Here is a 106,153-nt window from a genome sequence, read left to right as displayed (position 1 = left end):
ATTATTTCCTTTTCTATCTGAAATTTAGCCCAAGCCTAATTCCTCTGTATTGGGGTCTTGGCTGGGCTCATAAGTCTTAATTGGCCTTCCGATTGGCCACTAAGCTTAATTCCCAGCTTAATTGGGTTTAATTTCGGGTTTAGGGTCACTGTGACCCGTTTGGGCCTGAGTCAGGGTCAATCCGGGATCAATTTGGCCCCCAAATTAATTACATTGGCTTAAATTGGGCTTTAATTTTGGTTTAATTTATAGTCTGGCTTGTCCAGACTTAGCCCAATTTGATTGGGCTCGGGTTTAGTCAAATTTGGCTAAACCCTTTCCCTTTTTTTTTTTTTTTTTCTTTTTCTTTTTCTTTTTCTTTTTCTTTTTCTTTTTCTTTTTCTTTGGGCTTAACGGGTTGCGGGTTCGGATTCGGATCCGACCCGCGAACCCGTTATCGGGTTCTTTCTCCCCCCTTCCAGAGGCTTCCGCCTCTTCACCTTCCCGACCCCCTCTCCCTCATCCGGCCGCTCTCTCTCTCTCTCTCTCTCTCTCTCTCTCTTTTCTCTCCGTCGTCTCCACCGAAACCATACCTCCGGCCGGCCCTCCGGCTCCCCTTCTTCTCCTCCGGCCAGATCTGTGGCCTTCCCCCTCTCGGTCACTCCCTCTCTTTCCCTCTTCTCTTCTTTGTCTCTACCGAAGCCCATGCTTCCGGCCCTCTTCTCCGGCTCCCCTTCTTCTCCTCCGGCCAGATCTGTGGCCTTCTTCTTCTCCTCCGGCCGGATCTGCCGCCTCCTCCTCCTTCCGACCTTCACCGAACCCTCCCCGGCCAGATCTACCAGCCCGGAGTGGTGCTTCCCCTTCGGGGCGGCGACGGTGGGAGGCCGGCCCTTTCCCTCTCCTTCGAAGTGATGCCGGAGGAGAGGAGAAGAGCCGGGAGGTGGGATCGAGGCCGATCTCCTCCGGGAGAACTTCTCCGGCTCCGACCACGGCGAGGTAAGGCCGTGGTCCGCGGTAAGTGCCCCCTCTCTTTTTTTTTTTTTTTTCTTTACTTTGTTCTTCTTCCTCTTCCGTTTTCTTCTTCTTTTTTTTTTTTTTTTTTTTTTTTTTGTGGGAGTCTCGCCACCACCTCTCGGCCGGCGGAGAGGTGGGGCTCGGCTGGGGCTCGGCTGAGGCTGGCGGCCTTGAGGCCGCGTTGGTCGCCGGCACGGCAGACCCGGCGGCCCTTGGCTGCCCCTCAGCCCTAGGGCAGCCACGGCCGGGGCCTGTCACCCGCAGGCCGAGTCCGGCTGGGCTCGGCCCGGGTGGCGTGGGCTCGGCTTGGGCCGTTCTCAGGCCGGCCCGCGGCCTGTTGGTCCGGCCCGCAGCCTGTGGGTCCGGCCCACGGCCCTCCTCCTGTTCTTCTCTCCCGTGCCGGTCTCCTTCTCTCTCTCTGTGCCAGTCTCCTCCCCTCTGTTTCATCAGTGAAACAGAGGGGAGAATACCCTACAGAGGGGTATCTCCACTCCCTAAAACTTTATTATTTAACCTAAGGGCCACTTACCTGGATTTTTGCTGGTTACCGTTGGGCCGTTCCTCCCCCTCGTAGTCCCTCCTTCCTCTTGGAGCTTCAGGGCTCTTCCGCCTTAGGCTCCAGGGCTTCGGCTCTCTCTCTTTCAGTGTTCTTGGGGGCCTCCGACTTAGGGTTGCCGGCAGGGACTTAAATAGTGGTTTAGAAGATGAGACCCCCCTCTCTGAGAGGTCCCATCCGCTCCATGCCTCCCCTCTCCGGGAATGGCCGCCGCCCCCTCTGTCTCCGGTGCGCCGGCATGACTGCCAGCAGGGGTGGGGGTCACCCTTCCCTGTCGGTCTTATCCCTTCGTACTGGCTACAGTATGATTTTTTTTTTTTTTTTTATAATAATCATTATACTGGCTACAGTAAAATTTGGGCCCAACCCTTAACTGGGCCTATTTTTCTATTGGGCCTAGTAGGTTGTGGGCCCGGACATTACAGTTAAAATGGCAGTCTCTTAAAACTTCAACCACCATGCTCTAAGATGGCTTTTGGCTGTTCGAATTCTCTGTAGTTTTAGATGAGCCAAAGAGTTTCAGTTTGATCCTGTAAGTAATTGTTTATGTATCTATTCTGTAGTACAAGCATGGAAATTGGAAGGCTCCAATTCGGCTGAGAACTGAAGAGGATCCAGACCCAGCTTTTGATGGCAAACATTTGTAGCTTGTGAGCCACCAAAGTTGAAAACTTCTGAAAGAAATGCATCTCTATGACACGGGGAGGGAGAGAGAGAGAGAGTGACACCAGTGAAGCTTTAGTTAGGTCACCTGAACCATCTTTGTTGAAAATGTTTCAAATCTCATCTGACTCTTTTACACACATAAAAGAAGAGGGCAGCCACCATCCTTTTTGAGAGTTGTTCTACAAATGTTTGATTTTTTCCTCTTCTTCATATTTGTAAGCCACTTTTACAATTTTCTTTTTGGCCCACACGGGTCGTCACATACTTTTCACGTTCAAACCTTGACATCATCGTCAGACTAAGGGTTCAAATCCATTTAAATCTAATCACAAACACCACGATCGGTCCATAGTCGGCCCCAATGGATTCCTGCTGTAGTGTTTTCCAATCCACATAAGTTATAAGCCGGATCCACTCTGATATCATTTATAGCAACCCATGATCTTATCCAAAAAGCTAACTGGAAGGTATTATTTGGGTCCTTTGATCCTGTATAAATACTCAAAATTTATCTATCGAATAATCAATATGTAATTAAACATACATCCGCATGAATTCTCATACCTTATATGCAGTTGTTTTGATTTTTTCTATTCGCTATTTTAGAATTTAAAAGTATTATTGGTGGCAATCGCAGCGGATTGTAACCTTTTTGGAAAAGTTACACTTTGGTTGGCTATTTGTATAATGGGGCGGTGATGCACTTTGTACAAGGTTCTTTGGACGCCAAACCCGGATGGAGAATTAGGACGCCCTCCACTTCCAAATTGCCGTCGTGTGTTGGCACGAAACAACGATTAGGTCATTGAAATCGGTAGTGCTGCCCAACAATGGACGGATGAAAGTGATGGATCAGACGGTTGTGGACTACGGAGACGCAGCTTTCAGGCAGCCTTGGGTACGGCCATCTGAAAGTGGCGGGGTCGCATCCCGTGCAGCCTGCCTGTGGTTCGAACGCACGGTCCAAGTATTTTCCCGAGCCGGACATGGGTGGTGCGGCTCCGTGCCGGTGACCCATCACAAGCCATGCACAAGATGCTATCTCACCCTCATCATGCAGACTAGTGCTCCAACGGATGTATTTAGTTTCATATTAATTATTCATTAAAAAAATTAAATATTTATAGAAAATTAAGGAATCTAAAAATATCTTTCGACTATTTTTTTTGAATTTGGTCCTAAGTTACATTAAGTGGTATCAGAATGAACTCGAACCATATCCTATGTGGATTAGAAGACAAAGTAGCCTGGGTTCTTTGAGGCTGACCACGAGCTTGAACGGAGTTATGATAGCGTGTGTTTAGTCTTATATCGGTTATTCGCTAAAAATAGTTTGGGTTATGATACAGGCTTTTCCATGCAAGCGAAAGGTGAATGTGCACTGAGATTTTTATGCATCTTTTTTCTTATTTTTTGGAGGAAAAAAAGTAGGGACGGAAGACTCGCCTAGATTTCATTAAGTTAAGGGAATTGTGACGCATGCATAAATGTGTTTGCTAACAATACCATTTCCAAATATGTAAGAATGTATATTGTTAAATCTTCAGTACTAATTTTTAGTTACCAAGGTGAAATATAGTTATGAGCTATATAGTTTTCTCCAATCAATTCAACATTGGTTCTTGATGTCAGCTCAATGAATCTTAAGAGTTCTACATGTTAGTACAGGGTAACTCCCTATGTTGTGCCCTCTACCAGATGGGGACTATTTAATTGACAAGTTTTAGGAAAACATGTAATCAAAATCTAAAAATGAATATTACAAACATAGTTGTTTGGTTATTTTTAATACAATCTATTTTACTCGAATTGACAAGTTACTAGACTTAAAAGATGAGTTTTATAAAAAGAGAGAGATCTTCCTTTGTTTTTCATAAAACATGGAAACTTGTTTTAGAGAGAATCATGTTTCATAGATATTTGTTTAGTAAAACTCATTGGCAGCTAAATGCTGGGTGCAAAGTAAATTTGGAGTGAATAAGAAAAAGTTATCCGAAAGGATGGATATATGAGCCTTTTAATGCTTGGCTAGAGGGTTAAGTACAGAGGATAAAACCAAGAAATAAAATTTAATAATGTTGGATTTTATGATGATTTAAATTTTCTCGCAAGAACTAGATTGTCTCTAATTTTTTTGTGTATTTAGAGAGTGGATAGGGAAGGAAGAATAGAAGAGAGAGAGAGAGAGAGAGAGAGAGAGAGAGAGAGAGAGAGAGAGAGAAGGGGGGGGGGGGGGGGGGGGGGGGGGGGGGGGGGGGGGTGGGGGGTAATTGGATTGGATGGAATAAAATTGTTATGATGTAAGAATAACCCACACAATAAACTTATCTTAGCTCGAGAGAGATCGGAATTATTTTATGATGTAAATGGGAAGGGTATCTCCTTGGACATCATTAAGTGGGGAAGAATACCATTCCACTAGCCCCAAAAATAGGGGAAGTAAAGAGATATCTTTCACTTATTCTGCAAACAAACAGGATATTAGATTGAAAACAACTAGACCGATGAATTATATAAAAGCATTGCCACCTAATTGCATGCAATCTAGTGTTTCCAAATTTGCTGTGCTCAGCCCTTGCCAACTACCTACCTTAGCATCCGAAAACTTGACTTTCAAAATCCAAACCCAATTCATAAACCGGATTCGGGTGGACATTCGCTCCAAACCCGATAGTATCCGAACCCTAAGTACTAATTATAAAGAAAATAAAGGAACCATAGGAGGATGGTAGATTGTTCCTCAGGAGAACCAAGTCGCAGGGGTAACCTCACCGTAAGTAACGAAGTCTCATCCCAGCAAAGATCTCCACTTTCCGCAAGGAACTTGGCACAGAGAGAGTCCTAAAGGTAGCTCCTTTACTCCCCCATTTCCCCCACTTTCTTCTCTCTTCCTCCTTTCCATGGCGCCGCCGCCGCTGCTGGCGAACCTATCTCTGCTCCTCTCTGCCTCCTCCTCCTCGTCATCCTCTTCCAACCACTGCCGCCACGAGTTAGCATCACCATCGCCTCGGCCGCACCGGGAGACAGCGGCGACGGCCCCGTTCCTCTTCTTTCTACTCCTAATAATAACACTTATGGGGTTCCCTCTGGCGGCCGTCGGCGACCCGGACGACGAGCGGTGCCTGACGAACCTCCGGCAGTCGCTGTCGGACCCGACGCACAGCCTGCGGAACTGGACCAAGACCACCTACGCCGCCCCTTGTAACGGCTTCACCTCCTACCTGGGCGGCGCCACCTGCAACAACGGCCGCGTCTACAAGCTCTCTCTGGCGAACCTCTCCCTCTCCGGCACCCTCTCCCCCTTCCTCGCCAACTGCACCAACCTCCAATCCCTGGACCTCTCTTCCAACGCCCTCACCGGGCCCATTCCTCCGGAACTCTCCTCCCTCCTCAACCTCGCCGTCCTCAACCTCTCCGCCAACCGCCTCTCCGGCCCCATCCCGCCGCAGCTCGCCCTCTGCGCCTACCTCAACGTCATCGACCTCCACGGCAACGCCCTCTCCGGCCCCATCCCCGACCAGCTCGGCCTCCTCGTCCGCCTCTCCACCTTCGACGTCTCCTACAACCAGCTCTCCGGCCCCATCCCCGTTCTCCTCGCCAACCGCTCCGGGGGGCTCCCTCGCTTCAATGTCAGCTCCTTTATTGGGAACAAGGACCTGTACGGCTACCCGCTGCCGCCGGCGAGGGGGAAGGGGCTCTCTGTGCTGGCCATCGTCGGGATCGGGCTCGGGAGCGGGCTGCTCAGCCTCGTCCTCAGCTTCACCGCCGTCTGCATCTGGCTCCGCGTCACCGAGCAGCAAGCGACGACGCCCGGCGAGGAGGGCAAGATCTCCCACCTCATGCCCGACTACTGATTCCATTTTATTTACTAGTAATCTCTTCTTCTGCTTCCTTCGCTCCCCCATTTCTCGCTCCACCCGCCGTAAAAATCGGATCTTGGGACCTCCCCTGTTTCTTCGTGGACTGTTGTTCCTCTTCTTACTTTTTTTTTTCCTTTTCTTTTTTTGGGTTGAGTTAACCATTTGTAATTTTTTGGAAAAAAAATTAAGCTCTGATAGATCCATATGTATACCCCAGCTGACAAAACTTATTGAGTTTGTTGAATTTTAATTTAAGAGCTCTCTCTCTCTCTCTCTCTCTCTCTCTCTTTTATTTTTCTTCATCCTTTATGTCTGTCTTCTTATTAAGTTTAGTTGTAGCAGGATTTTGTTACTAAAGGAACGTTGTTGTTTAGCTCAAAGATGCTCTTTTTCTGGATTATTTTCCTTGGAGTGTGGGAGTTTGGGACTTTGGAGAGCAAAGGTTGGAGATTGGAGAGATTGAGAATGTTTGATGGGATTCAGTTGCTTAGATTCTAAATTAATTACACTCTCCTCTTTCACATTTCCTTCATTTCTGTCTTCGATTCTTTTACTAATGCGGCGGGATTAGTGTCTAGCCAATGACACGCTATTTTCCTTTTCTTTTCTGGGTTCCACTACTTGTTTTAAGTATGGAAGTTTGGGACCTCGGAGAGCCCAGGTTGCCTGGGTCTTGGATGCTGGGGAGTTAGAATGTAGCTCGATGGGATAGGGACTGGGGAAGGCACGAGACTCTGGTCCTTCTTCAGTGTTCTTGTTTTGTCTTTGGGAGCCGGGAAGCTGCAGCTACTGTGGATCTGAGCTGATCCGTGGGCACTTATTTGTTTAATAAACCAAAGTTAAGGTTCCATAATTATGCCCTCGGTCTAGCTAATTAACAAATCCATCTTTTTTTGCGCTTGGCTTTTATGGCATGTTTGAGGGTTGCCATCCTAACATCTGCTACGTTCTGACGTGTGTCTGGGGACTGAGGAAAAGGTGCTGTTTTTGTGGATCTATGGCTCATCTTCTGGCATTATTTTTTCTAACATATAGTCTCCACTAGAGCCTCTAATTCCAGCTTTTTTTTTTTTTTTTTTTTTTTTTTTTTTTTTTTTTTTTTTTTTTTTTTTTTTTGCTAAACCGGGCGATCTATACAACACGTGTACGGATACACCCAATAAAATCGGAAAACAGGACATCCCGGAACTCCCGAGGCAGCTCCCCGTCCCCAGTCCATAAGGTGCTCCCGGCATGGTTGGCCACATACGTGGCCACCCAATCCGCAGCCCCATTGGCTTCTCGAAACACATGCTTCGCCTGGACCACCCCTCCGTCCCTCATCATCAACCCGATATCGCGAACTAAGGGATGGTCGGTAGCACCGGCTCTCAGACCCTCCTGGATCCAACTAATGACCGTAGCCGAGTCACCCTCCAAGATGACAGATCTAGCTGAGAGCACATGCTGAGCGTGTCGAAGACCCGCCCAGGCAGCTCTCAGCTCCGCTCCAGGGACCGTACAGTCAAATACCTGACAGCCTCCTGCCGCCACAACCCTGGAGGTAGGGTCCCGAATAACAAAACCCGCTCCACCTATCGTGCCACCATACAGCACGGACCCATCAAAATTGACTTTGAGGAAGCTTGGGGGTGGGGGCTCCCAGGTGAAAAACACCGTGTGAGAAGCTGCCGAGGCAGAAGGGGAACCCCAGATATCCCGAGCTATCAAAAGTCCGTCTAAGGAGAAGGGACAACTAAACTCTGCCGCCTGCGCCCGGGCGCTCTCCGCCACAAGCCTTGGCGACTTGCTCTGCTCACCAAAGGTTCGAGCATTCCTAGCCAGCCATATCTGGTATGCTGTGCACGTCGCTCTAACCGCCTCTTGGCGAGTCAATGGGTTACCCGACCACCAGCGGATAGTTCGTAAGAACTGGTCCCCCTGGGTCCAACCATCCCCTGGCAGCCCCGCCGTGCACCATGCTGCCCGCGCCCATCTGCACTGAAACAGGACATGGTCCACCGACTCCTCAGCTCCGCATGCCACGCACTCTGGGGACAACCTCAAGCCCCGCTCACTCAATACTGCTCTTGTCGGAAGCCGAACCCAAGCGACCTTCCATAAGAACAGTGCGACCCTCGGATGGAGGCCTAGGCGCCAGACCCAAGCACAGTCCGGCCCTGGCTCATGCCCTGGCCGGAGCACACGGGAGAGGTCCCCCACCCTCACTCCAGACCTGCACGACATGCTCCACACCCGGGTATCCGGACCCGCATGCCCCGGGATCGGAAGGGACGTAACCCTCTCAGCCAAGTGTGCCCCAAACATGTAACCCACCCTCTCCTCATCCCAAGCAACCCCGCCCGGGACAAGGAGGTCACAAACCCGCAGTCCCTCCACTGCCTCGGTGTCAACCATAGTCGGCCAACGTCTCAAGGGTAGGGTACCCACCCATGAGTCACCGACCACATCAATACTCTGCCCATCTCCTATCAGCCATCTAGTGTTCTCCTCAACCATGGGAAGGTATCTGGCAATCTCTCGCCACATGAAAGAGCAGCGACGCCCACTGCGGATCGCCCCTGCAGTGCCAGTACGGCCATATCTGGTAGCCATAGTCTGACTTCAGAATCCCTGTGGCTCCAGCGTGAATCGAGCTGCATGTCGGGCAATCAGCGCCTCACGTCGCTCCACCAGAGACGAGACCCCGAGGCCACCCTCTCTCACTGGTAGGCAAACGTTCTCCCAAGCCACTAGATGCACCCCGTGACCCCCTCCATACGACCCCCACAGGAAGCTCCGAAGTAGCCGCTCAATCCTCATAAGCACTGTTCTCGGAACTACTGTGTTGGCCATAAGGTAGACAGGCATGGAAGCTAGCACTGACCTAATCAGCGTCAATCTACCCATCATGGAAAGTGAAGATGCCCTCCACCCCTCCAGTCTGCTCTGGATCCTCTGCACTAGCCCTGAACACTCCGCCACCCGTAACCTTCGACCCGTGATGGGTACTCCCAGGTAACTCCAGATCCCGTCCTGTGCCGGCATCCCAAGTAACCCCCGAATCTCCTGTCTGACCCTATGCTCAGTGCTAGGGCTGAAGGAGATTGTCGACTTCTGAAGGTTAACCTTCTGGCCCGACATAGCACAGTACTCCGCCAAAACTCTCCTGAGTACACGTGCATCCTCTACCTGCGCCCTGGCCAGGAGTAGGCAGTCGTCTGCGAATAGTAGATGCGATATAGGCCGAGACCCTGGGGCGGGAACAAACGCCTCCAACTCCCGGTTAGCACAAGCATCCCGCAGAGCCCGAGACAGGACATCTGAACAGATGATAAACAAGTATGGGGATAACGGACACCCCTGTCTAAGCCCCATCGTAGACCTAAAGAAAGGGGAGGGCGTACCGTTGATCAAGATGGAGAATCTCGACCCCTGGACACACCCCAACACCCACTCAATCCAGGTCTCATGGAAACCGAAGCACTCCAGAGCGCATCGTAAGAAGCTCCACCGAATCCTATCATAAGCTCGTTCCATATCCAGCTTGACAGCCATTAAGCTTCTTCGCTTAGAGGCCCGTCGCAAATCCCACATCATTTCTTGGGCCAACATGACGTTATCAGAGATATTCCTACCCCCCACAAAAGCACCTTGCTCCTGGCAAATGAGGCCGGGCAGCAGATGCTTCATCCTACCCACCATTATCCTTGCCACCACCTTATAAAGGGTTGTGCACAGGCTGATGGGCCTGAAGTGGCTGGGCTCCCTCGCATCCTGGCGTTTAGGTATCAGCGCGACATAGGTAGCTCTCCAATCATCAGGCATCACTGCCTGACTGAAGAAGCACTGTACTGCCTCCACCACTGCAACCCGGATGACACCCCAATATCTCCTAAAGAAGAAGGGTGGAAAGCCGTCCGGCCCTGGGGCCTTGTCCCCTGCCAGGGCCCAGACCGCCTCCTGCACTTCCTCCCCTGTCACATGTCGAACCAGAAGTGCATTTTCCGACATTCCAATTTGCGTATCCGCCCTCGGGAGCTGGCCGACATCCCCGGGATCTCTATCCTCCGTCCATCTGGACCGAAAGAAATCAAGTAGTACCTGACTAACCTCAGCCTCCCCCTCCACCTGACGACCCGTCCCATCTCGCAGGGAACGAATCATGTTCCTCTGCCTCCTGATGACCGTCGTCCGGTGGAAGAAACTGGTATTCCGATCTCCCTCTCTGATCCACTGGACCCTGGACTTCTGTCTCCAGAAGACCTCATGTTGCCGTAGCAACGAGTGATAATTCCAGCCTTTAGGCTGCCTAAAAATTTAACCATGTCATCATGTTCTGTCCTCTTGTGCAGGCCTAAGCCAACTTAGCTATACGCCCTGAGACAGTGGGGAGAACTAACATGGATGTAGAGAGAAAGAGAGGAAATGCGATTAACGTGAAGAGGCTGGCAAGATCCTGACACGGTTGCAGCTCAAAGGACAGCTGAGAGGAGCAGTAGCGGCCATTGGAGCCTTTTAGTCTTAGCAGGCAAGGGCATGATGGGGAGCATCATCATAAAAGGGGCTCTTGGCATTATGATGGTGGCTTGGAAAAGAAAGAGAGCTACGCAAGAGGGGAAAAAAAAGGTGACCATACGCGGTGGGGGGACACGGTCAGTTCACGTGAACTGGCTTGGGTTGGGTCCAGAGAGAGCCCATGAGTCCATGAGCCCATTTGGCTTGGTGTAGGGTAGGGTCTCTCGGGAGCACAAGAAATGGGGGGGTGGGGTCCATGGAGGATTGAGTGAAAGCATCAACTACATGCTACGCGTACTGGGCTCCATTGGATTGTGCACAAGTTTGTGGTGCAAAGTTGGTGGAGTGAGGGACCAAGATGGTATTCCACCACCATGTTGTATTGCTTTGTTATAGTTTATTAATTTGTGCCCTTAAAATTATCCTTTGCTGGATCTGAAAGGTGTAGATGGAAAGCACGAATCCATGCTTGTGGAAAGTGGAATTGTTCATCAGTTTCCTCTTTTGGGCCATGGTAGATCCCAAAAACACCAATTTATGGCTTGTCTGTGCTCCCTTTGAAGATCGCAGTATATAAATTTAGCAGGCTTAGCATTATGAAAGGTAGTCAAGATTGCAGAGAGGAGGCTATGGGTTTGAATTCCTATAACATTGAGGTGATCATGGCTTTAGAATCATTGTAGGTTTGGAGGTACCTGTGAATCTTGAGGCTTATGGAGTTATTTGAGTTGAGCTTGGTGCTCAAAAGTTTGTAGGACTTTCTCCTTGGATGGTTACTGTATTTGATCTTCATGATTGAATTGCCAGAGGGGAAAAAAAAAGAATTTATACAAAGATATCGAGTGTGTTAGACTGACTCAAGGTGGGTAGAAGTATCATAATGCCCATCATGTCTCTAGGTCATGGAGCTTTTACCATGGCTCCATGCCATTCGCACCTTTTTGTCCAGCAACATGCGTGGGCACTGGGCAGGGCAGGCGTGCTTAGAAGAGGGCCCAGAGTGAAAAGATTGGATTGAGTTGGAAGAGGAGTGAGCATCTAATATTGGATCTGCCTTGTGTCATGGCTTCTAAATTTGTTTGTCTCCATTTCAGAACAAAAGCTCTTCTCTCATCAATGTCATTATCCTCCTGATGCCTGGAATCTGCATGTCATGCTGAAAAGAGTGGGCTTCCTTTTCTTGAGTGGGGTGTGGTGGGTTGGTCAGCCATAAAACGTCAGCCCATGGTGGTGCATGTCTTCAATTAATTCTTTTACAAAAAGCGAAGCATGCACTAGAATGGTGGGGTTCAAGGTGGCTTTGGTCCCAGTTTGCAGAGCCTTGGAACATCGAACAGACCTCTCTACCTATTGGCTTTAGCACTTGCCGGATTGCGTTCGACGCAATGTTATCATCCAAATGCTCATGCCAAAGTTCTGAGAAATGTCATGCAAGACAAAATGGCTTCATATAAATTGCCTATCAAAGCTTTATCTTATCCCCCATATGCCCTATATTGCATCTTTTCCATGAGTTCTCATGTCATATAAGAGTGGACAAGATGGCACCAATAGAGGTGAACCAGGCACTGGTCTGTCACAGTCCTCGTCACCTTTGGGGAATTTTCCCTGGTTTAGGAGTCAGCTGCGTGCATAACTCGCGACCCACGGCTTCATTGGGTCCAAGCTAAATGGGGTATTACTGATGTAAACAAGCTAGATAGGGGCCGAGCATATCAAGAGTGTTATGATGCAACATAACTACAACACCACATTCAAAATTATACATGGTAAGCTCCGAGGGCTAGCTTTAATTGATAGGTTGAGTTTATATATGAGATCAAGGCCATAGTATAAAGCGTGATTGAATGGACTAGTCCCCTCTACCTCTACTCCATAATATATCAGGGCACTCTCACAATCTCGCCTGATTCATTTAGGGACCAAAAGCATTTTCTGGAGCCTAAAATACACTTATAAACGATATATAGGCATTCGGCAGAAAAACCTGAAACATCTTCCTGATACTGAAAAATCTCTATTTGACGCCAAAAGCACTTTCTGAAACCTATCACAAAACTGGTTGTGTGACCAAAATAAAATTTAATTATTTTATTATAATAAATAAAATATAGAATTTATATATTAACAATGCTCTATATTATGTCATATTAGTATAAAAATAACATTATAATATAGTGTTATTGCAATAGTATATTAAAATAATAATGTCATATCCATATATTATAATAATATTATACTATGTTATATATTAAAATGTAATACTTTATATCAAAATTTTATATTATGATAATTAACTAATAATAGATACATTACATTATATTATGTTATTTCATATTATAGTTTGGTATAGTATACTAATATTATGATAATACTACGTTACTATCACTATTATATCATAATAATCATATTTTAATAGTATAATATTATTATATTTCTATGACATTATATCATTATGTTATTATATTATACTATTCAAATATTATATATTCAAAATAAATAATTTAAAACAATTCTTGATAGTATAAAGAGTTTAAAAAATAAAAGTGCTACTCAATATTCTTTATTATCATTATCTTATATTAAAAACACTTTCTTAGTTTGGTTACCAAATAGATGCTAAAATTTTTAAAAATGTAGTTAACAAACACCAAATAGCTTTTTGTTAGAAATTCTACTTCCAAAAGCTCTATTATCAACAACAATCCTAAACAGGGCTTAAAAGTATTATGTTATGATCAAAACCCTATCGATTTGACTTAAAAGAGCTTTCACAAAACATAATTATCAAACTACTGAGCCTCTAGTTACTAAACTGTAAAAGCATACGGCCTTGAAATGTTAGGGCTTCCATCCAACACAAACTTGCCTCAAGATTTTCTTTTTCTTTTGGTACTTCTCTTGGTACTGGTCTTTGGATCATCATTTGATGAAGTTAGCGACGTGGAGCCCAAAGCTGAGCTCCATAAGGCCCTTTCAACATCTGATGGGGTGAAACAATCCCCATCTACACTCAATTCCTGCAAAACAAATGCACGGGATGTGGGAATTGAAGTCACTTTATAAACGTTTTCTAACAAAGGAATAAACAGCTGAAACCTATATGTGCAAATATGTAGAAAGAGGAAATAGCTGCCCAAGATAAGATTTTGTCAAAACTCGTACAATTTGTCTAGCCTCATATATTATCTATTCTTTCTCTGTTTAACCAGCGCCCTACAGCAAGCAATGATTTGAACACACAGAAAGCCAATCCGAACAAGAAGAAAAATCTTAGTTGTTGTACCAGAAACCTGGGATTGAATCCCACCTCTCTTGAGATTTGGTTTAACTCTCGAGATTTCCACCTTCCAGAGATTGGATATCCATGAAGAGTTGACCAGTTCAAACAAATGTTCTTTGACGGAAAATCCAGTAAGTCATACTCATCAAACATCTCAATAAATCTCTTCATACCCTAAATCTATCTTTCTTCTACCATTTCCAACCACACCAGAAGCGAAATAAATAGCATAAATATCGCTTCTTATGCACCGAGGATAACTTTAACATCTTTTCAACAGTACTCTCTCAAAAGGGCATCAGTTCCACATTTCAAATTTCAATATTCATTATTAAACATCTGTAAGTCTTTGCCCTCCTAAACTGCACAGGAAATGAAGGGATAAACAACCTGAAAACGTCAACCTCTTTCTTTTTAAATAGACTGCATAATACATTCTCTTTTTGTCCCTACATCCAAGTCTTCGTAATAATCCTTTTTGATGTCATTTCATGTTATCTAAGGATAATATGTTGGGGCATCAAATTCATAAACAAAATAACGAGCAATAGTTAGCATAATTCAGAAAAAGAAAGAAGGATAATAGAATCTGAAATGGTAGAGGATCATATTATCCCCAGCAGATCAGCATACTAAAAATTTTCCATTAGACTGACTGTGGTATCTCATATATGGATTAAGGTGGTTTCTACTACGACCAAATTACTTATTATGCCCAATGCAGAGAGCAAGTTTGAAGTGTATGACCAAATGACCTGGCAAACTAGCAACAGAAATGTACAAGCAAATTCATCACTTCCCAACACTGAGATTCAAACTCCTTGGTCCGGTGCTGATTAACTAGTCAAATGACAGCAAATGGTATGATTATTCAGGAAAAGGCAGGTTCAGCTCACTACGATTTCAGCCTTGGACAAAGCTTGCATCAGCTAATAAGTTGCTATAGTTATGAAAATTGATTTGTAAGAAATGAAGTGAAGATGGCTTCCTGAGGATGAGCTTAACTTCATCTGCATCTAGGCACAACATGCATAAAAAGGCAATAGAATTTTTGTGACATTTTGTCGAATGAGTTGCATTCATTAGCTGACCTCAAATAGTTGGAAAAAGGCTAGATGGTTATGGTAAGAAAGTCGCACTTGGTAAAATCATGAATTCAATCCACATGGTCCCAATCAAATATGCATACTGGAAGTAGCGAGTTCACTTAAATTAAAACATTGACCTTCGCTTTGCTCTGTAGCTTCTCAGCAAATGCGAGATACTGCTTCAACGTATACTCCTTGGAATTTCCCAGCGCAGCCATCATAGCCTAACAAATACATCAATCGGGATCAAAAAAATTAACTTTTTCCAAAAATATATCGCCCAAAACAGGAAGCAATGCTGCAGAAAAGAACCGACTTTCGCAAAAACCCAAGTCTAATTCACCTCATCGGACATGAATGGCGCGACTTCCGGCGCGTAGGCGGCCAGAACGGCTGACGCCGTCGCCGGTCCGACTCCCTTCAACACCGTCAGCTCCTTCACGGCTTTGGACAGGTCTGGAAGCGCCGCGAACGCCTTCGTAGAGGTGGATTCCACGAGGTTTTCAGGCAACGACGACACGAAATCCAGCAGCCGAGGTCTAAAACCCAACAACCGTGTTCGATTAAAACGAAGTAGAGGAAGGTTGGGACAGAATGGAGGGTTTACCTCCATTTCCCTCGGGAGAGCTTCCACTGGACGAGGCGGCGGAGCTCGGTCTTGGAGAGGAAGGGGTGGGGTTCCCGGCAGCGGAGGAGGAGGGGGAGCTCCGTGCGGTAGAAGGCGTCGAGAGGGAGGAGGTCGGGCTTGTGAAGGGATTGGAGGCGAGTGTCGTAGGCGGAGAGCGCCTCTCTCCACGCGCCCACGTCGCCGCACTCGAAATCCATTTGGGGGGGAATTCGGGCTTTTGGAAGCGCCTCTCACGCGCTGCCGTCGACTTAAATCTCGCCAGCGACGCCCGTTTGTGGTTGTTTGCCCGCACACGCCTCCGGAGCCCAAACAGATCTTGTGAACGGCCTCAAAATCACGATGAAAAATCTGTGCATGGAAAGATCAATCACAACCAGAAAATATAGATGTGTACTCTCCTATTTAAATCCAATATAGGACTAAAAAATATCTAAAACTTTATAATAATCATGTTCGATTGGATAAAACTCAACCTAAGAGAGTTTGTTTCACAATCCAAGATCTAATCAAAAAAAACTGCAGAAAAATATTATTTAGCTTTCTTGATTCTGTGTAAGTATCATATTGACTATTATTTGAGGATCGTGCAGATGTGTAGTTAGTCCTATATCGGCTATGTATTGGATAGTTCTTAGGTACTTATATCGATCAGCTAGATACTAAATAGATTTTAAGTATTTATATAGGATGAAAGAATTCAAAGAACATATCCTAGCTAGTCTTTTTAAGTGAGATTTTGAGTTGCAACAAATAGTATCAAAAAGAATTCGACCCATGGTCTATATAAACTAGTAGATACTGCAGTACGGCCCAATTTAGGCTAACCACGAGCTGATCATGTTGTCAGTGATTGAATTTATGGTATTTATGATTGGAATTATAATATTTATGATTGGATTTATGATCTTTATAATTGAATTTGAATGAATTTAGATTCTTAGCCTGGTGAGACACGAATATATGTTCCGTCCCATATTGACTATGTACTAATACTTATAATACCATCGGTGGCCATATCCCCAAGTATTCTGATGCCTATCCTCACCTCACCCTCCTCGAGCACCCAAATAGTAGCGTTTTGCTCCAGCAGGTGGCATTATGCATGTCGATATTGACAAAGCTTAACAATGGAATATTCTTGGAGAGGGGATCATGCATGTCGATGTTGAGAAAAAGCTTTTTTAAAAAAGGATCTCGACAATGAATTACTACTGCAGAAGATCGAGAACAACCCCATAATCAGGATGAAAGAACTGAGCATGGAAAGCGCAATCACAAGCAAAAGATCAAAAAATAAACATATACTCTCCTATCCAAAAGATAATATGGAACCAAAAAAACAATGTAAAATCATCTAAATACTTGTGCAAATCGAGTAAAATTAGACAAAAACTTGGGGAGTTTTCAGCTAGCATTTAACAAGGTGCTGTGGAAGGAAACCGATACCAATTAGTTTGGCATCACTGTAGAGATTTAACGTAGGTTGGTCCTAAGTAGGTATGAAGCCTCTCCCTCGTAAAACCTAAGGGGATGCAATGTATGAGATGCATAATGCAGCATGACCAGTCTCAAAATCCTGCAATGTTACTATTATGGGTACTTTGATTTTTTTTTTTTTTATGAAGTGTCGAAAGCCAGGTATATATGATGTGGATTAAACATGCCATAATACATCCGGGCCATGGTTAGTAGCAGCATGGTTTTTCAGGCCAAACATGTTTATAGAGAGTCTAACGAAGCTGCGGATTGGATGGCCTCATATGTAGCTGATCACTCTAGGAAAGTTCTCTGGGTTGGGAAGAGAGAGTTGTCTAAAATACTACATATTTGCTATTTTTTTGATTTTTTGAATGTATTTATATTAGAATTGTATAAATTATTTATTTTAACAAAAAAAAACACTCGAATAAGTAATATTATGCGACAAAGTTGAGGTTGCTTTTAAATTCATGCTTTAAAATTCGGACGTCAGGGGAAAAGGAAACTTTCAACCGGATCACTTATGAAGTCCGGATATAAGAATGTGATGGAACTAACGGCAGAGCAGAACAAAAAATAAAAATAAAAAAATGCAGATTTCCTCCTCTGCTTCTCGGACAAAAATCCTCCGATCCCTCCTTCCTTCCAACCTCGCCATCCTCCGAACGCTCGCCGCTGCTGCTCACGGCGGCACCTCCACCTCCACTTACCGTGCCCACCACCACCACCCCACCAGCTCCTCTGCCTTCGGCGCCGATGACCTCTCCTCCGACGTCGAGAAGCTCTACCGGATCCTCCGCAAGTTCCATTCCCGACCACCCAAGCTCGCCCTCGCCCTCGGCGACTCCGGCGTCCCCCTCCGCCCGGGCCTCGTCGAGCGCGTCATCGCCCGCTGCGGCGACGCCGGGACGCTCGCCTTCCGGTTTTTCTCATGGGCCTCCCGCTGCCCCGACTACTTTCCCTCCCCCACTGCCCACCGCGCTATGGTTAAATCCCTCGCTAAAATGCGCCATTTCGGCGCCGCCTGGGCCCTTGTCGACGAGATGCGCCGCGAGGCTCCCGACCTCGTGACCCCCGATATCTTCGTCGCCTTTATCCGCCGCTTCGCTGCCGCCCGGCTCGTCTCCAAAGCTATCGAGGTGCTCGACGAAATGCCCAAGTACGGTTGTGAGCCCGACGACTATGTCTTCGGGTGCTTATTGGACGCCCTCTGTAAGAATGGCAGCGTGAAGGAGGCAGCTTTGCTGTTCGAAGACTTAAAGGAGAGATTTTCCCCCAATCTGAAGCACTTCACATCGCTCCTTTACGGCTGGTGCAAGCTTGGGAAGCTCATCGAGGCCAAATTTGTATTGGTTCAGATGCGTCAGGCTGGCTTTGAGCCTGATAACGTGGTGTACAACACTTTGCTCGGTGGGTTCGCAGCAGCCGGGAAGATCGAGGATGGATATGAGCTCCTGAGAGAGATGAGGAGGCAGGGGTGTGAGCCGAATGCCATTTCGTACACTACTCTGATCCAGGCTTTCTGCTCGAGGGACCGGATGGATGAGGCGATGAGAGTGTTTGTTGAAATGACAAGGAATGGTTGTGCCGCTGATGCCGTGACTTTTAACACTCTGATCAGTGGTTTCTGTAAGTCGGGAAAGATCAGTAGGGGGTATGAATTCATCGATGCGATGGTTCAGCAGGGCTGTAAGCCAGACCCAAGCACCTATTTCTCCATCTTCGCAGCACATGAGAAGAAGGAAGAGTTGGAGGAGTGTTTGGAGCTCATGGAAAGTATGTCAAAAGGTGGCATCCTTCCTGATCTTGGTATCTATAATACAGTGATTCGCTTGGCGTGCAAGCTCGGGGAGCTGAGTCAAGCAATCACTATTTGGAATGAGATGGAATCTAGCAGGCTGAGTCCAGGGCTTGATACATTTGTTATTATGGTGCATGGGTTTATCAAGCAAGGATCATTGATCGAGGCCTGCGGGTACTTCAAGGAGATGGTGGGAAGAGGGCTTTTCGCCACACCTCAGTATGGTATTCTTAAGGACCTGCTGAATGCACTGCTGAGAGCCGAGAAGCTCGAAATGGCCAAAGAAGTGTGGGGATGCATTGTGAGCAAAGGCTGTGAGCTCAATGTGTATGCTTGGACTATTTGGATCCATGCGCTGTACTCTAATAAACATGTTAAGGAGGCTTGCTCATACTTTTTGGATATGCTGGATGCTGGTCTCATGCCACAGCCAGACACATTTGCAAAGCTACTGAAGGGCTTAAAGAAGCTTTATAATAGGCACATCGCAGCGGAGATAACGGAGAAGGTGAGGAAGATGGCAGAGGAGAGGCATGTCACCTTCAAGATGTACAAGAGGCGCGGCGTGAGATTGCTGGAAGAGAAAGTGAAAGCTAAGGCCAAGAGGAACAAGAGGAAGGGAAGGGGTCGCCGATGCCGATCAGGTCATGGTCGGATTCAGGTCCCATCTAGTCCATTAGATCCTTATAGTGAAGGATCTCATTTGCCTTGATGGGAGTTTGCAGCAAAATTGAAGTCCGCAATGACTATGGTCAGCAGCTTTGAGGAATTAATGAGAAGCGCATGCCCTCCCTTACGAATTTGAAAGGAAAGGAGTGCAGTAAGCTATTTGGATCCAAATGAGAGGATCATCTTGATGAAAGCCTAATAGGAACAAATGCAATTGGTGAAGCATAAGACTTCACAAGTTGTCTGCTGCATGGCTGGTAGAAGGATAATGAAGAAAGATACAGAGGGGAAGAGTGTGAAGTGTAAACTTCTCCCTTCTGTAGATTAATCTTTTGAGATTGATTCTTCATTGTTAATAGCAATGGAAAAAAAAAGTCTATAAAGGTCTCTCGAATCCACTTTTGAGTGATTCATTCTTGTCTGGTACCATATCATGGACCGGTTTCCAAAAGATGTCTAGACTCAATTTTTCTATTTTGATTTCTCCGATGGCATGCCTCGATTATGCTCAGATACTTTTACCATGGCTGTAGGAGAACTCCTTGGCACATAATTGCCTCTTAACTGGATAACAGAAATAATGCACTATATTCTCATTGTATGTTAAGGTTCCGAGTATTTTAAATTGCATCAAGTGTACCATAGGTGCTTGGATTTATATATATACTTTTAATTTTAATATCTTAATAAATTGGACTTATTCTTTCTTGCATATTCTCCCGAGGGTTGAATCCAGGAAACTTGAGGCAAATAATGAAAGATGCGAATGGCTCAGAAAAGATCAGATATTTTTTTCTTAAAAAAAGAAGGGAAATTGTTCTTCGACCCTCTCAAAAGTTTACAAAGTTCTAAAACAAACCAATATGAACCTTCCATTTGTCTTCCCTATCTCAGACGATCAATAGGTAGAAGAATGCCAGGACATAAAACACAGCCAACAACTCTCAGAGACAAGCATAGGCATTGGTGATTTCGAAGCAGTAACCTTGGATTTTAGTAACTATGGTAATTAAATCAAGAATATATACATAGGACCTGTGAGATATGTTCTCAATTCGTAAAATTTTTCATTGTAATTGATACCAGCATTGTACTAGCAGACATTTTAACAACTGACCTTCCAGTGCACTTAAATACAAAAAAATTGTGCAAAAATTGAATACATTGTAGTAACTTTATGTACTGAATGGTGGTCAACATTAATTTCCATACATGGTCATGCTAGTAAAGATGGTCATGCAGTGTCCTTCTGGCTCAATTTAAAAAAGAAATTGCCGCAACGCTAATTTTAATGTCTGTCACCATCATGGAGTACTTAGACTCCATTTAAACTGATATGTATATCTTGTTTGTATGATCAGAATTTACAAGTACTTTTAGGATCAATGAATTCCATTTTTCCTCTCTTGTTTTATTGCTTCATAAGACCTCATCACTTCCTTAAATTTTTCCTCTGCAGCCTCTGCCAAAAAGAAAAGAAGAATATTATTCGTTTGTCTCATCAATGTCATAAAAGTAGGTTGCCTACGAAATAAATTGCTCTAAAATACAAACTGGAAGAAATGACTTAAAGTTCACATTAGAAGAAAAGGACGACACTTTACATACCTTTGTTATCTTGGTTTTGGTCAGGGTGGTACTCCATTGCTTTTGCTCTGAAAGCAGTCTGCACACAAAGAGCAACAGTGGTATAGTCGGAAACTGCAGAATTAATACTGAAAAAGTAGTCTTGACATTCTTTACTAACTTTCCCATGTCCTTGTTCAAACAGAAAAAAGAACTCTTTCCATGTAACTAAAGTACATCGAAATATCCATGGGGGAGGAATTGGTTGGGTTGAAATTATATCATCAGTAGGGACCGACAACAGCAAATGGGCTAAGATGCACTTCATAATGGCTGTTCCCTTGCTATCGGTTCATAGAAAAGTTAGTTGATGGGCTATAAACAACAAAAAGTGAGCACATTGCCAGTTTTTGTATTATAAACCTTTAAACAGTTCATTTTTCTATACAGCTATGCCATTGTAAAATCACAAAACAGAAGACAAAATAGAAAATCACAGGTGAGGTACTGTAATGCAATACCTTAATCTCAGCATCTGAGTAGGGTTTTGCCCTTGACCTGAAGGACAAAGACATGAAAATGATGGATTAGAAAACTCAAATTCCAAAACTACAGCTACCATATCAACAGTATTACACTATTCTATCTTCTTTTTTTTGTGCAATCTTTCCGACAATTAACATAGAAATACCATAAATTCATATCCAGCATCATGCCAAAATTGTAAACCACTACAGCAAAATGCATGGAAGGTCATATGAATCTAATCTAACATATCTAACAGAAAAAAAAACCAAGTTGATTTTAGAAAAAGGCCTAACGAATTCAGAGGAACAACCACATCATATTCTTATACAGTAGATGAATGTGTTTAATTGTTAAAGAGTATGTTCCAATGCTTCTGATGTATTCATTTGAAGGAGTTTTAATAAATGTACTAGGCAGGAAGACATCTATAAAACACAGATATCAGTTTCAATTCATATGTGCAAAGTCATGCTGACAATATTTACTGCAAGGGATAAAAAAAGGGGGAAAATCTTTTGGGCAGAGATAGTGGCAATTAATACCTTTCTAGACCCAAGACTAAGTAGTGATGTGACAATGAATAACTTCCACTGGGCCGTGGGGCAGATCTATAATTAGTTCTTTGATCTGTGGAAGATGTATCTGTCTGCCAGTACCAATCATCTCGTGGAATATGTTGATATGAACCAGGGCCATTCTCCCTCCAACTCTCATAGCTCCTCTTGTATTTATTTCTCTCTCTATTGAATACACTTTGCATGCGCCTTATACGCTCCTACACAAATCAAAGGCATCTAGTCACCACACACACACAAATATAGACAAAAAATAAAAGAACACTCAGGATTTTAAAGAAAAAAAAGTTGAGAAGATGCTCGAAATTTTTCTTGCTGCAGCCTCTTTACTGGAACACAATTTATGTGCCAAATGACCAGTAAGATTTTAGCTGGATAAGAAGGCCTTTGAAAGCAGCAAGACAACTTATTATAAATTCTAAAACTGAATAGAACAAACAAACTTAATGCCCCAATAACCATTAACAATAGTCTAGCAAAATAAAAGTCAAAGAAGTAGATTGTTTGGAATCAAGAATAGAAAATTTTGGGTTAATATCACAAAGTGCTGGTCACAAAATGAGGTAGTGATGTCCAAAACTTCAAGCATCTAACTCAAAGTCCACCGTACTGGTACCGGTCGGCGTACCGGTGGCAGCCCGAACCAGTACGTACCGGTCCCATACCGGTCTCGTACCGGCCCGTACCGGTTCCATACCGGTTCTCCAACGAAAGGCTACTGGTATCGGATTCTACACTGATCCGGTACCGATTCCAGACTGGACTGGTACGTATCGGCCAGTACGGCAGACCATGATCTAATTAATTTCTTACTGCTCGTGTTCTAGATTATTCCTAAAAAAGCTTCAGAAGAAGTTTGCAGTACTCTGTATATGTGTTCGAATAGATTAAGAGACATAGCAAAAGTATTTAAAGAACCAAAACCCAGAGATGGTATGGAAAGCTGCAGCCGGAATAACGTCTGAGAATAGTGAAGCCCTGTGCACACCATATTTTGCAAGCAGATCCATCATAAACACTAGGAAGTAGTGAACTTCAGAAAGTGTACAAAAGCAAAGCATTGGAGACAAGGATGTCTACATATCATGAAGCTGTGTCCATATTAGATTTTGCAAGCTGATCCATCATAGAAATGGGATATTATAGTCCTGAACTCGCTAACAGACATCAATTGTTGAAAAAAATCCTTAAAATTAGCACTAGACACTAAGATGGAAACTAGGGAACAAAAGAGCTCTGCAGTATGGTAAATTTTCACCAAGAGCCAAGGAGCAAATCATCAATAATATGTCATAAGATACAATAAAAATAAGCAAAAAAGAATGTATGCAAAAATTGATAATGTCTGAGATGCAGTGGGTGTAGAACTTAAAAGCCTAACCAGACCTTTTAAATTTAGCTTCCAGCTCACCAATGTTTACATCATCAGCATACAATAGGCTCTGCCTATGAGTGGCAGCTTAATCAATGAGAGCTACATATAATGATAATAATAATAATAAAGAAAATCTATATTGACTGTTCAAATTTTGAAATTTACACTTAAGCACCACTAACTTATCATGTATAAATTAAGACTGCGAATCCCTTCTTCCCCACATCACTAACAAGTTGAAGCTGATGTATTTTCATTCTCCTATGCCTCTTCTTTGCATCCTTAACTTATCAGGAAGAAGTAAGACTTGAGAGACAACTCTGCCCACTCTTTCCACATCATTTAATTATTGAAGGTAAACCAAAAGCAACACACATGTCCCCCCCCTTCCCCCCCAACATTCGTAATTCATAATGGATAACTTGAGACCGACACACATTTTCTCCCCATCTCTCACCAAGACTCACCACAGGAATTTCCAACAGCTTATTGAGTCCATAACCAGTTGCACTAATTAATTCTAACTGCAGCAGAACTGCAATTGTAACTTCTAATAGAAAGTGATATTTTGGTTTTGAAATCCACTTGCTTTAAAAGCAGGCAAACCTACAAAAGAGAGACTTGTTGAAGGTGGCCCACAATAAATATGAGCCAGGCATCGATATAGATTTAAGCTATATTTATCTTCAAGAAAGCAGGTCAAAATAGTTGGGAACTCAAAAAGAATTACATAACCATAAGTGTGGCAAACACAAATTTAAATCTTACACAATGGACCAAAAAGTCCATGACTTTAATCAACTAATGATGTGGAGTAAAGAAACATAATCATTATAAATTAGACAACACAATGTGAAGACAACAAAAAAAACCTGTTGAGATAGGAGGAATTGAACAAGGAAAACCAAAACCAGGAAATAACTCACCACCCTCTCCATCTCCTCCTCGTACTCCTCTTGCATTCGACGGTTGTATCTCTTCCAAGCTTCCTCCCTGAAACCACCATGATTTGAACCACTGGTTGCATCTCTCCATGATGAACTTGATTGTGATTTGCTCAACTGTGGAGTAGAAAAGAATCATCCAATATCTTTAATAACATCACAAACAAAAGCAATTTTTTACTGTATATATGAATGTCTGCGTATGTGACTAGAAAATATTATATATAGTGAAGCAAATAATGGCATTCCAAATAACTCTAGCAGAAATGTCAATGCACTTATGCCATAATTTATACTTAATATATTTTGCTGCAAATTCTAAGTGCTTGTAGGGAAATCCAGGACATACTCAATGATAATAAAGTTGATACTTGATAGCAGTCTGGCCAGCAGCATCAACAACCATTATAAGTACTGTACCGATAATATGATCAGGGAATTGAGTTCTGAACAATGTTGACAGCGAAAACTTTGTAAATGACTGAAGAACTTGTATATTTTCATGAGGAAACTGTTTAAAAGTGTTTATAGGTGCATAGTACCGTATGGCCTATATGGACAGGCATGCCCCGATGCTTGAATCTTTGATTAAGAACTTATGGTCCTGCATTTCAAATCTTTCACCGTTAACCATGGTATTGTTCAATGTAGATATTATTTAACACTTATCATCTGAAGTCACTATATTCAGAAACATAAGCATAGTTTGCTTTAATTATTATTAAATATCGAAAGTTTATTTATATCAAGTGAATAGGAAATTAACTTCAGGTGGTAGAGGAGTAGTACAACAATCAACATATTTCGAGTACATGTTTCATGGAACTGATCAATTTCATATCACATATCTTAAAGGACATGGAATCTTACTTTTGTTGAACCAAAAGAAATTTTTTAATTATATAACTGTTTTTACGGTTAACAAATTTTACAAAAATTAAAAAGGAATTGAATTTATATTTAAAATTTTATTGATGATTACTCATTAGGCTATAGAATACAATTAATTAGATCTATAAGCTTTATTGTAAATACACATTGCCTTCTTTATATAAATATTTTCTTTCATTTATATCATCTTGTTTTCTTCTTAAAACTTATTTTAGCATAGATAGGATGCACAAACTTCACATGTTCTTATGTCGTCAGCCCTTCTGTGGTTTGTCTTTAACTTCAATCACGTTTCTTTTCTTTTGTGTTGTCCGACAAAGATATAGAGGACCAAATCTCTCTCTCTCTCTCAAACATACGTAAGTCTTTTTTGATAAGGTCCAGATTTTTTAATTGGACAATGGCTCACAAGGAGCATGTCTAGTGTTCTTACAAAACAAGAAGCCATAAGCTAGGTTTAGTAGCTTCTCCTAAAAGCATTTTTTTGACTTTTCTTATTGAAAAAGTACTTTTCAGAAAATATTACCAAACACCTTTTTTAAGTAAGCACTTTTTTACTTTAAAAGTTATGAAATTACATTTTTTAAGCACCACCAAACATGCCCAAGGTGCTGACATGTGATTTCTTAAAAAAAATGTGAAAGATTAGACACCATTAGTCATCATATGTTCTTTGCACATAGGAAGGATGGGGAATGAATGCAGGTGAAAAACTTCATTCTATGACATGAAGGCATGAACATCGAGTTCTTCAAATTGACTAGCATCCATGACATGTTCTTTACAATTTTAGGGATGCCTATTTCGAGCAGAATGGAAATTTTGCTAGAGATCTATGGAATTTAATCTCATGATGGGTGAAGAGAGGGATTTGGAAGAAGAACAGAATGTTCTCCCAAAACAAGCTAAAGACCTCTTGCATTTGGAGTGATTTGATTTGAAAAAATACAGCCAAATGATTTGTTTTCTCCTGCAAGAGGGTAGTGCTCCATAGTTTAGGTGGGAGGAGCAAACTGATGTTTGTGATCTTAGATGTAATAAAACGAAAGGAAACCAAATTGGCAAAACCCCCCCTTGGGTACTCCCAAATTGAACCCCTGATAATAGTTCTTTTGCACCTTAGGTTATTTTGTATCAGTGGGTTATTATAGATCAGCTTGATGAGATCCTTTTGGTGGTATAAATCTCCCTAGTTTAAGACATAATATAAAGGGAAGGTTTGTATTCTAATCGAACCTTAGGAGATGCATGTTACCCATTTGTAAAGAATTTGTTGTGGAACTTGAGTAACAACATCATTTCCTAGGCCATTGTAGGCAGTCAATAATTTGGGCCTATGCTTTCATTCACAATGTCATCGCCTAGGGCATTGGAATATTTTGATTCAGCAATCTAGAAACTGGTAAAATTGGGCCTCCAATCCTACTGCTAACATCCTAGACAATCGAAATATCTCTATGAACAGAAAAACATATATGAGTCGCTCCACCATGCATCACAAGTTTTGTGTATACATGAACTTCAAATCTAAAATCTAACAGTCCCTTCCTATCAAATTTATCCCTATCTAACAAATTGGAACATTGCACATCCATCAGAATCAGCCAAGATGCAATATCAAATTCAAGTATGTTTTTAGGTGCAATCCCAAAAGTTATGTTGCCGATTTGCTTTGCATAACACCACAAACTTTAGGTATTTTACTAAAGCTATTAAAAGAATGTAAATAACAGCACTACAGCAGGTTTCAATTCTTTAAGGAACATCTTTAGTTTCAGGATGACAGATTCAAACAAGCACATTTTAATATCACCCGGTACTTGTAATATGAAATGATATCTACAAAAAGCGCAGCACCATTAATGTTCAGGAAAAAGAGAAACAGCATCTAAAAGTATTACATTGAAACAAGACCAATAACTAAGCTTACCTGAGTATGGATCCAACCAACAGTCCTCCGCAACTGACCAACCTGCCAAGACACCTCAGAATTAAGATATGAATAATAGTTTACCAAATCCATAAAGGCCATTGCAAAATTTAGCAGACTTAGTTACTTGGAAATTGGAAGAGAATACACGCAACCACAAGAAGTGTAAGAGTATCAGCTCAGAAAGATAAAGATGGGCACAAGTCCCTTCAACAAGAACAAAAGGCAGCATGTTCACCATCATGAAACTCATCGTTGGTTTCACACAATTGCCGTTAAAAAATTTAACTTGTTCCAATCCATGGGAACAAGTAGATTAAAACCACAAACTAGACTTCCTCCAGTAAATTCCAAGCATTAAATTCGCTGAATGCACCAAAGTCCAGGAAGAGAGATCAGCAAAACATGCTTAATGGATTTGATTCAAGTGGATGACAAGTAGCTAAATCAATCATTTCACATGCCAACTATGCCTAACATGATCACAATCATGGGTTTGCGCAACCCGGTAACATCATTTTCTCCTCCAACAATTGCCAAACAATTTGATAGATTTCAGAAAGAGAAACTAGGTACAGAAACCATTGGATTAGACCGCGAGAGAACATTTCAAGAAAGAAATATAAAGAGATTATCGATCGAATTGATACCGCGAGGGTGGTAACGGCGGCGCCAATCAAGCCGAAGAGGAGAATTCCCCAAGCCCTCGACTCCCTTTCCTGCCACGGATTGTGGTCGTGGTCGTGGTCGCGGTCGCGGTCGCTCTTCTTATCCGCGGGGCTCATCTTCTAATACCTTCCCACCCCACGCCCGAATCGAAACCCCTGGAACCACGAACTGAAGAAACAACATCCTCCGATCGATTCGCTCGCGCAAACAAAAGTAATAAAAAGAAGTCGAATTAAATAGGGCTAAAAGAAAATGATGGGACCTTTTGCGTAAAAGTCATTAACGGGTTCGGATCCGGAAGGCGGAGTAACGGGTTTGATCCGCTTTCATCACCCCTCCTCGACCTGGAAACCCCCTCGACATCGAATTCGAACCCGAACGCGAAGGCGGCGGCGGCAGTGGCAGCTCTCCGTTGAGCAGCGATGCTGCGAGCTATCTCTCGCTTTCGAACGCCTCTCCGAACTCTTCCTCAAACTATTCTCTCCTTCTTATCCCCCTCCCTCTCTCCTTCTTCTTCTTCTTCTTCTTCCGATCCTCTTTCTTCTTCGTGCCTTCGGGACCTCGTCCGCTCCTCCCCACCGATCCCTCGCCTCTGCTCTCCCTTCTCCTCCCGGCGGAGGCGGCGAGGGGAGGGAGAGGAGGGCCGGGCGAAAGAGGAGGACGATGTGTTGGGCGGCGTGTTCGTGTTCGGGAGGGACCCCACGCGGCCGCCGAGGCTGTTCGTGGTCCAGCCCCGCCTCCGCCCGGACTCCGTCCTCCAGTGGAAGCTCTCGGAGGCTCTCAACCTCGCCAACTCCCTCGAGGAGCCGCGGGATGGGTTCTACGCGGAGGATTTCGAGTCCAAGGAACTGCCGCCGCATCTCGTCGTGCAGAACCCGGGTGCCAGGGGACTCAGGGCACACGCAGGTTGGCTTCTCCTCTCTTTTTCTTATTAAAGCTCTCATTTTTATCAATTTTAATTTTATTGGAACAGTTTTTTCGGAGTAACGGCAATTACCTTGAAAAGAGTTGAAATGAAAGATACATTTCGAGCATCAAACAATTTTGCGATATCAAATCCTACTGTTGCTGGAAATTGGACCCGGGGGCAATCTTCGGTCGAGGAGAGGGAGCGGCGAGTCACCACGGCGGGGCGGCGACCAGTCGGCGGGCGGCGTCCTCCATTTGGGGTGGCCGGGGAGAGGGAGCAGGAGGTCCTCACGGCGGGGCAGCGATCCGTCAGCGGGCGGCGTCCTCCGTCTGGGTGCCTGCAGACAAACCGGTGGCCGGGTTTTCCGGCGCCGGCCCTCCGACGCTCAAGTCAGGGAGGGGGCAAATAGTGTAAGGAGGAGATGAACAGTGTTTGTAGGGCACGGAATTTCCCAACCCCCCTTCCTGAGAAGCTAAGGCTCCCTTTTATAGGTGGGGGTCGGTTTACCTGTGATGTAACAGGGCGAGGCCATAGCACGGCTCGGCATGTGGCTCAGGTCGGCGCACGGTCAAGCGAATCATTGTGCTGATGTCGGCGGTGAGGGCGTCGTACGACCCGAACCGGTACGCTACCAGGCGAATTATTGCATTAGTGTCGGAGGTACGGTCGAGATCAGAGACTTATCAGGATTGACCAGACTCTGCTGGGCTAACTTGCCGTGGAGAGTTGAGAGTCCGTAGATGACAGGAGCCATACGCATTAAATGTGGAGTAAGCCGGAGATCCGCATTAATTGTGGAGTAAGCCGGAGATCCGCATCGATTGTTGAGTGAACTGGAGGTTTACAGTGGCCATGCGCAATAAATGCTGAAGCAGTGGCAGGGTATGGTCCTCAGTTGGACCTCGGAGGAGTACGGCCGTAGTAGGTGGCTGACAAGGGTAGACCTTGAGCATCAAGATTTTTCTAGGTCGGAAGTCTCGAGGTCGGATGTCTTGGGGTCGGGCGTTCCGAGGTCGGACGCCGACTTCGGCTGTTCAGGGTCGGCGATTGTGCGGCTTCTTGGGGGCATTCGTGTCACTTGGGGAAAAATCTTATTCCCCCAACACTACCCCCCGACTTCCGAGTTCGAGCGGCTTGCGGGCTCGGACGTGGGAAGTAAAGTCTACCATTAGAGTTGGGGGGCGAATCTCGTCCGCGCCCTCGTGTTTCTCGGAGTGTTTATGGCGAGACCCGCGCCCTTGGGCGTTTTGAGGTTGCTTTATTCAGCGAACTTATGGTGGAGCTCGTGTCTTTACGTTTCTCGGAGCTAATGTAACGGGGGTGGCGTCTCTTGGATCGCCAAGATTGCTTCGTGCGGCGGACCCATGATGAGGGTCCTCGGGCTCGACGAGGCGACGCCTCGATCCCGTAATCGAGACTCCCCGCTTATGAATGAGTGTGCCGTTACGGGGTTCAAAACGGACACGCGGCATGACCTAGGATCGGACGCTCCCGATCTCGTATTACTGGATCATGGATCCGGCGAGGTGAAGGCTACGTCGGGGCTCCACGTGCCCCAGGGCCTTATTAAATGAGGGGAGCGGAGGTGCCGTCTGTTCGTTCTTCAAGGCGATTCGATTCTGCGGACCCATAATGAGGCCCCGAGATCCGATGGGACAGGGCTTCGATTTCGTACCCGATTTATTGATCCGGAGCGAATACGGTGCCTCGGTCTCCGAGGCCGACACGTGGCGCAATCCGGTCAGGGGATGGGAACCGACCCTGCCGATCTGGACTGTCAAGGGGGTCTATATAAACCCCTCGAGTTTGCCCTAAAGGTTTTATTTGGCTGCCTCTTATTTTTGTTGTCTTTCTCCCTTGCTTCCTTCCTCAACCAAACCTCGCCGTCGGTGCCCGGAGCGATTTCCGGCGATGTCCAGTAGGTCCCTACCCTGTGATTGCTAGGGTTCCTCTTCTCTTTTCCTCCCAGTTATCATCCCCTGCTTTTAATTTTATTTCGCTCTCCTGTGAAATGGGTCTTGGTCCGGAGGAGGTGGGGTCAAGTCTATCAGGGGAGGAGTTGGAGTTAATCCGCTCCCGGTTTTTCTTCCAGCCCGGGTTTCGTCTCGAAACTGCGGGGCCGGAAGACAGGGTGACGCAGCCGCCCCCAGGTCGGATCGCGGTTTACCGCGAGACGCTTTGGGCCGGCCTACGGTTCCCTATTCACGAGTTCGTGAGCAACCTGCTGGTCAAGTATCAGCTCGTCCCGGCACAGTTGGCTCCGAACTCGTGGAGAACCATAATCGGGTTCCTGTCCCTGTGTCTCGGGCATGGGATCCCGATCTCAGTGAATATTTTCCGCCGGTGTTTTCTGTTGAAGAAGAACCCGGCGGACGTGGAGTGGCTATACTTTGCCTTCCGAGGCGGTATGTCGCTCTTCCGCGGGGCCCCTTCCTCTATACACGAGTGGAAGGGGAAATTTTTCTTCCTCGCGTCCGAGGCGCCGTGGGGGTTCAATCCGAGGTGGGGACACCCTCGGTTGAAGGCCCTCAACAAGCTCTCCGAGCCCTCGGGGAGGGAGCAGAGGACCCTGGACTCTCTCCGAGCCCTCGGGAAGGGCTACGACCTGACCGAGCTCCTACGGGAGGACACCCTGGCGAGCGTGGGTCTGAGCTCGGCGCGCCCCGAGGGTAAGGGTAGTTATATTACTTTCTTCCCTTGTCATTTGTTTTTACTGCTACTGGTCTGACACTTGGTGATATTTTTGATTTCAGATATTCCCCATATGCCGACCAGCAACACATCGCTTTTTTCCCGCCTGAGGAGGCGAGAGGCCGAGGCCGGGGGAGCTATGCCCCAGCCCCGGAAGAAGGCGAGGTTGGCCGGCGCTTCCACGTCGGCCGAGACGAGCGGCCCCGAGGCGGGGCCCTCCACAGCCGACCCGAGGCGGGCGCGGGTCGTCGACGATGCGGGCCCATCGGCCCCTCCTTGCCCTGCCCCCATCGCCCAGCGGGGGGAGCCGTCCATGATCCGGCCGCAGCGACCAGGATCCGAGCTGACTCGAGGCCCCGAAGCGAGCGACTCCAGGACCTCGGGCTCGGGCATGCCGGGCTCTTCCCGGGCTTTCCGGGAGGAGTCAGTCGAGCCGGACTCCCCTATTCCCGAGGGGAGCTCGGCCATCCATGACGCCGAGGTCGCACGCTCCGTGTTTCGGCGTGCGATGCTTCCAGCGGACCGGGCCGAGTTTCGGAACATTCCGCTGGAGGTGGTCGCTGACAGTGCTTACTGCAACACCGCCCGGGTAAGTTTCCTTCTTAATCTCCTTAAAGTAACTAGTGAATTTGTATGTTTTTCAACTCACGACCATTTTGTCTCTTTCTTTATAGCATATTCACGAGCTCGACACCCTGGTGTTCATCGCCCAGGGATGTCAGGAAGAGACCCGGCGGGTCAGCCGGGAGTTGGAGCCGGCCAAGAAAAGGGTCGTCGAGCTGGAGGCGGCACTGGCCGAGGCCGACGCTCGGAGGGCGGCCACCGAGGCCGAGCGCCTCGCTATGGCGGAGGGGCTCAAGGAGGAGAAGGCTGCTCACGCCCTAACCAGGTCGGCCTTGCGCGACTCGGAGGCGCACTTGGGGGAGGTCCAATCCGAGGTTGCGGGCCTCAAGTATGAGGACGGGGTTTCTCGCCTCCGAATCGAGCAGCTCGAGGCCCGAGAGAGGAGGGCACTTGAGCGAGCTGATCATGCCGTGGAGCTCTTCAAGGGGTCGCAGGAGTTCCGCGACATGTTGGAGGAGGAGACAGTCGATGGGTTTCTCCGGGGTTTCGAGAACTTCCGGCTACAGATGGCCCGGTACTGCCCCCAGTACGACCTCTCGACGGTCCGTCCGAGGATGAACTTGGGCTATGGGTCCGACACGGAAGACCTTCCTGCCATTTTGACATCCGAGGCAGGATTGTACGAACAAGACCCCGCCAAGCCTTCGACGAGGGCGGCCGAGACGGACGGCGTCCCGGAGGCGGCACCGGCGGCCGAGACGGACGACGTCCCGGAGGCGGCACCCGAGGCCCCTGCCCCCGATCCCGAGCCTGTGCCGGCTGAAGATCCCGAGGTCATCACAGTGCCAGACGATCCCCCGGATGTAGCTGCCGCCGCTTAAGGCTTGGTGCATTTTTTCATGTCAGCGGACGAGATTGTGGAGGCACAGGTGGAGAAGATGGATCCTTCCCTGATAGAGATGCTAAAGAAGCGTGGGCAAAACAAGTCAGGGAGAAAGGTGCTGACTTGAAACGGGAAGGGGGATGGCATGATCTGGGAAGTGCTAAGCCAGTTGGAGAAGACCCCGAGCCTGTGCCGGCTGAAGGTCCCGAGGCCATCACCGTGGACGACCCCGCGGATGTTGCTGCCACCGCTTAAGACTTGGCGTATTTCTTCTTTTTCACTGTATCCGGGGTCGGCTCTTGAATGGCCAACCTCCAATTTTGTAATTGGCCTTCCGGCCCTTTGTCAATGAAAAAATACTTTTGTCATTCCGTGCTCGTCTTTCCCTTTCTCGTTGTGAATGAGGCTAGAGCCTTAGCTAACCGCCTCGACGACCTCTAACTTTGCATTTTAGTTTTCGGGCTACTTAACGAAGTTGCCCTTTTTCCTGAGTTATACCTTGGCCTTCTCAGATCTTAGTCATTCCGAGCAAAGGGAGCTCCGAGCTTAGGTTTCCAGAAAATTTTTCTAAGTCCTATAACTCGGATCTTAGAATTGCGAAAGTCGTTACGTTCGGCCTTTAGGGAAATCCCAAGGCATTGAGGTCGGGCCTTAGCCCTTCGAGTAGGATCGGGCTAGGTCTGTTCGTGCCGCTATTCGGGGAGTCCAGTCGGGTTTCCGAACTTGACTTCCGGGTCCTTTGTAGGGAGCGCGGGCTAATAGTCGAATTATCGCCGAAGGTTTCCATGGTTATCGTTCTCGGAATTTACCGAGGTTTCGGTGAGTAAGGCTAGAATCTCTAAAGATCGCCTTAGTATCTGTGTTCGGCTGGTACACTCGCGGCCGGGACCACTTTCTCAGCTAGACGTCGGAGTCTATGTATGGGGGCCGAGTTGGGCCCTAATTTATGAAGACTTTGTACCAGTTGAGACTTGACGAGTGGAGACTTGTCGAACGGAGCATGCATAATGTAGTTAGGAGATCGGTCTTAAGCCGATCCATTGGAGTAGCCCGACTTTGGGGCGAGATAGGACTCCAACGTTGGATGATTAGCAGTATGTAGATAAAATTTGACAAGGAGGGCGTCGAGTTAGATGTACCTCTTGCATTCTCAGAGTCGTGCTTCACATGGCGAAGTAGGTTACTTCCCTTCCTCGTCAACCTCCGGAGTCATTTTTGGCTTGTAAGAGGGGGGCTCGGGCTTCTTACGGACCCGACGGCACCCGCCGAAGTTGAGAGGATCCGGGGAGGCTTTATTGATTTGTAGCTCTTTTCGAGGTCGAGGGAGCTTGAGACCCTATGGTCGGACCTCGGGGCGCCCCAACCTTGGTCGAGGGATCTTGCGTCAGGTCGGCGGGTCTGTGGGCGCTCTACCGAAGTAGGATGCGCGCTAGCTCAGTGGCAGAGCTCTGCTTCAGAAAGTATTGTCTGCTCCGGGGATCGGGGATCGTCGACCGCTCTCGGGGGTCCACTTTGTGGCGCCCCGGGTGGAACCACCCTTTCCACCCCTCATGGCTTCGTCTCGAGGTCGAGGGAGTTTGGGACTCTACGGTCGACCCTCAGGGCATCCCGACCTTAGTCGAGGGATCGTTCGTCAGGTCGGTGGGTCTGGGCACGCTCTACCGACCTGCGACGCTTCCCGAGGTCGAGGGAGTCTGGTTCTCTACGGTCGACCCTCGGGGCATCCCGACCTTAGTCGAGGGATCGTTCGTCAGGTCGGTGGGTCTGGGCACGCTCTACCGACCTGCGACGCTTTCCGAGGTCGAGGGAGTCTGGTTCTCTACGGTCGACCCTCGGGGCATCCCGACCTTAGTCGAGGAATCGTTCGTCAGGTCGGTGGGTCTGGGCACGCCCTACCGACCTGCGACGCTTCCCGAGGTCGAGGGAGTCTGGTTCTCTACAGTCGACCCTCGGGGCATCCCGACCTTAGTCGAGGAATCGTTCGTCAGGCCGGTGGGTCTGGGCACGCTCTACCGACCTGCGACGCTTCCCGAGGTCGAGGGAGTCTGGTTCTCTACGGTCGACCCTCGGGGCATCCCGACCTTAGTCGAGGAGGCGCTACGGGGGGCCGCGAAGGTACTACCCCGTTGTTGGTGTTGAGCGCCACGGAGGGCCGCGAAGGTACTACCCCGTCTTCCCGAAGTGTCGAGGGGTCTAGGCACGCACTGTCGACACTCGGGGCATCTCAACCTTAGTCGAGGAATCGTTCGTCAGGTCGGTGGGTCTGGGCGCGCTCTACCGACCTGCGATGCTTTCCGAGGTCGAGGGAGTCTGGTTCTCTACGGTCGACCCTCGGGGCATCCCGACCTTAGTCGAGGAGGCGCTACGGGGGGCCGCGAAGGTACTACCCCGTCTTCCCGAAGTGTCGAGGGGTCTGGGCACGCACTGTCGACACTCGGGGCATCTCGACCTTAGTCGAGGGAATCTTGCGCCAGTCGACGTTTCATCGCCCTGCGATACTTCTCGAGGTCGAGGGAGTTTGGGACTCTACGGTCGAGCCTCGAGGCATCCCGATTTTGGTCGGAGAATCTGAGGATCACAGGCGACCCGTTATTAGAAGAGAATTACAGTCATCAAGATGAGAGAATTATTTGCAAAAAGGAAGCTGAGTCTACTGTCCTGATTGTCTTGAACCCCTAGGGGTTTCATTGGTGGTACATTCGTAGATTCTCGGAGTTCCAGCTTCTCGGGATCAGAGTCCCCTCCAGGGACTTCAATTTGTACGCCCGTGGTCGTTGTACCCGGGCGATTTGATACGGCCCTTCCCAATTTGGGGCGAGCTTTCCTTGCTCGGTCGGTTGAGAAGCCTCGGCTCTCCTGAGAACGAGGTCCCCTATTTTGAAAAGCTTGGGCTTGACTCTGGAGTTGTAGTATTGGGCCGTTCGCTGTTGGTATCTTGCCATACGAACCCGGACGACCTCTCGTGTCTCTTCAACGAGGTCCAAATTGCTCCTGAGCTGGGAGGAATTGGTGTCAGGGTCGTAGTGCTCCACCCTCGGAGAAGGAAGGCCGATCTCTAGCGGGATGACGGCTTCAGTGCCGTATGCTAGGTTGAAGGGGGTCTCTCCCGTGGGCAGTCGGAAAGTAGTCCGGTACGCCCAAAGGACATTGTACAAGTCCTCGACCCACTGTCCTTTGGACCGATCAAGCCTAGCCTTGAGTCCCTGCAAAATAGTACGGTTAGTTACCTCAGTCTCCCCGTTTGTCTGGGGATGGGCAACCGAGGTAAAACGGTGATCAATGCCGAGCTCAGAGCAAAATTTCCTGAAATGGATATTATCGAATTGCCGACCATTGTCGGATATAAGGATATGGGGTAGTCCGAATCTGCAAATTATGGATTTCCACACGAAGTCCCGCATCTTTTGTTCAGTGATCCGGGCGACAGGTTCGGCCTCGACCCATTTGGTGAAGTAGTCGATGGAGACGACCAGGAACTTTCTTTGTCCGGAGGCTAGAGAAAGGGCCCCAGGACGTCGATCCCCCATTGGGCAAACGGCCAGGGGGCGATGATGGAAGTCAGCAGGGCCGAAGGTCGGCGCTGGATATTGGCGTTTCGTTGACACCGATCGCACTTCCGGACGAAATCCGTCGCATCCTTCTGGAGTGTGGGCCAGTAATATCCTTGCCGTAGGACCTTATGGGCCAGTGCCCGACCCCCCAGGTGATTCCCGCAGATCCCTTCATGGACCTCTCGGAGGGCATAGTCCGCCTCGGAGGGGCGGAGGCATCTGAGAAGGGGAGACGTAAATGATCGTCGATAGAGCCTATTCTCGTACAAGACATACCGGGGGGCTTGGCGCTTGATTCGGCGAGCCTCCGTCTCGTCGTGAGGTAGGGTCCCGTCTTGGAGGTAGCAGACGAGCCCATCGATCCAGCTTGGCTCGGAATCGATGCACATGGTGGGCTCGGGTTCCTCCGTGCTGGAGATCTGAAGATACTCGAGCGTTGTTCCCTTGGGAAGCTCGCTCATGCGGGAGGTTGCCAATTTGGACAGCTGGTCTGTCCTGAAGTTTTCCGCCCTGGGAATGTACTGAATATTGAAAGAATTCAGGGCAGACGTGAGTTCCCGCACCTTTTGGAGATACTTTTGCATGGATGGCTCTTTAGCTTCAAAGTCTCCTTGGATCTGGTTCACCACCAGCTGGGAGTCGCTGAAGGCCGTCAGATCTTCCACTTTCAGTTCTTTCGCCAGCTTGAGCCCGGCGATGAGAGCCTCATACTCGGCCTCGTTGTTCGAGGCCGGGAATTCGAGGCGCAAGGCTTGCTCGGCCACCACTCCGTCTGGACTGGTGAGAATGAGTCCGGCTCCGCTACCCCCCGAGGTTGAAGACCCGTCCGAGTGCAGGACCCATGGCTGCCTCGGGGCTTCCTCCGCGGATACGGGTGGCAACTCGGGGTCGTCCGGCAGGGTACACTCCACGATGAAGTCGGCGAGTATCTGGGCCTTGATAGCCGGCCTGGGCCGATATTCGAGGTCGAATTTCCCGAGCTCGACCGCCCATTTGGCGATCCTCCCCGCACGATCCGACCTTTGCAATATTTGCTTCATAGGCTGGTCGGTCAATATAGCTATTGTGTGGGCTTGGAAGTAGGGCCTGAGTCTCCGAGCCGAGATGATGAGAGCGAAGATGGTCTTCTCAAGTTTAGAATATCGGGTCTCAGCATCCCTGAGAACCCGGCTGGTGTAATAGACCGGCTTTTGGAGCTTGTCCTCTTCCCGGACGAGGACTGAGCTCACTGCAGCTGGGGAGACGGCCAGGTATAAATAAAGGACCTCGCCCTTCTGGGGCTTGGTGAGCAGCGGGGGAGAGGCCAGAAGGCTCCGGAGCTCTTCAAAGGCTCGCTGGCATTCTTCTGACCACCGGAAGTCTTTCGGCCGTTTGAGGCTCTTGAAGAAAGGGAGGCAGCGCTCGGCTGACCGAGAGACGAACCTTCCCAAGGCGGCGACTCGCCCTGCGAGCCGCTGCACCTCCTTAACTGTCTTCGGAGGCGACATCTCTTGCAGTGCCCGGATTTTCTCCGGGTTGGCTTCAATTCCGCGCTGGGTCACTATGAAACCTAGGAACTTGCCCGAGGTGACCCCGAACGCACACTTCGCCGGGTTGAGCTTCATTTGGTATCTCCTGAGCTTGGTGAATGTCTCGTTGAGATCGGCTATGTGGTGTTCCGCCGCTCGGCTTTTTACCAGCATGTCGTCCACGTAGACTTCCATATTTCGGCCGATCTGATCTTTGAAAATTTGGCTGACCAGCCTCTGATAGGTGGCTCCAGCATTCTTCAGGCCGAAGGGCATCACCTTGTAGCAGTAGGTGCCCTTGTCGGTGATGAAAGCCGTCTTCTCCTCATCTTCCGGCGCCATTCGGATTTGATTATACCCTGAAAAGGCGTCTATAAAAGTTAGCAGTTGATGCCCTGAAGTGGAGTCGACGAGCTGGTCGATGCTTGGGAGGGGGAAGCTGTCTTTTGGGCAAGCCTTGTTCAAGTCGGTGTAGTCCACACACATGCGCCATTTCCCGTTGGCCTTCTTGACGAGGACTACGTTGGCGAGCCAGTCCGGGTAGGAGACCTCCCGGATGAAGCCGGCTCCGAGGAGTTTGTCCACCTCCTCGGCCGCAGCTCGTTGCCGTTCCGGGGCGGAGCCTCTTTTCTTCTGCTTTACAGGCCTGCTAGTTGGTTTCACCTGGAGTCGGTGGACCATGACCTCGGGGTCAATTCCCGGCACGTCCGCGGGCGACCAGGCGAAGACGTCAGCATTGTCCCGCAGGAAGCTGACGAGGCGATCCCTCTCGCGGGCGCTCAGGCCGGAGCCGACCTGCACAGTTAGCTCGGGGAGATTTTGTTGTAGTGGAACTTGAATAAGAAGCTCACCGGGCTCTACTTGCTTCTTCCAGAGGGTGTCCCTCGCATCGAGGGTTTCTATGGGCAATGAGGGGCCCGTTGGCTGAATTGTCGCCTCGGTCGGTTGCTTTACTCCGTGGGCCGCCGTGTAGCATTGCTTGGCGACCAGCTGGTCTCCGCGGACCTCGCCTACTCCTTGGCCGGTGGGGAACTGCATGAGCAGATTGTGGGTTGAAACCACGGCTCGAAGGGCGTTTAGCCCTGGCCGCCCAAGGATGGCGTTGTAGACCGAGGGCAGACGGACCACCAGGAAGTCCGTCCTCACAGTGCTCTCTCGGGGAGCGAGGCCAACTATGACAAGGAAGCTGGCCTCACCTTCAACCGGGACCGAATCTCCGGTGAACCCGACCAGCGGGGCGTTGATTCTCCGGAGATGTCCTTCTGTCAACCCTATTTTTTGGTAGGCATGATAATACAAAATGTTGGCTGAGCTTTCATTGTCAACTAGGACACGCTTTACATCAAACCTATTTACAATCATTGAGATGACCACAGCGTCATCGTGAGGGGTCTCAACCCCTTCTAAGTCCTCGTCCGAGAACGAGATGACTTCATCAGTGCGTAGGCGCTTCGGGGGTGCTCCCTGGGCGGCCGTTCCTGCCGAGGCCCTCCCAATCATGTTGATGGTGCCGGCAATGGGCCTGTTGTCGTCCGGATTTTCAGACGGTATGGTATTCTCCGCCGGCCTCCTTTCTTCACGTCGGTTCCTCACGAACCGGTTGAGTACTCCCCGACGGATGAGCGCTTCTATCTCGTCCCTGAGCTGGAAGCAGTCCTCCGTGTCGTGCCCACGGTCTCGGTGGAAGCGACAATACTTTCTAGGATTACGGGGAATTCCCGTGTCTCGCATAGGAGGCGGGGGTCGGAAAAAGTCCCGACCCTCGATTTCCATCAGGATCTCGGCCCAGGGAGCATTGATGGGTGTGTAGTTCTCGTACCTCCCTAGGTACGTCCGAGGCCGTAGCGGGGACCTCGGTCGGGGAGGTGTCCTCTGCTGAGGTCGTCCCTGCTGACGGGGCGGGCTCCTTAATCGGGGGAGATTCTTTTCATGGCGGGGGGATCGGCTCCTCTGTCGGCCGCGCTCCTCGCGGCGTTTCTTCTGCTTCTTTGAGGCGGGCTCAATTGCTCCCCGCCTAGAGGCGACTGCCTCCTCGGCCTTGGCATACTTCCGGGCCCGGGCCAACATCTCAGTGAAGTCGGCCGGGAAACTCTTCTCGATAGAGAAGAGGAATCGGTAGGAGCGAACCCCAGTCTTCAGAGCCGACATGGCTATCGACTGGTCTAGCTCGCGAACCTCCCACGTGGCGGCGGTGAAGCGGTCCAGGTACTCCTTGAGGGACTCTCCCTCTTTCTGTTTGATGTCGAGGAGGGAGTCTGACGTCCGTCGCTGGCGCCGGCTGGCAGCAAAGTTGGTGGCGAACTGCCTGCCGAGTTGCTCAAAAGAGGACACCGTGTTCGGCTTCAGTCCAGAAAACCAAAGCCGAGCGGTCTCTCGGAGGGTTGCTGGGAAGGCCTTGCAAAGTATGGCCTCCGAGGACCCTTGTAGGGCCATGAGGGCCCGATAGCTCTCCAAGTGGTCGAGAGGGTCGGTGATTCCGCTGTAGGGCTCCACCTGAGGCATTTTGAACCTCGCGGGAACCGGCTCATCCTCGATCTGGCAGAAAAAGGGGGACTTGGTAGTGAACTCAAAGTCTCCCTCTTGCCTCGCCTTCTTGCTGTGGAGCGCCGCAATCTGGCGCTCCAGATGCTCAACTTTTTGGTCGAGCTCCCCCGCCCGCGGAATTGTTGCCGTGGTTTGCACCGGCTCACGGCGGTCCGGGGCTGACTCAACCTCAGAAGGCTGGAGTCTTCTGTTGAGATCTTCCCCCGGTAGCTCTCTCTGGGGGGAAGTCCGTTCTTCGGTATTGGCTCTGGAGGAGCCATGTAGATTCTGGCCGGGGAAAATCGGGCCGTTGGGAAGAAATTCCGGCGGGACCTGGGCCCGCGGGGGAAGCATTGGTAAAGCTTCCTCACGTCGCAGGCCCTGAACGGCGGCGGCCAGGGCCTGGACTTGCTGTACTAAGACATTGAACTGTTCCGGCTGGACTTGAGGAACTGGGTCAGCCGGAGTTGGAGAATTCTGGACGGAGCGTCCAGGACTTTGCGGGGGACGCCGGGAGACGTTGGAGGCTCCCTTACTTCTCAACTTCATGACTGCTACTCGGACCCTTCCTCTAGCGCCAACTATTGCTGGAAATTGGACCCGGGGGCAATCTTCGGTCGAGGAGAGGGAGCGGCGAGTCACCACGGCGGGGCGGCGACCAGTCGGCGGGCGGCGTCCTCCGTTTGGGGTGGCCGGGGAGAGGGAGCAGGAGGTCCTCACGGCGGGGCAGCGATCCGTCAGCGGGCGGCGTCCTCCGTCTGTGTGCCTGCAGACAAACCGGTGGCCGGGTTTTCCGGCGCCGGCCCTCCGACGCTCAAGTCAGGGAGGGGGCAAATAGTGTAAGGAGGAGATGAACAGTGTTTGTAGGGCACGGAATTTCCCAACCCCCCTTCCTGAGAAGCTAAGGCTCCCTTTTATAGGTGGGGGTCGGTTTACCTGTGATGTAACAGGGCGAGGCCATAGCATGGCTCGGCATGTGGCTCAGGTCGGCGCACGGTCAGGCGAATCATTGTGCTGATGTCGGCGGTGAGGGCGTCGTACGACCCGAACCGGTACGCTACCAGGCGAATTATTGCATTAGTGTCGGAGGTACGGCCGAGATCAGAGACTTATCAGGATTGACCAGACTCTGCTGGGCTAACTTGCCGTGGAGAGTTGAGAGTCCGTAGATGACAGGAGCCATACGCATTAAATGTGGAGTAAGCCGGAGATCCGTATTAATTGTGGAGTAAGCCGGAGATCCGCATCGATTGTTGAGTGAACTGGAGGTTTACAGTGGCCATGCGCAATAAATGCTGAAGCAGTGGCAGGGTATGGTCCTCAGTTGGACCTCGGAGGAGTACGGCCGTAGTAGGTGGCTGACAAGGGTAGACCTTGAGCATCAAGATTTTCCTAGGTCGGAAGTCTCGAGGTCGGATGTCTTGGGGTCGGGCGTTCCGAGGTCGGACGCCGACTTCGGCTGTTCAGGGTCGGCGATTGTGCGGCTTCTTGGGGGCATTCATGTCACTTCGAGAGGGACCCCACGCGGCCGCCGAGGCTGTTCGTGGTCCAGCCCCGCCTCCGCCCGGACTCCGTCCTCCAGTGGAAGCTCTCGGAGGCTCTCAACCTCGCCAACTCCCTCGAGGAGCCGCGGGATGGGTTCTACGCGGAGGATTTCGAGTCCAAGGAACTGCCGCCGCATCTCGTCGTGCAGAACCCGGGTGCCAGGGGACTCAGGGCACACGCAGGTTGGCTTCTCCTCTCTTTTTCTTATTAAAGCTCTCATTTTTATCAATTTTAATTTTATTGGAACAGTTTTTTCGGAGTAACGGCAATTACCTTGAAAAGAGTTGAAATGAAAGATACATTTCGAGCATCAAACAATTTTGCGATATCAAATCCTACGATGTGGGTAAAATGCTTTGGAAATCGTGGTTCAGACAATCCGGAGGAATCTTATATGGTTGCGTTGTATCCTTCAGAATTAATGGGAATTTCTTACACTGAGAGTGTTGATAATTTTAGATGTGATTAAATTTTAGGAGCTGAAGTAAAGTGCAGCTATATGGGTCTTCACCTCGTAGATTGATTTTAGAATAAAAATAGTAGAAGGTGCAGGTCGACTTCTTGATGTAACGTATGATACGAGGAAAGGGTTTATACTATGGGTGATCCAAGATGGTAGTAGATAGCTGGATCAGATAAAGAAATAAATAGAACGTACAATGGAACTTGATTGGGGGGAAAACTGACTATAAGGCAATTTGGTGAATTATGAAAGCTTTGTGCATGGATACTTTTTTTTCTTTTGATATAAAAGGTGGATAATCATCAAAATTACATTGCGCATGGATACTTTTAATGGTCTTATGAATTAAAACAACATGGACATTATACTTAATAATCTGGAAAAAAGAAAACACCCAAAAACCAAAACAACAAGTAGAGAGCATTACTGTAGTTCAATTTGATATTAATTTTAGTTGTATGTTCTTGCTTGGTATATTTGCTTTTTCAAGTTACTTCAGGAGTTGGGTTTCTACAAAATTATGTTTTGTATATAAACAACTTGTTTGTACTGATAAATTCCGGGAATCATTAGGATATAGTTTGAGGATGGCATGCTCCTTGATATTGATATAGTTGGGTCATTGCTGAACGCAATGGCTACTATCATTTTATGGAAATTTCTATTGAAAATACATTGGCATTGGCCATATATTTATTTTTTCAAGACAATCATTTTGGCATGATTAAATTGAGGGGATCTTTATTGTGCTTGTTGCAGACACATATTTTGGACCAGGGACTGTTGAAAATATCAAATGCCAACTAAAAGCATTGGAGTCAGAGGTACTTTCTTATTCACCTAGTTTTTTTACTTTACAAATGCTACATTTTTGAACTTTTCCAATAGTTGCTGAAAGCCCCATGGAAATGAATCTAACGTTATTCATGCATACCTTTTTTAAAATTAGTAAATTCATGCAGACCTTGTCCATCACTTTCTAGAGAAGGGATGCAAAATCTTTTCATTATGTATGAGCACCCTTTTTTTTATAAAAAAAATTGACACTTTATCTTTCTGGTTTTGATAGAATGAAATAGATGCAATTTTTGTTAATGCAATTCTTTCTGGGATTCAGCAGCGAAATTTGGAGGCAAGTAATACGCACACTTATTTTGCCTGTCTTGTACTGGGGAATTTTTGAAATTAGATTGATTATATTATTTGCATCTTTTAAATAGAAGACCAACTATACTGCTCTTATCTTAACTTTGATGACAGTTTGCTTGGAAAAAGCCGGTTTTAGATCGTGTTGGCCTTATAATACAGATATTCAATGCTCATGCTGAAACAAAGGAAGCAAAACTACAGGTACTACTCTGTCTATGACTGCATTGTTTCTTTGCATCCCACTATCAATGTTTAGATTTTCAATGACTAGATTGTTTGCTTAACTTGTACGTATGTGTGAAATATGATTCTCTACTGGATATTCCAATTGTGTTATAGATGAAAAGTAACCCGTGGTCATTTTGGTGTTATTTTATTTCATAGTCTGAGTTAGCAGCTCTCATGTACATGAAGACAAGGCTTGTACGTGTTAGAGGTCCTGGCGGACGGCTTGTTTTCGGAGCAAGTGGAGAAGCCGAAGTTGTTAGTGCCCGAGGGTATGTCTAGCACACTTAGCTTCTAAGTAGAAATGGAATTGTGCTTTTTGTATTGAAGATGCCGAGATAAACAGAGAAATGGAGCATGTTTTGATAGTTATCAGCACAACATACATTTAACCAACTCATTTCATGGAAGACAATGCATAGAACCAAATAGTTCTACACTTTGATGAGTAAAAGCATCTTATTGGTGTGATGTACTTGGGGATCATGGATATTTTATGTAGATAGAACCTGAAAAACCATCAACATTTGGCTACGCACCAGAACTTCTTCTGAATAATTAATGTGTGTGGAAGAACTGCTTACAAATGATTAAATTGGTTCAAGGATTCCCAGACATGTATTTTAAGACATGGGAGAGATTTTTTTCCTCCACTCTTCTATGAAAAGAATTAATCTTAGAATGTAGCTCCAATCATCTGTATTTGTTTATTAAAAAAGAGCTTTCTAATTGATATCTTTTAATGCCGATTGTTTCTGCAGGAGAGGAAGTGGGGGACGTGGTTTCATAAGTGGTGCTGGAGAAACTGAACTTCACCTTCAACGTCGGAGGTACATTTCATATTCATTGACAAATGAGGTGTTTTACGCTTTGTTTTGTTGTGTCAGTATTGTCATATTCAGAATTTTATTAGGAGAATTATGTTCTGTCTGATAATTTTAGAATTCAAGAAAAACAAAATCATCTACTATCTCAAATTGAAGAGGTTCGACGAACTCGAGCTTTGCAACGTTCTGCTCGGAAAAGGCATGGGAGTTCATATGGTCGGGGCCTAGAAACTGTTGCTGTTGTTGGATATACAAATGCTGTAAGTGGTTTTACAATAGAACTTTGCTATCAATAGAACTTACATGTATCTAAAACAATGCTATGTGCTGCTAAGTTTAGTTTCTCTTTCTTTTGATCTTGTGGAAAAATATTATTAAAATGCACTTGATTTCTTGTTGTGGTGCAAAATTTTCGAGGCATCTTTGATTACAAAGCTACTTCAAAGGCACTTACTATAATATATGTGCTGCAGGGTAAATCCACCTTAGTCGGTGCTCTTTCGGAAAGTGATCTGTACAGTGATGATCGGTATTTCTACCACAACAAACATTTTCTCTATAAACCTTCATGTTGATGTGAACTTTTGTTCCTTTTGGTATCAATGTTTCTTTTTAGTTCGTAACTGATTATTCTTGCATGGGTGCTTGTGCTCTTATTCTATTCAGATTATTTGCGACAGTGGATCCTCGATTAAGAAGTGTAATACTTCCATCAGGGTAATGCTAAGACAAGCCATGCTTGCTATTGTTTACTCCTGTGTAGAAGTTTACTCCATGGACTTGTATTGTTATTGTGGGATCTAAAAATTTGTACTTATATTGCTATGCAGGAAGAAGGCACTTCTTAGTGACACTGTAGGCTTTATCTCAGATTTGCCTGTACAGGTAATATATTTGCAACATCATCTATGCCTTGGACTTGAGGGTGAGCCTTGGTGTAATGGTAAGGTTACTCCATTATAACCTTGGTGTCACAAGGTTTAAAACATAGAAACAGCCTCTCCAAATGCAGGATAAGGCTGCATGCATTTGACCCTCCCCAAACCCTTTAGTGGCGGGAGCCTCCTGTACTGGGCCACTACTCTTATCTATGCCTTGGACTGCTCATTGTTTTTTAGATGTATAACTTTTTCCCTTTTTCCTCTAGTTGGTTGAAGCCTTTCATGCAACTCTGGAAGAAGTGGTCGAGGCAGACTTGTTAGTGGTATGGAATGTTTCTCTTTAAGTTTAAGCTCCCCTAAACAAAAAGTTGAATGAAAAACAAGTGTGAGAACTGTTACAAGGAATGGGTACATAGATTTTCTACAGTCCTGGAATGAGGTGTTTGTTTAATAGCCAAGAATGCATATGCAGAGGTAGGCATGTTGTTTATTTAATTGGCAAAACTGCAGATACTTAGGTAGATATAGTTTTATTTAAGCATGTATATACATGCAACTAGACAATGCTCTCATCGTGGCTGCATATGCCTGATACAGATTAGTTACCGAAATGATCTTCTGGATTGCTGAGAAGCAAGAAATCTTTATGGTTAGAACAACCGTCCTCTCAAAGTCATAGATCTCTGGATTGTCATCAGCTTCATTTTCTCTTTTTGGTTTAAAACATGCCATTTATTGAATTGCTTGTTATTTACTTTCAAAGTTTTTTGTATATCCAGCACAAGAATTGAAATTCAGTTTTCTGGGAGCATTAGTTGAATTGAACAGTGCAAGTTGGCCACTTGAGAGTATAATTTAGTACACTTGCTCAGGAGTATAATCAAGATATAACAGATCTACACAATCTACATCGCATCTTTATCCTACTCTTTAGAGAGTCACCTACACACATGTTTGTGTGCAGGTAATGTAAGCAAGCACGTTATTGCATGCTTGAGCATTTACATTCCAGAGGATGTATCTTATCTGGGTTGCTGTTAAGATTTACAGCATAAGGTTTAGGGAGGCGATGTGATGGCAATGACAATATCCAGTCTGTGCATACAAATGGCTCCTAAAGACCTACTTCTTCACTTACTGGTGTGGTCATATGTTCATTTGGTAAATGCATACTTGCATATACAAGTCTAGAAATAATTGAAAGCAGATCGATATGTGCATATTCTCTGATAATTGCACATGTTAATTTATTTTCTAATATCTTGACTATATGTTAGCTTTTGCTATTTATTCTTGTAATAAATTGTTGATTATGCCTCAGGGGCATTGTCCTCTGATGGCTGTTGAGCATAGTTGGTGAACTAGTGAGCTAGATTATCTGCAGGAAATAGTAGAAGCTTATTGCAGTTCTATACCCATGTCCTCTTATTTTCTTCGGTAAAATCAATAGATGTTGCCATGATTGAGGACAAGAATATCTTAACAGTTATTTTTGGGTGTGTGTACAGCACGTTTTAGACTCCAGTGCACCTGATCTTGATGAGCAGCGCTTAACCGTACTGCAAGTACTGCAACAGATTGGAGTGTCAGAGGAAAAGATTCAGAATATGATTGAAGTTTGGAACAAAGTACTTTCTTTACACATTGTTGGTCACAGATGTTAAAAACCTCTTGTAATGAAAAATAGGTACTCATATTCTTGGTTAAGATATGATATCTGCTGAATTTTGAAACTTGGTCAGATTGATCTTGTGGACAAGAACATTGGAGCTGGTGAATTTCTAGGCCAAGATGATTGTCTAGGGGAAGGTGAAGAGCAAGAAGATGGGGAATTTTCAGAAGCAGAGAATGATATGGCATCTGAGTTGCCATCTGGTGAGCCTATAAATGAGGATGACATGGTCTCTGAGTTGTCACAGGAAGAGAATCAGGAAAATGTTGATGATATGACACCTGAGTTATCTGATGAGCCCATAGACGAAGATGACATGGCTTCTGAGCTGTCAGCAGAAGAGGGTCTGCAAGATCTTGATGAACAAGAGGCCGAGTCGCCAGTAGACTGGAAAATGACAGGTCCTGCAATACGTAATGAATCCAAGAATCCCAACTGTGTGCAAACTTCTGCGGTGATGGGAATTGGCTTGCAAGAGTTACTGAACCTCATTGATGAGAAGTTGAATACACAGAAACCATCTCCACAAGAGAAAATTGGACCTTATGATAGGAAATGGAGACCTTACGCTGCGGATGGTGAGAAAGCAGCTGAACAATAGGTGCGTTGTTGAAACTTTGTGCTTGTCTTCCATGCCTGAAATAATATTACATGAAGAGAATTGTTGTAACCCAGTCTCTTATGAAAATTTATTCTGTTAATTCAATAAATCACCAGAAAAACAAACATATTACTTCTTATTTCAAGGCATGAGCTGCAATTAAAATTTTTCTGGATCTTGTTATGGTGTTTGACAAAGAACATTAAACTTGCAGCTGTATCAAAGATCTTATGAAAACTTCCACAGACTCGTTGCAACTTGGTGTCACAAAGCCTATAGCCTGGTAATGGTTATTCTTTTCTTATGGCTCAAGGGCGTCGAGAGGTCACCTTTAGATTATTGAATACTTGCTTTATGTTTCAATAGTTTGACTTAGAGAGTTTTCTTCCACAAGCACAGGCCTTATTCATGGCTTCCAATCTGATGCTTCCTTTTTTGACAGGATTTTTCTCCGATCCAAAGTTGAGTCCTCTTTAATCTTCTTGATTAGCGGACCAGTGCCAAAATGATCATGGTGCGTATATCAGGGGATTACTTTTCTCAAGAAGCTGTTTAGTTGACTTTCTTGACAATAACTTGCTAACAAGGAAATGGAGCACCAGTACTGTTCAGTTCTTATGGAAGGACTTCATACTCATTCTTGTGAGTAACAAGATATTGTACGCCATCCTGACTATGCTGAGTATCAGCGCTAGCCTGCTAGGTTTTCGAAGTTGGCAGTCATTAGAGTATGTTGTTGCAGTAATAATCTGGTTTTTCCCCCAGTACACTAAGAAAAATTTGTCTGTCCACACATAGTATATATATATATAGCTGTTTTATGTGGATCCTGAAATGTTATGTGGCTCTTTTATTTTGAAGTGCAAGTTTTCGGCAAGAAAGACTGCTAGCTCTGCCCATTTCTTTTGCCTCGTCCAAAAAAATACAAAAAATGTATTCTCTTACCGAAAAATGCTCTACCAAAAAACAGAAGGCAAAAATGGGTGATGAACCTGCTCAGGAACTCACATCTATCGCACTCTAAATCTATTCAAGTCATCCTTTATAAATTACTAAGGCAAACTAACAGCCATCTAGAAAATGAAATCATCCTCTATAAATACTAAGTACCTTTGTTTTTTTCGAAATACTGCATACGTCTCTTCGTACCCTGTTATTCTCCTTGAAGAGTACTGCTTGTCAATACAGACCTCCTGGCATTCCAGGAAAATTAAACCTGTTCGGCAGCAATAAAGCGTATCCCAGGCATTATTCCTGTTTTGCTCCACAACCGAACGCAAACAAACATAAAAACACGAAATCAAATAATAATAGTGGCTCTCCTGCAAGCCTTCGTTGCTAACTTTGTCGATTTGCTATATGGATTGGTATACATATCGACACCAACCTTGGCTGATGATGTCATCTGTTCAAAAATATGGTTCCTTGCTCCATCTCCTTCCAGGCCATCAAAAGTTGCTGCTTCAGAGCTAAAATTTTTAGTCATCTCTTTTTGTTTCAAATAAGCATTTTTTACCATGTTGATTAAAAAGGAACTGCCAAAAAAGGGAAACTGAAACAAAAAAAAGTTATCTAATTTACAAGGATTGACATCCAGGAACAATGCGAAGTAAAACTAGGAAGGATGAAGTTCGCAAGATTACCAGAAGAAAGACAGTGATATAAAATAAAATGATGAATAGGCATAGGAGATGATATTTTATGTGCAGCAAAAACCAGAATATGCTAGAACTTTCCAAAACTACTGTAAATGCATTAGAAAGATATATGAGAGAACTTGAACTTAGAAGGATTTGAATGGCCTCTCATGATTGACATGGTCACCATCTAATGTTGAAGAATAGGGACTGGTACATTAACTGTAAGCCAGCTCATCGCTCATGAAATATCAAATGAATGAGATGCAATAATAAGAATTTCAGCATTTCAATGGGTTGTTTTCAGGCAAACAGATTCCTGTAACTGATTCTTATTTTTATTCTGATAAAAACAATAAGAAAGAATTGCTTATTCTTATCCATTACATCCAACCTTCATTTTTGTTCATTACAAATTCTTCGCAGAAACCTCTAATCCTGTCTATGCGCTGCTTACGCTTGAATCATTTGTTGATGTCCTATGAAAATATGAGATATTGACAACAAAGAAATGCATCGGCATTATGGTAGCACCTAAATACCCAATGATGGCAACAAGCTCTTAAGTTACCAGCATCCACTCACCTTATTTGAGACTACAGTTTACATAGAAAAGGAGAACCATGCAGAGACAAAGATACGTCGGCATGTAACAAATTTCCAGATGTGGATCTAGAGTGCCTTCGGTATTGCCACATGGCAGATGGTACCTTGCATAAGTCTGCTCAATAGAAAGCTGAATTGTAGCAGAATACCCATGAAGTACTCATTACTTACTAGTTCACCTAGCCATTCCTGAGTTGAAGTCACTGAAGGATATGAGAACCTGGAAGTCAATAATAAGTTACCTTCAGATAAAAGCTGAATGTGAGTGATACAGACCAAGGAATGACTGAGAGATGTCCTAAAAAAATTGTATTGAATCTTCATGGTTATATTCAAGTCTTTTAGATTAGTGAATTGAAAAGAAGACTGAAAAAAGTTTACCTCCTTAATTGGACTAAATCAACTTGTACCAAAAAAAATGGACTAAATCAACAGAATTTTTTCTTCAGAATATGTGCAAGCCATGTCAAGAAATTCATGACATGCTGCGACTCATTGCTCCTCTTCATTGATGATCTGTAATTCTTTACAACCTGCAACCTGCATCAGATGGAAGCTGTAGCAAGCATTTGTGAACAAATGGGATCTCAGAATATTTGGCCATTGGTGATAAATCTACTGCTTTGACTGCTAAGTCAAGATGGATGACATTCACTGGACTCCATGGAAGATAGCTTCACACGCTGCTTTGTATTAGCTTGTCATGGAATGCTGTATATATTGACACTTTGAGTGCAAGTCATGGAATTGTGATCAACTTATACGTTACCACAGCAGCAGGCAGTGGCATTCCAAATGGCAGGACCCTTTCCTCTCAAGTCACAGAGATGTTCACCAGTAGTCTCCACAAGAGCAACTCCCTTCCCTGAAACAATGAAACCTATGCCCGTCCCTGATAGTAATTTCTCTTCCAACTATTGCAGAAATGAACTTGATTGCATTGTGGCAATCCCCACATATCCTAAGGTTCTTCACCACCAGTATCGGCACTCCTTCTCCAGTGCTGATTAACCCAAATGCAACAGCAAGCTTCTCACTATGGTGGCCCAACCTTGTTTTCCCTTCTATAACATTATCCCTTGCCAAAGCCCATCTCACATCTGGTACATACCCAGCCTGCTTCATCTTCCTTGACATCTCCTCCAAGAATTCATAAATCTCCTTAATCCTCGGGTGTGAAACATCATCCGCCACAAACACATGAATCCTCTTCTCCACTTCAATCCAACTACAACCAGGCTTCTTCCTAACCCCTCGATCTTTCATAAGTTTCCGAACTGTAGCAACCTCATCCCATCTCCCTGTGCTTGCATACATGTTTGAGAGCATCACATAGGCAGCCGCATTCGAAGGCTCCAGCTGAAGGAGCTTCTCCGCTGCCTTTGCTCCAAGATCTGCATTCCCATGAGTCCTACAAGCACCAAGCAACGCAGCCCATCCAATTGATCCTGGATCGAAAGGCATTGTCCTGGTCAGCTCCTCAGCTTCCTCAAATTTTCCAGCACGGGCAAGAAGGTCGATCATGCACGAGTAATGCTCTTCACCTGGTTCGATACCATACTTTTGATTCATGGAATTGAAATAGTCCCGACCTTCCTCAACCCTTCCAGTGTGAGCACATGCAGAGAGTACTGAAATAAAAGTGATGCTTGTGGGATCATAGTTTGAGTCAATCATCTCCTTGAACAGAACCAGTGCCTCGTTTCCTAGCCCATGCTGAGCATAACCTGCAATCATCGAATTGAAGGAGACTGTGTTACATTCTTGCATCCTCTTGAACAGTCTGTGAGCATCTTTGAAGTTACCGCATTTCGAGTACATGGCAATCAATGCATTGTTAACCGAAACTTGGTTGTTTGGGAACTCAGACTTGATGGCTAATGCATGCATTTGCTTCCCTTGGGATGGCGATGATAAGTTCGAGCAAGCACTGATAGCACACACAAAGCTGCAATCGTCGGGGCGAAACCCAGCTCGCTGCATCTCTCGAAGGCAATAAAGACCCTCCTCAGAAAACTCATCATTCAAAGAGTACCCTGATATCATCGTATTCCACAAAACCAAGTCAGGCTCATCTACCTCTTCAAACACCTTCCTCGCATCAAGAATCCTGCCGCACTTCGAGTACAGATCAATAAGTCCACTGCCCACATGTGAATTTCTCTCGAACGCACTCTTAATCAGCTGAGCATGAAATTGTTCGCCACCCAGCAAATCTTTCACACTCGTGAACGCGGTCAGCACACTCGCCAGAGTGAACATGTCAACCTCGAAGCCTCTCCTGACCATTTCTTGAAACAACTTGAGAGCTCTCGGCCCCTCCCTGTGTTGCCCATAAGCCACTATCATACAATTCCAGGAAACTCCATCTCGAGAAAATCCCATTTCTTCGAACACCCGCTTGGCTTCATCCAAGTTCCCGCCTTTACTGTAAGCACTGATCAGAGCATTGTTAACAGAGACATAAGAATCGAGACCGGAGAAAATGGCGAGCGAGTGCAACTGGTCGACGCCAACGGTGAGAGAAGAAATAACAGAGGAGAGAGTAAATCCATCCATGTCGGAGCCCAGGCGGCGCATGTTGGAGAAGAGCTGGAGGGCCTCTGAAGCCCGGCCCTCGGCGGCATACGCCGAGAGGAGAGTATTGTAGGAGACAAGGTCGGGATCGGGGATTTGCAGGAAGAGGCAGCGAGAGACGTCGGCGGGGTAGTCGCGGGCGTAGGCGGCGAGGAGAGCGTTGTAGGAGAAGACATTTGGCTGGGCGATTTCGTCGAACGAGCGGCGGGCGAGGGAGAGCTGGCCGCATTTGGAGTAAAGGAGGACGAGGTGGTTGGCGAAATAGGTGGAGGGGGGCACGGCGGACTTCACGTAGAGGCCGTGGAGGGCGCGGCCGGCGGCGACGTCTCGGCCGGCGATGCAGGCCTTTAGGAGGTGGCGGAAGCGTTGCGCGGAGAGTGAGAGGTCAGAGAGGTGGGAGGAGAGTCGGCTCATCCAGTGCGCGCGCGCTCTCTCTCTCTCTCCCTCCCCGAAATTAGACCAAAGGATATTGGTCTAAAACTCTCTCTGAACCGGTTTAACCAGATGAAGTGGTTGGTTCAGTTAAACCGTTTTGGAGTAAAAGTGATTGCTGGCTTGGATGTGTCATGGTTAAAGTCACTGTTTTTCCCTGTAGGGACATGGAGTGGTCAATGAGTACAAGCAGAGGCCAGTGGCAATAGTCATGTATCATATAAATACATGGCATCTTGTTGGTGGAAATGAAAAATAAAAGAGAATAATTTGCATCCTTTATGATTATATACAATCAAAAATTTGGAAATCAAGTGAAAATGATGTTTGACACCCAGTACAGAATGAAACTGAGGGAGAGAAAAATGCCAAAACAAAATTGTAACCCAAATCAGACATAGTGAATCCCATAATATATATTTGAGTTATACTTCCACTCAACACGGAGCTTAATCGAAGAAGCTAAAATAACCTGCTACAAGTGAGCACAGTGCAAAGGTGAATGCGAAAATTCAACTCGACAGATCTCTGACAATTCTACCATCCAAGATACCAAGACATCTTATGAAACAAATATCCAATTATAAACTAACACATAAGTTTTAGTTTATAAGAGCAGAATTAGTTTCGTAATTAGGAATAATTAGACTCATAGTGTATATCTATCGTTAGATAGAAAGGATGGCCAACTTAGTGCCAAAATCATTATGCGTATTAAAAAAAACAAAGGAGGCAAGAGTTATTTCATCTGTTTCTATGGTTATCATCGTGCTTGTAAGACAGTACAAGAGCCAAGTTGCAAATACTAGCATTATATAATAATGAAACTATGAGGATCAAAATACATCTGATAAACATAAAAAAATGTGTTTCATCAAAGGACAAACCTAAAATATAAGTAATGGAATACATCTATGTTGGTAATCAAAGTGACAAAGTGAGGTTGTGATAGTGGTCTTAAGAATTGCCCGCAACAGTAGGACATGTACTAACAAGTTGAGATATTTTACTGTTAACAAGTGTGATAAAAGGCCTTGTAGAAACTAATTTACGTGTATATCTAACATTTGTAACTTCACAATAAATAGAAGCATCAAGTTGGTAAAAGTGAGAGCCCGAAGGCCCTCTTTCCATTCAAAACAGGGCAGAGCCCTGGTGAACCATGGCGGAGAAAAAGGAAAAGTCCTCCTCCACCACGGACTCTGTCAGAGGCTAGGCTTATCCTAGCCTCCGCTTCTATTTAAGCCATCAGCTCTCCCTAGTTCATTCTCACCGGAAGATCCTCACAATTGCCATCATTTTTTTCTCCTCCATTCTCTTGATTGCTGACGACATCAGCTCCCATTCTTGCCGAAAAACACAGCAAATCTCTCGCGGGAAGCACGGGTAGGCACCTTGATCTTCTTCTCCTTTGTTTCCTCGTTCACCGGTCGGTCTCATCATTGGCTGCATTTTCGCCCAAAAAATTCGTGAAAGAAGGGGTTATGTTCATCCCTTGTTTTTCGATCCAAAAATCTCTGTTATTGTTCTATTTCTGGCCTCCTCCGCTGTTGGCACTTATCATCGAAGATGGCAGCTTGTCCCTTTTGATGCCTTGGGCGATCACTGGAAACCCATTATCAAAGATCATGAAGGAAGAAAGAGAGGAGCTGACACCCCTATTTTCGGACCTTTGTTCCTCTTCTTTTCATCGTTGGCCACCCTGTCACCGCCGTCGGTCGCCTCTATCGCCGATCTTTCGGCTGTCTACCGCCACGGCCACTTGACTATAGCCCTCACCTCCTCCTTCCTCTTTCTTCTTCTTCTTTTCTTTCTCCTCTCTTTCCTCTTCGTTTCCTCTTTCTTCTAATTTGTTTTTCTGTATTTTCTCTCTCTCTCTTGTCCCTCTTTCTCTCTCTACGTATGCCTAGAGATCTTGGTTTAAGATCCTGACATCTGGGCAATAGGCTGGCTAGTTACCTCGGCATTGTCAGATCTCTTTAAAATTCTGTCATCATTAACCTTCATTGAATCACTTAAATTATGTCTAATCTTAATCAATTCAGTTCACCTTATTCAAACTGACCCATGCAGTTGGGTATCGCTGCCTGATTGACATTGCCTTTCATTTATGTTGATTTGGACATAAGATCGTATTTCCAATAGTATCTTAATTTTTAACTTTATTTAGCTTCTAAGATAGTAATAAAATTAATAATACTTTAATGATATTAAAACAAATAAAATTGATCCATCTAAATACGATGGAATTTTGAAGCAAGAAGAGGTAAGTAACCTAATGATTCAAAGTATGTTTTTCAAATTTTTAGTAAAATAATAATTAGTTAATTAAATTTGATTAAGATATCTATTTTATATTTAGTTAAATGGGTTGGACGTGATAATGTTATGATAGAAAATATTTTTAAAATGTGTTAGGTACTATGTTATGAAAACCAAAAAATGTGATTGGGCAAATTATGAAAATTTTGTTTTATATATATGTATTCTCCGCACGGCTATGATCTGTCTCTGCTAATGAGGATTATTCATTGGCCCTATCGACTTATAATCTGAGAAACTGATTTCGATACGTTACCATTAGTGATTAGAATAGTGATATTTAGACATCGTACCATTGATGGTTAATAATACTGGTATTTGACACTTTATGCATTCTGACTCATGCCACTAGATTTGTGGCTATAGCCTGATGTTGAATTTTTGGTATTAGTTTATAAAAATAATAATAAATTTCAAAAGAGAAATATGTATTATTGAGAAATAATTTAATTTTTTGTCAATATTTTGTACTTTAACTAATTATTTGGCATGCTTTAACTCCATTTTGGGATGTTATATTGCTTAGTAGGCTAGTGTAGCTCATTATTATATTTTTTTTCTATGTTTTAGATCTAGATAAATGATTGCTCGGAACTTAGGGTATGTGCTAGATCTTCTGAAGATACCTTATATTATTGGCATTTTAGTCAGACTAGTTAGAATAGTTTATTCGATAGTTAGCGCATGTTGACTTCTGTCACTCTGGAACAATTAATTATGAGAATAATTTTGTATAGAACTTGGCTAAATTAGTTTTCAATAATAAAAGAATTATTATTGTTGCTTTGAGATCATTATGACTTGATCTATAGTCTTGCATGCTTACATGGTCCGCCCTACAAGTATGCGGCATCTATTGCACTTTGGGTTTGGGGTGCATTTTGGGGTCGGGGCGTGACAAACCTAAAACCAATTTTACATAAAAAGAAAAATGCCATTAAATTTCAGAATGCAAATGACAGAACTGTCCATAGTTTCTTTGAGCAAGTTAAAAATGTAGATTGTCATGACAAGTATAAACTGAACAAGCGAAGCAACACATCCTTAACCATGGAAGGATGGAGCATATGGGACTTAAAATGCAAACAAGCTTTTAGAAAATTGGAAGTGGAGATCTGTGGGCAACAAGTGAAGATACTAACATAGGAGTATAAAATCAAGGGGTAATTAATCACCGGTACCTTTATTGACCGGTCTCTAACGTTTAATCTCTATTGACTGGTTGTTTAACAATCAGTCCAGCCATATTTCAATACTTTATTATGAGATGAAAACGCCCCCTAAGAATATTTTAATTCCTATTACTTTATCTTCCATCCCACCAGAGAAGAGAAAGAAAAAAGGGGGCCGGGCCCACCACGGCCGGCGCCGACCGTGGCCTGACCCCTCCCGAGCCTCCTACCATAGTCGCGCCGCCGAGAATGCCCCCGCAGCCGCCCCACGGTGGGAGGCGCCGAAGAAGAGGAAGAAGGGCGGCCGTGGCGTCTTGTGGCCGTCGCTGGCCACGACCCGCCCTCCTTCCGCATCCGGCATGGCTCGATCCCTTTCTGGCGCCGACGGCCTTGCTGGAGGAGAAGAATTCTCCGCGGGCCATCTGCGGCTGCCGCAGGCACCGGTCGCCGCCGGCGGCGGCCCGACCCCCTCCCTTGGCCCCTCATGCGACCGCCACAGCCCGGCCCCCTTTTGACGCCGGCGACATTGCGAGAGGAGAAGAAAGAAGAAGAAAGGAAGAAGAGAAGAAAAAAAAAGAAAAAGAAAAGACAAAAAAAAAGAAGAAAAGGAAAGAAAAAGAAGGAAAAAAAAGAAAAGAAGAAAAAGAAAGAAAGAAAGGAAAAATAAATAAATAAATTCATATATATATATATATATATGAATGAAAAGAAGAAAAGAAGAAAAGAAAAAAAGGAAAGAAAAAAGAAGAGAATGAATGAAAAAGAGGAAAAGAAAGAAAACGAAGAAAAATGAAAGAAAAAGGAAGAAAAGGAAAGAAAAAGAAGAAAAAGGAAAGAAAAAGAAAAAAGAAAAAAAAAGGAGAAGAAAAAGAAGAGAAGGAAAGAAAAAAAGGAGAAGAAAAAGGAAAGAAAAAGAAGAGAAGGAAGAAAAAGAAGAAAAAAAAGGAAAGAAAAAGAAGAAAAAGAAAAAAAGAAGAAAAAGGAAAAAAAAGGAAGAAAAGAAAAGAAAAAGAAGAAAAAGGAAAGAAAAAGAAAAAAAAGAAAAAAAAGGAGAAGAAAAAGGAAAGAAAAAGAAGAGAAGGGAAGAAAAAGAAGAAAAAGAAAAAAAGGAGAAGAAAAAGAAGAAAAGAAAAGAAGAAAAAAAGGAAAATAATGAGTGAGTGGCAGTTAGGTTAGTAAGTAATATAGTATGGCACACATTTAAATAAATTTGGCACACAATTAATCAAGTTTTAACACTTAATCTAGCCTAGCACAGTTTTCTGTTTTGTGCACACAATTTACCGTTCCCTGCACATAGATATAGTTTCTGTGCACACAGTTAAGTTAAGCTATCTGATTTTGGTAGAATGTTTCGAATCAGTTACAACGGCGTGGTAGACACTTAATATAAGTTGTTCTTGTGAGTCAAGACTTACCCTAGTATGACGCATAGTCAATTAAGCTTGAAACACACTTAATTAACCAATGCACACACTTAATTAACCCCAAAATACAGTTTTCTGTTATGTGCACATAGTTTACCATTTCCTGCACACAAGTATGGTTTCTCTGCACACAGTTAAGTTAAGTAATCTTATTTTTGTAAAATGTTTCGAATCAATTACGATGACTTGTAGACACTTAATATAGGTTGTTCTTGTGAGCCAAGTCTTACCTTAACATGGCGCATAGTCGATTAAACTTGAAACACACTTAACTAACGATGGCACATACTTAATTAACCTCAAAATATAGTTTTCTATTCTATACACACAGTTTACTGTTTCCTGCACATAGGTATGGTTTCTTTGCACACAGTTAAGTTAACCATGCTATATTATTTGTATACCAAGCTTACTAACCTAGTTGCCACTCACTCATTATTTTTCTTTTTTCTTCTTTTCTTTCTTTTTTCTTTTCTTCTCTTTTTTTTTTCTTTCCTTCTCTTCTTTTTCTTTTCTTTTTATTCTATTTCTTTCCTTTTCTTCCTTTTTTTCTTTTCTTTTCTTTTCATTGATAGATACAGTGGAAGAAAAGACAAAAAGAAGGAAGAAAAAGAAAAGAAACAAAAAGAAAAGAAACAAAAAGAAGAAAAAGGAAAGAAAAAGAAGAGAGGAAAAAAAAAGAAGAAAAGAAAAAAAAAGAAGAAAAGAAAAAAAAAGAAGAAAAAGGAAAGAAAAAAAAGAAGAAGAAAAAGGAAAAAAAAAAGAAAAGAGAAAGGAAAGAAAAAGAAGAAAAGAAAAGAAAAAGAAGAAAAGAAAAGAAAAAAGGAAGAAAAGAAAAGAAAAAGAAGAGAAGAAAAGAAAAAAAAAAAAGACAGTTAGATATTCTCTATACACAATTAAGTCTTTCCTACACACAGACTTAATTGTGTCCAAAGAATACTTAACTGCGTACAGATAGCATTTAACTGTGTGCATCACACAGTTAAGTATTCTCTGTATACAATTAAATCTTCTCTGCATACAGTTAAGTGTTCTCTGCATCACACAGTTAAGTGTGTGCAGAGAAGACTTAATTGTGTACAAAGAATATTTAACTGTGTGCATCACACAGTTAGGTGTTCTTTATACACAATTAAATCTTATCTATACATACTTAAATCTTTTCTGTGCACACAGTTAAGTGTTCTCTACATCACACAATTAAATGTGTACAGAGAAGACTTAATTGTATACAGAGAACATTTAACTGTGTGCATCATACAGTTAGATGTTCTCTATACATAATTAAATATACTCTGTACATACTTAAATTTTCTCTGCACACAGTTAAGTGTTGTATACATCATACAGTTAAGTTAAATATTCTCTGTACATAATTAAGTCTTCTCTGCACACACACTTAAATCTTCTATGCATACAGTTAGCTATTCTATGCATCATACAGTTAAGTATTATTTTTCTTTCCCTTTTCTTTTTCTTTTTTTCTTTTTTTCTTCTTTTTCTTTCTTTTTTTCTTTTTCTTTCCTTCTATTCTTGTTCTTTCTTTTTCTTTTTCTTTCCTTTTTCTTCTTCTTTTTTTTTCTTTTTTTTTCCTTTTCTTCTTTTTCGTTCCTTTTTTTTATTTTTCTTTCCTTCTCTTCTTTTTTTTTCTTTTTCTTTCCTTCTCTGCACACAGTTAAGTATTCTCTGCATCACACAGTTAAATGTGTGCAGAGAAGACTTAATTGTATACGGAGAATACTTAACTGTGTGCATCATACAGTTAAGTATTCTTTGTACACAATTAAGTCTTTTCTACACACACTTAAATCTTCTTTTTCTTCCTTTTTCTTCTATTTTTTACTCTCTTTTTTTTCTTTTTTTTTCTATTTTTTCCTCTCATGAGGCCGGCGACGCCAAAAGGGGTCGTGCCATGGCGTCAGCGGGAGGGGGCCCGGCCGCAACCACTTTATTTATTTATTTATTATTTTATTACAATATATTATATATTTATTTATTTATTCGTTCATTCACATATACATGTATTGATTTATTTTTGGATTTATTTATTTATTCATTTATTTTTCTTTTCTTTCTTTTTTCTTTTTTATTTTTTTTATTTTCTTCTTTTTTTTTCATTTTCTTCTTTTTTTTCTTTTCTTCTATTTTTTCCTCCCTTGAGGCCGGTGGCACCAGAAGGGGGCCGGGCCGTGGGAGGGGGCTCGGGAGGGGGCAGGGTCGCGGGAGAGGGCTCGGGAGGAGGCGAGCCGGGGCCGGCGGCGGCCGCAGGAGGGAGCTCAAGCGGGGGCGGGCCGTGATCGGCGGCGGCGTCTTTTTCTTCTTCTCATTCTAGGAATGGGAGATGAGGAGGGCAGGGACATTTTTGGCCTTTTTAAAAAAAATAAAAGGGGCTCAAGGACCGAAAATTAAACTTAGTAAAGATATTGGATAAAAGATTTTAAGACCGGTTAACCGGGACTTTTTGTTATAGCACGGTTTTTTTGGAGGGTGGAAAATTAATTAACCCTAAAATCAAAAAGTACTAGCTTTTCTTTCTCCCCATTTTTGTCATTTTCTGTTGCCACGACTGACCTTTATGAATTGTAAAGTAGTTCGAGCCATGCTATATTACTTCCACGTCTCCTGTAGAATAAGTGCGCTTGGAGCTAACTTCTGGCACATAAAGCCGTGAGGTTTCAATACCCATTAATTTCAACCTCTCACCAACTTTCTGACCTGATGAAATTACAAAGCCATGGGCATTTAAAGATGGGAAGAAACGACGAGAACATATGCCCCTCATGTCAAACAAGCTGTAGCTTCAAGGGGCTCACATGACCATAAAAACAAAGCTCATGATCTACGCATAATTGGCCTTGGGGCTGAAGATGCCATCACAAATGGACAACTTGCCTTCGTCCAGGCTTTGAATTCAAACACTAAACGCCCCAACCTCCCCTGCCACTTCCAACTCAAGCGGTACGTACGTAGGAGGGCTTCCACTAACTTTCATAACATTTACATACATTGTCTGCATTACATTTGTTACGTTCGGTGTTGGTTGTTGTCGTTCACATCGGGACCTTTAATGTAGATGGATCAAGTCGTGGAGGAACGAAGAGGAAGAACCATGGGCGGTGGAAGATGGTGAAGAGATTAGGTTCTTTTGATGGGAAATATGATGTGGTAGGAGAGCCTTACACCATTGAAGAAGAAAGCAACGGGTCCATGCTTTGAGGTTAGCCCAAGTGACCCAAGAACGGACTGCAAGGGTGCAATGCCATGTTAGTTGTCACCAACAAGTACATCCATCATTGCTCACCAAACCATGAGATGTTTTGGGTAGGATATTGTGGGGCTCTCATGGGTAATTAACCCTTCTTAGCTCTGAGACTGCAAGACGGCCATGTGGCCCCCATGAGTACATGCAACCAAAATGCTAACACTCTGGGGCAGGGAAGCCTTGGGATGTGGAACCGCATGGATATATACTACCCCTCACAACATATCCAATATGATATGATATACCATAACTGTTAAGAGTTCATGGCTGTGTGTTAATTTGATGCCGTGCACCAATGTTGACAACATTCAGTGGCAAATGTTTGGCTGGTTAGTGCACTTATGGCCGTTATCGTGGAGCATCGGCAGGGCTAAAACCAGTCGGACACCATGCAAACTAAAGAAGGTAGAACAAATTACAGCATATGGTTTGCCTTCGCACTCCATCCCTAGGAAGTTTCTATGATTCCATAAAGAAATAATTTATGGAACATGGTGGCTAAAGCAAAGTAACACGAAAGAATTTGAGCACCGAAACTAAAATACAGTTCTAACATAGAAATTTCTTTTTAAAAACAAGGTAACATAAAAAAAACATTGTAAGCCACTAAGCAAATATAATTAACCATGAACAAGATTTTAGATGGATTTGTAATCTTAAGAATTTGATTATATGTGAAAGACAGTGTTAAGGTATCTGCGACGGCAAAAATTAGCCAGGGACTTTCAACATACACTCTTCGATCTTTGTATATGCTATCTAGCTCACATTTTGTTGTCTAGCTGGATCTTTTTAGATACGGAACATCTATATACAAAGGAGAAGGAAAAGGGGAGAGAGAGAGAGAGAGAGAGAGAGAGAGAGAGAGAGAGAGAGAGATGTATCCGTTGATCAGAAGGGGAGGAACCATACACGAATCATCTTTGTATCATCATATTTAAAATTGGCCATTAAACCGCTAATCTTCCTTGGTAATCAATACCACTTATCTAATAGTGAACACTAAAGCAGTTTGGCAACGGGGATTCGAGTTCGTACTTGTGCGATAGTACCAGCTTTCCATGTTACAATAGTGCCAGCTGTTTCCAAAACCATATTAAATAGAGGGCACGAGGGCATCCTCCAAGTCCTGACCTTGAGTTAATGTCGACGAGGACTGAAAACCAAAACATGGAACTCTTCAAAACAGCTAATTATGGAAGTCAATGGCTAAGTTCTAGGGTCCTTTTTAGGCACATCAAGTTCTAGTGTCTTTATTGGAGTTTTGGACCCCTCTCGGGAGAAGGTGGCAGTGAAGTTGAAACTAGGCCGGAGGAAGTTGCATGGCAAGGCACCCTCGATCCTTTGGAAGTCAGCTTTCGTACTCTATGGTGACTTAATTACTACATTTTTATACGTGTCAGACAGCCTCCACGCACCCAACACCGACTTCGACACCCTAAAGGGTTTTGGTAATGTAACTTATTGTGGGACCCAGGTGTCAGTTCAAGGTGGGTGCCGTCTGAGATGGGTCTCTTCTAATAATTTAATACCTCGAGCATGGGTGGCATGGGCCTTATCTTACTTTTACGTAACTTGTGAATCCGTGCATGGCATGGCCACCTTGTATAAGCATAGGTCTTCTTCCTAAGCATCAGTATCCATTTAAGAGTAAAAACATACCCATATCCATGATAGCCAGTATTCATTGAGGCGTAAAAACATAACCCCATGTCCATGTCAGCCAGAGTCGCACTCCAACAACTTTATTGCTTTCTCCCATGCCATGATTTAAATAAATCCCTGCCTCCCGGCCCACAGCCTTTGTTCACCTACAAAGTTGTGTCTAACGTTGGGAGGTTTGGAAGGGCCCTCCCTCAAACCATGTGATGATGAAATGACAGCGGAGCCACCTTTTTAGGCATAAAGATTGGCTTTTGTGGTGGAGAGATTGAAATCAGTGAGCTGAAACATGCGGCGATGGGTTGTTTTTTTTTTCGTTTGATTAGAAGTCTGATGCATACTGGTAAACCCGGGAAAGACATCAGAAGAGCTCCCGTGGGTTCCAGTAGGTTGATGTGAAAGAATAATAGGAAAGCGGAACAAACAATCTAAGCAACCTCTCTGTTGAGGGAAGTGAATGACCTAAATGTATACGTCTAATAGATTTGATTTTATCATGAATAGCTTTTGGAGAACTCTCCTGATGTCTGAATATTTATTCCAACTGAAATGCATTTTTCTTCAAGAAAGACTGATGAGCAAACTTAGGAGGCTGATTAATTAGAATGAAATTTCTCTAGGGAAGCAATGAGGTAAGTTTATTAGTGAGTCCGACAGATTTGCGGCGATGCTGGTGAGATCATGGTGACCGAACTTCACGTCTTCACCTTAATTATCCGCCGCACAGACCTGTGGGATTCAGATGAATCTACTAAAAAAACGACCATCTTGATTTATTTTGTTCGCAGGACCAATATTTCATGTTGAGACAACTGCATCCATGCTGGTTTGGGCTAGCCATGCTGTGGTGGAGGAATAGTTCATGAAGCCGTGAAAGGCGGATCCATAAATCTTACACTAGTTCGAGAAGCCCAAGTCTGGACAAGGTTTGGTGAAGACCAGACCGACGACCGGAGATTGGTTCGAGACAAGGGCTTGAGATCGATGGACTTGGAATGCAACGTAATGTTTGAGTTAGGAGCAGGTAGACCTAGAGAGCGTTCAATAGATGCTTTGAATATTGGTCGGAAGTGCAAATGCAGCAAATGAATATCCGATGATCTTCACATGAAATGTGCGAAGAAAAGTTGCTCCGGAGAAGAGATGGTGGGACATTTAAGGTTTCAAAACTGTATGTTAATCCATCGTTTTTGTCAAGGATTTGGTTGGTGCCTCTCGCTTGGCTGACATGGTGTGTTCAAATTGCATAGGTGTCGATTGTGGCCCTCAAACCTTCGTCGATGCTCTTTAAGGGCTCGTTTGGTTCGCGGAAAAGGAAGGGGGGAAAGTGTGGTCAACGAAAAAGTAATGAAATGCCTCTTGTTTGGTTGGAGTTTTTAAAGGAGAGAGACGGAAAAGTTGTATTCCCATGAAAATATGATTCCCACATTTCATGGAAAAGCCTTTCCCATAAGAAACATGGGAAAGTTACTTTTCCATGAGGCGGAAATCACTCAATTTTTATTTTTTCTCAAAAAGGCCCTTCAGCATTAAAGAAGCATTAAAGAGGCATTAAAGATCTAATTTTTATTAAGGATATAATAGAAATTATACATAACTTTTCCAGAAAAATGGATGTTCAACCAAACATAAGCACTTTGGAAATTTGTCACTTTCCCATGGTCAACCAAACATGCCAAAAGTACTTTCCTAGGCATCTTCTTCCTAGAAATCTGCTTCCCAGAAATCATATTCTTAGAAGGAAAAATGCTTTCCGCGAACCAAACGAACCCTAAGATTTTTTGTCGGCAGGCAATTGGCTACCCGGCTCGCGGTTCGGGTTGAACCTGGAAAGAATGTGGATCCGTGCGAAAGAAGTTGAATCCTTCTTTCGCGCGAAGGACCCCAACCTGTACCAACCCCTTTACCGCTTGGAAATATGCCACTTGTCCTCTCCACTTGTCCTCGGTGGTCAGAAGACACATCTAGCTCGTTCCTCGAGTCAAAAATTCTCTATATATGGAACTACTACTCCGTCCAGCAACCAAGCATCAACCAAGAATACTCTCTTGCTCTTTCTCCTTTGCTTTCTCCTAAAGCGTGTTGTTCATCCCTCCATCCTTTTCCCACACAACAAAATGCATAAGAATCTGCTCTCAAGAAAGGCTGCATGCGACTCTCATGGACAGGATTCCTCTTACTTTCTGGGGTGGGAGGAGTATGAGAAGAACCCTTACGACCCAAACACCAACACAAGTGGAATCATTCAAATGGGCCTTGCAGAGAACCAGGTCGGCACCATCAAACGCCATACAACCCTATTGTACTGTAATATTGCAGCAACAATCTCATCATTTCTTTGTTCGTCTTTTGGCAGCTATCGTTCGATCTCATCGAGTCGTGGCTCGAGAGTCACCCCAACCTAGCGGGGTTCAAGAGAGACGGTACTGCATCCATATTCCGCGAGCTGGCACTGTTCCAGGATTATCGTGGCTTTCCTGCTTTCAAGAAAGTAAGTCCACCATTTAAGTTATCCAGTCGCAATCAAGGGCGTCATTTTTTTTTTTTTTTTGTTCTCCTCTTTTTGACCACACTGGATTACGGTTTCAAGGACTAAGCTAGTTTTTAGGGACACCGTAAAAGTTTTTTTTTTTTTAATACTGGCAGGCACTGGCAAATTACATGGGATACTTAAGAGGAAACAAAGTAAGATTCGAATCCAACAACCTTGTCCTCACAGCAGGTGCCACTTCGGCTAACGAGATTCTGATGTTTTGTCTCGCTGAACCCGGCGAAGCATTCCTTCTCCCAACCCCATATTACCCAGGGTATCAATTTCTTCTGCCATATTTTCGACTGCCTTGTGCATGCCGTCTATAAGTTCTCCAATATACTTGAAATAGTACCATACTCTAAGATCATTTTACCACAACTCCGACAGGTTTGATAGAGACCTCAAATGGCGAACCGGAGTGGAGATTGTTCCCATACAGTGCTCGAGCTCCAATGGCTTCGAAATCACAAAAGCCGCTCTAGAAGAAGCATATGGACGGGCCAAGAAACTCCACTTGGGAGTAAAAGGAGTCCTGATAACAAACCCTTCGAATCCGTTGGGCACCTCGACAACCCGACATGAACTCGACACCCTTCTCGACTTTGTCGTCGCCAGAGACATCCATCTCGTCAGCGACGAGATCTACTCGGGGACCAGCTTTGGTTCCCCTGGGTTCATCAGCGTTGCAGAGGCCATGATCGGTAGAGGCAATGTTTCGCACCGCGTGCACATCGTTAATAGTCTCTCGAAAGATCTTGGGCTCCCGGGATTCCGGGTGGGTGCAATCTACTCTCGCAATGACTACGTCGTGGCTGCCGCTACCAAGATGTCAAGCTTCGGCATGATCTCCTCCCACACCCAATACCTCCTCTCGGAGCTGCTCTCCGACAAGGAATTCATGAGAAAATACACCGAGGAGAACAAGAGGAGGCTTAAGGAGCGGCACAGGCAACTTGTCAAGGGACTCCAGACTGCCGGTGTTGGTTGTTTGAGGAGCAATGCAGGGCTGTACTGCTGGGCGGACATGAGACACCTGCTCGAGTCCAAGACATTTGAAGGAGAGAGGGAGCTGTGGAAGAAGATGCTGTATGAAGTGGGACTAAACATCTCGCCGGGCTCTTCATGTCACTGCAACGAGCCCGGGTGGTTTCGTGTCTGCTTTGCCAACATCTCAGTGGACACCCTCAATGTTGCGATCCGACGCCTCAAGACCTTCGTAGATTCCTGCCTCTGCAGCCAAGACTCGGGCCGGCTCCTGAGAGGACTGCCGTTGTGTCCTTCACGCAAAAGGAGGATTCCCCTCCCTCCGCACGAATCCAGCGTTGGATCGTGCAATGGTCATTTGGAGATCTGTGCTGGCGGATGAATAAAGAAGTTCGGAGCACTTTGAGATCCATGCAATACAATCCGGTGATGAACCAGGGTTGTATTTTCCATTAAAGAATGAACCTCATTCATATGCCTCCATAGATCTCAAAGCTATCATTTCACAATCCATCGATGGATTTATGCGAACTAAGATGGCTTTTTTTTTTTTTTTTTTTTTTTTTTTGCACAAGAAGTACAACCTCTATGTTCCTTTTTGTGTTTGCTTTTGTGTAAATTTGCGTCACTGTTTTTTTTTCCTTGGAGCACTCGCTCCCTTCAGGTGTTGAAGCGCCCAAGGTTTCATGCATGTGTAAGAGAGTCCGTTTTGACTTTAATTCAGTCGATCTGTTTCGTTTCCCCCCATGTTACCTAAATGAATGTCGCTAAAGTATTTGTCCAAAGTCAGACATACTATCACCAATTCAATTCCATACACTAACATTAATTATAAAATAAGCATCACAAAATACTTCCTACTTACTAATCATATGAAGAGTGATGATTAATAAAGTGAAGAACTGAAGATGTACCATGATGGCATCATGACTAGCATCTGAGGAGCGGCGTAACATAATCCAAAACTAAACTCCTCCATCGCCATGAACCAGTCTCGACAAATCATGGCATGGTTTTTTGGGGGGGTAATAATTCATGGCATCATGGCTAGCATCAGATTTAGTTGCAGTCTGTAATGCACAAACAAAGTTGAGGACAAATCATCTTAGAATACATCTTATCCAGGATTACGATCAATATGATGAGGAGATATACCAGCCGAAAGAATATCGCTGGCTGTTACTATGTCCATTGTGATGTCTAGATTGAGGTTTGACCATGAATATATTAGATTTTGATGAAAGATGAATCTATTAAGCAAAAGGTCCACCAGCGTGAGCCTGCTAATGTATGTTGAGTAATGAGTTTTTGGTCGCCGCAGAAACCAGAAAAACGGCGGAATCAACGGCTGTCGGCGATGGATTTGGTTGCCGACTGGGACAATTTTTGGGTTTTTTCCCTTTGTTTTTTCAACCGACCACAAACTTTTTGGTACACATAGAGAGGGTCCACCGCCCCTTAAAAGTCATGTTAAGCGGTAGCCGAAGTAATCGATGGTTGCTTTCCAATAGAGCATGTTCTTTTTTTTTTCCTTCTTCTTCTTCTTGAAATTTCCAAGATCAATTGCTTCAACTAAAGCTTGTTACAAAGATTACGCGTTCCAATTTATATTCTAAGATCACATGTGCTTTGTGCTGGGGAACGCGCTTTCTCCTTTGATCCTTACTTTTAAATCCATAAAGCTATAGAATACTGAACTTTTTGAAGTTCAAATAGCATTGTTTAATACTGGCGTGGAGTCCCACAAAGCAAAAAGTGAAGCTCTAACACCAATGGGACAGTGCTTTAGCTTCTCCTAAGTTTGGCATGTTTTTGTTCCACCTACCATAGTGTACAATTTAGTGGATCCTACGTGGGAGGTTATTTATTATTTTCCTCTGATTTCACATCCACTCATTGTCTTATGATGGGACAAGCAGCGTGGAAAGCCAACCACGCGGCCTCATTGCTAAAATGTTGTCTGTGACTGTCATTAGATTGCAACCTCGTCGACAGTCGGTGAAGTTATATACTTCGTTGCACCACGAGACCTCGTCTAAAATAGTTAATCAAAAATATTATTTTAATTTTTTTAATTTTATATAAATATTCAAAATTTATTCAGTAAATAATCGATGTGAGATTAAACACGCGTCCGTATGGATCCTTATATACTCCTCCATTTAAGCTCTGACGTTCTCGTCGGATTAAGAATTCAAATCTAATCACAAGCGCTATAATCTGCCCGTGATTAGTCCTAAGGAATTCATGCTACAGTATTCCATAGTCTATATAGATTATGGGCCAGATTCGCTTGATACCATTTGTAACAATCTAGCATACTCCCCTCGTTTAAGTCCTGATGTCCTCATCATGCTAAGGGTTTAAATTTATTCAAATCTAATCGCAAGCACCATAATCAGCCAGTGGTCAATCCTAATGAATCTGTGTTGCAGTGTCCTCTAATCCATATAGGTTATGAGCCAGGTCCGCTATGATATCATTTGTAACAACCTAGGACTACATATAAAATAGCTAGTTGGAAGGTATTATTTTGTGTTTTTTGATTTTATATAAGTACTCAAGATTTACTTAGCGAATAATCAATATGTGACTAAACAAACGCACGCACGGATGCTCACATCCATCATCATAGCTTTGGCATTTCAAAGGGAGGCTAGGATTGGTCTCTTGGTTTTACTTGTTATTTGAATAAATCCTTAACTAGTCCATGTACCGTTAAGACTCGTGGATTAGGTGAGTTCTCTTTCATGGACTTGGACCCAGTGTTGATCCTTTTGGCATGATAAGGAGAGAAAAATAAAGATAGAAAAGATGAAGTCAAAATTAGGGAAAGAGATTGCAGGTAATCTTGCTATAAAAAAAAAAGAGTTTGGATATGATCATCTCACTGAGTATTTATAATTCTTGTCTAGATCTTTGTTGCCTTTGAATGGCTCAAATGCTATGTCTCTTGATAATTAACTTATGTTTAACCACTGATTCTACGCTTGATTTATAAAATGCAGATGTAAGGTAATTGAAAAATGATAAGCAAATAATAAAAAGCACTGCTATATCCATGTGGGTCATTTGCATGCACAAACTTATGTATCAATGTAGCTGCAATCTCGTCTTATTTTTAATCTATAAGTTGTAAATGTAAGATAATAATGATGTGTAAACAGTAGAAAATTTTACTATACCAAAGTGGATCATTTATGTGCACAATCTTACATGTTGACATGGATTAAGATAGTTGATAGCACATAATAATTGATTGTGTTATTAACTTTGCAATTAGTGCAATATCCAGAGGCAATCTAGAGTTGGAGCTAATGAGCTACCGTTCACCAAAATTCATGACAATACACATCCAATAGTTAGGTGCAAGCTACATGGTACGGAGCATATATTACAAATGCTTTACTTATATGAGGTTAAATGGTACAAAATATCATCCCCCCCCCCCCCTCTCTCTCTCTCTCTCTCTCTCTCTCTCTCTCTCTCCATCCATATATTATAAATGCTTTACTTATATGAGGTTAAATGGTACAAAATATCATCTCTCTCTCTCCCCCCCCTCTCTCTCTATCTATCTATCCATCTGTCCAGTTATCTAACGATCTATCAATCCATCCATCCATCTATCTACCTCTCTACTTATCTATTTATTGATCAATATATGTATATATGTATGTATAAATTACTTTATATTACCTCCTTTAAAAAAATAGTTAATGATTTTAAAATAAGTAATAGGTCATCTTAATTGAAGATCCAAACTATTAAGCATATCTATGTTATAAAAAATATTTAAAAAGCCAAAATTTGTATATTTTGATTGTATTTAACCTATGCATCATGTCAAATAAAAATGAACAATATCAAGATATCGTTAAGTTAGGAGCATGCGGTTACTCTTTTTTCATTTAGGAAGAGAAGATATCACTCACAAGATGCATGAGCTAAGATTCATTTGCATTACCAATCAAATTGCACACCTTACTTGCTGATTGATCAGCTAGTCTTAACTGGGTCAAGATTAATTTCATCACAATTTCATGGAGAATATATTAAGTTGTTGAACAGTCTAAACTTAGAGATCTATCTTTCATAGAATGGAGTAGAAGCTCGACCAAGATAATGAAGCAGTTACAAATTGCTTCTCTTCTTAACTCGAAGAGGGAGCAAAATGCCAAAGCACAAATTGCTTCTCTTCCCATGTAGTGAATAATCTGATGGCTTTTTGTTATGTGACTCGAGCATTAGTCTCCTTGCCGAGAAAAATTTTGCTATTTCTTTCCATCCAGAGTGACCAAATGAAGGCCACTACAAAGAATTTCTAGGTAAAATTCCATCGAAAGAGTTCCTGAGGCTCATTTTAGCTGCCAACTTACTCCAAGTACAGCACCAATATTCAGAAGAGTGACTGAAATACTAGATCAAATGATCCATACTTATCCTTGCATAGATCATATCTTAATCCAAAAAATCAACACAATTACATGAATAGGACTTAATAAACATACTTCTTCTAAAAAAAAAGTTATGCAAAGAAAAAATTTTATGCAACAAGTACTTCACAAGCTGTGTCTAGTCTTCAAACCACAAATTGAGTCAAGAATATGCAAAATTATACTTCACATCTTTTTCCCTTCACCATGCTTTTGCATTACCAATTAACATTTATTTTATTTAAAGCAGTGATCTTGAGTCGTGGATGCAACACTGATGGGCCCATAGATCGGATACTTTCTCGCCGGTGACAAGGATATATAGCTCGTATTCGAGAAAAGAAGAGGTTGGCTGGTCAGTCTCTTAAGACGGCAGTAGTTCAGGCTTTTTTCTTCTGTGACCGAAGCCATCTTAAGTTCCAATTCACACCTGCCTGGACTCTTACCACAGCAGTAATATTGGAAAAGCAAACACAGGTCAATCCTCGGAGTAGACAAATTAGGATAACGTTGCAAAGCCTGTCTTAAGAAAATCCAAACCCCAAAGACAACGAATGGCCTTGTTCGAGCCCATGCAAATACCATGAAAGCTCCCTTGCTGGCTTCTCTTGGCAGCAAGGAGGCAACCTTGGCCCCAGGCTGCCCGGCCTCCGGCACCGATGCTCCGATGCCTGAGATCGATGAAGCCCATCGCCGGACCATCGAGATAAATAGTAACCCGCAATTAATTGCCTCTGCTTTATTGACACTTGCATGTGACGCTCCCCACCGGCCACCAATGGCTTTAATGAATTCAGAACGACTTCTGTAGCAGAGGAATTGGCACTTCTTTGAGTTACCATGGACACGTAGTGTAGGACTTCGGTCAATGTTTTTGGACCGTGACATGCTTCCAAGCCGACCCTTCTGAGCTTCTAGGAATAGGACATGAGCACCAGGTCATGGGCTGCATGGCTTGCGAGCAATCTGGTCAATTGAGAACCTTGCCGTGCCGTCCATGCTCATATGTCTATGCCTAGGAAACAGAGCATGGTGCTCGACTGCACCATGAAACAGAGTCCGTAGGGTGGGGCGAATACTGGTCGGTTGGGGATCATGGGCATGGCCAGGTTCAGTCTGCATGGGTTAGTGTTCTGGTGACCCCGAAATTAGGAAGGATCGGACCATTTACTTGTCAGGCATTGGAGCATCTGCAGAGGTGAAGTACCAGTTGCAGGAAAATACTAAAGTTGAAATATATAGCAAAAATTTATTAGGCATGCAACTTTTGACTCGAGAAGATTGATTGTAGAAGTAAAAAAACAAAAAAGTATCAGGCGAAATCTTCCGCAATCTAGTTGCTGGAAAATCCTAAAGTTAAACCACGTGGTGAAGATTTATTAGTCATGCAACTTTTGACTCGGGAGGGTTGATTTTAGAAGTTAAAAAAATGAAAATACCAGTCAGAAATCTTCCGCAATCTAGTTGTAGGATCTAAAATTAAAATATTTGAGAAAATCTTATTAGTCCTACAACTTTTGACTCAGCAAGATTGATTTTAGTAGTTTAAAAAAAAAAGGTACCAGTCGATATATAGCAAAATTTTATTAGCATGCAACTTTTGACTTAGATTGACTTTAGAAGTTAGGAAAAAAAGGTACCAGTCCAAATCTTTCGCAATCTAGTAGCAGAAAGATCCTCAAGTTGAGATATATGAAAAAAAATTATTAGTCATGCAACTTTCAACTCAAGGAAACAAAAAAATCTCCTCACTTTTTTACTCCACGCGTCAAAACCTATCCTTTTCGTGGGTCGTAGATCATTATTATTTCCATTTCAGAGTCCAACTCTTTCTAATCAAATATGCCCTTAAATAAATCTGAATGGGATAACCTCCCATTTCATTATATATATATATATATATATATATATATATATATATATATATATATATATATATATATATATATATATATATATATATATATATACATATTGTTTCTGTTGAGGTTTTAACATTAGAAAGGATAAGTTTGCTGCGTAGAATAACATATTTGAGAACAGAAAAATATCTGATACTACATGTTTGAGGACAAACCTGCTGAAGACGTTTGGTGCTCTACTTGGTTCTTTATTTCTTTTGGGTTATCGAACCTAGGAGCAGAGCGACAAAATGATGTGTTTGATAGCATCCAAGTTGCTGGTCTCTCTTGCATCCTCTCGTCCATTCCGATCTTTCCTCTATCTCTTTTGACATGATGCTTCTTGCTCGCTTCTTAAGTGAGTTCTTTTGTTGTAACCATTGCATTTTTTCAAGGACGGTAAGGATTTTTTTCTTATTGAAATTTCGTTTTTTGGAAAAGCCAATTTCCAAGAATATGATGTTTAGAAAAATAGTTTTAGTAAATTTGGTTTATTATGAGAAAGTGGCACAATACAGAATAGCCTATATTTGGTTGAGCATCTACTCTCTCGAGAAAGTTGTACGAAATATTCTTAATAAATGAAAGATTTTATTCATGAATTTTGATGGTTTAAAAGTAGTTTTGGAAGAAAAAAAATCTTAATTTCCAACCGGTAGAAAAGTAGCCTTTTCATGCCTCCCATTGGTATTTTAAACAATTTTTTTTAGAAAAGTAGATGCTCAACCAAATATAAGCCATTCTGGATTGTGCCATTTTTTCATGATTAACCAAATATGCCAAAACTAATTTTCCATGCATCATATTCTTAGAAATCATCTTTTTAAGAAAAATATTTTAGTGAAGAAAAATTCTTCCTATGAGCCAAACGAGTCATTAATAAAATTCTAATGGATCTTTCAATTTTTACATTAAAAATCTCTAACTTTACATTTTTCACAACAGTAGAGGAGGTAAGTTCTAATAAAGGTTATTAAAGTTAAAAATACTTTAAAGATGCATTTGGCCTGCAATCGGAATCGAAATTGAAATTGGAATAGAATCTGAATATTAGATAAGAGTTCGGATTCGATTTTGGAGAATCCGAGCATTCGATTTTCTCTAAAATTGAAATATAAATGGAACTCTCACTAACCAAAGTTATTCATTTTGATTTTTGAGCTCAACTTTCACAAAAAAGACATGCTAGTTTAAGAATTCGTTAATAAATCTCACATATTTGCATGGAACACGTAACTATAACAGCAGAAGCACCTAGGAACCTGTAAATAGTTTCGCTTGAACGTATTCCATATGGAAACTGCATATAAATGCAGTGTCTATATGAAATTTAAAATATGCATCCTGTACATAATTAATAACCCAGTCAGGGTCCAAGCTGTAAGTTATCCTAACAAGTGTCGTGTAAAGGCTGCACATAACTTGCAGTCTTTAAGATGGAACCAGGAACTTAGGGACCTTTAGGAAGTTTGAGATCCACTTAGGGAGCTGGAAGTAAATTTAAACCTATTATGGTTCGAAAGCGGTGGAGCTCTCCCCCTCTCTGCGTCCTCCTATTCGTCTCCTTCGTCTCCTTCGTCTCGGATCCATGGCGACCGCCAGTCTCCCCAAATCCGAAGCCGTCTCCAAGGGTTACAACTTCGCCTCTACGTGGGAGCAGGTAATCGATCCGAACCCTAACCTTCGTCAATTCCTCTCTCCGTCCAAGATCTCTCGCGCAAATCCTAGTCCCCTCAAAACCCTAGTAGCTGCGAGATCTATCGATGGATCTCGTCTTTAATGATAGATCTCCTCAAAAAATCCTTAAATGTTACTGGATCTTGCTTTGCAGAACGCTCCATTGACAGAGCAGCAGAAAGCCGCGATTTTGGCGCTGTCCAACGCGGTGGCGGAGCGGCCTTTTCCTCCGAATCTGGTGAGCGCTCCCAAAATACGTCTAGTTATCTACTAAGTTACTATATTCATTTGTGATTCTCATTTTAATTGGATCTGTTTTGTTTTCCGGCAATTTGATGGTCGCTTTGGCAAAATGACATGTCTAATAACCATTATTTTGGGATGTTTTGATCGTATTTGTCGCAGTCTCAGGAACAGGTTCCAGGAAAAGATAGTAATTTATCGATTGCCACCAAAGATTCGACTTCGGAAGATACTGGGGGCATGGATGCAGTTTTGGTCAATACTCACCAGGTTTTCCTTTCCCTTATTCGTTATGCCATGGTGTTCATACGATCTCGTTTCGTATGGAATCCCTTGCACCTGTAATCATTTCTTAAGCAAGAATAAGAAATTTATTTTTCTGTCATCTATATCTTACCTCGACATTACCCTTGCGTATGAAATGTTTCTCATTAGGGAACTTAAAAGCCTCTTTGTGCGGTGATACAGATATTCTCTATAATTCCAAAAACTAATGCTTATCATAATTATATCTGCTGCTCCAATTATGCATGATAATTTTATTACCAGCACATCATACTAGGGCCTACACTGAATTAACCAGACCTACAATAGATGGAGGCACAGGACATCTGGAAATATATAATATCTTGCTATGTTAATCCATCAATGAGCTTGAAACATGGAAGCGGTGAGTATCCCGGGCTTTTTGATCAGCATTGTGCCCTACCAGGGCTCGCTCTAACCCACCCATTTGGTTTTCAGTATTTGTTGCCTAATGTAATAAGAAACATAATTGGTTATTTTACTGCCACAAGGAAATAGAGAGCCTGTTTAGCATCACTTTTATTTCTTTTTTTATTTTTAAAAACAAAATCACAGATATCAAGGTAAAAGAATATTTGGTTTTATTGATTTTATTTTTTATTTTTCAAAAATTATTCTCATTATTTCCAAGAAAAAAAGAAAATTTTACTTTCACTATTTTCAAAAATGAGAAATCCTTGTTTTTTGCCACCACTACGCCATCTCTATCACCATGCCTGTTGTCTCCGCCATAACCATTGCTGTTACTACTGCTTTCACTATCTTACTAGTGCCACCACCACTGCCATAAATGCTACTGTTGCCACCCCAATCACTTCCACCACATCCCCATCGCCACCATAGCCTCTATGATTGCCTTTGGCAATCTATGATGTGTTACCAACACTATATTGTTGGTGCTCCCACCACAACTGCTGTTGCCACCATCACCCTTGTGTCACTGGCCCATTGCTAGCACCTTGCCACCACCACCACTACCATTGCTATCATTATGTTTTTAATTTCATGATTAAAATAGGAGACAAAAAATTTATTTTTTATTTCTGAAAATAAAAAAATGAAAGTGATGCCAAACAGCACCAAAGCATAATGTTTCACATAATTGGTGTTTGCATTGTTCTTTTGACTAAACTAAACTAAAGGAGCTCATCATCTTTAACAAAATCTACTCTTTTACCCCTTGTTGTAAATGCATTCTCACTTTCCCTTATTGGTTTGAGAGATAATAAATACTTCATTATCCTTATTTCCATTGAATGAACATGTTGCGTCTTGTTGGCTGTTGTTAGACATGACTATAGCTAGCTCTTGATGTTTGTAGAACAACTACTTTGCGAACATCCTGAACTTGCATGTCAAAACATACTTGTCTCCTTCTCTGACTTAAGCTACAAAAGATTAGGTTGTTGCTCTGCTTGTATGATAGGTTTGCTAACAATAGATCGCCTGTAAAGCTTCCCCTGTATCTGTAGAGATGCATGATGTGCTACTTTTTGAAGATAGAGACCAGTCATGTTGTCTTGATTCTTGAATAGAAGTTTCAGATATTTTGTATCCAATTTTACTTTGTCCTCATGGATAACAAACTTAAATATACTTTAAAGATTTTTTTGGGATATCCATTAAAACTATGATACTTGATTTAATTAATCCTCTGGAAGAAGTTGCTTCCCCATATCTCATTCCACACCTAGCTCCTGTCTTAATGCTTTTTTTACTACTTGAGCATGACTGCATTCCTGAAACATTATATAAATATGTTCCAACCTTTTGTTAGCTGGTACCTTGCTAATAAAGGATCCAAATTAGAAAATCAATTGAAGGTGGGCCTGATATTCATCTTGTTGTAAAACTGGTGAACTCTTTTTCTCATTGAACTATAGGAGAGGAAGCTTAACCTTGCGGCCCACCATCGTCATATTTCATGCCATCTACAATCATCAGCATGCAGCTATTCACTGACATCAGCAGCATTGCTGGGTAAAAGAATTAGAATTAACTTCTTGCTGTCTTCATCAGCTTAGCCAGTGTCTTATTTCTTTGAGCTAGGTATTTGCTGCTTTTGTTAATAAATCAACATTTCTTGAATTGTTGGTTTATCCATCAACTTATGATTAAGTGTGTCAAGTCATGTTTCCTTACATTTCTAATAAAGAAGAGGAAGATCATGCCTTGTTGATTTTTCAGGTTGGCCCCAACTAATCAGCCTATGTGGCTTTAATTTTTTCCAATATTCCTTCTAGGATCCAGATATTTATAATGCATCTTTACCTTCTCTCGTGGATGGATCTATTGCCCCATATCATGAAACTCTACAGCTTAATGACTGTTCATGTGAATTCCTTAAAATCTGCCTGCTTAGTGAAGTTGAAATAACAAATTAATTTCAGATTTCTGTTTTTCTAGAAGTTCAGGCAATCATTTCATGTAGTATTGTTTCCTCGGTGAACCCTTAAACCTTACATTGTTTTTTACTTCAAAGAAGAATAATAAATAATTACTACATATAGTTATTTTTTTGTACATATGCAAGACCGCAGGCTACTAGTTTGAAGCTTAAGTAAGCTATTTAAGTTTCTAGCTAGATAACGATGTTCAAGTTACAATCCAAAAGTTACAACTTAAGTTAGGGTGGGGCTCTTAATGCTTTCTTGAGCTTAAGCAAGTTACTTGAACTCGTTGAGGGTGTTGTATGTTTAGCCTGAGCAAGGAATCTGAGAAGTGAGAACTACCACTTAAGTTAGGTCTGATCCATTATCACAAGCTTTCTATGTTATTCTGTGATTTCAGTGTTTTTTTGTGTCTTTAATCCTGGATCACCGTAACAACTTTGGTCTATTAGTTAGAGCCTTCGGATCACCTAATAGAACTTAAATGATGTTGCCTAATGCAAAATATTATATCAACCCTTCTGAATAATGAACAAAGAGAATCAAATTTACGAACCATTATCCTTCTTTTATCATCTAGAGGCAATCTTCCATCTGATATTGTAGAATTCCAAGTTATTGGGACCTAGCCTCTTACCTTTCTTCTTCGCAACCAACAAACTTCACAAGCTGAAATAGGAAAAATATTTTCCCAAAACTATTAACCTTTTCTTCTGTTTCTGTCTGGAAAGTGATACAACCCTTACAAACTGAAGTTTGAGTCAAGCAGCTCTTAAAACAATCCATAACTTGCCAAAAAGACTGAGAAGCAAAATACTGACATTCATGAAATAATTATCTTTGGTGACACATCCAATAACCAGATATTGAGAAGTGCATTCTTTCTTGTCCGAGTTACCAAGAAAAAGTTCTTTATTTCAAGAATAGAGGTTTCTAGGTAAGTCAAAAAAGCACAAAGATCGTACAAGTTCAGAGCAGTCTCTTCAGTGTTTTTATTTTTTTCTTTCATACAAACATATGCGTGTGCATCTGTGCATGCATGCATACACACATATACATGCATATATACATACATACATACATATACGTATACATATACATACATATATACATATATAAATACATATACATACATACATACATATATATATATATATACACACACACATATACACACACACACACACACACACACACACACACATATACACACACACACACACACACACACACACACACACATATATATATATATATACATATACATACATACATAAAACCTACTTTACATATACATGTCAGTATTATCATACAGTTTTGATCAATTTCACTTAATCATCTTTGTTGATTTGATTGTAGTTTTACAAATGGTTTACAGATCTTGAATCAGCAATGAAGTATGAGGTTGGTGCTGACAAATTGCTCTTTTATTAGTATAAATTATAGAATTTTTATATAATATCATAATGTATCCTCAGTTTTCTCATTTTATTACAGACAGAGGAGAAGTATCGTCTCTATGTGAATACATTGATGGAACGCATTCAGATTTGCGATGGAATCCTTCAACAGGTAGGTTTATTGAATCTTGTAATTATAGGTTCTTTCAGTAGTTATTCTGCATGAATATTGGTACAGGTCCATACATAAATAATTGTTGTTATCTGATGTCTTTTTCCTTGAATCTGGTTTAAGCACCATCCTTTTGTGCAGGTGGATGATACCCTCAATTTATTCAGTGAACTACAATCGCTGCACCAGACCGTTGCTACAAAGACAAAAACTTTGCATGATGCATGTGACCGATTAGTATGTCCTCCAGCATGTTCTTGTTTCCTATTCTTTATATTCTTTCCCTTCCCTTTTTGTGAATTATCATTGATTTCTACTATGGATGTGCTCTGATGAAAGCATATATCTGCAATAAAGAGTAATCTGTTCCCCTTGCTCACTTTATTTTTCAGTCTCAAAGAATTATTATTAGAGGCTGCTTTTGCTAGGCAACATCTGCACATTCAAACAAGAAATGAAAATAATTTAATATGCTAATATATATTTATCATCATTTTTATGTCTGCAACCAATTTATTCTTCCGTGCATGTGTTATCAACACTATTTGGGGAAGTAGTCAATCTAATAGAAAATGGTGGTGCTGATTTTTAACCCTGATGACTAGGCCTTGAACTTTACCATGTGGAATGCTGTTGGATGGTCTTGAACAATTGGCTGGTCTTTATGCAAAATATAGCAACAATGTTGAGGAAATAAGAATCTCTGACAAATGCAGGCTAAGGGGAAAACTGTATGTTCAAAGCGGTTAGAATAGGTCTAGTTAGAAATTTGGTGACTAATAGTAGTGTTTTGAATGGTAATTGATTTTAAATTCTGGAGGATCTGAAGAGGGTGGATACTGGATAGAGCTTAACAGAGAGTTCAGAAAAAGGTAGAATGATAAACGAAGGATGTTTGTGTTTGTGCAGTTGAAGAGAGTTGGGTGTAGAAATTACTAATCTTATTGTAAATAGATGGAGAAATGTGATGTGGATATGTTTAATCAAGAGACTAGGGTACTTTGTGGTTACTCTGAATGAGGTGTAGAGATGAGTCTATGAAGTGCCAAATATTTACTGATGTAGATATTACAATTGGTTGGTATGCCATTTTTTATATGGACTAAGAAGATTATTAGAATTGCTGCAACCCTTGAGATACATAGATGGTCATTGCATTCCTTTTAAAGTAGAGTCTGGACATAAATTGCAGTGTTGTCATCGTGATTTTGTCATCGTGATTTTGGTTTGCATGGTGGTCTGATTGGAGATGCAGAATTTTGATAATATGTAAGCTTATTTGAGGTGTTGGGTCAGTGAATTTGTTGAAGTTGGTGATATCTTGATAATCAAGATTTTGTTAGTGAATGAGAGGCTACATATTGTAAAGTATAACGGCCATGAAATTTACGACCTAGTTTTGATAGGTCGGCAAGCCAGTGGGGTTGCTAGTTGGTGCTCAAAGCACAATATAGGAAATTTGTGAGTGGATTATGCATGACTTTCATGGAAAATGTTTGGAAATTAAGTCAAGGTTAGGTCTTCTTGCAACTCAAGAGTGATTCTTCTTTCACATCCTTAGTAGTATGAAACTTCCTTTTAGCGTGTTGCACCTGCTTCAGGAGCTCTCAGAAAAATCTCTGCCGCACCTGCTTCCTAAGTGCTTCTTCTTCTTCTTCTTCTTCTAACTGTGTCCACACTTGATTCTGCTCTTGCACATGCTCCTGCTTCTGATAATTAAGATCAAGCTAATGGAGGCATATGGCTGTCACAGTGCTCGAGGTTTTCTGATTTCACTATTGTTGATGGAGGACCATCCTATAAGAAATCTAAGCGCACTTCTATTAGGTGCAAATATATAAATTAAGAAATTTTATTATATTTGAAAATTAGAAAATTTTATTTTTATGTGAACTCTAGGGCTAGAATTTTGTGGACTCTAGAATTAGAATTTTATGAGGACTTTAATATTTTATTTTTATGCGGACTCTTATTATTGTTTTGGTTGTCTATGTAAACCTATTGTTATGTAATTGAGAACACAATTTGCATTATTAAGATGAGAATATAGAATATCCGAGCTTGTTTTATCCTGCATCTATTTAGTATCATAGCTTGTTATGTCCTGCACCAATTTGGTATCAGAGCTTGTTCAGTCCTACGTCAATTGTATTACTTATGCAATTACATATTTGAGGAGTGCAAACATCAAGAGAGAGAAATGTTGACACAAATTATGTGCAACCAAGAGTGGGTGAGTATTTTAATTTGGGAGTGGCAGGACCCCTATGCCCATATAGAATCAAGAGACAACTGAATTACTATTGCATAATTTATTTGTTAGTCTGATAAATATTAGGTAACATTAAGTATCTTAGTATATAAATTGCATAGTTTGTTGTTTTAAGGCCAGCCAATTTTCTAGAAGGGTTTATCAAGAAAAGAGTATATGCTGAAGTTTCCTGGTACATCTGTAAGGCAGTGCTGGGGAAGGGAGAAAAGGCGACACAGTACTTGTTGAGCACATAGGGAAGATATGTCACTTATTTTTTTTAGTAATGATGCTAAAGAGAGAACTGATATCATGCACAAGATTTATACTGTTTGTCTAACTTGCTTGTTCTGTTAAAGCATGCATGCACACATAAAAAACAAGGCGAGTAAAAGATGAAAATGCACACACATGTGAACATGGAAAGATATTCAACCTGTGGAAACTGGAAAGATGTTGCATGTCCAAGGATGTGCTTTGACAATTTACCTTATGTTTTAAAATGGGAGCTTTTATGACTTAGTTACTGAGAGCTGGTATAGACTTTGAACATTTTTCCAAATCAATTTTCAAACTTCAAATAACACAGGGTAATAATCAATATAATAAAGTCAAACAACTTGATCATTTGTGCAAAGAAAAATTAATAAGATCTTTTAACAATTGCAGTTATAAAACTGAAAGTGGTTGAAAACTTGAAAGCTGGTTGACACACTTTATTCATCAGGGCAGTGCCAATATTCTCCTATTCGTCATCTTCTTGTGCATCAAATATAAATGTTAACCTTTCAATAATGAAGGACAACCTCTATAGGAAACTAAGAAATCATTGGTAGACACATCAGTTAACCACTATGTTATGGAATTATGGATCACTATGTTATTCAATTTGATCAGTTCAAAACTTTAATAAATAAACTTCTAAACTAGGTAGATATAGAAACTATATTTATTTAGGACATCTATGAATATCCTTGTGCATGTGTGAGAGGATCACTTGTGAATGCATTCATGATGCTAATGGATATTGCCCCTAAAATTCTGTGTGTGTCAAGAAATCTGATAAAAACTAATTTTTTTTTATGTATTTTCTGTGTAAATTAGTGTTTGTAGCCCTACCAAGTGTTCAGGTCTTAAATGCTCAAATTTCCTCTTTTGAGTTTTACTATCCTCTCCCAAGTCGAAGCTTTTGTGTTTCATCTAGTGATTATGAGCAATAAGGTGCTTTAACATAATAACATTCCATCCGCAAATAATCAAGTTCTTATCTATTGGTATTGTAGTTGATAGAGAAGCAAAGGCTGATAGAATTTGCAGAGGCGCTTCGAAGCAAGCTCAACTATTTTGATGAATTGGAGAATGTAAGGACTGAAGATATGTTCTTTTGAATTTCTGTTGTTTATCTTATAGTATGCAGTTGTTATATTTTTTTATTGTCTAAACCATATTAGGTTTTCATCTTTTTAATAAAATATATGAGCAAGTAAGTTCGCTTAGATATTGAGGCCTTATACTTTGATGGCCACTTTTCTTCTTTATTGTGTAAACATTAATTACATATTGCACAAGCATCTTGTTGAGGTCTTATGCAAGGGTATGACATATATATTTGTTCCACCGCATCGCAAAACACCATAAAAAATACTAGATGAGGGCATGATTGACCCATTTATAGTATCACTAGTAGTTTTTTGAAAATACTGACCGGGTCGTCCAAGTTAATCCACCCTTACTAATGCAATCATCTGATTGATCAAATTGCCTGATCCAGATAAAAATGAGGAGTAAAATAAATGTACAAACGAAAAACAATTTCTGAAGCCAAGAACAAGTCTAACAATATCCAATGCATTAGTCATAAAATTCAGAACTTTAGTTTATGCCAGATTTCTACCTGCTAAATTCAAATGGCAGATTAGGTTTTAGTCAATAGAATTTATTTTTTGGTTGTTCTTTTATTAAAAAAAATCCAGAAGATGATCTTAGCTGTACCTTCTTATATTAGAGGCACTCGTTGAGAAGTCATGGTCTTTTTTTATTGTAACATACAGTCATCGGCTGCTATTGCTAAGGTGAAATGTACTTGTGGATGCTTGAAATGTAGATTGTCTGCATGGCATGATCAAACTAAAGTGACTTTATCTTTGGGCTGAAAACCTCGTATAATTCTTTTGTATTGATGGTTGATTGCCCGGAATTTGATACTCTTATGAGATGCTTTAAAAAACTTTCTATATATTGTCTATAGACTACAGGCTGAGCCTTTTTAATGCTAGATGATGGTGGAAGAATAATTTTCATAATTCCAACCTTAGCTATTTTATTGTAAATTTTTTTTTTAAGAGATCCCTTTAGCAAGGATTGTAGTTCATATATCGAACTATAAGTCCAAACATAAAAAGGATTCTCAAATGAACAATGCTTCTTAATAAGGCCATGTTCATCGAAGGGCCACAATCAATTGTTTGGACCACAGTTCCAATCATGAAAGTGAGTGTTTCTCCAAGATTAGGCAATCTTGACTTGAAACAAAATGAGGGAATTGTGGGAACTTGGAACCATACTATCGAAGAACTTGTTAGAGGGAGTTGTGGCAACTCGGAACCATACTATGGAAGAAAATGTTAAATTACATCTTATAAAAGAAGACCCCTAATAAAGGAGTTCAGCTTATAATACAAAATTTACTGGTCATTGTACATCAAATTTATGTTAAGGGCCTTGGATCGTTAGGCATAAAGACCTTGGCCCCCACCTTGTCTCCAAGGGGAAGTTGAAACAACACCCTAAGTGCAGTTTATTTTATTGCCTACTTCTTGTCTTGAACTCAGACTATGCTGGAGAATATCTGTGTAGATTGTCTTCCTTCACCCTTCCTTTCTTTTCCTATTTATTTATTTAGAGGACATGGTATTTGCTGATGTGGTGGCTTTGGTTGTTATCAAATATGCCATATGGTGGCTTGGGCTCGTGTCACATGAAAGAATGGGCCAATGGACTTCATATAGTGAACCCATGTGGCAAGAGAAGTTCCATATGAGAAAAGGGTATAATGTGGCAATTTACTTTATGCCACACGGCAAGAAGTAGTTGCGAGACACATGGCGATCTCTTTCTTGCATCTTGCGAGACTAAGAAGAGGTTGTGTATGAGAAAATTGGACATTTGTTTATCTAATTTTTTGCGACATGGTCTCAAGGAAACATGTATATGAATTAAGGTATGTGGTTCTAGATAATTTTGTCATAGTGGCTAGGAAAAAATAAGAATGTCTCTTGAGAAAATTAGGCCATGTGACCAAAAGAAGGGCAATTAAGTCATTTCTGAACTTCATTTCATGTGTCTGGAAGTTGCTGAGATGAACCTCTTTTCCGACTATAAAATGCTTCAGTTGAACTTATATGAGTGTTCAAGCTATTTTGTGAATAAGGCTAATAGTGACGGTTCTGCCCTTGTCGAGCTTTTGTCGAGCAATTTGACTTGATTGAGACTTCGGATATCAGTTTTCTGGCTGAGGATCTTTGTTCATGGATTAGCTATAGATTTTAGTTGGGCTTATCTTAATGCCCTAGAATCTTAAAAAGAAATTTGTTTTTATGTTATAACTCTAGTTATGATGTGCTCACACACTTATTAGCATAAGCACACTCTATATGCTTGTCTGATGAATAGAATCCACTAATTTAGTATCAAAATACATTTTTTTATTATGTTTTTGAAAAATGGAAGCATTGGTAAAACTAATAAAGGGTACCTATTTGCAAGTGGATGGCTAGTGTACAAGAACTCAAACAAGGTTAGTTTTGAATGCGTTAAGTACAAGAACTCAAACATATTGATAGAGTGGTGGTTGGCATGGTTGAGTTAGTGCCAATCTCTCATTGACACGCAAGGTTGGTTGTACTAGTACTGGGATCCATACCGGTTGCCCAACGGTATGGTACAGTATGGTATCATGCTGTGCCGTTTTGGGCCTTACTGACAAAGGGAGAGCCAGGGAGGGAGGAAGACAGAGGGAGAGTAAGGGAGGGAGAGAGTGCCGAGAGAGGCCTCGAAAGGCTTCATCTCATTCTCCATCTGCCATCCACAGGGGGCCGCCCTTGTTTTGAACGAAATAGGGGCCATGCCTTTTTCAAATTCACAACTGAAGTTGGCAAACAGTTTGTCAACTTCACTCGGCAAACTGTTAGCCGACTTCAGTTGTGAATTTGAAAAAAAAAATCGGGCATACAAACAGTGGACAGAGGACAAGATGGGGGCTTTCAAGCCCCCTCTCAGCATCTCTTTCCCTTCCTCTCTCTTCCTCATTGCAATTTTCGAACCAAGGGGTAGAGCTTTGCCGGTCCGCCCTCAGTACGGTCTAGTATGTTCTGAATCGGGCAGTTCGGGGCAGTATGGCGTTCCTTGTTGGCACGTGACATTCGTGCAGTATTGGTTGCATCTTAATGCTTGGCATCTGTACTCCATCCACTAGCACAACATGGTGTGGACTATGTCAGTGCCAGACAATATGACATTGGCATGCGATATTTCAATCCTTGATATCGATAATAGCCTTCCTTTATAGGAGATGTAAGGAAGATTCTCCTTGTGAGTTCGTTGATAGATTCCACCTTCTTGTTAGCTCTAAAACCGCTGCACTGAATCGTAATGATACCCTCCCAAGAAGCATAATATCTACTGAAAATTTGAGAATGGTATGGAGTGACATCCTATGATAAAATAAAATGGGATCGCTTTGTGCAATAGGGCCATTTCTAGAAACTGAGTCTTCAACCTAAATGTCCTTAACTATACAAGGAAAACCACTCCATTGTCATCTATTACTTTAAGACTTGGTGTTTCTAGGTTTCAGGTAAAGCTTGAGTCATATTTAGTTTCATCCAGCCATTTGGTTTTGGATAAATATACAATCCAAGCTCTTGGTCATTTCAGATATAATTATGCCATACCCAGACAGATCTGACATTTCTGCGCCTGTAATCAAATGCAAATAAGGGCCTATTTAATTGTTTCAGTAGCCAACACTTGAGGTTTACACATTTTTAATGGCATCGAGGCAGGTATGAGATGAGTTCTCTCTGTTCATTTGTCTCTTGGATGAGTATGCATTAAGTGAATTGTAGGCTGGCACCAAGTTCGTTTATTTCTGTTATTTATTTTCTCAGATGAGTTCATGTTTGTGCACTTCGATTTGTTGGTAAATGCACTATTAGCAGTTGTTAACAGATAATAGTTACGCTATAATATATGTGCCTTTGACCATTTTTTTTTAAAGGAGAAAGAGAGCTATTGGCTTCATATATGCTGAGTGGAACATATTACAGATTCGGCTTTGGATTTTATATGTCTAAATTTGCATAAATTATCCATAACACAAGCAAAGTTTTTTTGTTTATTTATGACGGCAACTTTTAATTCAGTTATGTCTTTTTAACAGGTTTCCACCAGTTTCTACTCTCCAAACATGAATATTGGGAGTGAACAGTTTCTTCCTTTGTTGAAACGTCTTGATGACTGCATTTCGTAAGTACAAGAGTAATTCTTCTCACTTACAATCTCTTCTGGTTTTAGTTGTTTTATGAAAGAAATTTAATTCTCTTTTCTGTGTAGTAACTATAAATTTTGATTTGCTACCTTTCATCATGACAAGCCTAGGTATGTTGAAAGCAATCCACAGTATGCAGAATCTGGTGTTTATTTAGTCAAGTTTCGACAACTCCAGGTACTAGATTATCATAAATTTAAATTTATAAGCTTGGTCGTAGCATATGAGCTTCTTCTTAAAACAGCATAACAATTTCTTTTGTGAAAGCACTCACGCTTAAGATGGTGTATTCCTAATGTTCTTTTTTACAGTCTCGGGCATTAGGCATGATTAGATCCCATGTGCTTTCAGTTCTTAAAGGTGCTTCTTCTCAGGTAATTTTCTTGTACATCTTGAAATATCAATTTAAAACAAATACAGAGTTTGTAGAATTCATTTTAGTGTTTCCTTTTCAGGTGCAAACTGCTATTCGAGGCAGTGGCTCAAACAAAACAACTGTTTCAGAGGGTGTTGAGGCATCCGTTATTTATGTTCGCTTTAAGGCAGCAGCTAGCGAGGTATATATTCTTTGTTGCACAGCTTTTGTGATATTGTAGGGTGTTAAAGGGCACAACTTATCAAACCATGAAATCAAACAAAGCTTTGGTGTGGGAGCTACATTGGTTGATAACAACTAAATATAAGGATAAAACAGAAAACATGAGCCTATGGATTAGCCATGTAATAATTTCTTTTCACCAGGACCTTTCCATAGGAGAGAGTTGTAACAACACTGTTCTAATTTTTTGCAGCTAAAGCCTCTGCTCGGGGAAATTGAAAGTAGATCAACTAGGAAAGAATATGCTCAGATTGTTACGGAATGCCACAGATTGTACTGTGAGCAGAGACTATCATTAGTAAGTTGCTGGCTTGTCTTTAATTTTTTAAATCTTTTTAATAGTTATTCTTTATTTCTTGATAACTGAATATATATGCTATTTAGGTGAAAAGTATATTGCACCAGCGGATATCTGAGTTTGCAAGGAAAGAGGCCTTGCCATCATTAACTAGGTCTGGATGTGCATACTTAATGCAGGTAAACAAAATTTAAGTACAATACTTCCCAGTAATGGTAAATAATGAAAATCTGTAACCTGTTTGTTTCTTTGGACTGTCTTTTTCTGTATGGCTACTGACCAAAACTTCTTCAATTAGAGGATTAAATGGTAGGTGACAGACTGAAAATTCTTATTTTCATAGAAAGCAAGAGGCCTTCTGTACAGCACTGCATCAATATAGTTGTAAACCCACATTATCTTACAATAACCTGGGAAGATACATGAATACCACTTTACTTTGATTCTATTATCTTTTATGTGTAATTATGTGTTGATACAAATTCATGGCAATATATTCATATTATTTGAACCTTTACAAACTTTGAGTTGTCTTAATATACGGTATTAGATGAGTTGAAGCTATACTTTATGAAATAAGGCTGCAACTGATGGATTTCCAAAAACCAAAAGATGTAATATATGCATAACATAACTATACCATTTCATTGTGCCATTTTGTTATGTTCAAGCTGACTCTTTTTTTTCTTTTCCAATGATGTGGAAATAATCATGGTATGAAAAAATAATACATACTGTTGTAATACTTGGAACATTTTTTACTTCAGTGAATTTTATATTTCAGTAACATATCTGGATATATAGGAAAGCTCTTATCACAAGTTTGCTTTTCTGGATTTCTTAATGTCTTGAAGCTTATGCATAGAATGATAAAAACCTGTGCTATGATTGTCTTCATTATGTATGGTACTTGAAATAGGCAGTGAGTATATATGGCAACAGATCAGCTTTTCTGGCATCAAGATTCAAATCTGAATAGGAAGCCCATAGTGGGTAGAGGTTGGAACTTGGAAGGGCTGCTGCAAAGTCCAGTTCCCAGAGAGTGAAAGCTCAGTGCTAATTTGCAGAGGCTGGATAGCTGACTGTGAAGGCTGTTCAGTCAAACACACAGCTGGATGAGAGTCAGCAAGGGAGGAGCATATGAGATGAATTGCGATTGGGATTTCTGGGTTTAAGAGGAGCGGAAGATGTGCTGTGATGGTTCATTGTTTTCCCCTAAGAGAAAATGGGGGAAGATTTGGGTCAGTTGGGTTTTGAGGGTTGTAGGTAGTCGTGGGGTTAGGCAATTTTCTATAGGGGAAGAGCTGGGGGATAATTCTTTCTTATACTTTTTCCTTCTTTCTGGGGGTTGAGGTTGTGGGGAAGGAGGCACTATCTTTTCCTGTTTTCCTATAATTCTATTAACATTTTGTTCTAGTGTTAAATTCATTTAGTCAAATGGATAGGGAGAGGCGGATCTGAGGGGGATGCAGGGAAGCAGGGGATTCCATCCACAAACACAAAGTTTATGGTTGACCGATATTGCTCATCATCATTTAGCTATTGCATTTATTTTTCTCGTTGCTGGGCATATGTATAGAACTAACTTTGGAATTGGACACAGTATCAAAGATCTTTTAGAAACACATATTCCTCCCAAAAACAACTTTTTCTTTACATGAATCACATATAGAATGTATTTGGTATTTGGATATTATCCATATCAATGACCTGGTGAATTATTCATAATTGGTTTGTTGACGTGATGAGACTTATGAATAGAATAGAAATGATCTATAAATGATCAAGAGAGAAAAAAATTCATGAATTTTCATTCTGAAATGCTCATTGCAGTAGTGTAGTGGTTGAATCAACTGAGTAGTCAAAATTATTATACTTTCTTCTCGGGACCCAAGTTTTATTTTATATTATAAATAGGTAAAGCCGTGTGCAATGAAAATTGCAAGCACGGTTTGGGGAGGGATCTTTTTCCTCTATTCCAACAAAGAAAAGTTATCTACTCCATCCGACTAGTTCCGGGTTCGAGTCCCGGGCAACCCATACGGAAAAAAGAAAGATTTTTTCTATTTTAATTCACTTTATTTAGAAATTGTTTTGCGGGATTTAGTCATAGCCAGTTTATTACTTTAAATTTGTCAACATTGACATTGGACAGTATATATTGTTGGACATGTACCATTCTGCCATGAGAAACTTGTGCCTGTATCAAGTCCATCTTAGCTATAATGCTTTGTGTGTCTGATACATGCCATATGGCTGGAAATATGATGTTAAACCTGATTTTCACATTGTAATGAAGATTTGAACTGCAACTAGATCATATGCTATGGTTTTGTCTAGCGATCATGCATATGCTTTGCTTCAGATGTGGATTCTTTATACTTCTTCTTTCTCCACCTAGATCTCTTGCTCGTTTGCCTTTTACTGGGAATTATGTCTCTTGAACACAGTATTTTCTTTGGTTGCAACAACTCATATAATTCTCATTCTTAAGTATGATTTGCAATATCTCCCAGGTTTGTCAGCTTGAGCACCAACTCTTTGATCATTTCTTTCCGTCATCTTCCAGAGATGTCTCAAATTTGGCTCCTCTAATAGACCCCATGTAAGTTATCATGTATGCTCTTGCAGATTGCTCTGTAGCTTGACATGAATTTACATGTCAAGAATGGTCTTTACATGAAGGCAAGGAATCAGCATTAAGAATTTAGAAAATTCATCCTGAATTAAAACGGATGATGTAGTAATCTTTCCAATACAACTAAACATACATACATACATACATACATACATACATACATATATCTTAACTTGAATTGATCAAGTAACTGTAGCTGGCATGCTGGTTTTACATGTAAAGAATGGAAGATTGAAATAATGAACAAAAGTGAGAAGGCAACATGAATAGTTTTAAAATATCTTATCAAACAAATCAGTGATTATTTTTTGGGAAAACATCTTCTCTTAGTGTCAAATAGTCTATTTCATTTTCTTTGCAAGTTTGTACACCTTTCCTCCTTTTTATTTCATCTCTCTTTGTTGCCCCCAAGCTTCTGGATGTTTCTCATGTTTTGTTTGATCTCATTATATATGACAAGAGTTCCCATTAATAAGTTTTTTGTGAACTTCTACTACTGTTTTATAATATAATTATGCAGGTGCACATATTTGTATGACACGCTACGCCCCAAACTTATACATGAAGCAAATCTCGATTCTCTCTGTGAACTTGTTGACATCCTAAAAATTGAAGTGCTAGGAGAACAGCTTAGCAGACGTGGTGAGTCACTTGCAGGATTGCGTCCCACACTACAAAGAATTCTAGCAGACATTCATGAGAGGTTGACATTCTGTGCTCGGACACACATACGTGAAGAGGTGATCTTGTCAGAATCCATCGTTTCTTTGATTGGGTAGTTTGTTTCTTTTCCTGTTTAATTAATAAGCTGTAATTTGATGTTTGTTTTGGCAGATAGCTAATTACCGTCCTTCTGATGTTGATCTAGATTACCCAGCAAAACTGGAGCGATCTATTGAGACAACTTCAGATACCACTGTCAGTAACTTCGTCTACAAGCCTCTAATTTATTCATCTTAAATTTAAAGCTATACCCCCCACTTTTTTACTGCTTAATTTTATTTTAATTAGTATATTTGCTATCTTGGCATATATAAAATGTCCACTTTGCAGTCCATTTGTTTCTCTTTTTTTATAATTTGGGCGTTGGTGTTCATGCATAGATTCATTCACTTTCTGGTACTGACTAGAATTTTTGGTTCAAGTAGAACAATTTTTCTGTGCTTTTCCTGGTTTTCTATTTTTTCCAGTATTTGTTATTGAATACAATAGAGAAAGAAGAGAATCCTATTTCAGATATGGTATAAAATTTGCCTATTTCTCTCATCGATCTACAGGTTGATGATAACTCAGACGTATTCAGAACCTGGTATCAACCATTGGAAAAAACGGTATCATGCCTGTCAAAGCTATACCATTGCTTAGAACCTGCAGTTTTCACTGGTCTAGCTCAGGTATGCAAATCTGGTTTTGCAGTCTCAGAGGCACAGATCCATGCTTTTAGCATTTTTCCTATAATCTGATGTTTTTTGCAACCTTTTCAGGAAGCAGTAGAATTTTGCTCAATATCCATACAGGTTTGTGAGCTCATTCTGATCTCCTCCTTTTGACTGAAGTATTTTGCACTCCATTAGAACAGAAAAAATTTTACAGAAAAATTGAGGAGCCTGCTGATCAGTTTTTATGCTGCAATTTAGAAAAGGATTGTTCTGGTGTTCCTGTGCTATTTCATAGACTCCTTGTATAATGTTGTTTGCTAAAAGAAAACAATCAAATTTGAATATTTTAACTAAAGCCTTGTCCCATCTTTTCATTGTTCCTCTACACAAACATGAAGGTAAGCCATCAAATTTATTATGTCTACTTCTAAATTGGCTCAGAGTATGCCTTCTGTAAAGCTAGGATTTCCAGAGACTCCTCAAGTCAGAACTGCACTATTATTTATTGTTAAGCTCAATTAAATTGATAGTTTTTGAAATCTTTGTCATCTTGATAATATATATTGCTATGATCTAAGTATTAAAATCTATCGATTTTTAATTTATACATGTTTTAATATGTGTAGATCATGATCAATAGAGTGGATTCTCAATTTAAGTGCTCTATCATGTATTTGAGGACACTAGCACAATGGAAACTATTCATTTTTGCACTCATTTGATGCATAGATTAGTGACCACCAAAATATGCGATTTTTGGTTTCTTGGCATTTAAAGTGGTATGGATCATGATCGACAGTGTGAATCTTTGATTTGGATGTTTCATTATTCATTTTGGAATCAAGAGGAATGGATAGCCTCTCCTTTCAAGAGCATAGTCCTTCCCCCCCTCCCCGGTCCTCTTCTTTATATGTATATGTACATCACACAGCAACATATTAAGTGATAAAAATAAACTCCCTAGAGTCAAATCCAGAGAAAATCCAAAAATTAGTTAATAATAATAAATATAATATTTCTTAACTTGTCATACCAGTACTAGTATACCATAGCAATTATGAGGCTGTGGCTTCCTAGACATGTTGATTTTAAAACAGACTATTACTGTTGATCTTTATCATGAACTCTGCTAAAATAATATTTCTAATTATACCCTTGAAGTAACTCTTTTATTACAAAATGTCATTGAGTGGTTAGGGCTCTCTGATGAATACCAATGCTTGGCAATTGTGACCTTTCATATGGTTGCTGTGGATAAGCTTCCAAAATTTAATTAATCTGTTTGTTTGGTTAAAATCATTCAATTAATGACATAGAAATAAGGCTGCACAAAAAGACTTTCCAAGGGGTCCTCTTAACGTCGAATATATTACTATTCATGTATATGTGTGGAACAATGCCTGTAGGAGATGAATGTTAAAATTGTGAATTCTGTGGCGTTCTACATGATCTGTTCTGATAGCTTATTTTATCACATGTACTGCTACCAGAATGCAAGCAAATCTATTGCAAAGAGATCTACTCCGATGGATGGACAGCTTTTCCTTATTAAGCACCTTCTTATTTTGAGGGAACAGGTGGGCTGCATCATATCTTTTCAACTTTTGTGTTTTAAATTTTATGATTTAACAGTAACTGATCAATGAGTGAGGCTGTTGTAATTACAATTTGCAATTGTTACACTTTCCAGATTGCACCCTTTGATATTGAATTCTCTGTCACCCACAAGGAGCTGGATTTCTCTCATTTGCTGGTTAGTGCAAGCTGAAACTTCAGATGTTTGGACAACTTGCTAACTTGCTTCTATGATTATTATGTACTTAATGGTTATTCTCTTAATCTGACTAGAAGTACAATTTCAAACTTTCCTGTCTTTCTCTGAAGAGACATGGCTCTCTCTCTCTCTCTCTCTCTCTCTGAGAGGATCTACCTATCTATCCATATATATACGTTATTTACTGACTCCATTGGATAATTACAATTCTGCTGAAAAGTAATAAGATCAACAGTTTTATATGGTTTAGAATGATAGGTTATAAAAGGGATCCAAGCTGAAAAAAAGGACATGATGGAGATATGAATGTTGGGATGGATGTGTGGTAAAATTAGTAAGGAGTTGCAGAAATGAGTGATGGCCAATTGTAATTTTATGGCCCATGGTTTAAAGATCTAAGTGGGCACTCTAAGACTACTCTTCAATGTCCAGAGAAAAGAGGGGACCTAATGTTACGTAGATAGAAACTGTGAAAGATGAAGATGCTTGCAGTGAAACTTGGGATATCCTGAACAATAAGAATGGTTGGCGAACAATTTGTAGAGCCATTCCTCAGAAGGCAATGGGGACAGGTGTTCATAATTATGTTTAAGAGCTCAATGCGAGGCAACATAATATCTGTCAAAAGAGAAGAAATAGCATATTGCTATTTGGTCATATTGAAGTTTCTAGTTTTAGTGGGGACCAGCTTTTTAAAATGCAACCCTACAAAATTTATGCTTCCATTTTTTCAGGCTTCTGAAAGATATCATTCTTATCATTTACAAATTATGTAAAATTTCATATAGGCATGTCAATGGGCCGACCCACAGGCCTCATTTTGTATTGTTTTGAACTGGGTTATTGGGTTGGGCCGACTCAAAATTTTGCATGTGCTGTTACTCTGACCTGGCCCATTGACATCCCTAATTTTATATTAATTGAATCTATTATAGATATCGATCATTTCTCTTACTTATAATTAATGTTTTCCTCTAAGGTTGATGCAGGATGTAAAGTTTTATGAACTGCAGGTGATGCAGAAAAACACATTTAGGATGACATAATTATGTGCAAGAATTAGTAGGGTAGGCCCTCATATAGTAGAAGGCTGGGGTGAAGGTGGAGGAAAGGTTTGAGAAACAACTAGGTGAGGAAGTTACAACAATGAATTTAAGAGTGCTAAATCAGATGTAGCCCTTCATAAGAATGAAAAGAATAAACTGTTCTGAGAGCTGGGAAAAATTAAATAAATTGTGGTGTTTTATTTTGTAAAACATGGTGAGTGTGGTCTGATGTTTAGAACTTTTTCTAGAGGTTGTGTACCCCACAGATAAAGTTGGGCGACGAAATCCTTGCCTCGGTGACTGGTTCTTTGAAGGCCAGTTTTTTAGTTGTTCAACCATAATTGTATTCCGTAAGTTAGCCTTAATCATGATTGGGTTGAAAATTTGCATCATACTGAAACAGTATAATTGGTAATATATAAAAATGTATTTCTGTTTGGAACAAAACATATATTTCTCATGTTTTTTCTAGAAGCCTTAATTTTATCTTGATTCTACTGCAGGAGCATTTGAGAAGGATTCTAAGAGGTCAGGCCTCATTATTTGACTGGTCAAGATCAACTTCATTGGCTAGAACTTTATCTCCTCGAGTTCTCGAAAGTCAAATAGATGCTAAGAAGGTAAGTTAATAGTTTTAATTATAGTCTCAGACTCTTACATTTTCTGCTGCAAGCTTTTTGTGTTATGCTTTGGGGTTGAATTCAAAGAATTCAAATCCTCGAAGATGCTAAGAAGGTAAGTTAATAGTTTTACTTATAGTCTCAGACTCTTACATTTTCTGCTGCAAGCTTTTTGTGTTGTGCTTCGGGGTCGAATTCAAAGAATTCAAATCCTCAAAGTGCTGAGCATGCTAGCTTAAAACCTCATTCATTGAATTGATTAAACATGTGCATAGTCAATCTTATCTGGACATGTTCTCTAAAGAAATTAACACACATATCATTTTCATTGGCGTCCTATTTGAAGTGATTAAACTTGGATTTAGTTTTAACCAAGGTTCACCAAGCTGGTTTCGAGGCTCGTACTGGCTGGCGACCTAATTGATATAGTACCAGTATGTACCTTACCAAGCAGAGGTGTGCTGGAGATTGAAGATCGAGAGAAGAGAAGGGGAGAAAGGAAGAAACCCTAGCCCTAACCCTAGGAGGAGGATATATTGGGGGGGGGGGGAGAGAAGACGAAGGGGAGAAAGAGGGAGAGGGAGAAGGAGATGGAGAGGGGGGGGGGGAGGCATACCGAGGAAGAGGTGTCGGTTCGGCGTCTTCATTGATGGAGGGAGATAGTGTCGATTGAGGGCCCGAGAACCATGCAGGATTAAGGGATAGTGCATCCACATCGGTGTCAATGTCGGCGTCAATCGAGGGAGAGGTCATCTCGACCATCGATCGAGGGCGAGAGGGTGTCGGTGTCGGCATTGTTCGACGTAGATTGCTGGGAGAAAGATCATGGAGAGAAGAATTGAGAGAGGGAGAGTTAGAGAGAAGCTTCGAGAGACCGCTAGTTGTATATATATAAAATTGGATCGGATCAAATGGTCGAACCTGGTTACTAATTGGTCTGGTTTGGTACATCTCGAACTGCTTGGTTCAGCATGGTTCGGAGATCATTGGTCTTAACTATCGCAAATATCATTAACTCGGTCAGCCAGTTCACCGGAATCAGTCAGTCAGTATTTGATACTTATGGTAAATGGGCCTTGATTCTGCAATGACAAGTTCAAGCTGCAGAACTAATGCCTATTTAAACAGAAAAATCAGTTGCTAATTGAGTGATTTATTTCAGTGATTTAACTAGCGTCATTAACATATTGAGTTGGCAGCAGGTTTATGTGTTTGCATGAGTAGCAAATTAATAAAATTAGTAAGCACCAAACCTTGGTTTATCTTTATCAGATTGGAATTGTGACACAATGCTTGTTGTCCAACTAAACCAGCGGAAGCCAGTGACAGATTATAAAAACACTTGAGTGTTCTTGTGCCATTCTTTTTTTAAAAGGAAAAATCAGCTGGAGATACTCTTATGTGGCTTACTGTTATCTTATTTGCAGGAACTCGAGGACTGTTCTTATGCCCTTTTTTTACTCAATAAAAATCTGCTGGAGAAACTCTCATGTGGCTTAGTGTTATCTTATTTGCAGGAACTTGAGAAAAACCTCAAAGCTACATGCGAAGAATTTATAATGTCTGTTACTAAGCTAGTTGTTGATCCGATGCTTTCATTCGTTACTAAGGTAATGAAAACCTGACATTGAATTCCAGCATTGTAAGTTAATTGAAAAAGTCTGAAATAACCATCCAGATCAAGGTATACCGTATCGGCCCGAACCGGACGATGCGGGGCGTACCATACCATACAAGTTCGGTACTGGTATTCGATATAGGCGGCGTATCAACATTTGGTATGCTGAAAAAATTTCGTACCATACCAATACTGTGCTAGTGTGGCACCGGTATGGGGTCCGGTACCGAGATGGCGAACTTTGATCCATATCTTAAAAAACTTGTATAACCAATGAATCTCAGCAGTTTCTTTTCAGCTGTAATTATCTCTACTTAACCCATTTTGGATAGAAAATGTAAATTTTCTGAAATTTGATAGAATACAGTTGGTACAATAATAAATTGTTGAGAAAAATGATTTAACTCTCGCTCTCTCGTTATCTCTATCTATCAATCTATATGTATGTGCATATGTGTATACCTATATGTATGTGCATATGTGTATACGCATGATTGTGTTCATTATGAGCCTATCTTTGAAGATATATATGTATGCATGTACCTACACAAATGGGTACTTACTTGTTCTGGCTGCTAATGTAGACAAACTACTGATATCACCTGTTTCTTTTGAAAGTTGCTTGCCCCTGGGCCCCTGCTTTGTCATTAAAAGATGGTTCTTTGTAGTGCAGGAATCATTTTAAACCTGTCAGTTGTTTCTGATTTTATGAATACTAGGTTACCTAATCACAAAAAAAGCGGATCCGATAATTGTTATTGAAAATCAATTTGTTAATGAACGAGATAGTATTTGTTTGCTAGGTTACTGCTGTGAAAGTTGCATTGTCATCGGGCAATCAGGACCAGAAATTGGATTCTGTTCTTGCAAAACCGCTCAAGAATCAAGCATTTGCTGCTCCAGATAAAGTGGCTGAGCTAGTTCAAAAGGTATGCTATGTATGCAGCCAATCTGATGGCTTTGTTGTATGCTGACCGCAAGAAGTGTCATCTGAACAGGTTGGAACTGCTATCGAGCAAGAATTGCCGAAGGTTATGACAAAGATGAAGCTTTATCTGCGAAACCCGTCGACTCGGACGATCTTGTTTAAACCCATTAAGTGAGATACTAAATTAATATTATTGCTTTTGAAATTTATATTATGATCAGAATGTGTACTATATTCTTTTAAGATCAAAAACAAATAAAGTGGAAAACATGAAGTACTTTGGCTGTTGAATGTTGTTTGCGATGAACTCAACCCCCAAAGTTAATGTCTATCCTTATAATGTACAGATAATGTTTAGGTATTGGAACTGATTGACAATTGCATTACTTTGTCATACTTGCTTCTCTCTCTCTCTCTCACACACACACAGACACACATTGTTAATCACCATCAGTGCCGTTGTTATTTCTGGAGCCATCTTATTTTTTTGCCTTTTGAGCTGCTTTTTGATTTCATATAGACCTGGCATATGGAGTGTTAACCTGAACTCAGCTATCCCGCAGATCTGTAACTTTGGATGCTTTTTCGCATGTTGCAGGACAAATATAGTTGAAGCTCACCTACAGTTACAGACACTGCTAAAATCGGAATATTCTGTGGATGAAATGGAAATTGTCGGCATGGTGCCAATACAGGATCTGCAGGCTCAGCTGGACAACATTCTGTAGATCCAACCATGTTTCAGAATGTAGTAACATGGAATGTCAGGTAATATTGTTATCATGTTTTACACCGGCAGCTGTTGCATGTTTATTTTTGGAATTTCGTGAGATGGTTCAGAAATATCCTTAATGTAATTCTTACTTGGTTCAACCAAAGTGTGTGCCTTCTCTCATTCTCTGGCTTTGCTGGACAGAAAACTAGGGACAGATTGCATATTCTGTTGCATTACGTTGGAAAACAAATTGCAGCCACTTACCTTGGGGCTCCAGCCACCCCCAAAATACGTAACAGCAGCCCAAATTTGCTGTATTTTTCTCTACATCTTGGCATCGTCCAACTCACAAGTCAGAATGGGTTATTGTATTTTATGCTCTGCTTCCGGATGCCTTTTCTTTGCTTTCTTTTTCGTTCCTTTCCTTTCTAGCAATTTTGTGTGGGAGAATAAAACTTTGGCCCAACCTAACTTGGTTTCGACTGTAATTGGGTAATGCAAATTTGTGTGGATCGGGCAACTTGACCAGATTGACAAGCTAGTTTGAGCCTGTTGCCGCGACCCTTGTCGACATGAGTCTGTTTGTGCATGATGGATTAGTTTGTTATGTACACCAATGGTGGTGCATTTTTAAATAATTTATTCTGGATAATTAGGGCTCATTTGTTTCGTGGAAAAGAAGGAAAGTGTGGTTAACGGGAGGGGAAGAGTAATGAGATGCTTTTTATTTGGTTGGAGTTTTCAAAAGAGAGACGGAAAATGTGTATTCTTATGGGAATATAATTTTCACGTTTTATGGAAGTCTTTTCCATTAGAAGTAGGAGAAAGTTACTTTTCCGTGAACTGAAAATTATTCTATATTTATTTTTTCCAAAAAAGTCTTTCAGCATTAAAAAGGCATTAAATATCTAATTTTTTTAAGGGTATAATAGAAATTATACATACAATTTTTAGAAAAATGAATGGTTAATCAAACATAAGCACTCTGTAAATCTGTTACGTTTTCATTGTCAAATATGCTAAAAATATTTTTTAAAATTTATTTTAAAAATTATTTTTTAAAAATTATATTTTTAGAAAAAAAAAGTTTTTTTGAACTAAACGAGCATCTGAGGACCCCCCCCCCCCCCCCCCCCCCCCAAACAAAAAAAAAAAAAAAAAAAAAAAGGGTCTAGAATTGACAAGTTTGTAACAGATGAGACAGGGAAGTAATATGTGGTATACAGTTGGCTGTGGTTGGGTTGTCATCAAGCTTACCGCTGCTCGTATGGGAAGTTAAGCTTTCTTTGACCGGTTATCAAGCTGATATCGCAGAAAAAGGTCCATGAGTTGATCTGATGCCGGCCCGAAAAGCAGAGATCTAACCAATCCCTCGGTGTAGCACATTAATACACCAAACCCTTGCATGTGATGGAATCGGCACTCCGGCGGTAGGAGGAAAGGCAAAAATGCCGGGTGTGAGAAGGGCATGCAAGGAAGGAGGGTATGAGCAGAGCATGCAAGAAAGGAACGTATGTATTTGTCCGAAAATTTTAAAAAAATAGTTTTAAGTATTTTTATTTTAAGCTAGGGCACTTATGTTTTTTTTTTTTTTTCCTTCTCTCTTTGAAATGTGAACGAGCTTTCAAAAAATATTTTCTTTTTAAAAAGGTATTTATAAAAAAATATTATATTTATTTATTTATTTATGAACGGTAAATCAGTGAGCTGCTGGTGCCGACCTTCTCCATGCTTAAATGAAAGCTTATTATTTATGGCATGTATCCGATATCAAAAGAGCAGCATGACAATTACACCCGGTTAGAAGCATGCTTCTCTGTATTCTTCTTGCTCCTCACAGCCCATGGAATGGTACAGGGATCATCTACCCACATTGTATTCTCCATTACAGAGGCATGGAGTATGCGACATGGAGAGCTCGCACTTACCTGGCTCCAATTCAGTCGACTGCACTCCTTCTTTCTCTCCTCTCATATTTTTCTTTCCCTTGTTGCTCTCTCTCACTGCACCGTAACCCCTCTTCCTCTGTATCCGCCTTGGCGACGCTGAAGTGGGTATCCTTTCCAATGCAGTGCGAGAAGATTATAGTGAGAGCCTGCTGCATCGAATAATTCTGAATTCGCTATGATCAGGTCGTCTGTTCGAGTGAATTGATTATACTGGAATATTTGATGGGGGGCTGTGAAATGGGCCGGGCTGGGTTGGCCCGAATTCATTGAATAGGCTTGTAAGCGGTGCCTTCCAGTTCTTGGAAACCCCTAATGGGCTCTCAATCCAAAAAAGAGAGTTTACCAGGTTGGTAAGATAATATCTTTAGTCCAAACCCAGCTCAAAGTCCAGGCTGGGCTGAAGCAATCTTCCGCTTAAGATCGACTTGTTGGCCCTCCTAGCTTCTCCTTTGTTCTTTAGGTGTCATTAGACAACTTTATAATGTCTAACGTGGTTTTGGGATTAGAGAGATGTAAGAAAAAATACTGTATCAGCGTGGTCGAGGCAATATCCCAATGGTTGGCACCTGTCTCTTCCAAGGAAGTTTTGCCCTCAAAAAGCAATATAATTTGCACCCAAGTAGTTTCGGCATAAGAGGTATGGTCTGGGCTTGGTTTTGCAATGAGTCGGAATATTTCTATAGCAATTCCACTCGCATAAAGCATATGAAAAAGGAGTTCAATCTAGAAGTTGCAGAATAGTGCAACTCTATACAAGTTCGACATGATTTGAGAGTGCCTTTTCCCAATCCAATGTTGAGTGTAGTTTAGCACCCTTATTAGATAGAGAGAGGGGGGAGGGGGAATCACTCATTTTATTGACCTAGATCCAAATTTTTGGATGCACCGTCCAAGACTCAAAACTTAAAATCTCCTTTTGCTAGACAGACAGGTATGACCACCAAAGCAACTCTCAGTAAGAACTACGCATGTATTACATATTTAGCTTCTAAGCTGTCAGAACATCCAAATCAATAGATGCATAGCATGAATTCTAATGGTCTTTGGATAAAATCGTGAGGGTAGCGCACGACGTGCCCAAAGAGCTAGTACCTATCGGACCTCCAAGAGTAGCGCATGACTTGCTCAAAGCGGACAATACCTCTAAGAAGAAACACAGTCACTTTTCGGCCTCAACAGTTGGCGTTGTCCATAGAAAACCTGATTGACCCTGTAAAACCGCAAGGTAGAATCACAACCCTCTCCGTCAGGGGGGCTGTGTTGGGAGAGGGGAGCGGATCCCGAGATTTAGTCCCATACTGCTTGAGTGACGAAGAGGGGTGTGCCTTAAGTGGAGGGGGGGTGACTCCTTTCTCTTGAGAGGGTCCTTTTGGAGAAAACCGTGAGGGTAACGCACGATGCGCTCAAAGGGCTAGTACCTACGCTACGCGGACCCTCAAGGGTAGCACACGACGCGCCCAAAGCGGACAATATCCCATCACGGTCACTTTTCGGCCTCAACAGTTGGCGTCGTCTGTGTGAAACCTTCTCGACCCTGTAAAACCGCAAGGTAGAATCACAGCCTTCTCCGTCAGGGCGGGCTGTGTTGGGGGGGAGCGGATCTCGAGATTTAGTCCCATACTGCTTGAGTGACGAAGAGGACTATGTCTTAAATGGTGGTGACTCCTTTCTCTTGAGAGGGTCTTTTGGACAAAACCGTGAGAGTAGCGCATGACGCGCCCAAGTGGCTAGTACCTACGCGGACCCTCAAGGATAGCGCACGACGCATCCAAAGTGGACAATACCTCTAAATATGGTCACTTTTCGGCCTCAACACTTCTAATTGGCTTCAATATAAATCACAAGAAAGGCATAGGAATTGATAGCTCACGAGTTGACGTAGTCTTTGTTTACTAATATATAGATCCTGCTAGATTTTAATCTTATCCAAATTTTGAAACGTGTTGCATTCTACTCAGTTCCGTCTCCATTGGTTAACGTAATCATTTTAATAGAAGAAAATGGGTGGATGTTTGCAAGTCTTCCACACGTATCAATCTTTTCTTGATCATCACCTCTTATGCATTTACCTTAAGCTCCCTTGTAGTCATCACCGGAAGAACAATAAGTTACCATGTCATTTCTGTGGTAATTAAGTAAATCTATTTTTTCTCCACTAATCATCTAGAATTCTCTCCACTCAATCGATGTGCACAAAATCAAAAAGGCAGAAGGCAGACACAAGAATCTATTAAAGTAATTACGGAGGACGCAAGGAAAGACATTGTACACATACACCATCTTTATTCCTCAGTACTTTGACAAGTTAATCAGAAACCATACATGCCAACAGCTTCTTCTTGGAAGGAGCGTCATTTACAAATGCATCAAGAGACATGCATTACTATAAAGCACTGATTAATTATATAGTAAGACCAAGTTAAAGTATAGGATAATTAAGATGCAATGGGACATGAAACTAGGCTGCTGAAAACAAAGTTCCCACCTTAGTGACCGTCCTTGTCATCAAATAAACAAATGGGATTCCAGAGATTAATGCACGACGGAGATAAAGGAAAAAGGCGTTGCTGAGGTTGTCGCCTGGTTTTTGTCTTAAACTTCTCGATGGTATTATATGGACATTGGTTTGAAGGCATGTGCCTTCCAAGTCCAACCTGTAAAGATTTGACGTTTAGCATTGGGCTCTTCCTCCATAGTCCTACTGGTTTAAGGGATATTCTGAATGCTTTACGGTCGTAGACAGCCTTCTTGGCCAATAAAGAAACTAATCAAGTATGAGGGTATACTTTACAAGAGAACAATATGGAACGTTAAAAATCTCCTCGATGTCTCTATACAAGAGAAATCAAGTCTCTTGAGACCTAATATAGGGAGGCAGAGAGCTATAAGGCACACCCAACAACATATTCCCATCATTTTTTTTAATTCTATATTCCTGGGTGACCTAAAGGTTTTTTTTTCCTAAGATGGATGAATCACATAAATCTAATATGAATACATCTCTAAAAGTCAGAAAGCAAAATATTCCAAAGAGGGGTGGCAATGCCGCACCATCCGTCCAGAGTATCTCATCAGAGTGATCTGCAACAAAAGAAACAACCCAGTTCGCTGTTATGTTCACCTCATGGTAAATATGACTCTTCCTAAAGGTGAAATACTCTCTTGCACAAAACCAGATGTTTGGAAGCACAGGAGGTCTATCCACGGCCAAAGATCACCTACGGATCCATCCAATCACAGTGACCAAGTCACCATTCAATAGGATGAAGTCCGCCCGTAGGCATAACCTCGCATAGGTGACTCCTGCACAGGCCGCCCTCAACTCAGCTTCTAGAATAGAGGTGTTATAGATCCGGTTCCCGCCTGTTGCAATGAGGCGTGAGTCAAGACTTTTGATCATACAACCAGCTCCTCCTCTGCTTCCTCCATCACTCATGCTGCCATCGAATTTTATCTTGAGGAAACTCTCGAGAGTGAGAGCTCCCAAGTGATGAAGATCGATCATTCTGGTCGCCGCCAGAGCTAAAGGGGTCTCGAGTATCCCAAACCTAAAGGTACTTCAATATAAGTTTCTCAAGGATCTGCCAGGTCCGTTGTATGATGCACAGAAGCTAAGCTCGAGGCATGCGCTTGTGTGGATGGCTAGAACTTCTCTAATAACAATGCCCAGCACGCCTAATACAGTTTTCATACATTTTTTTTGCGCGATCAAGCTGGTACACCAGAGACATAGCATATTCTTGGTTGTCTTTTCTCTAGAGACCTATAGCAGTCTGTCCTAGTAGTGTCCTTATTTATCAACGATCTTCGCAGATTTCAGCACAAAGAGAACAACCCTCCTGTTCTCATGTGCATGTAATTGGTTTCACAAGCTTTCTAAAGCATGCTGCATCATGTCTGCATATTGCTATTTTTATTCCACCAAGTCCCAACCAACTCGACTACTACCAAGAAAACATACCATTCTTCTTCCTCCCCAGAAGGCAACTCATCATCAACATATATATCTGCTGCGTTATGGGCATGCCTTATCATCACTGTTATCATTCTTGCACCAAGCAACAGGAGATTTTGTCTCATATCATAGTTTGTTGTTAATAATAATAATTTAGCAACTTCAAGGTCATAATAATAATAATTCTTGCATTTCAAAACTCTACAGACTTGGAAATATGCTCGTTGCCATAAAACATGTCCACCATCATGAATTTAGTGACGGAGCAGGTATCAAGATGAGCGGATATAGAGGCTAAGGAAGGTGTTTCGTAGACTGTAGAACAAGTGTTGGGCATAATGTTATAATATGATAAAAATGATATAGTGATGGAGCAGGTGCATGCCTAAAGTGCTAGAAACAAGAAGCAAAAGAATCAATTTCAGTTTGAAGTTTTGAACAACCAATTCCAACCAGTTGATTCCACATCCGACTACTTTCTATATGAGAAGTCACTTATGAGAAGATGGGATAAGAAGTCAACCACTACTGCAATTAATTAACAGATGATATTGCACAAGTAAATATCTTGCAGCATTTGTAGATTGACTACTAATAACTTCTCTCTCTCTCTCTCTCACACACACACACATCATTACAATGAATGAATACATGTCTTTTTTTTGAAATATAAACATGATTAATGCATCAAAGGTTGCATTGGCACCTCCTCACCATTCGGTATTTTGGCAAACTCAGAAAAAAATGTCATTATGAAAGACGGGAAGCACGTACCTATGCTCATCATGGCCATAAGCACTGAATGATCACGACTTTCAAACTTCTCTTTCTCTCAAAAAAAGAAAAGAAAAGAAAAGAAAAGAAAAGAAAAGAAAAGAAAAGAAAAGAAAAGAAAAAGACAACGACTTTGAAATGTTTACTTAATCGGAAAAAAACTTTGAAATGTTTACTTAGTCCGAAAAAAAAAAACTTTGAAATGTTTACCCTTTGAGATGATTTTTAATGACAGGTCTGAGGTATTAATTACTTATATAATGTTTGTTGTTCACAAGCTAGTGCACATTTGAATATTAATGATATCAAGGAGAGATTTTTTTGAATAGAACATCATGGAGAAATTGATAAACAAATTTGTCAGAATGGCTCAGGTTTCAATCATATGCATCATGTTAGTAGTCTATGTGAATGACACAGGATGCAAACTATTGGAGTTTTAACTTAGAAAAAGAAAGATTTAATATTAAAAAATAAATATACTAGCTTCATTCCCTAATCTTTAGTTATTTTAAATACTTTAAAATATCTTTTGTGTGACGCTTCTTTCAGAAGGGTTGTTACTTTTCGAAAGAGAACGTTGGTTTCCAAAAAAATATAGTATTTCTGAAATATTACGTATCTTCATAACTATCGTATTTCTTTGGTCTTCCAGATAGAGTCTATAAATAGACTCCTTCTCGTACCGTCTTTTTTGACTTTTCTTTGCGTAAGATTAATCTAAAAACAATCCAATCCAATCTCTTTCTCTCACTGATATTCTGTCTTCTAAGAATTTCTTCTACAGATAGAGAGTTCTTTCACTCTTTAACTTTCTGCTTTTTATCTTTTTTATCTTTTTTGGGCATCTGAGGAGTCAATCAGATCAAACCTCCACAGTGATCGTACTCATTAGAGGAGGATTGAGCTGAGCCGAGTTGTTGTACCTTAGG

At 42.1% G+C, this 106,153-nt stretch overlaps 8 protein-coding genes across 12 annotated transcripts; 5 read left to right on the top strand and 3 right to left on the bottom strand.

The window, feature by feature from the left end:
- Nucleotides 1–4,676: 4,676 nt before the first annotated feature.
- RLP44 (receptor like protein 44) lies at nucleotides 4,677–6,345 on the top strand. Its single transcript, XM_008787504.6, has one exon. It carries the CDS (start codon nucleotides 5,116–5,118, stop codon nucleotides 6,067–6,069), a length of 954 nt encoding a protein of 317 aa, XP_008785726.4. The 5' UTR covers nucleotides 4,677–5,115; the 3' UTR covers nucleotides 6,070–6,345.
- Nucleotides 6,346–13,231: 6,886 nt separating this feature from the next.
- Nucleotides 13,232–15,946, bottom strand: LOC103704275 (DNA binding protein). The gene is made up of 4 exons (XM_008787503.5): nucleotides 15,551–15,946; nucleotides 15,287–15,482; nucleotides 15,081–15,167; nucleotides 13,232–13,592 (listed from the first exon to the last, which is right to left on the bottom strand). Exons 1-4 carry the CDS (start codon nucleotides 15,766–15,768, stop codon nucleotides 13,443–13,445), a joined length of 651 nt encoding a protein of 216 aa, XP_008785725.2. The 5' UTR covers nucleotides 15,769–15,946; the 3' UTR covers nucleotides 13,232–13,442.
- Nucleotides 15,947–17,621: 1,675 nt separating this feature from the next.
- Nucleotides 17,622–19,929, top strand: LOC148699906 (Pentatricopeptide repeat (PPR) superfamily protein). The gene has a single exon (XM_088711846.2). It carries the CDS (start codon nucleotides 17,641–17,643, stop codon nucleotides 19,561–19,563), a length of 1,923 nt encoding a protein of 640 aa, XP_088567972.1. The 5' UTR covers nucleotides 17,622–17,640; the 3' UTR covers nucleotides 19,564–19,929.
- Nucleotides 19,930–20,565: 636 nt separating this feature from the next.
- On the bottom strand, nucleotides 20,566–28,366 carry LOC103704273 (uncharacterized). Its single transcript, XM_008787500.5, has 7 exons — nucleotides 27,980–28,366; nucleotides 27,330–27,371; nucleotides 24,491–24,625; nucleotides 22,157–22,389; nucleotides 21,608–21,644; nucleotides 21,129–21,186; nucleotides 20,566–20,982 (listed from the first exon to the last, which is right to left on the bottom strand). The coding sequence occupies exons 1-7, from the start codon at nucleotides 28,112–28,114 to the stop codon at nucleotides 20,903–20,905; spliced, it is 720 nt and encodes a 239-aa protein (XP_008785722.1). The 5' UTR covers nucleotides 28,115–28,366; the 3' UTR covers nucleotides 20,566–20,902.
- Nucleotides 28,357–48,826, top strand: LOC103704272 (GTP-binding protein, HflX). Its single transcript, XM_088711847.2, has 15 exons — nucleotides 28,357–28,904; nucleotides 43,396–43,460; nucleotides 43,706–43,768; nucleotides 43,897–43,986; nucleotides 44,170–44,282; nucleotides 44,772–44,840; nucleotides 44,953–45,097; nucleotides 45,311–45,366; nucleotides 45,504–45,554; nucleotides 45,668–45,722; nucleotides 45,985–46,041; nucleotides 47,227–47,346; nucleotides 47,461–47,991; nucleotides 48,206–48,274; nucleotides 48,434–48,826. Exons 1-13 carry the CDS (start codon nucleotides 28,421–28,423, stop codon nucleotides 47,989–47,991), a joined length of 1,899 nt encoding a protein of 632 aa, XP_088567973.2. The 5' UTR covers nucleotides 28,357–28,420; the 3' UTR covers nucleotides 48,206–48,274; nucleotides 48,434–48,826.
- A 239-nt stretch (nucleotides 48,827–49,065) lies between these two features.
- Nucleotides 49,066–53,423, bottom strand: LOC103704314 (Pentatricopeptide repeat (PPR) superfamily protein). Of its 4 annotated transcripts, none has more exons than XM_088711845.2 (4): nucleotides 50,616–53,423; nucleotides 50,214–50,454; nucleotides 49,379–49,449; nucleotides 49,066–49,245 (listed from the first exon to the last, which is right to left on the bottom strand). In XM_088711845.2, the coding sequence occupies exon 1, from the start codon at nucleotides 53,223–53,225 to the stop codon at nucleotides 51,066–51,068; it is 2,160 nt and encodes a 719-aa protein (XP_088567971.2). In that variant the 5' UTR covers nucleotides 53,226–53,423; the 3' UTR covers nucleotides 49,066–49,245; nucleotides 49,379–49,449; nucleotides 50,214–50,454; nucleotides 50,616–51,065. The 4 variants fall into 4 exon arrangements, with proteins under 4 accessions (XP_088567971.2, XP_088567970.2, XP_088567969.2 ...); XM_088711844.2 differs by having other exon boundaries at nucleotides 49,066–49,207; XM_088711843.2 differs by having other exon boundaries at nucleotides 49,066–49,449.
- An 11,696-nt stretch (nucleotides 53,424–65,119) lies between these two features.
- On the top strand, nucleotides 65,120–67,346 carry LOC103704271 (1-aminocyclopropane-1-carboxylate synthase 3). The gene is made up of 4 exons (XM_088711573.2): nucleotides 65,120–65,358; nucleotides 65,445–65,579; nucleotides 65,735–65,895; nucleotides 66,009–67,346. Exons 1-4 carry the CDS (start codon nucleotides 65,206–65,208, stop codon nucleotides 66,985–66,987), a joined length of 1,428 nt encoding a protein of 475 aa, XP_088567699.1. The 5' UTR covers nucleotides 65,120–65,205; the 3' UTR covers nucleotides 66,988–67,346.
- A 7,063-nt stretch (nucleotides 67,347–74,409) lies between these two features.
- LOC103704269 (sec34-like family protein) lies at nucleotides 74,410–99,205 on the top strand. 2 transcript variants are annotated; one of them, XM_039134151.3, is made up of 26 exons: nucleotides 74,410–74,602; nucleotides 74,774–74,857; nucleotides 75,025–75,132; nucleotides 78,918–78,962; nucleotides 79,056–79,130; nucleotides 79,272–79,367; nucleotides 82,665–82,742; nucleotides 86,822–86,907; nucleotides 87,040–87,106; nucleotides 87,241–87,303; nucleotides 87,385–87,486; nucleotides 87,721–87,825; nucleotides 87,912–88,004; nucleotides 90,342–90,430; nucleotides 90,984–91,203; nucleotides 91,298–91,381; nucleotides 91,741–91,857; nucleotides 91,948–91,980; nucleotides 93,333–93,419; nucleotides 93,533–93,595; nucleotides 95,166–95,282; nucleotides 96,800–96,892; nucleotides 97,704–97,829; nucleotides 97,899–97,999; nucleotides 98,427–98,596; nucleotides 98,745–99,205. In XM_039134151.3, the coding sequence occupies exons 1-25, from the start codon at nucleotides 74,531–74,533 to the stop codon at nucleotides 98,554–98,556; spliced, it is 2,334 nt and encodes a 777-aa protein (XP_038990079.1). In that variant the 5' UTR covers nucleotides 74,410–74,530; the 3' UTR covers nucleotides 98,557–98,596; nucleotides 98,745–99,205. The 2 variants fall into 2 exon arrangements, with proteins under 2 accessions (XP_038990079.1, XP_088568023.1); XM_088711897.2 differs by lacking the exons at nucleotides 74,410–74,602; nucleotides 74,774–74,857; nucleotides 75,025–75,132 and having other exon boundaries at nucleotides 78,943–78,962; nucleotides 79,037–79,130.
- The last annotated feature ends 6,948 nt before the right edge of the window (nucleotides 99,206–106,153 follow it).

This window comes from Phoenix dactylifera, chromosome 15, assembly GCF_051530095.1.
Source record: "Phoenix dactylifera cultivar Ajwa chromosome 15, Ajwa_hap1_PhDact_Kaust_v1.1, whole genome shotgun sequence".
NCBI classification, from domain to species: Eukaryota; Viridiplantae; Streptophyta; class Magnoliopsida; order Arecales; family Arecaceae; genus Phoenix; species Phoenix dactylifera.
Note: the sequence above shows the minus strand (reverse complement) of the source record. Positions and strands in the feature narration are given on the sequence as shown.

Excerpts from the sequence above, each read along its gene's own strand:
- RLP44 (XM_008787504.6), top strand. The coding sequence starts at position 5,116 with ATGGCGCCGCCGCCGCTGCTGGCGAACCTATCTCTGCTCCTCTCTGCC.
- LOC103704275 (XM_008787503.5), bottom strand. The coding sequence starts at position 15,768 with ATGGATTTCGAGTGCGGCGACGTGGGCGCGTGGAGAGAGGCGCTCTCC. Across the intron at positions 15,483-15,550 it reads CTCTCCCGAGGGAAATGGAG|ACCTCGGCTGCTGGATTTCG; the intron begins GTAAACCCTCCA and ends GTTGGGTTTTAG. Across the intron at positions 15,168-15,286 it reads CGCCATTCATGTCCGATGAG|GCTATGATGGCTGCGCTGGG; the intron begins GTGAATTAGACT and ends TGTATTTGTTAG.
- LOC148699906 (XM_088711846.2), top strand. The coding sequence starts at position 17,641 with ATGCAGATTTCCTCCTCTGCTTCTCGGACAAAAATCCTCCGATCCCTC.
- LOC103704273 (XM_008787500.5), bottom strand. The coding sequence starts at position 28,114 with ATGAGCCCCGCGGATAAGAAGAGCGACCGCGACCGCGACCACGACCAC. Across the intron at positions 24,626-27,329 it reads TTGGTTGGATCCATACTCAG|TTGAGCAAATCACAATCAAG; the intron begins GTAAGCTTAGTT and ends TCTACTCCACAG. Across the intron at positions 21,645-22,156 it reads TTAGTCTTGGGTCTAGAAAG|GTCAAGGGCAAAACCCTACT; the intron begins GTATTAATTGCC and ends TTTGTCCTTCAG.
- LOC103704272 (XM_088711847.2), top strand. The coding sequence starts at position 28,421 with ATGCTGCGAGCTATCTCTCGCTTTCGAACGCCTCTCCGAACTCTTCCT. Across the intron at positions 28,905-43,395 it reads GGGACTCAGGGCACACGCAG|ACACATATTTTGGACCAGGG; the intron begins GTTGGCTTCTCC and ends TGCTTGTTGCAG. Across the intron at positions 46,042-47,226 it reads TCGAGGCAGACTTGTTAGTG|CACGTTTTAGACTCCAGTGC; the intron begins GTATGGAATGTT and ends GTGTGTGTACAG.
- LOC103704314 (XM_026803525.4), bottom strand. The coding sequence starts at position 53,225 with ATGAGCCGACTCTCCTCCCACCTCTCTGACCTCTCACTCTCCGCGCAA.
- LOC103704271 (XM_088711573.2), top strand. The coding sequence starts at position 65,206 with ATGCATAAGAATCTGCTCTCAAGAAAGGCTGCATGCGACTCTCATGGA. Across the intron at positions 65,359-65,444 it reads TGGGCCTTGCAGAGAACCAG|CTATCGTTCGATCTCATCGA; the intron begins GTCGGCACCATC and ends GTCTTTTGGCAG. Across the intron at positions 65,580-65,734 it reads GCTTTCCTGCTTTCAAGAAA|GCACTGGCAAATTACATGGG; the intron begins GTAAGTCCACCA and ends TAATACTGGCAG.
- LOC103704269 (XM_039134151.3), top strand. The coding sequence starts at position 74,531 with ATGGCGACCGCCAGTCTCCCCAAATCCGAAGCCGTCTCCAAGGGTTAC. Across the intron at positions 86,908-87,039 it reads CGTCTTGATGACTGCATTTC|GTATGTTGAAAGCAATCCAC; the intron begins GTAAGTACAAGA and ends TGACAAGCCTAG. Across the intron at positions 87,487-87,720 it reads TTAAGGCAGCAGCTAGCGAG|CTAAAGCCTCTGCTCGGGGA; the intron begins GTATATATTCTT and ends AATTTTTTGCAG.